This window comes from Oncorhynchus tshawytscha, linkage group LG10 (genome assembly GCF_018296145.1).
Source record: "Oncorhynchus tshawytscha isolate Ot180627B linkage group LG10, Otsh_v2.0, whole genome shotgun sequence".
Classification (NCBI taxonomy): domain Eukaryota; kingdom Metazoa; phylum Chordata; class Actinopteri; order Salmoniformes; family Salmonidae; genus Oncorhynchus; species Oncorhynchus tshawytscha.
The window spans coordinates 36,282,480-36,395,089 of record NC_056438.1 but is presented as its reverse complement, the minus strand read 5'-3'; the positions used below and the strand labels follow the sequence as shown (position 1 = coordinate 36,395,089).

At 41.8% G+C, this 112,610-nt stretch overlaps 3 protein-coding genes across 6 annotated transcripts; all 3 read left to right on the top strand.

The window, feature by feature from the left end:
* The first annotated feature begins 12,658 nt into the window (after positions 1-12,658).
* On the top strand, positions 12,659-49,005 carry phb2a (prohibitin 2a). 2 transcript variants are annotated; one of them, XM_024435032.2, is made up of 11 exons: positions 12,659-12,774; positions 14,760-14,889; positions 26,668-26,752; positions 27,053-27,132; positions 27,967-28,151; positions 28,490-28,619; positions 42,347-42,450; positions 43,741-43,818; positions 46,514-46,599; positions 47,397-47,728; positions 47,933-49,005. In XM_024435032.2, the coding sequence occupies exons 1-10, from the start codon at positions 12,754-12,756 to the stop codon at positions 47,719-47,721; spliced, it is 1,224 nt and encodes a 407-aa protein (XP_024290800.1). In that variant the 5' UTR covers positions 12,659-12,753; the 3' UTR covers positions 47,722-47,728; positions 47,933-49,005. The 2 variants fall into 2 exon arrangements, with proteins under 2 accessions (XP_024290800.1, XP_024290801.1); XM_024435033.2 differs by lacking the exon at positions 47,397-47,728.
* A 15,632-nt stretch (positions 49,006-64,637) lies between these two features.
* LOC112260148 (tetratricopeptide repeat protein 19, mitochondrial) lies at positions 64,638-81,442 on the top strand. 3 transcript variants are annotated; one of them, XM_024435035.2, is made up of 11 exons: positions 64,699-65,202; positions 65,465-65,556; positions 66,656-66,713; positions 68,630-68,740; positions 68,909-68,947; positions 72,271-72,327; positions 72,622-72,683; positions 75,591-75,685; positions 79,857-80,011; positions 80,272-80,434; positions 80,986-81,442. In XM_024435035.2, the coding sequence occupies exons 3-11, from the start codon at positions 66,690-66,692 to the stop codon at positions 81,150-81,152; spliced, it is 873 nt and encodes a 290-aa protein (XP_024290803.1). In that variant the 5' UTR covers positions 64,699-65,202; positions 65,465-65,556; positions 66,656-66,689; the 3' UTR covers positions 81,153-81,442. The 3 variants fall into 3 exon arrangements, with proteins under 3 accessions (XP_042184460.1, XP_024290803.1, XP_024290802.1); XM_024435034.2 differs by lacking the exon at positions 66,656-66,713 and having other exon boundaries at positions 64,700-65,202; XM_042328526.1 differs by lacking the exons at positions 66,656-66,713; positions 79,857-80,011; positions 80,272-80,434; positions 80,986-81,442 and adding an exon at positions 75,805-76,238 and having other exon boundaries at positions 64,638-65,202.
* Positions 81,443-101,461: 20,019 nt separating this feature from the next.
* LOC112261066 (mannose-specific lectin-like) lies at positions 101,462-102,704 on the top strand. The gene is made up of 3 exons (XM_024436417.1): positions 101,462-101,572; positions 101,921-102,014; positions 102,199-102,704. Exons 2-3 carry the CDS (start codon positions 101,925-101,927, stop codon positions 102,463-102,465), a joined length of 357 nt encoding a protein of 118 aa, XP_024292185.1. The 5' UTR covers positions 101,462-101,572; positions 101,921-101,924; the 3' UTR covers positions 102,466-102,704.
* The last annotated feature ends 9,906 nt before the right edge of the window (positions 102,705-112,610 follow it).

The window sequence follows — 112,610 nt, the reverse complement described above, 5'->3', positions numbered from 1 at the left end:
TGTTATATGTGAATGTATGAAACTTGAGCCGGTGGAAAAATATTTTGATGCGGGGCGTCGTCCTCAAACAATCGCATGGCATGTTTTCGCTGTAATAGCTAATGTAAATCGGACAGTGCATTTAGATTAACAATAATTTAAGCTTTCATCCGATATAAGACACTTATATGTACATAAATGTTTCAAATCCATAATATGTATGATTATTTATTTGAATTCCGCGCCCTCCAGTTTCACCGGAATTTGTCCCGATAGTGAAACACTGATCCTTAAGGTTGTTCAGATTCAGTTAGATCTGTGGACCATACTTTTTAATGGCTCAGAATATGAGCTTTCCAAAAGTTGCTTATAATGTATATTAAAGAGATCAGTCCTTTCGGGAGCCAAGATAATATATTTATAAATCCCATCATTAGATGGTCCGGTATTTGGGTTTCCCAAGGGATTCCATAGACCAGCATAGCTGACCTAAGTGGGAAAATGCAGAAAAAACAGAGTTGAACGGTAATGTGTATGTGTCTTTCAAATTTTGGAATGTGCTCAAACAATTACTGTCCATGTTTTCGGCAAGGGTACAGATTACACATTTGGACAATTGGGGGAATGCAAAAAAGGCTGTCGTTCAGATCGCAAGGAATTATTGAAGTATTAGCATGCCATTTTGATACCCAGTTACATTGTTTTTCAATTTTGCATGAAACCAATTGTGTGAGCAATAATAGGGCCAAAGCGTAGTTGACATTGTTTATGGAATGTATCATGTCTAAACCTTTAGGATGGGATGAAATGCTAGTACCGGGAAATACAACTTAAACGTTTGGTACGGATAGTCCTCCTGTAGTTGGATGGAAATGATCCAACCATTATGTAGAAATGATGTTGAATATAATCATAAACTACATTTATTCATCTGACTCCATTATTATGTGAATCAATGCAACAGGCTCTGTGAGTCTCTAGAGGATCTTGTGAAGGTAGCGAGCCTTGCGTCACCACTTAGTATGACTATAATGAACATGTGTCTAACCATTATGCAATTATTAAGAGACTAGAATCAAATAACTAATCCTGGTGACCAATTATCTAGTATTAATTTGAGACAAGCAGATCTGCACTCTTTTACTACTCTGTAAACTGGTCATCTCTGTATACCCGTCACAAGACCCACTGGTTGATGCTTATTTATAAAAAACCCTCAGGCCTCACTCCCCCTTATCTCAGATACCTACTGCAGTCCCCATCCTCCACATACAACACCCGTTCTGCCAGTCACAATCTGTTAAAGGTTCCCAAAGCACACACATCCCTGGGTTGCCTGCAAAAAACAGTCCAACTGGACCATTTTATCTCTTCATTCAAAGACTCAATTATGGACGCTCTTACTGACAGTTGTGGCTGCTTCGCGTGATGTATTGTTGTCTCTACCTTCTTGCCCTTTGTGCTGTTGTCTGTGCCCAAAAATGTTCGTACCATGTTTTGTACTGCTACCATGCTGTGCTGCTGCCATGTTATGTTTCTACCATGTTGTTGTCATGTGTTGCTACCATGCTGTGTTTTCTTTTGAAGCCAGAAGGAGGCTAGTATCAGCTACATTCATGCCTATACTAGACTAGGTGGATATTTTACATATGAATGCTTCCGGTCAGTGTTTGAGATCAATTGACACCATTTACCATGGAGCATTGAGATTTATTTTAAACGACAAAACATTTACGCACCACTGCACTTTATTATATACCAGAGTTGGCTGGCCTTCTCTAATCATTCGTAGGCTCAGTCACTGGTATACTTTTATTTACAAAGCCATTTTGGGTTTACTACTATTTTATTTGGGCATTTTTATTGTTCAGAAATGTGGTGGGTACTCTCTTCGTTCGCAAGACTTTATCCTGCAAACTGTTCCAAATGTCGGAACTGAATTTGGTAAAAGGGCATTTATGTACTTTTAAACTGGATGATCTTGTCCCGATTGGTGTTTTTAAAGCATTGATGAAGAATTTTGAGGCTGATTCCCTGATTCCCTGATTTGCTGTTTTATGGTTTTATTATACTCTTGTGAATGTTATGTTTTTTTACTAGATTACCTGTAGTTTTTCATGTTGTCTGTCTGTAATTGTGTAATGACTTTGTGCTGCCTATCTCGCTCTTGAAAATTTGATTTCAAATCTCAATAAGTAATCTCAATAATCTTCCTGGTCAGCTAAGGATAAAATAAAATAAATACAAATAAATCATGTGTTGCTGCCATGCTATGTTGTTGTCTTAGGTCTCTCTTTATGTAGTGTTGTGGTGTCTTTCTTGTCGTGATGTGTGTTTTGTCCTATATTTTTATTTAATTTTTTGCCTTTTGGTAGGCTGTCCTTTTAAATAAGAATTTGTTCTTAACTGACTTGCCTAGTTAAATAAAGGCTTGATAACAAAAATTAACGAATAACAATCCAAAAAAAGATCAGGCATGTCAAGGTGGTACACAAGCATATGCTATGTGTATAGTGTATATAACAACTGCCAATAGACCTACTAAATTATAAGCGTATAGTCAATCAAGGAATTACTCTGTAAAACGAGGAATGCATTTACTCAATTTAAGTAATATAATTTATTAGTCACAAATAATTAACTCTCAAACAATTACAGTCTACATGAAATACATGATACATTACAGACTGCTCGGAGTAAAAGACTATCACCAATAGGCTAAGACTTAATGTGGTTACTGATACACACAGGAGATTGCTAACAACTTCTCATAGTATGAAGAAATTCATTGTCCTTTTAACCAAATTCAAGCAGGAACTCAGCTCCAACCTGAATTAACAATTATTTGCATTGTGCTAGTAAAAACAATAGACAGGAACAACACACCCAGATTCTAATCTAATCGACTCAATTTAAATGATAGGAGCGCACCCACTGTGTCGCTCCACTTTGAACTATCCGACATCCACTGAACAAAATAACAGTTTCCCTGTAACAATAAATCCATAGCACTTACAGTACAGTAAAACATAACAAAATGTGTCGCTCTTTATGAACTCTGGAAACAACCCAAACATGACAATTTAACTCACATAGTAACATTCATTTTGACGATTTCAACTCCAATGGTGTCCCAGGGTTTTGTGGGAACATCCCTCCCACGAGAAAGCCACAGATAAGGTGTGTTTGACCAGTGTGATAGCCCACAGATGGTCTGCCATCCAAACAATGTCATTAATTGTGATTGAGTCATTACGCTGGGCCTAGGCGCTTGCAAGCTGCCAGTCGCAAGTATCATATTCTATCATTTTTCCACTACACTCCTGTGTCTTTCCCTCTTTGTAAGTTTGTTAATTTTATCCGGGCTTGCTTACCTTGGCCATATCAATTTAGAGATTGGCAGACTTTGTATACCATCAGAAGATTTTTATATGCACAAAAATAAGGTGATTTTGGTTTTGTACATAGTCATACAATGTGGTATAGAAAAGTACAATCTTGAGAGAGTACATGGGGAGCTACAGTATATCTCTGTATATCCTGTAAAAATCACTGATACAGGTGCCCTTCCACCCTCTGGTGGTATGAATCACGTGTTATTATGTCTCCAGAGAAATCTAGATTAAAATAAAGGCAGAGTGGGCTCATAATGCTAATATAACCATTCTCCTACTTGTTTAATTAAAATGCCGTTTGTACTGCTAATTCTAATTAAATGAACACCCTCACCTCTGTGTCATGGTTTAAATAAGTGTTTTTCCATGTGGCTGCACTTGTAATCCTGGGACAGTCCTGTATCTCAGCCCCTTTTCAGGTGTCCCAACTTTTCTCTCCAAAAAAGGTAATTTTGTCAGCAAGATGCATCAATTAATTCAGGCTACAAGAGTGTAGACCCATAGACAATCACCAAATGTCATTTCACTTTTTTATGTTTTGTAATGGATGTGTCTTTCCATTCATCAAATGGCGCGAGTGCACACTGCACTGTTTGGATGCTGGAATTACTTTGGAGTGGACAAACATCCGCAAGAAGCCTACTTTTTGAAGTGATTTGTTGGACAATAAGATGAAAACATCATGACTGATTATGTTCATGCCAAATTTAAAGGTAATAATATTGAAAAATACCATTCAATTACATGTTTTTACTACTATGCCCAGAAAAACGTTATAAGGAGGTCCTATTAACATTTTAACAATTCGCACTCTGAATAAAGGTCATTTTTTATAAATATGCGGAATTAGGTATGCAGAATCATACCTAATCATACCTAGTTGATTGACAGTCATGAAACATTTGAAGTATTGAATTACTTCTTTACGTTCTTCGTCGGGCGAAAGAGAGGACCAATATGCAGCGATCACACAGCGACCAGTGTTCATATTTTAAGTATTTTAATGAACACTGAAAACAAAACAATAAACAACCAACGAACAGTCCTGTAAGGTGCAACACAACACTAACCAGAAAATAAACACCCACAACTCAAAAGTGAAACCAGGCTACCTAAGTATGATTCTCAATCAGGGACAACGATTGACAGCTGCCTCTGATTGAGAACCATACTAGGCCGAACACAGAAATCCCAAATTATAGAAAAACGAACATAGACAACCCACCCAACTCACGCCCTGACCATGCTAAAACAAAGATATAATAACAGAACTAAGGTCAGAACATGACATTACCCACCCCCCCAAAAGGTGCGGACTCCGACCGCAAAACCTGCACCTATAGGGGAGGGTTCTGGGTGGGTGTCTGTCCGCGGTGGCGGCTCTGGTGCGGGACGTAAACCCCACTTCACCATAGTCCTTGTCCGCCTCTTAGCCCGCCTCCGTGGCCTCTTTAGAGCGGCGACCCTCGCCGCCGACCTCAGACTGGGGACCCTAGCCATGGGTCCCGAATGGACGGAGATTCAAACAAACAAAAGATATCTCAGTTTCAAGGTCTCAGCTTAGAGAAGAGAAGACTCATGAGGTATTGGTCTGTCACATGTTGTGAAACAGTATTGGTCTGTCACATGAATGAAACAAAACGGTAATGATTAATGAATTATAAAATCATGCAAATATAACTTGTCTGTGTATAGCCGTATATAAGACAACTGCTGGGTCTACCAAGGAAGAGCTCCTGATTGACATGTGTACTATGGTGCATTGAGTTGGTTGGAACCTCTCCAGCGCACTGACAATAAACAATGATTCATATAAGATTGACTTTGGGTGTCCCTGTGTAAGAATTTCCACGACAACAGTTACAGCTGATTTCAGGATTGTATATTGATTCTCTCTCCTTAAATCATCTCTGAATTGTTTAACCAAAGTTTTTTGCCACCAGCTCATGATATGAGGGCATAAAATCCACAATCTGTGTCTGGAACTACCTTGTGCGCATGTGCGTGCAGCTATACTATGTCCCGAGCTTGTTTTCACCGGGGTTTTCCTGATTAAACTAGCTGGCTAGCTGAAGCTAGTTTTTGTCTTCTTTGCCAGAATTGATAAATACTGCACCCTCAACTCCTTTTCTAGTTATACAATCATGTAACTAGGAAATTTGCTTGAAAGAAACTTGAAAATTATTTCTTGTTTTGTTGAATAGTCATGACTGGTTCAAGCTATCTGTCGTGTCGTAAGACAACAGTGGCGAAGGATATCATTGCTACTTAACGCGGTCCAAGTTCAGTTTTGAGATCCATCAGCGTCATTGGCGTAGGGTTAGCTGGACATTTCTGACTAATCTTGGAACTGTGACAACGGGCAACCTCTCCCTGCTTGGCTCGATGGGCTATCTAGTGATTTTGCCAAGACAGCCAGATATGTACACAGTCTTGTACCCTTAACCTTTTTTAAACTGACTATTGTATTTGTTGATTACATCTGACTTTATTAGTATAATGTATAATCCAGGCACTGTACTGGACACTCCTACAGCCCCCGCAAGACGGGAGGGACCCACAAGCTCTGGGGGCCTATGCGCCTGTCATCGATGTCAATTTCTACAAAATATAATCAATCATTTTGACAGTAACTCTCCAAAAAGTCCGTCATAAACCTTTTTAATTTCCATACGTACTAGGAAGCTGAGTGCTTTTTTTTGGGCTTCAGGAAGGTGACTGAAAAAGTGCCTCAGGCATAGAAAAATAACTCATTTAACTGATTGAAAGTTAGCGGATATCGGAAAACAAATGCTGTGGTCAAGGCTACCATGGCGCCAATGCAATATAGTGGGGTTTACGCAGGTATTCATATTACATATTATATTATTATTATTATAGCACCAAATTCATTGACCTGGCCAAGGCTTTCGACTCTGTCAATCACCACATCCTTATCGGCAGACTCAACAGCCTTGGTTTCTCAAATGATTGCCTCGCCTGGTTTACCAACTACTTCTCTGACAGAGTTCAGTGTGTCAAATCTGAAGGCCTGTTGTCCGGGCCTCTGGCAGTCTCTATGCGGGTGCCACAGGGTTCAATTCTTGGGCCGACTCTATATCAATGATGTCGCTCTTACTGCTGGTGAGTCTCTGATCCACCTCTACGCAGACGACACCATTCTGTATAATGCTGGCCCTTCTTTGGACACTGTGTTAACAACCCTCCAGACGAGCTTCAATGGCATACAACTCTCCTTCTGTGGCCTCCAACTGCTCTTAAATACAACTAAATGCATGCTCTTCAACCGATCACTGCCTGCACCTGCCCGCCCGTCCAGCATCACTACTCTGGACGGTTCTGATTAAGAATATGTGGACAACAACAAATACCTAGGTGTCTGGTTAGACTGTAAACTCTCTTTCCAGACTCACATAGAACATCTCCAATCCAAAGTAAAATCTAGAATTGGCTTCCTATTTCGCAACAAAGCATCCTTCACTCAAGCTGCCAAACATACCCTCGTAAAACTGACCATCTTACCGATCCTCGACTTTGGCGATGTCATTTACAAAATAGCCTCCAACACCCTACTCAACAAATTGGATGCAGTCTATCACAGTGCCATCCGTTTTGTCACCAAAGCCCCATTTACTACCCACCACTGCGACCTGTACGCTCTCGTTGGCTGGCCCTCGCTTCATACTCGTCGCCAAACCCACTGGCTCCAGGTCATCTACAAGACCCTGCTAGGTAAAGTCCCGCCTTATCTCTGCTCGCTGGTCACCATAGCTGCCCCCACCCGTAGCACACGTTCCAGCAGGTATATCTCACTTGTCACCCCCAAAGCCAATTCCTCCTTTGGCCGCCTCTCCTTCCAGTTCTCTGCTGCCAATGACTGGAACAAACTACAAAAATCTCTGAAACTGGAAACACTTATCTCCCTCACTAGCTTTAAGCACCAGCTGTCAGAGCAATTCACAGATCACTGCACCTGTACATAGCCCATCTATAAATAGCCCAAACAACTACCTCTTCCCCTACTGTATTTGTTTATTTATTTTGCTCCTTTGCACCTCAGTATTTCTACTTTGCACACTCATCTACTGTCAAATCTACCATTCTAGTGTTTTAATTGCTATATTGTATTTACTTCACCACCATGTTATATTTATTGCCTTTACCTCCCTTATCTCACCTCATTTGCTCACATTGTATATATACTTATTTTTCTACTGTATTATTGACTATATGTTTGTTTTACTCCATGTGTAACTCTGTGTTGTTATATGTGTCGAACTGCTTTGCTTTATCTTGGCTAGGTCGCAGTTGTAAATGAGAACTTGTTCTCAACTTGCCTACCTGGTTAAATAAAGGTGAAATAAATCAATTAAATTAAAAAGGTGTTCAGAAGCGCATATCAGACCGAGAGCTTCTTAGGTAGTTCTTTATGAGTTTTAGTTTAGAAAACGATCTCTCTGCAGAAGCGACAGTTACGGTAAAAACAGGTTGATTGCCGTAACAACATCAGGGAAACTGGGCAGAAGGGAGTAGTGCTTCAAATATAGCAGTTCTACAATATCTTTCATTTAGCCTCTCATTCTCCTTAATTTCTCCTCATAAACAGCACCTGAATAGCAGCTAAAAACGATAGGCTATATAGCTATAGATAGTAGGCTCCACTGCATAATGAAACAATCCCTAGTAAGCTAGTGTTTTGAGGGTGGACTGACTGTATTATTTGGAATTAATAGACTGGTTTTACGCACAACAACTCTATGCCTGCCATGGAAGTCTCCCAGTTGCTTTGAATGTTCAAAATCATAGTGTAAGAACACTTTGAAAGCCTCAAAAGATAAGATGATCCAACTTTCAAAACCTTTTTGGCTAACAACAGCAAGCAACTAGCTAGCTGTTTAGCTTGCTAGCACATTCACTGATTTGTTTGCATACAATTAACAAGCGACCACGTGTTCTTGTCAAACTATCAACAGAGTAGCTAGCAAGTAACAAGATATGTCAAATAAGTCTACAAACCACTTGAGGGCAAATAAATCAGATCTGACCATTCATACACAAGTCGCATGGCAGGAATCAGATTTGTATCTGATTTCAAACCACCATGGCTAAAATGGCAGCGACAGAGAGGGCTGCCTTGCTTCTAGCTCTTAGGGCGGGACCTCAGTGGAGAAGGTGTACAAATCACTGACAAACTAAAATGGTCCATCCAAACAGATAGTGGCTGAAGGCTGAAGAAATTTGGCTTGGCACCTAAAACCCTCACAAGCTTTTACAGATGCACAATTGAGAGCATCCTGTCGGGCTGTATCACCGCTAGGTGTGGCAACACTACCGCACGCAATCACAGGGCTCTCCAGAGGGTGGTTCGGTCTGCATAACGCATCACAGGGGGCAAACTACCTACCCTCCAGGACACCTACAGCACCAAAGGTCACAGGAAGGCCAAAAAGATCAAGGGCAACAACCACCTGAGCCACTGCCTGTTCACCCCACTATCATCCAGAAGGCGAGGTCAGTACAGGTGCATCAAAGCTGGGACCGAGAGACTGAAAAACAGCCAAGGCCACCAGACTGTTAAATAGCCATCACTAGCACATAGAGGCTGCTGCTTATATACACTACCGGTCAAAAGTTTTAGAACACCTACTCATTCAAGGGTTTTTCTTTATTTTTACTATTTTCTACATTGTAGAATAAAAGTGAAGACATCAAAACTATTGAAATAACACATATGGAATCATGTAGTAACTGTCACGTTCTGACCTTAGTTCTTTTATTATGTCTTTGTTTTAGTATGGTCAGGGCGTGAGTCGGGTGGGTTGTCTAGTTAGAAATAGCAAATCATAGAAAAACTGTGTTTGGCCTGGTATGGTTCTCAATCAGAGGCAGCTGTCTATCGTTGTCCCTGATTGAGAACCATATTTTAGGTAGCCGGGTTTTCTATTGTGTTTCGTGGGTGATTATTTTCTGTTGTCTGTTGTGTGTCTGCACCAGCCAGAACGGTTTTTGGTCGTTTCTCTTTGTTGTTTTGGTTATTTCCGCGTTCATTCTAATAAATATGGACACATACCACGCTGCACCTTGGTCCTCACCTTCTTCCACCAACAACGGCCGTTACAGTAACCAAAAAAGTGAACCAAATCAAAATATATTTTATATTTGAGATTCTTCAAATAGCCAACCTTTGCCTTGATGACAGCTTTGCACACTCTTAGCATTCTCTCAACCAGCTTCACCCGGAATGCTTTTCCAACAGTCTTTAACTTCTTGCGTCGAGCCATCCCGGATCCGGGATCGTGAATACAGCCTCAAGCTCATTACCATAACGCAACGCTAACTATTCATGAAATTCGCAAATAAAATGAAATTAATATGCTAGCTCTCAAGCTTAGCCTTTTGTTAACAACACTGTCATCTCAGATTTTCAAAATATGCTTCTCAACCATAGCAAAACAAGCATTTGTGTAACAGCTAGCGCAGCTAGCATAGCATTTAGCGTTAGCATTAGCAGGCAACATTTTCACAAAAACCAGAAAATCATTCAAATAAAATCATTACCTTTGAAGAACTTCAGATGTTTTCAATGAGGAGACTCTCAGTTAGATAGCAAATGCTCAGTTTTTCCTGAAAGATTATTTGTTTAGGAGAAATTGCTCCGTTTGGTGCGTCACGTTTGGCTACCAAAAAAAATGAAAATTCAGTCTTCAAAACGCCGAACTTTTTTCCAAATTAACTCCATAATATCGACTGAAACATGGTAAACGTTGTTTAGAATCAATCCTCAAGGTGTTTTCACATATCTCTTCATGATATATCGTTCGTTGAAAGCCTCCTCTCTCCTCTCAATCACTGGATGACTGCGTGCAGCTTGTAGATTACGCACCAATTTAGACAAAGGACACCGGACGGACCCCTGGTAAATGTAGTCTCTTATGGCCAATCTTCCAATGATATGCCTACAAATACGTCACAATGCTGCAGACACCTTGGAGAAACGATAGAAAGGGCAGGCTCATTCCCGGCGCATTCACAGCCATATAAGGAGACAATGGAAAACAGAGCTTCAAAAATTCTGCCCATTTCCTGGTTGAAGTTTCATCTTGGTTTCGCCTGTAGCATGAGTTCTGTGGCACTCACAGATAATCTCTTTGCAGTTTTGGAAACCTTAGAGTGTTTTCTTTCCAAAGCTGCCAATTATATGCATAGTCGAGCATCTTTTCGTGACAAAATATTGCGCTTAAAACGGGCACGTTTTTTTATCCATAAATTAAAAGAGCGCCCCCTATATCCAAGAAGTTAATGAATTCCCACATATGCTGAGCACTTATATGCTGCTTTTCCTTCACTCTGCGTTCCAACTCACCCCACACCATCTCAATTTGGTTGAGGTCAGGGGATTGTGGAGGTCAGGTCAATTGTTATAGCACTCCATCACTCTCCTTATTGTTAAAATTTTAATTTCGCTATACCCGCAATAACATCTGCTAAACATGTGTATGTGACCAATAAAATTGTATTTATTTGACCTACGATGGTGGTTTGAAACACCAGCACACCTTCTCCTCCATGCTTCACGGTGGGAACCACACATGCAGAGATAATCCGTTCACCTACTCTGCATCTCACAAAGGGATGGCGGTTGGAACCAAAAATCTCAAGTTTGGACTCATCAGACCAAAGGACAGATTTCTACCAGTCTAATGTCCAATGCTCGTGTTCTTGGCCCAAGGAAGTATCTTCTTCTTATTGGTGTCCTTTAGTAGGGGTTTCTTTGCAGCAATTCGACCATGAAGGTTTGATTCATACAGTCTCCTCTGAACAGTTGATGTCAAATCAAAATCCAATTTTATTGGTCACCTACACACGGTTAGCAGATATTAATGCGAGTGTAACGAAATGCTTGTGATGTGTCTGTTACTTGAACCCTGAAGCATTTATTTTTAGGCTGCAATTTCTGAGGCTGGTAACTAATGCACTTATCCTCTGCAGCAAAATTAACTCTGGGTCTTCCTTCCTGTGGCGGTCCTCATGAGAGGCAGTTTTATCATAGTGCTTGATGGTTTTTGCGACTGCACTTTCAAAGTTCTTGACATTTTCCAGATAGACTGACCTTCATGTCTTAAAGTAACGATCGACTCTTGTTTCTCTTTGCTTATTTGAGCTGTTCTTGCCATAATATGTAGTTGGTCTTTTACCAAATAGGGCCATCTTCTGTATACCACTGTTTGAGTCCATGACAACTGATTGGCTCAAAAGCAATAAGAAGGAAAGAAATTCCACAGGCACACCTGTTAATTGAAATGCATTCCAGGTGACGACCTCATGAAGCTGTTTGAGAGAATTCCAAGAGTGTGCAAAGCTGTCAAAGGCATAGGGTGGCTACTTTAAAGAATCGGTTTAACACTTTTTTTGAATACTACATGATTCCATATGTGCTATTTCATAGTTTTGATGTCATCACTATTATTCTACAATGTAGAAAATAGTAAAAATAAAGAACAAACCTTGAATGAGTAGGTGTTCTAAAACCTTTGACCGGTAGTGTACATAGACTTGAAATCACTGGCCACTTTAATAAATGGAACACTAGTCACTGTAATAATGTTTTCATATCTTGCATTACTAATCTCATATGTATATACTGTATTCTATACTATTCTACTGTATCTTAGTCTATGCCGCTCTGACATTGCTCGTCCATATGTTTATATATTCTTAATTCTATTCCTTTACTTAGATTTGTGTGTATTGGGTATATGTTGTGAAATTGCTAGATATTAATTGTTAGATATTACTGCACTGTCAGAGCAAGAAACACAATTTCGCTACACCCGTAATAACATCTGCTAAACACGTGTTTGTGAGGAATAAAATTTGATTTGACCTATGAAGGTGGATTGAAATGTGTTTAGAAATATCTGATTGTATGTGCTTTTTGGCTGTTCAGACTGCAGGAAAAAGATCAGATTCAATTCGGCTATATACGGAACACTTGAGTTACTTCAAACTGCCAGTGTGAACAAGGCTTTAGAGACTCATAGGGTCCAATAGACCATGTAGGGACTGGATACATTTGAGTCACATTTATGTGCAATGTGTAAAATGTAATTGTCTACAGTGAATTCAACTTCTGTACATTTCAGAATGAGACCATTGCTTTACCTCCGTTTTGTAATAATTGTACAATTTCAGCATACTGAATTGCATCATACTGGAATCTGTGCATTTTGAGCTTCTGTTTGCAGCAGCAGGTGTGTTTAGCTCGCTGAAATAAATAAAGCTTACATTTTTCAATGATGCTCCACCCACAGGAAGTGCTACTTTCAACACACGTGACCTTCGATTCACTTCAAGTTAAGCTTTCCAACAAGAACAAAGCATGGCGAATAAAGAGCCCGGTGTAAGTTGAAACCGTCATTTTTAAGCAGCTAGCGAATACAGTAGCTACATTATTTGTGTAATTTAACTTGGTCTTGTGCAATAATTAATATAAACGGAACGCCGTAGAAGCAACCATGTTCGCCAGCTATGCAACCTAGCATTAGCTTTTGAATGAGAATGATAGCTGACTTAACTAGCAAGATAGACAGCGGTTTGCGAGGTAGACCATTCATATGGATAGGAACTATATTATCCTGCCTGAGACCGATGGTGCTAGTATACTGCACGCTCGAGCTTATCAGTTTGAGAATCATTGCTAGTTAACGTTACCAACGTTAGTCCACACCCACTTGTTTTGTAATTGTCCATTATGAAAGGATGAAGTTGAAGGTTGCCACGAAGATATCTTGACACTAGTCTGATTAATCAGGCTGTAAAAAATCGTTACAGCCTGAGACGTGTGCAAAATCGTAAATGTTCCTTACAAGCCAGAGTGTTGCATAAAAGTATAGTATACTCTACTGGTTTGTCCTGCTGCTCGAAATTTGAGACAAAATATCCACAGTAAATTTGGTTACAATAGTTTTTTTTGGCACCATTCATTTTTCCCATATGTGATTTTAGAAACACTTCAAATTAGGTCTCGGTTTCGTGTAGGCTTACTTTAGCATGACCTTTTGATAACCGTGTAAATCTCTCTCGGTCAAGGTGATGTATTTACTCCCCCAAAATGAAACGCTAATGTGGCTATCATTAAGAATTACAAATGACATGATATGGCTGAAACGAGCCAAATGTAAGAATCTCTATCTAATCTTAGTTCAATGTAGTAATGTATCAATTGGTTATATTTCTTTAAATGGACTATTCTGTGCACTGTCTTGTGCAAGTTTTAAATTGACACAATTTAGCAAAGGTGTCAGCTAGAGATGACCTGCAGGGATTTGTAGTCTTGCATGAATTCTATGTTGATGCCAATTTAGCAGTTTTTTTTATCTGAAGTAAATGGAGTCAAATATAAGGATGAAAGTCAGCTTGTCCGAGAGAGATTTACATGGTTATCAAAATGTCACGCCAGGGTAAGGCTACACGAATCACAGCCCTTATATTAAGTGTTTCTAAAATCCCTTATGGTGGAAAAAACGATTGGAACCATTTCCCTGTTTGACCTCTAGGTTTTATGGGTATTATGACACATCCAATGTGGGGCTCTATTGTGTCAGTTCAAGTCATGCACAAGACCGTTTACAGAATTGTCCATTTAGACATTTGGCCAATATATTCACAACCACATTTAGCTGACATTAGATAGTTAATACAGAGATTCTTCCCTTTGCCTCGATTCAGCAGTCTCATCCAGATCATGGCATATGTAGATCTTTGTTAGCCATATTAGCAGTCAATTAGCATTTCATTTTTAGGGGGGTAAATACAGGCAAATATATTACACGGTTGTCAAAACGTCACCCCAGGGTATGCTTACATGAAACACAGCCATTTCTAAAATTCCCGTATGGTGAATTTGAACCATTTTCCTGTTTGCCATCAAGGTTTTATGGGTATTATGACTCAAACTGTGGTATTCTATATGGTTTTACCAAGGTAAAATTAGTTTTATATTCTGCCCTGATTCCGGATATACCACTTTCATTGTCATTAATTGAATATCAAAGATAAAAACTTTACGTCTCTGCCTAACTCGGGTAAAGAATAACCTCTTGTGGATATGTTGTCAAATTTCGAGTAGCAAAAGGAATGTCATTCAACATTGTGGCTTGTAAGGAAAAGTTTGCACACAAATGATTAATCAGACCATCATAACAATATCTACAGATTTTGCTAGTAGTAGATGTTACACAATTTATTTTGAAGTCTGCTCCATTATGTGATAACCACATGCTCTTAAAGTTCAGCTAGCTACCACTGTGACTGATGTAATCTCTGTCTGACTGTCCTGTAACTGCCATTGTTTGAGCTTTCTCTTTTCTCTCCCTCATTTTACAGGGTTTGCTAGGGCAGTTGAGGCAGATGGCTAGCAGAATGGGCTCTGGTCCAAGGGGTGCAGGTCTTGGATTCAAGCTGCTTATAGGGGCAGGAGCACTTGCCTATGGAGTCAAGGAAGCCACATACACAGGTAAAGGACAAGACATACTATTAGAGCCTGACCAATTTATCCACCGATCGTGCCGATAGAATGAACAAATACGCCTGCAACTTAAATGCGTTAATGTTCTAAAATGTTCAATGGTTGCCTGAAGAGGGTGCGCTACGTGAGCTGCTCATTGAATATCATTCAGTCCTGTGTTATAATGGGAGAAAGTATGGTGGTTCGATGTTGAGTGGCCTGCACTGCCAGAACATTTGAAATAATCAAAAGTACATTTCACCGAGCAAGCAGGCCTGTCCTTATCACATCCTCACTTAGCTAGTTAACATTAACTGGCTAGTTAACCCTTGTAAATCTAGCCAGCTAGCTAGCAATCCTTTGCTGATGTGCTAACAGCTGTTAATTTATGCGCCAGCCCAGCACTAGCTAACTCGTCTTTTGACTTAATACAAAAATAACACTTACTGTCTGGGCTTGTCGGTTTAGTTAGCTTTCCGAAATATGCAATCTACAAAATGCAAGACAGTTGGTGCAGTTCCTTTAGTCCATGTGCTTGCCTTCATGATAAGGTTGTTGTAACTAGCCAGCTACTGTTGACGAACCCCATTCCGTACGGCTTCAATGAAAACAAATGGGACTGATGCCAACAGTTGCTACAATCTGGGGTGTGAACTACGTTTCTATTCTAGCGTTGATTGACATGGTAATAGCCCGATGAGTATTGGGGGAAAGTAGACAATACTGATCACTCTGACGCTGTACGTTAAATTGTGACGTGTCATGACGTAACGTACAGCATGCATAATGCCACTTATTCTGTCGTACAGCCTTTCTCCACCAGGTGTAGCGCTTCTCTTGCAGATTAAAAACAAGAAGGGGATAGTGATCGGGTAACGGGGGATACCTAGTCAATTGTACAACTGAATGCATTCGTTTTTTGCATCGAGACATTACTCTCAAAAGCCGCACCAGACGCTGTTTACTTCTGAAGATCACTTTAGCGCCACCCTAAAAACCTTATTCAAATTTGGCACAAACCTTTAAATGGGTATGTAATGACACATATAAACTCTTTAGTGTTTTATTTACATTTTAGAGGTGATAAGATCAGGTATAAAAAGCAGTTTGCCCACACAGCTTATCACCCCCTAACACGCTGTAGGTTTCGCTTACCCACCCGCCATTTTTAAAAAGACCAGATGGAGCTCATTTTCTTCAATCATGCAAAGACGGGCAGCATGAAGGTCTCGTCATTGATTTTGCTGGAAAGGGTAGAGATTGTGGTACTCAACTGTACTACAGTTGACCTGGAAGTATTATGTTTTTTGGGCGCTAATATAAGGTCAATTGTACGTTACAACGCAATGTACAAAAGGGCGTCAGCTTTTCTTTAGCTTGCTAAATTAATATGCGTGTTATTAAAACCAGTGCAAGTGTTTGCCTGCATACATTTTTTTATTTATTAATCAGTGCATGAAATTTGCAGTTGAGAGAGATCTATAGCCAATACTTTTTGTATTGAGTAACAGTGTAATATTCATAGGGTTTGGATAAGTAATGAACCACTAACTTATGAGAGCTCTTGTGGCTGTGCCATCAAGTGGAAACAAAGTCAAAATTGTCTATTGTAAAGTTGGCTTCACTTAAGTTTAGGCATAAGGTTAGCACTGTGGTTAGGGTTATGTTTAAAATGAAATTTTAAGAAGAGACGTATTTTTAAGTGGGCCGGGATTATGACTTTGTTTGTAACTAGTGGTGACAGTGATTGTTTGCATGACCTTTGACTGTAGTAAATGTTCTCAATACAAATAGTGACGCTTAGTGCTAACATTATGAACTGCATGTTACTGCAATACATATAGGTATATGGGGAATTTCTGAACAGCATGTGTCAGCACACCCCCGCTGCTTTTTTATTTGTGCTTTTGTTGCTTCAGGATGCTCACGTCTGCGTAGCCCTTACTTATTCACTGTCCTAGACAAAGCGTGAACTCATAGCTAAGAAGGTAAACTAAATAAGTGTTATTTTTTGTATTGTTCAATTAAAGAAAGAAATGCATAAACTACCATCAAAATGTAAAATAAAAACAAATGATAACCCTTAACAAAAACATAGTGATACGAACAAGACTTGACAGACACCGGTTGGCTTGTGTATTTTGAAGGAATCAGTTTATACAGTGCATTCTGAAAGTATTCAGACCCCTTCCACATTTTGTTACATTACAGCCTTATTCTAAAATTGATTACGTTTAGTTTTTTTTTCCATCAGTATGCACACTACCATAATGGCAAAGCAAAAACTGTAAAAAAATAAAATAAAAAAAGTGTTTTCAAATGTATTAAAGGTAAAAACGGATACCTTTTACATAAATATTCAGACCCTTTGCTATGAGACTGGAAATTGAGATTAGGTGCATTCTGTTTCCATTGATCATCCTTGAGATATTTTTACATGATTGGAGTCCACCTGTGTTAAATTCAATTGATTGGACCTGATTTCAAAATGCACACAACGGTCTATGTAAGGTCCCACAGTTGACAGTGCATGTCAGAGCAAGAACCAAGCCATGAGGTCGCAGGAATTGTTCGTAGAGCTCCGAGACAGGAATGTTGTCGAGGCACAGATCTGTGGAAGGACACAAATGTCTGCAGCTTTGAAGGTCCCCAAGAACACAGTGGCTTCCATCATTCTTAAATGGAAGAAGTTTGGAACCACCAAGACCTTTCCTAGAGCTGGCCGCCCGGCCAAACTGAGCAATCGGGGGAGAAGGTCCTTGGTCAGGGAGGTGACCAAGAACCCAATGGTCACTCTGAAAGAGCTCCAGAGTTCCTCTTTAGAGATGGTTGTCCTTCTGGAAGGTTCCCCCATCTCTGCAGCATTTCACCAATCAGGCCTTTATGGTAGTGGCCAGGTGGAAGTCACTCCTCAGTAAAAGGAAAGATGAACAGAGCAAAGTACAGCAAGATCCTTCATTTAAAATTTTAAAAAGACCTGCTCCAAAGCGCTCAGGACCTCAGACTGGGGCGAAGGTTCACCTTCTAGCAGGACTACGATCCAAAGCACACAGCCAAGACAACGCAGGAGTGACTTCAGGACAAGTCTCTGAATGTCCTTGAGCGGCACAGCCAGAGCACGGGCTTGTACCTGATCGAACATCCAAACCGACAGAGCATGAGAGAATCTGCAGAGAAGAATGGGAGAAACTCCTCATATACAGGTGTGTGAAGCTTATATCGTCATACCCAAGAAGATTTGAGGCTGTAATCACTGCCAAATGTGCTTCAACAAGGTACTGAGCAAAGGGTCTGAATACTTAGGTAAATGTGACATTAGACAATTTTATGTTCTTCCCAGACAGCTACCCGAGGTCCTTCGTCTGCTGAGCAATATCTTTCTAGCATTGTATTTTTTTGTGTGTGTATAGAGTACCATTCAAAAGTTGATGAACCTACTCATTCAAGAGGTTTTCTGTATTTTTACCATTTTCTACATGGTAGATTAATGGTGAAGACATCACAGCTATGAAATAACACATGTAATCATGTAGTAACCAAAAAAGTGTTAAACAAATCAAAATATATTTTAGATTTGTCCATGTAGCCACCCTTTGACAGCTTTGCACAGTCTTGGGATCCTCTCAACCAGCTTCACCTGGAATACTTTTCCAACAGTCTTGAAGGAGTTCCCACATGCTGGGCACTTGTTGGCTGCTTTTCCTTCACTCTGCTATCCAACTCATCCCAAACCATCTCAATTTGGTTGGCGTCGGGGGATTGTGGAGACCAGGTCATCTGATGTAGTACTTCATCACTTTCCTTCTTGATCAAATAGCCCTTACACTGCCTGGGGGTGTGTTGGGTCATTGTCCTGTTGAAAAACAAATTTATAGTCCCACTAAGCGCAAACCAAATGCAGCCTTCAGAATGCTGTGGTAGGCATGCTGGTTAAGTGTGCCTTGAATTTTAAATAAATCACAGACTGTGTCACCAGCGACGCACCATCACAGCTCCTCCATGCTTCATGGTGGGAACCACACAGTCGGAGGTCACCCATTCACCTACTCTGCATCTCTCAAAGACATGGCAGTTGGAACCAAAAATCTCAAATTTGGACTCATCTGACCCAAGACATTTCCATAAGTCTCTTCTTATTATTGGTGTCCTTTAGTGGTTTCTTTGCAGCAATTCGGCCATGACTGTTTCACGCAGTCTCCTCTGAACAGTTGGCATTAAGATGTCTGTTATTTGAACTCTGTAGCAATTTTTGACAGTAATCTGAGGCTGGTAACTCTGAACTTATCCTCTGCAGCAAAGGTAACTCTGGGTCTTCCTTTACTGTGGGGGTCCTCGTGAGGTCCAGTTTCATCATAGCGCTTGGTTTTTGCAAATGCACTTGACGAAACGTTATGTCTTGACATGTTCCGGATTGACTGACCTTTCTTAAAGTAATGGACTGTCATTTATCTTTGCTTTTTTTGAGCTGTTCTTGCCATAATATGGACTTTGCCCTATTTGGTAAAAGACCATCTTCTATATACCACCTTGTCACAACACAACCGATTGGCTCAAACGCATTAATTTGTGGAATTTATTTCCTTATCTTTTAAAAAGGCACACCTGTTAATTGAAATACATTCCAGGAGACTACCTCATGAAGCTGGTTGAGAGAAAGCGTAAAGCTGTCAAGGCAAAGGGTGGCTACTTTTGAAGAATCTCTCACACAAAATATTTAGATTTGTTCAACTTTTTTGTTGTTGGTTACTACAGCATTCCATATGTGTTAATGGTTTTGATGTCTTCAATTCTACAATGTAGGAAATAGTGAAAATAAACAAACCCTTGAATGAGTAGGTGTCCTAACTTTTTTTTGTGTATTGCGAGACAAGTTCTTTACATCCAAGATGTTTTATGTAGTCATTTATATCCTGTTTTATTCTGACAAAAAGGAACAAATTCTAACGGACGCTATTGACTGACAGTAAACATTTGTCTTGGGTGTTACTTTACTGGTAGTGTGATGCCTAATTTTAAATTCCAATCGACCCTGACACAGCCATGGCACGATAGCCACGAATACATGCAGTACTGATCATCCAGAGCGAGGTAAAACCAAACCCTCTCCACCCATATTTTGTTTTTATTCCATGGTCGTTACTTTATCACCTCTGCTATTTTTTTTGTTTTAATTAGGGCCGATTTTCAAGTTTTCATAACCATCGGTAATCAGCCTTTATGGACGCCGATTACATTAGGAGGAGACCTGCTTGGCAGGCTGACCACCTGTTGTGGGTGCAGCATCAAAAGGACCTTCTGGCTGCAAGGAGCCAAAGTAAGTTTAATGGTAACTTATCTTAAACAATCTTCACATAACTAGTGGTTAACTACACGTGGTTGATATTACTAGGTTAACTAGCTTGTCCTGCATTGCATATAATCAATGCGGTGCCTGTTAATTTATCATCGAATCACAGCCTACATCAACTTGATGATTTAACAAAAGCGCATTCTTAAAAAAAGCACCATCGTTGCAATGTACCTAACCATAAACATCAATGTGTTACTTAAAATCAATACACAATTAATTTTTTTTTAAACCAGCATAAAAATGTCACTACACCAGCAATAATAGGTGCCGCACACTTGAGTAAATATGGATCCAGATTGTCAGCGCCTAATGATTTCTTATCTATTGCAGATAAGACATCTTCTGACTTTGTGAAAATGTAAAAAACGGCTTACTGCTTTCCACATCAGCTAAAGGCTGAGGGGCTAAAACAATATACCAGTCAGGATCATGTTGGTAATTTTTTCTTTCAAAAAGTTAACCAGCAGAAATAAAAATGCTTTTTAAAAACATCACAAATTTCAGCTCTGTCACTGAGCCCAGATTCCGATGTATTTTACTTCGGTGGGGAAGTCAGTTTCCTCGTTTTAAGTGAGTTGACAGTTTTCCAGAATTTTTCGGGTTCACCAGCAGACTCTGTCATAGCATCAAGGAAATACCTAGATTTTGCCTTTTTTATTCCCCCGGTCCATTTATTTCTCAATTGCCAAAAAAGCAGCCAATCACCAGTTTTCCTCGCAAAGGCCCATGCTTGATTATTTAGCAGAAAAATGATTTTCAAATCACAGCTAAAACTGGGTCCATTATGCAGTTTACGGATAAAAGCTCTTGAGTAATAAAGGTCATGGATAAAGGTTTGCTCTGAGAAGTGTTTATAGTTTCTCTTAAGAATTATATGTGGGTCAGGTTTTTTTAGCCTAGTATCTCTGATATATGCAATATGGCAGTGGTCACTGATGTCATTAGCCAAATAACCCACTAGCTATATATTTGTGAGGTGTATTTGTTAAGATAAGGTCTATTAATGTACATTTTTGGGGGTCTTTTGGATTAGGACTGGTAGGTATAGTTGAGTAAGATTTATTTAGTTACAAATGTCTTAATTTAAATGATGCTGGCATGAGCCAATCCAGATTGAGATCTCTTATCAATAATTCAGAGTTTACATAAGACATTAACTCAAACAATTTGCTTAGTGCAGAAACCAGAGCTGAGGGTGGGCGATAAGCTCCCACTAGCGTTAATAGTGCATTATGACCAAGGACCACATTTAGAACTAAGCATTCATACTGTTTCAGAACAGAAGTTGAAATGGACTCGGGGACATCTAGATTGCATTTAACATATATGGAAATACCTCCTCTACCCACTCTGTCTGCTCTGTAGATATTGTAACCAGCTAACAGAACATCTGAGTCTGGAACAGAGACACAGAGCCAGGATTCAGATCTAATCATGCCAGCATGTGATTGAGACCAGTATTTCAATCAAATCTAGCTTTTGGATCAAGCTTCTAGCATTCAAATGAAAAAATTCCTAGGCCACTATTTCAAGAGCTCATATCAGATGGAGCATTCAAGGTAATATTAGATGAGTGACACTTCCTTGTGTAACTACTGACATGCCTGAGTTGGATGGAAATAAGATTACTTCTAACAATACCCCTCTGCCTGTGTTAACCTGCACGCCACACACTAGTAGAGACAACAACCCTGTTGACAATACCTATTCCTTACTCATTTTTAATATTGGGATTTAGTTTAATGTAAAAGGATGACCAATTATTTTAGGATCTTATAGGCCTACTCCAATAGAGAATCTAGGCACATTTTATTTAGCTCTATAATTCTTTATCCTAGCCCTAAAATAGATCTCTACCTATTAAGTTTTCTTAAAGCTAATCGTCTCATTCACATCCGTGAACAAGTGCCGCACTACATAACAGCTTTCAAGTCATTAATATACCTGATCTCTACATTTAGCCATTTGTCAAACAAAAAACTACCTTGGTATTGCGAATGTACTACCTGTGCAATCCTCTTCAAATTTAATAAACAGCCAAAGAATGAAGGTCAGCCGGCTGACGACACCGCTCGCATGTCCGAGCATTGCAAAATAAATGTCAATCTGTTATTCAATTCATGCTCTCGCACGCAAACGAGCGTGTTGCCAAGGGCTAAAATAGAAGTCAGTTCTATTTCTGACGCAGATCTCGCTCCTAAAATAACTCCATGTTTATCCCAGGACAAATTTGCTAGCAACAGCAAGCTAGCTAAATGGGACAAATAAGCTACCAAGTGCAAGTTAAATTGCCATCCATGCTTAATGCTTTTCAACCTGTCCCCAAATTAATATAACTGGTTCAGATTATGTTTTGATATTTTAACCTGCATGTCGTGATCGCATTTGGTGTGGGGGGAACAAAATACATTTATGCACTCGCGCAGCCAGTTTGGGTTCCGTGTTACGGTCGCACATTTTGGGGATATTCAGAGGTGGAAACTTTCCATGGGAATTAACGGGAGTATTTGCAAATTAATATTAATACCATTTTAATGCTTGGATGTGCACTTTGCCAGACTGCCAAGAACCTTGCCGTGAGACACGGTAGTGATGACACCATATGCCTTGTTGATCTCTGCACCAGACAGGATGCGCTTTCCAGCGTACTTGGGGTCCAACATATATGCTGAGGCATGTATGGGCTTCAGGCAGAAGTCTTCATGCTTTTGATGCATTTCAGAACTGCAGTTTCCTCTGCTTGGGGCAACAGTGAAGTGGGCAGGGCAGTATGGATTTATTCTCTTACATCTGCAAGCAGAGTCTGAACATCAGATAGGATGGCATTGGCTCCCTCAATCTCTGCAATGGCTACTGCTGTAGGTTTCAGGCTGCTTACCACACTCTCCTTAAATACATCATCCAGGAAGATCCACTTGATGGGGCTGTCCATATCGGCAGACTGTGATATGGCCATTTCTTGGAGAGACTCCTTCCACTCCAGGAGACTGTCAAACATGACAACACCACCCCAACAGGTGTTGCTGGGCAGCTTCAATGTAGTGCTCTTATTCTTCTCACTTTGCTTGGTGAGGTAGATTGCTGCTATAACTTGATGACCCTTCACATACCTAACCATTTCCTTGGCTCTCTTGTAGTGTGTATCCATTGTTTTGCTCATGCAATAGCACCACAGCCAATGGGTGTGATGTGAGGGTTGTCCTCCAATTTAGACCAATCAGCCTTCATGTTCTCAGCATTTTCTGTCACCAGTGCAAATACCTTCTATGGTCAAGGTCATTGATGGCGGCATTCAGCTCATCTGCAAAGTAGAAACCGGTGTGTCTTCTTCCTTGTGTCTGTGCTCTTGTAGAATACTGGTTGAGGGGTGGAGAGGTAGTGTAATTATTCCGTGCCCACAAACAAACATTTGACCACCCATCAAAGATGATTACAATTCAGTCTGACCTTCAAGTGAAGGTCAAGCAACTCGGCATCCAGCGAATTAGTAGATAAAGCATATCTGGTTTCAGGTGTGTATGCTGGGCGAAGAACATTGAGTAATCTCTTCCAATACACATTGCCTGTGAGCATCAGGCGAACCAGTTGCATACACAGCTCGAGCAAGACATTCATCAGCATTTCTCTGACTACGTTCCTCCATTGTGTCAAACGTCTGATTTCAGGAGGACCATGAGCTGTTGCTATCGATAAGGTGTCTTCATAACTTTCACCTCAAGTAGAAGTAGAGGGACTTTTGTCAGAGGCTGCTTGTTGTGAGCGTGAAGACAGTCAATCAACAAAACAGCGGGCAAATCATTGGTACACAATGTCATGACTTGTTGTCTTCAAATCGGTTTCTTACAGTCAATACGTCCTGCGAAATGGCCCATCAGGTTTGATTGTGTTACAAACTGGAATGACTGGAAAAGTCACGTTCTGTGTGGGTTATTTACCTGGAATGTGTTGTCAAATGGAATGTGATGGAATTCACGACACAAGCGGTTCACAAAATGTTGTGTGTTGGGCTATAAAAACGGATTTGATCAAACAAAAGATCATTCATTGTGTAACAATGAGCATTGGAATTGCAAACAGACAAAGATCGTCAAAGGTAACCAATTTATTTTAATGCAGTTTGATTATGTTACGCCTATGCTGGTTAAATTTTTTTATGGGGCCCTATGCTCAGATAATCGCATCGTATTCTTTCGCATTAAATCCTTTTTTAAATCTGACAACGCAGTTGGATTAGCAAGATTCTATGCTTTCGATACATGTGAGACACTTGCATGAAAATACATGTTTAATATGACTATTTATGTAGCGATCACCGTATGTTGTGGAATTTCAGCCCGCTAGAGGTGCGCAGAGAGGTTAAGGGAACTTTATGCAATTGGCCAGATTCTGCATCTTTTTTGCATTCTTCACATATGATTTAGCACAATATTTTTGCAAATGTACATAGCTTTTCCTTCTACATGCCACAGTACTCGTGGCATTTTCCTATAAAAAAAAAAAAAGTACAATTCCATGTACAGATAAATATGTAAAATCTCTGACTGAGGCCGCTACGTAAGCTTATTAAGGCTGCAGGGGCAGTATTGTGTAGCTTGGATGAAAAGGTGCCCAGAGTGAACTGCCTGCTCAGTCCCAGTTGCTAATATATGCATATTAGTATTGGATAGAAAACACTGAAGTTTCTAAAACTATTTGAATTATGTCTGAGTGTAACTTAACTCATGGCAGGCAAAAACCTGAGAAGAAATACAAACAGGAAGTGGGAAATCTGAGGATGGTTGATTTTCAACTCAACCAATATCCCACTGTGTATTCAATAGGGGCTATGTTACACTTCCTAAGGCTTCCACTAGATGTCAACTGTCTTAAGAAACTTGTTTGAGGATTCTACTGTGAAGGGGGAGAGAATGAGAGAAGATTGAGTCACAGGTCTGCCAGCAGTCACGCGCATTTCACATGAGAGCTAGCTGCGTTCCTTTGCTTTTCTGAAGACAAAGAAATTCTCCGGTTGGAATATTATTGAAGTTGTTATAAACATCCTAAAGATTGATTCCATACATCGTTTTATCATACCGTAGTGTCTTTTAAGGGAGTCCACGGTAGTTTTCAAGCTTATTTTCCGCTCGTATTTCTTCCATTTTATTACTGTAATCCATTCCTGTTTAAGGCCTCAACCTCCCTCAGTAGCCAGGCAATAGATCCAGTTTTTAACTGCTCACTTATGCTTGTAAGCAATGCTTTATCTTCTGGGGACGCAGTTATAAAGGCAGCGGCTTCCTTTCAGTTTCACTCGCAGAGCTCGAGGAAAGGTCTTGTTCTCTTCGATGTATCTGATTCTTTTCGAGCATATCAAAATGCTGATCAATAAATAAAGGTTCTCTATATTATCCAGAATGTTTTTCAGTTATCATCAAATCCTCAATTTTTATGATTAATTCATGGGACAATCTGTGCCTACCACGCTGCCACGTCATCAACCCTCAATCGTCTTGAGACTTCTCCTTAGCAGCAGATTAATTTAAATTGTTGTAAAACGAGTTCTCTAAACTCAAATATTTGGTCACATGATTCATTTTGTGTATGGTTTCCTAGAAAAAAGGGTTGGCTCAACTTACCATACTCTCCCCAAATCAAAGTTATGTGCCTATAGTTAAAACGTGATAGCTGCAAGACCAAGTTTAGCCTCACTTCAATGCTTGAAGTTGTTGCGTAAATCAACCGTATATTGCGATTTTATTTAACTAGGCATGTCAGTTAAACAAATTCTTATTTCCAATCACTGCCTACACCGGCCAAACCTGGACGAAGCTGGGCCAATTGTGTGCTACCCTATGGGACTCGCGATCACAGCCGGTTGTGATACAGCCTGGAATCGAACCAAGGTGTCTGTAGTGATGCCTCAAGCACTGCGTTGCAGTGCCTTAAACCGCTGCGCCACTCGGGAGCCCGTGCTGACTCATTTAAAAAAAATGGTTAATGGACTACCTTTTAGCTGGGATAGCTTTGTAAATTAAAGGAGAATTGGGGGAGGTTGACCTTACTGCTTGACAGACTAGAGACAACACTGCGCTACAAGGACCCAAGGGCTCTTTCTCAATTCGTCTCAACTCTATTCCTATCTCCTTTACTCACCCACCTCATACATTGGGGGAAAGGTTCAAAAGTAGTTATTGGATGTTCTCACGTGCGACTTAGAAGAGATCGGACGAGAGTAGAAGAAAGCGCAGTGTTGTCTGTTTGTCAAACAGTACGGCCCCCTCCCCCTAATCAACCTTAATTCACACGGCTATCCCGGGGAGTTGTCAGACATTTTCTATTAACGCTATTGTATCGGTGGTCCTCATTACCATGGGATGCAAATGACCCGCTTCATGTTTTGAAGCGTCATTGCTAAACTGTACTGCAACTGGTTTTAAATGAGTTCCTTTTCTCCTCAGTGGAAGGTGGTCAGAGGGCCATCATCTTCAACAGGATTGGTGGGATGCAGATGGACACGGTACTCGCTGAGGGGCTCCACATTAGGTAGATGTCCTTCGTTATCACTCACCTTTTTGACCTTGACTGGCAGGGCAGTGCGTTGTCGTGTTCATTAGGCTCATAATGGAGGAAAACTGCAATGGGGAGGGACTACCTGCACATGTCCAATAAGAAACTCATGTTCGTTTTCCTTTTGCGAAATGTTTTGTTTTCGGTTGTGTGCCCTAATGAACACGAACGACCCTGAACTGTTTTCACAGCGGGGGATGAGGGTGATCCATGTCTTTGGTGGACTGTTTAAACAAGGCTATATTCATTGTCCTCACTCTACATTCTTGTTGACAGGATACCATGGTTCCAGTACCCTGTCATCTATGACATAAGGGCGAGACCAAGAAAGATATCGTCCCTAACCGGAAGCAAAGGTGATTGATTGGACACGTGTTTCTGAACATTTAATCCTGATCAAAATTATCCTTTGTCTTGGGATAAAATAAAACCCCTTGTTGCATATGAGATGCTTTTTAGTTTATGGAACACATCTAGGAACAAACTGTACCTTTTTTTTACAAAAATAATTTTTGTGATTTGATTGACTCCACAACAGCACTTCAGTCAGTGGCCTGGGCCATTCTAAACTGTTGTATATTTGTAAAGAAAGACATTCACCAAAACTAGATCCACATTTACTGAATTGTAACAAGGTCCATTATTCCTGCTGTTGCTATTGCAACACATTGATTCCATGGCAGGATGGATTTAATGGATTGATTTTTATTATTTTTTTATTATTGCTGTTCGTACAGAATGTATTCATAACATTATCTTGCCTCCTGGCTGCAGTGAGACGAGTGGAAAATATTGGATAAAGAACATTCATTATTTTCATAGAGAAGGAAAGAAAGACTGGCAAACAGTGAATGGAGGCTATGTTAAAGGACCACTCTGATATTTACAGCCATTTTAGCCTAGTGGTTAAGAGCGTTTAACCAATTACCAAAAGGTTGATGGTTTGAATCGCTGAGCCGGCACGATGGACAATCTGCTGTTCTGCCTTAGAGCAATGCAGTTAACCCCAAAAACAACTGCACCCCGGGTGCGAATGACATGGACGTTGATTAAGGCCATGCCTCTCTGATTCAGAGGGGTTGAGTTAAATGCAGACGACACATTTCGGTTTAATCCTTTCTCCTATTGAGTCTTGAATATCACCTAAAATGGCTCCGACTCTCTTCCTTATTGTCTCTGTCCCGGTACAGACCTGCAGATGGTGAACATCGCCCTGCGTGTGCTGTCCCGTCCTGTGGCCTCCAACCTGCCTGCCATGTACCAGCAGCTCGGCAAGGATTACGATGAGAAGGTGCTGCCATCCATCGTCAATGAGGTGCTGAAGAGTGTGGTGGCCAAGTTCAACGCCTCGCAGCTCATCACACAGAGAGCTCAGGTATACAGGAAGGGGTGCTTTTGGGAATGCTGTTTCTCTTAAAGTGCTATGGTAAAGTTGTAGTTGCTAACATTAGACTTTTGCGTTATTGGTATGCACTTTATCACCTTTTAATTTTAAATTTTTTTTGTTAGATTTGAGTCTGAAGAACTTTTCTGCGTTATACAAACATTTACACTACATTTGTCCTGGCTCCATGCACCTGCAGCTTACTGAATGTACTTTAATGAATTGAGCTCAGTAATGGCCTTCTCAATTGGAACAGGTTATAGTTTTCCAATCGAAATGCATTTTAGAATGATGGACCAATGGCAATAAAATGGTTCTTCTGTCGTTAGGTGTCCCTGATGATTCGGCGGGAGCTCTTTGAACGGGCCAAGGACTTCAACATCATCCTGGACGATGTGGCCATCACCGAGCTGAGCTTCAGCAGGGAGTACACTGCCGCGGTGGAAGCAAAGCAAGTCGGTGAGGAGGCTCACGCTCATACCCTTGCTATTGCATATATAGTACACTACCTTTTTACCAGAACTCTATGGGATTTTTCAAATACTAAAAACTACATTCTGGTATTTGAAAAACTGAATTTGGCTCTCACTGTTTTTGTATACAGCCTATGGATGGGACTGGGGAAATGTAACCACTCAAATTCATAGACTGCACTCTAGAGTGGTGAAAAAACATACACGGAACAAAGTAAAAAATATTAACTTGCGGTTTCAAAGCTTATCTAATGCAATTCTGCCATGGAGTTGAAAGAAAATGTTGCAGTTTCAAGCCAGTTTCCTGCAATTCTATACATTTTTGCCATGTAGCTTGAATGTATTTTTCAGGAAAGCTAATTTCCTACAATTGTAGGAAATGACCAAGAAGTTTCTGGTTGGTACGAATTTTCCGCTGCGCTCTATCAGCACCATGGACAGCGCCCAACATACAAAAGCAAGATTTTGACCAACCAGCTAGATTGTTACCTTTTTCAGAAGAGCAACATTTACGTGTCCTTTAAAAATAGCCTAGAACTAATTACTGACACTTCCTTGTTTGGATCTGTAGCGTATGCAAAACTTCAGCCTATTTTATTGGTTTTTACTTTCCTAAAACAATTCATTACAGGAATCATAAGGATAATGTACTTTACTGTTTAAATAGTAAAGAGTATTGTTTGGTAACTACAATTCCTAGGTAGGTAAATTTTTCTGAAAACTTAAATGGGAGATGTTCTAGCCAGGAGGTATTTTGTGACCGTATGGGCATTAATTCACTCTTGTTCCAATTTATTCTGTATCCTGAGAAGGTACCAAACAAATTGATCACATCAAGAATCTTTAGTATTATAGCTGTGTATTGCTGCATGAGATCTAATCGTCTGAGCGAGCGGTTCGATAATTAGAGCGAAGAGCATAGGCGACAGCGCACAACCCTGCCTTGTCCCCCTGTTGAGGTTAAATCGGGGCGACAATGATTGGTTAGTGAGTATTCTGGCACAGGGGTTCCTATATAAAAGCTGGATCCAATTTATGAACTTTTCTCCAATATTAAATTTCTGTAGGACCTTGAATAGATAGGGCCACTCAACTTGGTCAAAGGCCTTTTCGGCGTCAAGAGATATGACGGCAAGGTCCACGTTGGGTAACCTCTGAGAATACATAATATTGAAGAGGCGCCTGAGATTGAAGAATGAGTTTCTGTTAGGGATAAAGCCGGTCTGATCCGAATGGACCAATTTGCCAATTAAAGTGCTAAGCCTGTTAGCCAGAGTTTTTGCTAAAATCTTTTGGTCTGTATTAAGGAGAGATATTGGTCTGTATGACCCTACCTCTTCTGGATCTTTACCCTTCTTATGTATAACTGTAATGAACGCTTCGTCCAAAGTAGAAGGGAGAGCTCCATCCTCATTGGCCTGAATCAACATTTTGTGCAGATAGGGGGAGAGCATGTTGCTGAATGTTTTATAGAATTCACCAGGGTATCCATCTGGGCCCAGGGTCTTGCCACTCTTTAGAGATTTAATTGTTACTCGAATTTCATCGAGATATTTCCTTATTCAGGAAGTTAGAATCTTCCTGGTTCAGGGCAGGAAGATTACAGTCCTCCAAAAATGTTTGCATAATTAAGGGGTTAGGATCCGCTTTAGATGTATATAGAGTCTCATAAAACTGCTGGAATCTGTCATTGATGTCTTTGGGGGAAGAGAGTAATTCCCCAGATGCAGATTTAACCCTGTGAATCATTCGGTCACTCACATTTTTTCGAAGTTGTCTGGCGAGTAATTTGTGTGGTTTGTCACCAAACTCAAAATATTTTTGCTTGGCATAGAGAAAAGATTTAGCCATTTTAGCTGAGAGAATCTGATTATATTCCAATTTTAAAGAGGTAATATTTTTATGTTTCTCCATAGATGGGTGGCTAGCATTCTCCCTATCCAGTAAGTGAATTTGTCCCTCCAGTTCTTCCAGTTTTGCCTACTCCTGGCAGCCTGAAAGGAGATAATACAGCCTCTCAGATAAGCCTTCAGTGTTTCCCACAATAATGCTGGGGAGGTCTCTGGGTTGTCGTTGGTATCAAAGAAAAATGTAATTTGGTCTTTAAGATATTCACAGAATGTTGGTTCTGTGAGGAGCTGAGGATTCAACCTCCAGACCCTCTCGTTTGGTACAATGTCACCCAATCTCAGGGAGAAGGTGAGTGGACTGTGGTCCGAGATTATAATATCATGATACCTCACATTACAGGTATAGGGGGGTAGTCTAGCATCCAACAAAAAGTAGTCAATTCGAGTGTAAACCTTGTGAACATGAGAGTAAAAGGAGTATTCCCTACCCGTAGGGTTAGCGATCCTCCATATATCAAATAAGTTAGAATTTTTTATGTAGGTATTCAAGAATTCGCTTGAATAGGAGGTAGGGGTTTGCCGGGTAGAGGATCTATCCAAATATTGGTCTAGCACACAGTTAAGGTCCCCTCCAATGACCAGGTTAGTATGGGAGATATCTGGAATCAGGGCAAGGACTCTTTTGAAGAAAGAGGGGTTGTCAATGTTTGGCCCATAGATATTTAGTAGAGTTACTGAGGTAGAGTGGATTTCCCCTATTACGATCACATACCGACCCTCTTTACCCGCAATAGTGGTTTTATGTAGAAAGGGAATTCCTTTCCGTACCAGAATCGCTGTGCCTCTCGTTTTGGCAGAGAAGTTAGAGTGATACACTTGCCCCACCCACCTACACTTAAGTCTGCTATGAGAGTTATTCTTCAGATGGGTTTCTTGCAAAAATATAATATCAGACGAGAGTGCTTTCAAGTGGGCTAGGACCTTGCCCCTCTTAATTGGTTTGTTTAAACCCTTGACATTCCAGGAAGTGAATGTAAGCCCCGCCCTCCTCTCGTTTGTAGTTCCTATGGTGGCCTGCATACCATGTAACTTGATAAAAAGGTAAGAAAGCGCACCAAACCATCACGATCAGCATATGTAGCCCCTACACCCGAGCAGTATCCAACCCACCCCTCCCCCCCTGCAAGCACCTTTACTTCCCACCCTGTACCCCTAATTTCCCCAACACTTACCCCCCCATCAACCCACATTTAACAGGCATGTACAAACAGGAGAGAAAAAAAAAAAGGAAAAATAAAAATAATAAACACATTGTCTGGCTGATGCCAAAAAAGCACGGCGCGACCTCGAACAAGAGGTAAAGCAAAATAAAATCCCAGCTATACATTCACCTCTCACTATCCTAGAACTTCTACGAACATGAACTGAGGAGGCTCCCGCGAGTTAAGTGTTCAGTTAGCATCTAATAAACCTAAACCGAATAAGTTGCAACTTAAACATATTGCGCATTTAAGCGTCATCCTGGGTCAATCCCAGAGATAAGCAAGATATAGCCTCAAGATTATATTGCTAAGCACTGCCGGTCAAAAAATAAACCATCCGCAACCGACATAGTCAGCCGTACCTTTACATACTGTGGGTCAGGAGATCGGAACAAGGATTTGTTAAATTAAACGTTCCCCCCATAAAAAAAAACATGTTTAAAAAGAAAGAAAGAAAGAAAAAAAAATATATATATATATATAAAAAAAAATATATATATATATATATATATATACATACATACACACATTCATACCCCAGAATAACAATCTACACTGATTTAAAATATACACATACATAATACTAAAATGCTAAGAGAAAATAGTAATAAAGTACAAATAGTAATTATATGTACGCACACCTACACAGACATAAGCACTGCAGAGGGCTGGTGGGACTCTAGTCGGGAGAGAGGCCCACGGCCAGACAAAGGCAGAATGGCACAAAACATCAACTTGCTAACCAGGTGTCTGCCCCCTCCCAACCATCACCCCCAGTCCCCCGCAAGCAATAAATAAATGGTATGGTAGTAAGAGTGATGTAAGGATTGTAAAATAAATAACGAAACAAAACAAAAGTGGGGGAATATAAGTATATCCGTCCGAAGGTGTCAGTGATCAAACCTGGAAGTAAAAAATATGCATCGCTCTGAGCACAGCCGGGATGAAAGTGAATTTAACGTTAAATGAGAGCTCTGACCGCCATTCATTGGTCTGCTCAGCGTCTTACATGTTCGGTAGCCCTCGTTGAGCCCGTTTAATACATTTTCACCCAATATGGTATAGTATGGATTCGAGTCCTTGAGCAGACCCTAACACGCAATAACAAGGCACTCTAACCTGTATTGGGGATTGGTGTATATCCCCGGATAAACTTCTCTGCGTCCAAAACCGAGGAGAGACAAATCTTCTCACCAGAAGGCGGGGTAATTCTTGGTCTTGCAGGGAAGAGTACGGCTGGGTGAAGATGGAGTTTGTAGAGTTTGGTCATGACATCTCTGTAGTCGGCGCGATGCTTTGCCACATCGGGCGCATAATCCTCATAGACACGGAATGGATGCCCTTTATGTGACAGGTTGCCCCTCATTCGAGCTTCACGCAGGATAAGATCCTTGGTCTTGAAACTGTGACAACAGATGATTACTGGGCGAGGACGTTGGCCCGGTCCAGGCACTGGGACAAGGGAGCGATGTGCGCGGTCCAGCTGGGGATCCGAATCCAAAACATCCGATCCCATTGCATCCTTCAATAGCTTGGCGAAGAAGTCGGTGGGGCGAGAGCCCGCCTCTACCCCCTCTGCCAGACCAACAACGCGAAGGTTATTACGTCTGGATCGGCCCTCCAGGTCCACCACTTTCACAGAAAGTCTCTGCGCAGTATCCTGCAATGACGTGCATAGCTTCTCTAACTCGTCGATCCTACCAGCGTTGAATTCAGAAGCTTTCTCAAGGTCCACAATACTCTGGCCATGCGAAGTGACCGTTCGAATGATGCTCTCGATTTTGGTGTCCAGTTCAGCAATATTGGCCTTAAGATCCTCAGCTATAGCAACACGTAGCTCCCCCAAAGCCCGGGTAAGTTCTGTAAGTGTCACGTTGTTGCATGTGCCTCCCGCCATGTCTGTCTCGTTGTTTAGTGGGGAGTAGGCCTCCGCTGTGGTTTTATTGTCCTTTGGTCGCTTATTACTCGGCATTTTCATATAAAAAGTTACAATCTTGTATTAGAAAGAAACGTTTGTTGTAAAAAGTGCCATTAAAGTAGGTTAAATTAGATTATTTCGCAAAAAAGTTGCAGGAGCCTCTCACGCACAGCCGTTCACTCTAACATGCTAGCTCCGTCCCCCGTTTGACATGTTTCTACGAACTTTAATAGAAGTTTTTTGACATTTCGTCTGAACAAGTGATCGCGCATTATGCATTTGGATTACTGGGCTAAACGTGCAAACAAGGAGGTATTTTGACATAAATGATGGACTTTATCAAACAAAACAAACATTTATTGTCGAACTGTGATTCCTGGGAGTGCATTCTGATCAAGATCATCAAAGGTAAGTGAATATTTATTATGCTATTTCTGACACCTTCTTTGGAAAATGGCTGGATGTTTTTCTGTGACTAGCGCTGACCTAACATAATCGCAAGGTGTGCTTTCGCTGTAAAGCGTTTTTGAAATCTGACAGAGGTTGCATAAAGGAGAAGTTTATATTTCCATGCATAATACTTTTATCAATGTTTATTATGAGTATTTCTGTAATTTGATGTGGCTCTCTGCACTTTCACCGGATGTTTGTTTGAGACGATGCATTTCTGATCATAACACACCAATTTCAAATCAGGTTTTTGGACATAAAGATTAACTTTATCGAACAAAACACACATTTATTGTGTAACATGAAGTCCTGTGAATGCCATCCGATGAAGATCATCAAAGGTTGGTGATTTCATTTTATCGCTATTTCTGATTTTTGTGAGCCCTCTCCTTGGCTGAAAAATGGCTGTATGGTTTTTTTTGTGACTAGGTGCTGAATTAACATAATTGTTTGGTGTGCTTTCGCTGTAAAGCCTATTTGACATTGGACACTGGCTGGATTTACAAGAAGTTTATCTTAAACAAGTATTTTACACCATTTATGTTTGAGGAATTTTAATTATGGGATTTCTGTTTTGAATTTGGCGCCATGCAATTTCACTGGCTGTTGGTGGCGCTACCGTCCCACATATCCCAGAGGTTAAGTGTTTTTATATACTTTTTATTTTGAATCCTGCGACTGTTGGGCTAAATTACTGGGAGCGCTGCTATCTGTCACGGGATCCTGCCAGATTCCATTTAGGGGGAGAGACTGGAAAGCCCAGCTAACCTAGCTGGCTCGGCGGTCTCAAATGGAGGTCGCTATTGAACGTTTCCAGTGTTGCAGGAGCTGCGTTTACTTTGCTTTGTTCTGGGACAATATGGACCGCGCTGACTTTCAATGTAGCAACTGCTTGCTTGCGGAGCGAAGTAGCTATTCTTAGCCAGCAAGTAGCAAACTTACATAAGCTACTGGGGTCCCCACTCCCATCTTCCACCCCAGTAGCCGGACGCCACTCTGGAAGTTACGCCGCCGTGTCGGGCTCTCCACAGCCGACTGGCCAGTGCTAGGCAGGGTTCTATCTCAGGGAGCTGATCTCGACCCAACCAGCCATGGAGGTATGTCACTCGCTGTGGAAGTCGAAGAAGGCGTCCTCTGTCAAGGGTCTCCATGAACTGACACAGACCAGAAACTGCTTTGTCGCACTGGGTCCAGAGGTTCCGGTGCCGCCTTCCTTGGTGGCTTCCCAATCAAGATCGGATCCGGAGCTACCTGCGTCTTGGTCCTCGGTTCTTTCTCTCAGGTGGCTTCTACCTCTGGTTCAGATCCTTGGAGCTCCCAGCCTCACCAGACCATGAGGCTGCCTGCAAGACCGGCCCATTCAACATCACCAGCTGTCATCATAGGCAGCTCTATGGTGAGAAACATCTTGGTCCCCAAGGCAAAAACCCTGTGCTACCAAGGAGCACGAGTACAGGACATAAGGCTGCTTCCGACTGTTCTACCACAGATGCTGGGAACTGACACTGTCGAAGTCCATGTGGGGTCAAACGACATCAGGAGGGCTAGCTCGGAACATTTGAAAATGTATTTTAAAGAACTGATTTTAGCATTAAGACGCCAATAAACAGCCAAACATTTCAGGTCCAGTACCATCGTTGGGCCGCGGGTGTGAAAGATTCAGCAAACTACTGGCATTACACATCTGGCTGAAAGACTACTGTAGCTCTGTTAGGGTCACTTTTATTGATCACTTTGACACCTGGAAACGGAAGATACTCTACAGGGATGACGGAGTCCATCCAAATCATCTTGTCTCCTGGACTCTGTCAACACATTTCAAGGCTGCATTGAAACAATGACTGGTAAATGATCCAAGACCAGCTCAGTTAATCACTACCATTGTGACAATGAGTCGTAAATGCTGCATCAAATGTACATGATCTTAGGGGCATTGGCAAACGCAATGTAATATAATTTATGTATCCCCAAATTGCACCGACTACATCTGTATATCCTACAGCTATTGTAATCATGAGCCTATAAACCAAAGTTACACTGTTAGCACTGAGGCAGTGTGCAATAGTAGGAAGACTACTTTATCCAGCTCACCCTACCTCCTGAACTTTCCAAAAAGCATTAAAAACAGTCAAGCAACCCAGAAAAGTTCTAAAAATAGCCCATATTAACATATGTACAGTTGATGTTGGAACCTTAGCCAAAAGCATTTAAATTCGGTTTGTCACAATTCCTGACATTTAATCCTAGTCAAAATCCCTGTCTTAGGTCAGTTAGGTTCAACACCTTATTTTAAGAATGTGAAATGTCAGAATAATATTTTTTATTTCTTTCATCACAGTCCCAGTGGGTCAGACGTTTACATACTCTCAATTTGGTAGCATTTCTTTTAAATTGTTTGACTTGGGTCAAACGTTTCGGGTAGCCTTCCACAAGCTTACCACAAGTTGGGTGAATTCTGGCCCATTCCTCCTGACAGAGCTGGTGTAACAGTCAGGTTTGTAGGCTTCCTTGCTCACACACCTTTTCAGTTCTGCCCACAAATTCTCTATAGGAATGAGGTCAGGGCTTTGTGATGGCCACTCCAATACCTTGACTTTTGTCTTTAAACCCTTTTGCCACAACTTTGGAAGTATGCTTGGGGCCATTGTCCATTTTGGAATACCCATTTGCGACCAAGCTTTCACTTCCTGACTGTCTTGATGTTGCTTCAATATATCCACATAATTTCCCTCCCTCATGATGCCATCTATTTTGTGAACCGCACCACTCCCTCCAGCAAAGCACCCCCACAACATGACGCTGCCACCCCCGTGCTTCTCGGTTGGGATGGTGTTCTTCAGCTTGCAAGCCACCCCCTTTTTCCTCCAAACATGACGATGGTCATTATGGCCAAACCGTTCTATTTTTGTTTCATCAGACCAGAGGACATTTCTACAAGAAGTACGAACTTTGTCCCGATGTGTAGTTGCAAACCCGTCGTCTGGCTTTTTTTATGGCAGTTTTGGAGCAGTGGCTTCTTCCTTGGTGAGCGGCCTTTCAGGTTATGTCAATATAGGACTCGTTTTACTGTGGATATAGATACTTTTGTACCCGTTTCCTCCAGCATTTTCACAAGGTTCTTTGCTGTTCTGGGATTGATATGCACTTGTTGGTCCCATGGTGATTATACTTGCGTACTATCGTTTGTACAGATGAACGTGTTACCTTCAGGCATTTGGAAATTGCTCCCAAGGATGAACCAGACTTGTGGAGTTCTTTGTGCTGATTTATTTTCATTTTCCCATGATGTCAAGCAAAGAAGCACTGAGTTTGAAGGTAGGCCTTGAAATACACTGCTCAAAAAAATAAAGGGAACACTTAAACAACACAATGTAACTCCAAGTCAATCACACTTCTGTGAAATCAAACTGTACACTTAGGAAGCAACACTGATTAACAATAAATTTCACATGCTGTTGTGCAAATGGAATAGACGACAGGTGAAAATTATAGGCAATTAGCAAGACACCCCCAATAAAGGAGTGCTTCTGCAGGTGGGGACCACAGACCACTTCTCAGTTCCTATGCTTCCTGGCTGATGTTTTGTTCACTTTTGAATGCTGGCGGTGCTTTCACTCTAGTGGTAGCATGAGACTGAGTCTACAACCCACACAAGTGGCTCAGGTAGTGCAGCTCATCCAGAATGGCACATCAATGCGAGCTGTGGCAAGAAGGTTTGCTGTGTCTGTCAGCGTAGTGTCCAGAGCATGGAGGCGCTACCAGGAGACAGGCCAGTACATCAGGAGTCGTGGAGGAGGCCGTAGGAGGGCAACAACCCAGCAGCAGGACAGCTACCTCCGCCTTTGTGCACGGAGGAGCACTGCCAGAGCCCTGCAAAATGACCTCCAGCAGGCCACAAATGTGCATGTCTGCTCAAACGGTCAGAAACAGACTCCATGAGGGTAGTATGAGGGCCCGATGTCCACAGGTGGGGGTTGTGCTTACAGCCCAACATCGTGCAGGACGTTTGGCATTTGCCAGAGAACACAAAGATTGACAAATTCGCCACTGGCGCCCTGTGCTCTTCACAGATGAAAGCAGGTTCACACTGAGCACATGTGACAGACGTGACAGTCTGGAGACGCCGTGGAGAACGTTCTGCTGCCTGCAACATCCTCCAGCATGACCGGTTTGGCGGTGGGTCAGTCATGGTGTGGGGTGGCATTTCTTTGGGGGGCCGCCAGCCCTCCATGTGCTCGCCAGAGGTAGCCTGACTGCCGTTAGGTACCGAGATGAGATCCTCAGACCCCTTGTGAGACCATATGCTGGTGCGGTTGGCCCTGGGTTCCTCCTAATGCAAGACTGTGCTAGACCTCGTGTGGCTGGAGTGTCAGCAGTTCCTGCAAGAGGAAGGCATTGAAGCTATGGACTGGTCCGCCCGTTCCCCAGACCTGAATCCAATTGAGCACATCTGGGACATAATGTCTTGCTCCATCCACCAACGCCACGTTGCACCACAGACTGTCCAGGAGTTGGTGGATGCTTTAGTCCAGGTCTGGGAGGAGATCCCTCAGCAGACCATCCGCCACCTCATCAGGAGCATGCCCAGGCGTTGTAGGGAGGTCATACAGGCACGTGGAGGCCACACACACTCCTGAGCCTCATTTTGACTTGTTTTAAGGACATTACATTAAAGTTAGATCAGCCTGTAGTGTGGTTTTCCACTTTAACTTTGAGTGTGACTTCAAATCCAGACCTCCATGGGTTGATAAATTTGATATCCATTGATCAGTTTTGTGTGATTTTGTTGTCAGCACATTCAACTATGTAAAGTATTTTAAGAATATTTCATTCAGATCTAGGATGTGTTATTTTAGTGTTCCCTTTATTTTTTGGAGCAGTGTACATCCACAGGTACACCTACAATTGACTCAAATGATGTCATGGCTTCAGAAGCTTCCGATGGGATAATTGACATCGTTTTCTGGAAGTTTCCAAGCTGTTTAAAGGCACAGTCAACTTAGTGTAGGTAAACTTCTGACCCACTGGAATTGTGATTTAAGTTAAATAATCTGTCTGTAAACAAGTGTTGGAAAAATGTGATGTCCTAACCGACTTGCCGAAACTAATTTGTAGTGTTTGGAAAATGAGTTTTAATGTTTCCAACCTAAGTGTATGTAAACATCTGACTTCAACTGTAGCCTTAGGAACAAGGTCCATGAAGTAAATAACTTGCTTGTAACAGATGCCATTCATATTCTCTCTGACACTCACTTAGATAATACCTTTTGATACAGTGGGAGCAGTACATTGTTATAACATCTACCGAAAGGACAAATGCCAACGGAGACAGTGTTGCGGTCTATATTCAGAAACACATTCCTGTAAAGCTTGGAGACTATCTAATGTAAAATACTGTTGATGTAATATGGCTACAGGTTCATCTGCCTCACCTAAAGCCCATTATTGTGGGAAGCTGCTGTAGACCACCAAGTGCTAACAGTCAGTATCTGGATAATGTGTGAAATGCTTGATAATGTATGTCAACAAGCTATCATCAAGCTGCCCACTCAGAAAAAAACTTCAAACTGTAACCAGTCCCTGCAACCTGGATCAGGTTGTCAGTCAACCTACCAGGGTAGTTACAAACATCACAGGAATTAAATCTTCAACATGTATTGATCACATCTTTACTTATGCTGCAGATATTTGCTTTCAATCGGTATCCAAATCCATAGGATGTAGTAGTCATATCTAGGAAAATTCCAAGCGCTGGGCCTAATAAAGTGTATAGGAGGTCATACAATAGTTTTTGGAGTGATTCATATGTTGATGATGTAAAGAATATTTGCTGGTGTGTAATGAGGAGCAACCAGACACTGCACTCGACACATTTATGAAACCACTACTTATTCCAGTTACTAATAAGCACGCACCCATTAAGAAAATGACTGTAAAAAAGGTTAAATCTCCTTGGATTGAGGAATTGAGAAGGATGAGGCAAAAGGTATGGCAATTAACTCTGGCAGCCCAACTGATTGGCAAACATACTGCAAATTTAAGAAATCATGTGACTAGACTAGAAATCAGACTAGAAATCATGTGACTAATAAAAAGAAACTACACAACTACACAAAATAAAGAATGATAGTAAAAAGCTTTTGGGGCACCTTAAATGATATTTTTGGGGGAAAAAGCGAACTCTGCTCCATTCATTGAATCAGATGGCTCATTCGTCACAAAGCCCACTGATATTGCAAACTACTTTAATGACTATTTCATTGGCAAAATAAGCAAACATAGGAATGACATGCTAGCAACAAACACTGATGCTACACATCCAAGTATATCAGACCAATTTATGAAAGACAAGAATTGTACTTTTGAATTCCGTAAAGTTAGTGTAGAAGAGGTGAGAATTGTCGATCAACAATGACAAGCCACATGGGTCTGACAATCTGGATGGAAAATTAGAGGATAATAGCACAAGATATTGCCTCTTCAATTTACGCCTACTAGAGAGCGTGTGCCCTCAGACCTAGATGGAAGCTGAAGTCATTCCTCTACCCAAGAACAGTAAAGCCCCCTTTACCGGCTCAAATTGCTGACCAATCTGCCCGTTACCAATCCTTAGTAAAGTTTTTTTTTTTTTTTCTCTCCTCCCCTCATATACAAAGCTATTTCACAGGAAACAAATTGACAACAGAATTTCAGCATGCTTATAGGGAAGGACACTCAACAAGCACAGCACTTACACAAATGACTGACTGGCTGAGAGAAATTGATTAATGATTGTGGGGGCTGTCTTGTTAGACTTCAGTGCAGCTTTTGACATTTTATTGATCGTAGTCTGCTGCTGGAAGAACATATGTGTGTTATGGCTTTACACCCCCTGCTATAATGTGGATAAAGAGTTACTTGTCTAACAGAACAGAGGGTGTTCTTTAATGGAGGCCTCAAATATAATCCAGTTAGAATCAGGAATTCCCCAGGGTAGCTGTTTAGGCCCCTTGCTTTAAAAGAAAAAAAAAAAAACGTTTTATTAGCTACATGCCACTGAGTAAAGCCAGTGTATATATATATGCGGATGACTCAACACTATACACGTCAGCTACTACAGCAACTGAAATGACAGCAACACTCCGAGCTGCAGTTAGTTTCAGAGTGGGTGGCAAGGAACAAGTTAGCCCTAAATATTTCTCAAACTAAAAGCATTGTATTTGGAACAAAACACTCACTAAACCTCAACGAAATCTTGTAATAAATAATGTGGAAATTGAGCAAGTTGAGATGCCTAAACTGCTTGGAGTAACACTAGATTGAAAACTGTCATTGTCAAAACCATATTGATGCAGTAGTAGCTAAGATGGGGAGAAGTCTGTCTATAATAAAGCAATGCTCTGCCTTAACGCTATCAACAAGGCAGGCCTTAGTTTTGTCGCACCTGGACTACTGTTCAGTCATGTGGGCAGGTGCCACAAAGGGCTTAGGAAAATTGCAAATGGCACAGAACAGGGCAGCACTGCTGGCCCTTGGATGTACACAGAGAGCTAATATTAATAATATGCATGTCAATCTCTCCTGGCTGAAAGTGGAGGAGAGATTGACTTCATCACTATTTTGATTTATGAGAGAGCTCGGTGCAGTAAACATGTCTGTCTAAACTACTGGCACACAGCTCGGACATCCATGCATACCTCACAAGACATGCCACGAGGTTTCTTCACAGCCCCCAAGTCCAGAACAGACTGGGAGGCGCACAGCACTACATAGAGCCATGACTATATGGAACTCTGTTCCACATCAAGTAACTGACAGGAGCAATAAACTTAGATTTAAAGAACACCTTATGGAACAGCATGGACTGTGAAGCAACACCCATATTGGCGCATATACACACACATACGCACTATACATGAATTTAGTACTGTAGATATGAGGTGGAGTAGGGGCCTGAGGCACAGAGTGTGTTGTGAAATCTGTGAATGTATTGTAATGTTTTTTAAAATTGTATAAACTGCCTTAATTTTGCTGGACCCCAGCTTCGGCAGCAGCTAATCGGGATCCATAATAAATATGCTAAATTAGGGTTGGACTGAAATTACAGGACAGTAGAGCTCCAAGAGGGTTGTGCAGCCCTGCTTTATGCTATGCTTCATTGAGCTTATCTGATAGTGCTGAAAGTTGATTGCTGAAAGTTCTGCAATCAATTCTCTTGTCATGGTAATGTGACCACCTTGCTCTGTATTTTCAGCCCAACAGGAGGCACAGAGGGCCTTCTTCTATGTGGAGAAAGCCTTGCAGGACCAGAGGCAGAAGATCATCCAGGCTGAAGGAGAGGCAGAGGCTGCTAAAATGGTGAACTCTGAAGAGGAGACTCCTCTGAACACGCACAGCTAAAACCGGTCCCAAATCTCTTCCTAACCCTTCAATGTTATATATAAAGGGTCTGGTTAGGTTTAGTGGAAGAACCTCTACAATATTGCTTCCACCTTTTACAGATCTGCAAATATTGAAGGATTTAGGCCAAATGGAGGTTTTAGGGAGTGATTTGGACCAGCTGTTACACATTCCCTTCCCTTGCACTCATGTTGGTCGACCATACAGCTGAGTACACACACTGCTGTATCCATAGACATGGATGTATTATTTTATCTATTTCTATGGCAGCACATCATACTCTTGTGATTTTTAGGTTAAACACGTGTGCTTTTGCTCTTAATTTTAATCTCACAGATGTGTCCAGTCTCCAGTGGTGTATAGATAAGATTTGTGTTACGAAATTCTGGTCGTTTTCCAGAAATCCCATTTGGAAGATTCCCGGAATCAGAATGGAAAAAGCAGAATTTCTGGAAAACCAGGGAATTCTGGGAAAGTTGCCAGAATTTTGCAACCCTAGATAAGATGGTAATGCTGGATAAAAAGGCATTGCAGGTATGAGACTGTTCATTGATTTGTCTTTTTAAAAATCCAATACAGGCAGGGAGTAATGCATCTCCATATTTTGTAAAAGCAATGCTTCATTTGACTTCTCCATATGGATGTTCAGTTGTAGTTCCATCTCAAACAAGATGCCAGAGACCTTTTAGTCTCATAAAAGTGATGAGCTCCTGTCTACCTTGAACTCTACATTATTGTCGCTTTAAGCTCTCTGACCGCTCTGACGTGTTTGACGAGATCAAATGGATACGACATTTTGCTCACTGACGCTTATTTATGTTTTTAGACGTTTTCAAATACAGCTGATGTCTGTCAGGCTATATTTTTTTCTCAAATGTTAGGCTAAAATAGAATACACTAAAGGTACCTTCCGTTCACCTTTAAAAATATATATTTTTTTAAACATGAACCATATTGGGTCTATACATCATTGACTAAAGAGAACAAGTGAACTGGGTTTATCCTAATTTCATTCACCCTTTGAAATACCTTTCTGGTGCTTTTAGGACATGTGCATGCCACATTTAACTGACCCAACTTAATGAGTTGACTAGTGTGATTTGGGATCATGGCTGGATCATAGGCAAAGCCAGAGTCAGACCAGTAAAACCTGCTGGATGTGGACTAGGCTATGCCCTCCGGGGAATATTGAGGTGCCAAGATGGCATACATTAACCCATTTGCATTTTCTTATTTGTGTAACTATAGTTGGGTGAGGCGGTGACAAAGAACCCTGGCTACCTGAAACTCCGGAAGATCCGAGCAGCTCAGAACATTGCCAAGACGGTACGGAAATCCAGCTTTTTGTTAATCGTTCGTAGGCCCTGTTTTTAAATACTTTAAGTTTGCATTCTTCGTTCCTCCCTTACCTAATCTGACATGGTGGGATTGGTGAAAGCTATGTGATGAAACCAGTGTTACATCTATCAATTTGTGTGAGATCAGTGAACAAGGTAGGAAGGAAGGGTGGTCAAAAGGGCCATAGTGATTTTTCCTTAGCCCACTAGATGGTGCAAAATGACCACTTTCTAAAGCAGGCTGCATCTGGATTTTTATAGTCCTGTAGGCTACATTTGAGTGTAATGAGAAACCATTAGGCCTATTTTAATTATTTTTTTTATTATTTTTTTACAATGTCTTAGGGCTATCTAAAGCAAGCAAGGACCTTAACTTGCTCGTGAAAGTTGATGGCTGTTTGTAGTCTGTCCATCCTTTGCCCTGAATCTTTTTGCATATTCTGCAAGTGACTTTGGTCAGGTCTGCTGGCTCACCTTTTTCATTCGGCCTGAAACCTAAAGAACTGCAGAACTTGAGGAGGATGTGCTTTTCTTTCCCACCAAGTCAGCTGTCGTTTTTTCTGATTTAGCGTAAGGCAGGCTGTACTATAGTTACTAAGTGAAATCCCGTCACTTCCTCTTTTGTTTTAGTTTTTTACTGTCGGAAAGCAACCTAAATGAAGAAAAAATATTGCAAATGCGCTTACCCAGATGAGCAAGATGAAATAACAATAGCCTACACTTGATACGTCTATAATATTTGTTTTCAAAAGGTAGGCTAATATCTGAGTATTTTTATGGACAAGAGAAACAGCCCTTCCGATTTGAAAATCATTCTGCAGCCTGGACTAGATTAAAACACAACTTCACCTAACACTGTTTTGAACAATTATTTAATTAGATTGTCTATTGTAACCATTTGAATAAGAATGACATTACAGTGGGGCAAAAAAGTATTTAGTCAGCCACCAATTGTGCAAGTTCTTCCACTTAAAAAGATGAGAGGCCTGTAATTTTCATCATCGGTACACTTCAACTTTGACAGACAAAATGAGAAAAAAAATCAGAATCACATTGTAGGATTTTTAATGAATTGATTTGCAAATTATGGTGGAAAATAAGTATTTGGTCACCTACAAACAAGCAAGATTTCTGGCTCTCACAGACCTGTAACTTCTTCTTTAAGAGGCTCCTCTGTCCTCCACTCATTACCTGTATTAATGGCTCATGTTTGAACTTGTTATCAGTATAAAATACACCTGTCCACAACCTCAGTCACACTCCAAACTCCACTATGGCCAAGACCAAAGAGCTGTCAAAGGACACCAGAAACAAAATTGTAGACCTGCACCAGGCTGGGAAGACTGAATCTGCAATAGGTAAGCAGTTTGGTTTGAAGAAATCAACTGTGGGAGCAATTATTAGGAAATGGAAGACATACAAGACCACTGATAATCTCCCTCGATCTGGGGCTCCACGCAATATCTCACCCCGTGGGGTCAAAATGATCACAAGAACGGTGAGCAAAAATCCCAGAACCACACGGGGGGACCTAGTGAATGACCTGCAGAGAGCTGGGACCAAAGTAACAAAGCCTACCATCAGTAACACGACGCCACCAGGGACTCAAATCCTGCAGTGCCAGACGTGTCCCCCTGCTTAAGCCAGTACATGTCCAGGCCATTCTGAAGTTTGCTAGAGAGCATTTTGATGATCCAGAAGAAGATTGGGAGAATGTAATATGGTCAGATGCAACCAAATTATAACTTTTTGGTAAAAACTCAACTCGTTGTGTTTGGAGGACAAAGAGTGCTGAGTTGCATCCAAAGAACACCATACCTACTGTGAAGCATGGGGGTGGAAACATCATGCTTTGGGTCTGTTTTTCTGCAAAGGGATCAGGACGACTGATCCGTGTAAAGGAAAGAATGATTGGGGTCATGTATCGTGAGATTGAGTGAACCTCCTTCCATCAGCAAGGGCATTGAAGATGAAACGTCGCTGGGTCTCTCAGCATGACAATGATCCCAAACACACCGCCCGGCCAAAGGAGTGGCTTCGTAAGAAGCATTTCAAGGTCCTGGAGTGGCCTAGCCAGTCTCCAGATCTCAACCCCATAGAAAATCTTTGGAGGGAGTTGAAAGTCCGTGTTGCCCAGCAACAGCCCCAAAACATCACTGCTCTAGAGGAGATCTGCATGGAGGAATGGGCCAAAATACCAGCAACAGTGTGTGTGAACCTTGTGAAGACTTCCAGAAAACGTTTGACTTCTGTCATTGCCAACTAAGGGTATATAACAAAGTATTGAGAAACTTTTATTGACCAAATACTTATTTTCCACCATAATTTGCAAATAAATTCATTAAAAATCCTACAATGTGATTCTGATTTTTTTTCTCATTTTGTCTGTCATAGTTGAAGTGTACCTATGATGAAAATTACAGGCCTCATCTTTTTAAGCGGGAGAACTTGCACAATTGGTGGCTGACTAAATACTTTTTTGCCCCACTTTATGCACCAAATAACAGTTCTGATATAACCAATGAGTCCTTTTTAAATTGTGTTCTTCCCGCAAATTATCCCTTCTGTGTGCAACAAATTGTTTTTTTTACGATACAATCGTAGATCCACGCTGTTTGGACAGGACGTTGGGACAATGTCATTCCAGACATTGCCCAATCCTACTGACTGTGTCTGATCTCCAGGTGGCGACATCGCAGAACAAGGTGTACCTGAGTGCAGATAACCTAGTGTTGAACCTCCAGGACAACACAAGCAACAGCTTCAGCAAGTAGGTTCCCTTCTGTTCCCCTAATACTGTTCCTATTTACCTGGGTCGTGTTCATTAGGCACCAAATAGAAGACAACAGGGTGGAATTACTTAGACTTGTCCAATAAGAAACGCTCCTTGTTTTTCGTGTTGTAAAACATTTTCCATTGTGTGCCCTAATTTATTTATTTTATTTGTATAATAGCACTTTGGTTTTGTTTTAATCTCAAAGTGCATTAAATTATAAATCATATTAAAAATATAACAAAACAAGAAATATGACAATATAAGACTGATGTACACAGTTGACAAAAGGGGAAAGGTGGGCCAGGGGTAAGCCTTAAAGGCTCAGTGTAGTCAAAAATGTGATTTCCCTGTGTTTTAAATATATTTACACACTGAGGTTGGAATAATTCTGTGATATTGTGAAAGTTATGATGATGCCCTTTTAGTATAAGAGCTTTTTGAAAAGACACTGAAATTTCAGCCTGTTTTGGTGGGATAGTGTTTTGACCTGCCTGGTGACATAACCAGGTGGTAAAGTAGTTAATAAACCAATAAGAAAGTCCGTTAAGTCTCTCTGCTAATAACAGCTATTTTTCGGTTTTCCCTTTCCCTACTCAGACCACTCCCAGACAGTCCTAGCAAAATTCTTGCTTGAGAAATTTCTCTTTGCTTAAGAAGCTATTTCTATTTTTTAAATTTAAATAATTTAAATTGAAAGCAATCATTGGCAAGGTACTTAATTGTTACCCATAAATGATTAGATTTTTGAGATGAAAACGGCTGCATTGGACCTACTTTAAATGCCCCAACAGTTTGAGCAGGTTGGGAGAAATAGGCTGGACGAGCCCTGAGATTATCAGCAAGGCTGTTCAAGAGACGCTTCCAGAGATTGAGGGAGAATTGAAGACCCCTGAGACAGCCAGTGTTCCTGTGATGCTTCCAGGGATTGAGGAACAACACTCCTCGAAGAGCCCTGATATTGTCAGCATGGCTGTTCCAAAGATTGAGGAGGAACATGAATTGAAGTTCCATGAGATGGTCGTTGTTCCAGAGACATTGAGTGAGGCGGGAGAATACCTGGTCCCCCATATTGCGGCGGCGGGTCCTGGGGACGTGGCGCAAAATGGCGAGGCTTGAATGTAGGGTGCGTGGATGGGGAGGGGTTAAGACAATTTCTTACCCAATGGTGAAGAGAGAGTACTGGTAAAATGCATGGGAAAGAAAAAATATTTGATCAACTAAAATATATACAAAGAATATCATCAAACTGTCTGATTGCTTGTGAACGGCCTTGTCTTAATGTAGGTTTCCTCTTTTAATTGATATGCTTTTTTTCATTTTTTTTCAGTTTATCGTTGCCGAGGTAAAGGGAAGTGTCCCTGAAGAGTATGCATTCCATATCTTCAATTTGAGCCATCTCTACACATTACACATTATACCTCTTCGCCACACAGTGGTTTTCAACACTGGTCCTGGAAGACCCCTATGCGTACAGGTTTTTCTGTCTAGTCATTCACTTGAATTATGTTATGTTCAATTTCTCTTTGAAATGGCTTTCCACATATGGTATCATGTTACAGTTGCCTGGCTTTACCTCTTTACCTATTTAAATGTAATGATGTACAGATGAATAGAAACCGGATTGTGCCGGGGTACTCACAGACCAGCACAAAGGAGCACTTATTTGTTTCTACAAAGTGTATCTCCTTGTCACAGTGCCTAGCTCTTGGCCTGTATTCACAGAGCCTTAGAGTTGGTGTGCTGATACACAGTAGCATTAGTTTTAGATTATATAGAAAGAGAGCGCTGATCTAAGATCAGGTCCTCTTCTCCAATATGCTTTTTGGATGTGGGCCCTGGTTTGAGTTAACAACTCCATAGTGGCACGAAATCAACTAACTACACAGCAGGTGCAACCCAGTGGTTTCTTACACTCCAAGTGTCATCACCACCCTGCCTTTATATTATTTAGTTCAATTTAGATGTGACAACATCATGCATCGGAGAACCATCCATAGAGTCCTACTGTGACATTGCTAGGAGACGGGCTCCTCCGTACTTTTACTATATTTGTGTTCTGTAACACTCAACATAAGCAGTTTTTGTCCTGGATATACCTGTTGAAAGTGTCATGCCGGATCTTCACGAAGTGTCATGAATGAATACCAATGAATCTTAATGTCCTGTGTCACGAAAAACAACGTTACACCAGTGTAATACATCTAATTGTAATGCAAATATTTGTTTTCTTTGGTTCATGTTCCACCCCCCTTCTCATTTACATTTTTTTTTCTTCACTGCATTTCAAACTTTGTTCATCTTTGCTCGAGGAAAAAGGTCTTCATTACTGTGTTCGTAATCCTAACTAGAGGCCGAAGCACTCACATTGGGTTTGAATAAATACATGTTTTTGGATCACAACAGCGTCTACATGATCTCTAACGTCAGACTTGATACAAAACTGTTTAATCCCATATGCACAATAATATCAGACTGTCCTGTGCTGTCATGTTACCATGCAACATTTGCAGCAGTGTGTTCCATTACCCTTATACTGGCTACTTTAACACATTTGGGTGTAGCAGATGCAAGGTTTGGGTGATATATCAGGTATTTTGAAATACTGATGGTATAAATTTCAATATCGTTTAAGCTGTTAGAGGAGTTGATCCTGGTTCGATAACACTGTCTTCCTTGAGCTTGTTAATAGTAGAATGTTAATATCTGAAGATAGCAGAAAGGCTTGTTTCTTTTTGGCAATGACAGAGTGGAATGTTAGTTAAAAAGACTGGTACCCAGACAAGACATTCAATCCACTCCTGGATCAAGATCCCCGTTGCCTAAAATTGTGTGCACTTCCAGTAATACCGTTTACCCCAGTATTGTACAGAAATGTTACGACTGTATTAAATTCTGGATACTGCCCAACCCTATCAGATGCCATAATGTGATTCTTTTATTTTTTATTAATTTTTTATTTTTATATATTTTTTTGTAGAGCAAAACATTTGAGTGGGCATGCCCCCTTGTAGAAGTTGGGGATCTGTGAAACTCACTCCTTAGCCTGAAGTGTCGCCCATTGCGCCGTTGAAAAGACCGTTTTTAATAGCGCGGTGGGTTGGAACACTTCAGGAGGGTGGTCTAGTGTTTGGGAGACAGAGGTCCTGAGTTGGTATCTCGGTATGAGCAGAATCAAGGGGAAGCTGCAGCGTGAAGTCCTTTACACAGGCTGCTTTTATTACACTGGCTACTATTTAATCGATTTCAGATCTGTCACTATTGACCCTGTGATATTTTAGTAGTACTTTTCACACCCTTAAAGGGTGACACTTCCTGATTTGGCTTTGTTTTTAGATTGGGTTCATTAAGAAATACTAGCAGCCATGACAAAATACAAAAGTGAGTTGTTTTCGGGGTGTGGTTTGATGTGTTCGGCAGGTGGGAAGAGTTAGCCAAATTATTTCGTCAATTCGCTTCATCTGGCTGGTGTGCGACCATGGCAAAGTTGGTTTCACTTAGGCTATCCAAAGTGAAATCAATCTCCATGGCTAGTTAAGAACCGTCAATAAATTACACAATGTAAATTAGACTTATGTTGCACACCTTTTTAGTTCTCATTAAGTTCTTTCAATATTTGTATATATTATATTTCTACAATTTAGTTGGTTTGATTTTTAAATCATTGGAATTTTTTAATATTGTTCCATGTACATTGTGTAATTTACCTTAACTTAGCACGTTGGTGATATCCAAATGTACCACAGGCATTACGATTGGGTCACGTGCAGCTACGAGTTGATGATTACTTGTGGGCAGGTTTGACGTAAACCCAACCTTCATTTACAGTCATGACCACAAGTCTCTCAACTCAGTTTAGCATGAGACTGACTTCATGATCAAAATGTTCCTATTTACATTTTGTAGCAAAATTTGACAGTTGAATAAATGTTCCTTGTGCATATTGATGCCACAGTCTTTTCTACATGAGAAGTTGGTTTTTATGGGCAGTTGCTCTATAAAGGCATAGTTCATTGATTGTCTGTTTAGAAAATGCTTACATTAGCTGTTTGGGGCTAGTTCAACAAAAACCAGAGCGTGGGTTGCAGTCTCTCCTTGTCCTTAGACTGCTTTCAATATAAGGAAATAAATGTAGACATTTGGTCATTTGGCTGAACTATCCCTAAAGCCATTGTTTCCTAAACTCGGTCCAGGGGGTTCATGCTTTTGTCCTAGCACTACACAGCTGATTCTCAAATAATCAATGCTTGATGATTAGTTGGTTATTTGATACAGCTGTGTAGTGCTAGGGCCAAAATGTGCACCCCTTGCGGTCCCGAGGACCGAGTTTGGGAAACACTGCCTTAAGGCATACTATACTGAACAAAAAATTTGAGGGGGAAAAACAATGTAATGTATTTTAGAATAAGGCTGTAACGTAACAAAATATGGATAAAGTCAAGGGGTCTGAATACTTTCTGAATGCACTGTAGGTGGTGGGCTGTAGCAAGCGATCTGCTATAGTTTTTCAGATTGATCTCGGTCAAGGGAGAAGCTTGTTTTTACATAGTGTATTTATTTCTTCTGAACACTTCTGTTTGTTGGCAATGTCGATTCTTGCAAATCTTTTCAAAATACTTACTTTTATGGCAAACGCCGCCGAGTAATCAACTGTAAACCAATAATCTTGTGTACTATCCATGGTACTCTCTGCTGATCACGTCTGATAATCACGTTATCCGTATCTAAGGTAGTAGACAGCTGGTGACATCTCGAGAGGGATCTCCGTCCAACAAAATACTATCAAGGTAAGAGATTTATCACTAGCTACTATATCATTCCGGGAAAAGAAGCATGTTAGCTTTGTTTATTCCAAGAAATAATTTAAGACTACAAAAATGTATAGGACAAGTAGTGTAAATCTGATAGTCAATCAAGGCAGGACCCAAACATTTCAGTTCCTACTGACAAATGAGAAATGTCACATTATCCCTGTCAATAGTTGGAGTGGATGATTGTTGAGCAACCTGCCTCTAGCTCGCAAACCACATTCCTTTTGCTGTGATTTATTTTATTCACTTTTGTATCTCACTTTTGCCTCACATCATCTATTCAGCTCTCCTGTGTCCTGCTCCCAGAGATCAACTAAGTGCTATTCACCAATAATGGGCTGATTCACTCACCTGTGAGGAGAACCATCCTACTGCAGTGTGAACTAGCCCATCTTGTCTCTTTTTAGACATTGGGACCACATTTGCATTAGCCTGTTTTTCTTTTTAGAGTTGAAGAGCACCCACTAGAGATACACATGCTTGATTGAGCATCTTTATTCATTATTGTCTCTCACTTTTGTCTCCCATGACCTATTCACCAAGTCCTGCAGTTTGAACTAGCCCTGACCTCCCTATTTAGACATTGAGACCACATACAGTACCTTCAGAAAGTATTCACACCCCTTGACTTTTTCCAAATCCACTTTGGATGGTGTGTAAATATATCCAGTCACTACAAAGATACAGGCGTCCTTCCTAACTCAGTTGCCAGAGAGGAAGAAAACTGCTCAAGTATTTCACCATGAGGCCAATGGGGACTTTAAAACAGTTAGTGTTTAATGGCTATGATAGGAGAAAACTGAGGATGGATCAACAACATTGTAGTTACTACACAATACTAGAGTAAAGACAGAGTGAAAAGAAGGAAGCATGTACATAAAAAATATTCCAAAACATGCATCCTGTTTGCAATAAGACATTATAGTAAAACTACATGAAATGTGACAAAGAAATTAACTTAATGTCCTGAATACAAAGTGTTATGTTTGGGGCAAATCCAACACAACACTGAGTACCACTCTTCATACGGTATTTTCAAGCTTGGTGGCATCAAATCAAATTTTATTGGTCACATACACATGCTTAAATCAAATCAAATCAAATCAAATTTTATTTGTCACATACACATGGTTAGCAGATGTTAATGCGAGTGTAGCGAAATGCTTGTGCTTCTAGTTCCGACAATGCAGTAATAACGAGCAAGTAATCTAACTAACAATTCCAAAAAAAACTACTGTCTTATACACAGTGTAAGGGGATAAAGAATATGTACATAAGGATATATGAATGAGTGATGGTACAGAGCAGCATAGGCAAGATACAGTAGATGATATCGAGTACAGTATATACATATGAGATAAGTATGTAAACCAAGTGGCATAGTTAAAGTGGCTAGTGATACATGTATTACATAAGGATGCAGTCGATGATATAGAGTACAGTATCAACGTATGCATATGAGATGAACAATGTAGGGTAAGTAACATTATATAAGGTAGCATTGTTTAAAGTGGCTAGTGGTATATTTACATCATTTCCCATCAATTCCCATGATTAAAGTGGCTGGAGTAGAGTCAGTGTCATTGACAGTGTGTTGGCAGTAGCCACTCAATGTTAGTGGTGGCTGTTTAACAGTCTGATGGCCTTGAGATAGAAGCTGTTTTTCAGTCTCTCGGTCCCAGCTTTGATGCACCTGTACTGACCTCGCCTTCTGGATGACAGCGGGGTGAACAGGCAGTGGCTCGGGTGGTTGATGTCCTTGATGATCTTTATGGCCTTCCTGTAGCATCGGGTGGTGTAGGTGTCCTGGAGGGCAGGTAGTTTGCCCCGGTGATGCGTTGCGCAGACCTCACTACCCTCTGGAGAGCCTTACGGTTGAGGGCGGTGCAGTTGCCATACCAGGCGGTGATACAGCCCGCCAGGATGCTCTCGATTGTGCATCTGTAGAAGTTTGTGAGTGCTTTTGGTGACAAGCCGAATTTCTTCAGCCTCCTGAGGTTGAAGAGGCGCTGCTGCGCCTTCCTCACGATGCTGTCTGTGTGAGTGGACCAATTCAGTTTGTCTGTGATGTGTATGCCGAGGAACTTAAAACTTGCTACCCTCTCCACTACTGTTCCATCGATGTGGATGGGGGTGTTCCCTCTGCTGTTTCCTGAAGTCCACAATCATCTCCTTAGTTTTGTTGACGTTGAGTGTGAGGTTATTTTCCTGACACCACACTCCGAGGGCCCTCACCTCCTCCCTGTAGGCCGTCTCGTCGTTGTTGGTAATCAAGCCTACCACTGTTGTGTCGTCCGCAAACTTGATGATTGAGTTGGAGGCGTGCATGGCCACGCAGTCGTGGGTGAACAGGGAGTACAGGAGAGGGCTCAGAACGCACCCTTGTGGGGCCCCAGTGTTGAGGATCAGCGGGGAGGAGATGTTGTTGCCTACCCTCACCACCTGGGGGCGGCCCGTCAGGAAGTCCAGTACCCAGTTGCACAGGGCGGGGTCGAGACCCAGGGTCTCGAGCTTGATGACGAGCTTGGAGGGTACTATGGTGTTGAATGCCGAGCTGTAGTCGATGAACAGCATTCTCACATAGGTATTCCTCTTGTCCAGATGGGTTAGGGCAGTGTGCAGTGTGGTTGAGATTGCATCGTCTGTGGACCTATTTGGGCGGTAAGCAAATTGGAGTGGGTCAAGGGTGTCAGGTAGGGTGGAGGTGATTATGGTCCTTGACTAGTCTCTCAAAGCACTTCATGATGACGGATGTGAGTGCTACGGGCGGTAGTCGTTTAGCTCAGTTACCTTAGCTTTCTTGGGAACAGGAACAATGGTGGCCCTCTTGAAGCATGTGGGAACAGCAGACTGGTATAGGGATTGATTGAATATGTCCGTAAACACACCGGCCAGCTGGTCTGCGCATGCTCTGAGGGCGCGGCTGGGGATGCCGTCTGGGCCTGCAGCCTTGCGAGGGTTAACACGTTTAAATGTCTTACTCACTTCGGCTGCAGTGAAGGAGAGACCGCATGTTTCCGTTGCAGGCCGTGTCAGTGGCACTGTATTGTCCTCAAAGCGGGCAAAAAAGTTATTTAGTCTGCCTGGGAGCAAGACATCCTGGTCCGTGACTGGGCTGGGTTTCTTCCTGTAGTCCGTGATTGACTGTAGACCCTGCCACATACCTCTTGTGTCTGAGCTGTTGAATTGAGATTCTACTTTGTCTCTGTACTGGCGCTTAGCTTGTTTGATAGCCTTGCGGAGGGAATAGCTGCACTGTTTGTATTCAGTCATGTTACCAGACACCTTGCCCTGATTAAAAGCAGTGGTTCGTGCCTTCAGTTTCATACGAATGCTGCCATCAATCCACGGTTTCTGGTTAGGGAATGTTTTAATCGTTGCTATGGGAACGACATCTTCAACGCACGTTCTAATGAACTCGCACACCGTATCAGCGTATTCGTCAATGTTGTTATCTGACGCAATACGAAACATCTCCCAGTCCACGTGATGGAAGCAGTCTTGGAGTGTGGAGTCAGCTTGGTCGGACCAGCGTTGGACAGACCTCAGCGTGGGAGCTTCTTGTTTTAGTTTCTGTCTGTAGGCAGGGATCAACAAAATGGAGTCGTGGTCAGCTTTTCCAAAAGGGGGCGGGGCAGGGCCTTATATGCGTCGTGGAAGTTAGAGTAACAATGATCCAGGGTCTTTCCACCCCTGGTTGCGCAATCGATATGCTGATAAAATTCAGGGAGTCTTGTTTTCAGATTAGCCTTGTTAAAATCCCCAGCTACAATGAATGCAGCCTCCGGATAAATCGTTTCCAGTTTGCAGAGAGTTAAATAAAGTTCGTTCAGAGCCATCGATGTGTCTGCTTGGGGGGATATATACGGCTGTGATTATAATCGAAGAGAATTCTCTTGGTAGATAATGCGGTCTACATTTGATTGTGAGGAATTCTAAATCAGGTGAACAGAAGGATTTGAGTTCCTGTATGTTTCTTTCATCACACCATGTCACGTTGGCCATAAGACATACGCCCCCGCCCGTCTTCTTACCAGAAAGATGTTTGTTTCTGTCAGCGCGATGCGTGGAGAAACCCGTTGGCTGCACCGCTTCGGATTGTGTCTCTCCAGTTAGCCATGTTTCCGTGAAGCAAAGAACGTTACAGTCTCTGATGTCCCTCTGGAATGCTACCCTTGCTCGGATTTCATCAACCTTGTTGTCAAGAGACTGGACATTGGCAAGAAGAATGCTAGGGAGTGGTGCACGATGTGCCCGTCTCCGGAGTCTGACCAGAAGACCGCTTCGTTTCCCTCTTTTTCTGAGTTTTTTTTTTTTTTGGTCGCTGCATGTGATCCACTCGGTTACACTGGTTGTAAGGCAGAACACAGGATCCGCATCGCGAAAAACATATTCTTGGTCAAACTGATGGTGAGTTGACGCTGATCTTATATTCAGTAGTTCTTCTCGGCTGTATGTAAAGAAACCTAAGATGACCTGGGGTACTAGTGTAAGAAATAACACGTAAAAAAACAAAAAACTGCATAGTTTCCTAGGAACGCGAAGCGAGGCGGCCATCTCTGTCGGCGCCGGAAGTACTGGCAGATGTTATTGCGGGTGTAAAGAAATGCTTGTGTTTCTAGCTCCAACAGTGCAGTAGTATGTAACAAGTAATATCTTAACAATTTCACAACAATACACACTGATCTAAGTAAAGGAATGGAATTAAGAATATATATAAATATATATATATATATATAAAGATATGGATGAGCATCATGTTAAGGGAATGCTGTCATTGGCAAAAACTAGGGAGTTTTTAAAATTAAAATAAATGGAATAGAGCTAAGCATAGGCAAAATCCTAGAGTAAAACCTGGTTCAGTCTGCTTTCCGTCTGCTTTCCAACAGACACTGGGAGACAAATGCACCTTTCAGCAGGACAATAACCTAAAACACCAAAAGGCCAAATCTATACTGGAGTTGCTTACCAAGATGATGGTGAATGTTCCTGAGTGGCCAAGTTACAGTTTAGACTTAAATCTGCCTCTGCAGAAGTCAGAGCGTTCATACTTCTTACAGGACCTCCTGCCCGCCCCCACCTACCATCAACCAATCATGTCAATGCGGAGCTATACGGAGCCCTCCGCATTGTTACAACAATTGCGTGACACTCCATACTGAGTCTCCGGGCCACATTGCTGGATCAAGCATAAATTGGCTTTTAGTCTGTCTTTAATTCCGTTTGTCTGCAAATTAATAATCGATACTGTATATGTTGGATTCACTTCTCCATCTCAACCAAAAATAAAGGTTTGATTTAGTCATTTAAAAAAAATCCTTTACACTTGTACATGTATAAGGGTTTATAATGGTAGATTTGGGCACTAATAAGTACCTAAATTGGAACGTAGTGGCTGTACAGTAACATTACGGCAGAGCTCTGGCTCTGCGCTTCACAGCACTGTATGGGTTTTGACTGACAGCCGTTCTGAACTTGAGCACCGTGTGCAACAAGGTGCCCCCCCCCATCCTCCCGGTAAATGGGCAACTTTTGCACATTTTTGTTTGTCAGACTGAGGAAAATGCTGTAACTGAAGGTGACTCCATGCATTCTGAAAGATGAGACATTTGAGGATTATAATAAATGCAAGGCTCTGTTCCGAACACAACTACAAGTGTACTTAAGGCACAGCTAGGAGAGCTATAGTTGGAAGACTTCATACGCTGATTAAAACAGCTGTTTTTCTGAGCATTCTTTCAAATGATTAGGACATGTAAACAGCTTAATCGACATTTCAGGGGTGTATTTGATCTGTGCATTTGCTAGCACCGGTTGTGCAAGCCTCCATCTCTTTGTTGTGAGTTCTGAAAGTATGCATCTTAAGTTTTCACATACAAACTTTATATGTTCGATCTCAGAATCAAATAGGCTTTGCAAAAATAACATGGTCACTCACTGTGGTAGAACATTTATTTTGATTGGTGATTTTCTGTATTTATCAAAAGTCCCATCAGGTAGCCTGATTTCAGATGTATCCATGTAAACAGGATTATTAGGGAAATTGTCAAATAGCAGGGCTGGTCTTGGTTAAAACACTGGATGGGAGGCTGAAGGGTATCTGTAGATAGATCAATTCTTTCAGTAAGAGGTGCTGCCCAGCCTATAGTTTTTTTTTCTGATAGTGGATATAACGTTGAAGATCTGATGTTTGTAAGGTACAAATTCAACATATTTATACAAGGTTTGTCTATGTTGATATAATTCTGTAGTTGAAATTTCACCCTCAAAATTTCACCCCCAAACAACAGTTGATTACTTTTTTCAAATATGAAACAGGAAGTACCTGCAATTCACTCCATTGAGAAATGGTCACCAGAATCAGTGGGTATGCTATAGGACTGCTTGGCTGGCGCTGATTAGAATATGTTAAGAGACTCCGCCAAAAACATTGATTAGCTAACCACCTCCGTCACCGGCTTCATTAGAAAATTCATCGGCGGCGTTGTACCCACAGTGAGGGTTTGCTGCTTCCCCAATCAAAAGCCCTGGATTAACACACAGGTTGGTGATAAACTAAAGAACAGGGCAACCGCACACGGAGCTATTATAGACAACCCTGACGCTATGGCCGAGGACAGGAATAAGTACAAGAAGTCCTGCTATGGGACAATACCAGAATAAGTACAAGAAGTCCTGCTATGGGACAATATAGGAATAAGGAGGAATCATGCCAGCCGCATGTGGCAGGGGCTACAGTCCGTTACGGATTACAAAGGAAGACCAAACCGTGATCTGCCCAATGATGCCTCTCTACCAGACAAACTCAATGCATTTTATGCATGCTATGCCAACAACATCGAGCCTGCATTTCAAATAACAGCTGTGCCTTTTAAAAGTTTATTTGTTGAATTTCTTTCCTTAATGCGTTTGAGCCAATCAGTTTGGTATATAGGTATGGTTGGTATATAAAAAAATAGCCCTATTTCGTAAAAGACCAAGTCCATATTATGGCAAGAACAGCTCAAATAAGCAGAGAGAAACGACAGTCCATCATTACTTTAACATATGAAGGTAAGTCAATCCGGAAAATCTCAAGAACATTGAAAGTTTATTCAAGTGCAGTCGCAAAATCCATCAAGTGCTATCATCAAACTGGCTCTCATGAGGACCACGAATGGAAGACCAAGAGTCTTGCTGCAGAGGATAAGTTCATTAAAATTACCAGCCTCAGAAATCGGCAATTAACTGCACCTCCGATTGCAGACCAAATAAATGCATCACATTGTTCAAGTAATAGACACATCTCAACTTTAACTGTGAATGTTGTGAACTGTGAATGTTGACCTGTCTAAAGTTCTTACTCACGCTCTCCGCAGCCAATGTAAGTCCTATAGACAGATCAACATTCACAATGCCGCATGGCCATACGCATTACCAGGACGTGTACTGTGAGCATGCGTTGACCAACTGGCAAGTGTCTTCACTGACATTTTCAACCTCTCCCTGTCAGAGTCTGCAATACCAACATGTTTTAAGCAGACCACCATATTCCCTGTGCCCAAGAACACTAAGGTAACCTGCCTAAATGACTACCGACCCGTAGCACTCACGTCTATAGCCATGAAATGCTTTGAAAGTCTGGTCAAGGCTCACATCAACACCATCATCCCAGAAACCCTAGACCAACTCCAATCTCTATTGCACTCCACACTGCCCTTTCCCACCTGGACAAAAGGAAAACCTATGTGAGAATGCTATTCATTGACTACAGCTCTGTGTTCAACACCATAGTGCCCTCAAAGCTCATCAATAAGCTAAGGACCCTGGGACTAAACACCTCCCTCTGCAACTGGATCCTGGACTTCCTGACGGGCCGCCCCCAGGTGGTAAGGGTAGGTAACAACACATCCGCCATGCTGCTCCTAAACACATGGGCCCCACAGGGGTGCGTGCTCAGCCCTCTTCTGTACTCCCTATTCACTCATAACTGCATGGCCAGGCACAACTCAAACACCATTATTATATTGGCCGATGACACAACAGGGGTAGGCCTGATCACTGACAACAACTAGACAGCCAGTAGCGAGGAGGTCAGAGACCTGGCTGTGTGGTGCCAGGACAACAACCTCTACCTCAACGTGATCAAGACAAAGGAGATGATTGTGGACTACAGAAAAAAGAGGACCGAGCATGCCCCCATTCTCATCGACGGGGCTGCAGTGGGAGCAGGTTGAGAGCTTCACCAACAAACTACATGGTCCAAGCACACCAAGACAGTTGTCAAATCAAAGTTTATTTGTCACATGCGCTGAATACAACAGGTGTAGACTTTACAGTGAAATGCTTACTTACAGGCTCTAACCAATAGTGCAAAAATATTATTATGTGAACAATAGGTAGGTAAAGAAATAAAACAACAGTAAAAAGACAGGCTATATACAGTAGCGAGGCTATAGAAATAGCAAGGCTACATACAGACACCGGTTAGTCAGGCTGATTGAGGTAGTATGTACATGTAGATATGGTTAAAGTGACTGCAAATATGATGAACAGAGAGTAGCAGTAGCGTAAAAGAGGGGGTGGCGGGTGGTGGGTGAGACACAATGCAGATAGCCCGGTTAGCCAATGTGCGGGAGCACTGGTTGGTTGGCCCAATTGAGGTAGTATGTACATGAATGTATAGTTAAAGTGACTATGCATATATGATAAACAGAGAGTAGCAGCAGCGTAAAAACAGGAGTTGGGGGGGGGCACGCAATGCAAATAGTCCAGGTAGCCGTTTGATTACCTGTTCAGGAGTCTTATGGCTTGGGGGTAAAAACTGTTGAGAAGCCTTTTTGTCCTAGACTTGGCACTCCGGTACTGCTTGCCATGCGGTAGTAGAGAGAACAGTCTATGACTGGGGTGGTTGGGGTCTTTGACAATTTTTAGGGCCTTCCTCTGACACTGCCTGGTGTAGAGGTCCTGGATGGCAGGCAGCTTAGCCCCAGTGATGTACTGGGCCAGGTGCACTACCCTCTGTCGAGCAATTGCTGTACCAGACAGTGATGCAACCAGTCAGGATGCTCTCGATGTTGCAGCTGTAGAACCTTTTGAGGATCTCTGGACCCATGCCAAATATGTTTAGTTTTGCTGAGGGGGAATAGGCTTTGTCGTGCCCTCTTCACGACTGTCTTGGTGTGTTTGGACCATTCTAGTTTGTTGTTGATTTGGACACCAAGGAACTTGAAGCTCTCAACCTGCTCCACTACAGCCCCGTCGATGAGAATGGGGGCGTGCTCGGTCCTCCTTTTCCTGTAGTCCACAATCATCTCTTTAGTCTTGGTTACATTGAGGGATAGGTTGTTATTCTGGCACCACCGGGCTATGTTTCTGACTTCCTCCCTATAGGCTGTCTCGTCGTTGTCGGTGATCAGGCCTACCACTGTTGTGTCATCTGCAAACTTAATGATGGTGTTGGAGTCATGCCTGGCCATGCAGTCGTGGGTGAACAGGGAGTACATGAGAGGACTGAGCAAGCACCCCTGGGGAGCTCCAGTGTTGAGGATCAGAGTGTTGCTACCTACCCTCACCACCAGCTGTAGTCAATGAATAGCATTCTCACATAAGTGTTCCTTTTGTCCAGGTGGGAATGGGCAGTGTGGAGTGCAATAGAGATGGCATCATCTGTGGATCTGTTTGGGCGGTATGCAAATTGGATTGGGTCTAGGGTTTCTGGGATAATGGTGTTGATGTGAGCCATTACCAACCTTTCAAAGCACTTCATGGCTACAGGCGTGAGTGCTACGGGTCTGTAGTCATTTAGTTAGGTTGCCATTGTGTTCTTGGGCACAGGGACTATGATGGTCTGCTTGAAACATGTTGGTATTACAGACTCAATCAGGGACATGTTGAAAATGTCAGTGAATACACCTGCCAGTTGGTCAGCGCATGCCCGGAGCACACGTCCTGGTAATCCGTCTGGCCCCGCAGCCTTGTGTATGTTGCCCTGTTTAAAGGTCTTACTCAGGTCGGCTACGGAGAGCGTGATCACACAGTCATCCGGAACAGCTGATGCTCTCATGCATGCGTCAGTGTTGCTTGCTTCGAAGCGAGCATAGAAGTGATTTAGCTCATCTGGTAGGCTCGTGTCACTGGGCAGCTCGCGGCTGTGCTTCCCTTTGTCTAATAGTTTGCAAGCCCTGCCACATAAGACGAGTGTCGGAGCCGGTGTAGCATGATTCAATCTTAGCCCTGTATTGACGCTTTGCCTGTTTGATGGTTCGTCGCAGGGCATAGCAGGATTTCTTGTAAGCTTCCAGGTTAGAGTCCCGCACTTGGAGAGCGGCAGCTCTACCCTTTTGCTCAGTGCAAATGTTGCCTGAATGGCTTCTGGTTGGGGTATGTACGTACAGTCACTGTGGGGACAACGTCCTCAAACACTTCTTGATGAAGCCAGTGACTGATGTGGTGTACTCTTCAATGCCATGAGGAGTACACCACATGGAATATGTTCCAGTCTGTGATCGCAAAACAATCCTGTAGTTTAGCATCTGCATCTTCTGACCACTTTTTTATTGACCTAGTCACTGGTGCTTCCTGCTTTAATTTTTGCTTTTAAGCAGGAATCAGGATGATAGAGTTGTGGTCGGATTTACCAACTGGAGGGCTAGTGAGTGCTTTGTACGTATCTCTGTGTGTGGAGTACAGGTGATCTAGAAAAAACAATCCCTTTGGTTGCACATTTAACATGTTGATGGAAATTTGGAAGAACTGATTTAAGCGGGCACGAAAAAACATATTCCCCGTCAGGAGACTGAAAAGATTTGGCATGGGTCTTCAGATCCTCAAAAGGTTCTACAGCTGCACCATCGAGAGCATCAAGACTGGTTGCATCGCTGCCTGCTATGGCAACTGCTCGGTCTTCAATCGCAAGGCACTACAGAGTGTAGGGCGAACGGCCCAATACACTGGGGCCAAGCTTCCTGCCATCCAGGACCTCTATACCAGGCGGTGTCAGAGGAAGGCCCTAAATATTGTCAAAGACTCCAGCCACCCTAGTCATAAACTGTTCTCTCTGCTACCGCACAGCAAGTGGTACCAGAGCGCCATGTCTAGTTCCAAGAGGCTTCAAAACAGCTTCTACCCCCAAGCCATAAGACTCCTGAACATCTAGTCAAATGGCTACCCAGACTATTTGCATTACCCCCTCTCCACACCACTGCCACTCTGTTATCATCAATGCATAGTCAATTTAATAACTCTACCTGCATGTACATACTACCTCAACTAACCGGTGCCCCCGCACATTGACTCTGTACCGGCACCTCTATATATATATATATATATATATATATATATTTTACTGTTTTACTGTTTTACTTTAATTACGTGTTACTTTTATCTCTTATTCTTTTTTTCTTTTTAAAAAATTTGACCCCTTTTTCGTGGTATCCAATTGTTAGTAGCTACTATCTTGTCTCATCGCTACAACTCCCGTACGGGCTCGGGAGAGACGAAGGTTGAAAGTCATGCGTCCTCCGATACACAACCCAACCAAGCCGCACTGCTTCTTAACACAGCGCGCATCCAATCCGGAGGCCAGCCGCACCAATGTGTTCGAGGAAATACTGTGCACCTGGCAACCTTGGTTAGCATGCACTGCGCCCGGCCCGCCACAGGAGTCGCTGGTGCGCGATGAGACAAGGATATCCCAACCGGCCAAACCCTCCCTAACCTGGACGACGCTAGGCCAATTGTGCGTCGCCCCACGGACCTCTCTTATTCTTATCCGTATTTTTTTTTTTAAGCTGCACTGTTGTTTAGGGGCTCGTAGATTAGCATTTCACTGTAAAGTTCTACAGCTGTTGTATTTGTCGCATGTGACTCAAAGTTTGATTTAATTTGAACTGTTCAGAGGAGATTGAGTGAATCAGGCCTTCATGGTCGAATTTCTGCAAAGAAACCATGACAAGCAATTGACATTTGATGGAAATTAAATGAGATTTTTGGTTCCAACCACTGTGTCTTTGTGAGACGCAGAGTATTTATTTATTTTTTAATTTGGACTTTATTTAACTAGGCAAGTCAACTAAGAACAAGTTCTTATTTACAATGATGGCCTATACCGGCCAAAACCAGGATGATGCTGGACCAATTGTGCACCGCCCTATGGGACTCCCAATCACAGCCGTTTGTGATAGTCTGGATTGAAACCAGGGTGTCTGTAGTGACGCCTCTAACACTGAGATGCAGTGCCTTAGACCGATGTGCCACTTGGGAGTAGGTGAATGGATGATCTCTGCATTTGTGTTTCTCATCATGAAGCATGGAGGAGGTGATGGTGTTGGGGCTCTTTACTAGTGACACCGTCTGTAGTTTATTTAGAATGCAAGGCACACTTAACCAGCATGGCTACCACAGCATTCTGCAGCGATACCCCATCCCATTTGGTTTGGGCTTAGTGGGACAATCATTTGTATTTTAACAGGACAATGACCCAACACACACCTACAGGCTGTGTAAGGGCTATTTGACCAAGAAGGAGAGTGATGGGGAGCTGCATCAGATGACCTGGCCTCCACAATCACCTGACCTCAACACAATTGAGATGGTTTGGGATGAGTTGGACTGCAGAGTAAAGGAAAAGCATCCAACAAGTGCTCGCATTATGTGGGAACTCCTTCAAGACTGTTGGAAAATAATTCCAGGTGACTACCTCTAGAAGTAGGTTGAGAGAATGCCAAGAATGTGCAAAGCTTTCATCAATGCAAATGGTGGCTACTTTGAAGAATCTAAAATGTAAAATGACACTTTTTTGGATACTACATGATTCCATATGTGTTATTTTATAGTTTTGATGTCTTCACTATAATTTTACAATGTAGAAAATAGTAAAAATAAATAAAAACCCTTGAATGAGTATTAAGTGTCCAAACGTTTAACTGTTTTGTACAGATAATTATCAGACTCAGGTTACAAACGCTGGTAAACACTCAAATACATTTCGTTAAAAACAATCGACAAAAGTAGTGCATTGGGCCTTTACTAGTCTTGTAGTAGAGGACCAATTTACATGTCTTCAAGGCGAGCAATCGTTATTTTATTGTTGCAATGTTTAGAATCCTGTTGACCTTGAACGTGGAGATTCATTTCCGGGTTATGTTTTTTCATGGCCTTCAAAATAAATGCCCTCTATAATTGAAAACTTGTATTTGTTCAATAAATAGGCTAAAATATTTGTATGATGAATAAAGTTATTGTAACTATAAGGTACAAATGCACTTTGTGTGGTTGATCGCTTTTTAATTTGATTTCCGGAAGTAACTTTTTTTTCTGCCTCAAACTTCCGACGAATTGTTTACGACTAGAACGTTTACCGCTTTTGTCAAATTAACGTCAGAGTTGATTTTTCGTCGCAAATAAAAGGCAAACTTACGAAGCAGTTTCTGAAAATTAACATAGCAGGTTAGCGTATTGACATTGTTGTGCTTTTTACTTACATTTTCCAATAACTGGATCCCTTCTAACCATTACCAACTGATGTTTTTTATATATGATATGGCGCTACCGGCTGTCAATCGTGCGCTCTTTGCTAATAGGAGTCAAATACAACTATTTATTTCAGAGGTCTTACGCAACCTGTCATTAAGTAGCCGATTCAATTTTAAGACACAATCATTGCAATGTCTGAAAACGGTGACTTCTCAATCTAATGCTGTTACGGTGCACAGAAGGTCACAGCTATACCGGCGGATATGCGAAAGCAATGGGGATGAAAATAGTCGTGCTACGAGTAACTGGACTTATGCAATGTGGAGTGCAATTGGTAAGTAAGTTATTGTCATGTTAGATATGTTACAGTACTCTTCCTTAGTGGGTGTCATTGTCAGTATTTTAAATTGCAGTCAAAAGGCTATCATCAATTATCTTTTCCATTGCTGTGCATATGATTTGCGAAGCTATGAGTGCTTCATGAAATGCAATTACAAGGACATGTATTTCTACATGTGAATACTCATAACCGGCCATTTACGTCATTAAGTGACATGAATGTTTTATAATGCATCCCTCCCTCTCCTTCGTGATAGCGTTTTCTCTCTTCAGCAAAGCTGAGGAGGACACCAGAACTGAGGCTCAGAAGAAAGAAGATGAGATCATTTTACTTTTGAAGAGAGCCAAGGTAGTTAATTGTCATCGCTGTAGGCAACTCCTCAATTTAGTTTTTTTTGCAGTCATCTAAACAAGAGGGCTACAATAGCACGTAGCCCTTGATCATGACTGTTAAATTACATTGCACATAAGTCATTGGACGACGGTGTCTTATGTATGAGGGAGTTATGTTAAGATCCCAGATGCTCAATCTGAACATTAACACACGCCGCTTGCGGTACGGTTTTGGGAGCATAAGGACCTTAAAAAAAATACCTAAAGGTTAAATTGATACACTCCTTGGTAGTGTTCTCCATGTTACTTGTTCATGAAAACAGACATAAGACAAGGTAACCACCTGTACTAATTAGCTATCTAGCTTGCTCCAAACATTTGTCTGTAAGCCAACTCGGGAAGTGTAGCGGAAATGTACACTGAACAAAAATATAAACCCATGTTTCATGAGCTGAAATAAAAGATCCCCGAAATGTTCCATGCGCACAAAAAGCTTATTTCTCTAAAATGTTGTGCACAAACTTGTTTGTATCCATGTTAGTATTTCTCCTTTGTCAAGATAACCCATTCACCTGACAGGTGTGCAATAGATGTCTCAAGTTTTTAGGGAGCGTGCAATTGGCATGGTGGCTGCAGGAATGTCCACCAGAGCTGTTGCCAGAGAATTACATTTGTTTCTCTACCATAAGCCGCCTCCATCGTTGTTTTAGAGAATTTGGAAGTATGTCCAACCTGCCTCACAACTGTAGACCACGTGTATGGCGCCGTGTGGGCGAGTGGTTTGCTAATGTCAACCTTGTGAATAGAGTGCCCCATGTTGGCGGTGGGTTTATGGTATGGGCAGGCATAAGCTACGGACAACGAACACAATTGCATGTTATCAATGGCAATTTTAAAGCATTAAAAATACAGCGATGAGATCCTGAGGCCCATTTCTAGTTTTATTTAAACACGGTATTTTTGAGTATCAGATGCATATCTGTAATCCCAGCATTATGAAATCCATAGATTAGGGCCTAATGAAATCATTTCAATTGAGTAATTTCCTCATATAAACTGTAACTCAGTAAAATCAATTAAATTGTTGTGTGTTGCGTTTTTATATTTTTGTTCAGTGTAGTTTCCTCGGATGGAGGCAACCATAGCTATATGGACCTGTGCAAATCTGCAATAGTAAGTTTATTTTTTATTTTAATTGAAGGATTCTTTCTCACTGATGAAAGATAAGGACCATATGTTTCGAAAGCTCTATCGCAAGCGATTTATCATTGATGTTTCTAAATGTTAAAACACAGATTCAGAATTGTAGTTCACATGAGCCAGTTGTGGGCGACGCTAATGGCTGAAAACTGTAGGGAGAAGGCAGAATGCCACCTAGAGTTTGAGAGCTGCACTACCGGTCAAAAGTTTTAGAACACCTACTCATTCAATAGTTTTTCTTTAGTTTTACTATTCTCTATATTGTAAAATAATAGTGAAGACATCACAACTATGAAATAACACATATGGAATCATGTAATAACCAAAAAAGTGTTAAACAAATCAAGATATTTGAGATTCTTCAAATAGCCACCCTTTGTCTTGATGACAGCTTTGCACACTCTTGGCATTCTCTCAACCAGCTTTGAGGTAGTCACCTGGAATACATTTCAATTAACATGTGTGCCTTGTTAAAAGTTAATTAATGCGTTTGAGCCAGTAAGTTGTGCTGTGACAAGGTAGGGGGAGTATACAGAAGATAGCCCTATTTGGTTAAAGACCAAGTCTATATTATGGCAAGAACAGCTCAAATAAGCAAAGAGAAATTACATATCATCATTACTTTAAGACATGAAGGTCAGTCAATTTCAAGAACTTTGAAAGTTTCTTCAAGTGCAGTCGCAAAAACCATCAAGCGCTATGATGAAACTGGCTCTCATGAGGACCGCCACAGGAATGGAAGACCCAGAGTTACCTCCGCTGCAGAGGATAAGTTCATTAGCGTTACCAGCCTCAGAAATTGCAGCCCAAATAAATGCTTCAGAGTTCAAATAACAGACACATGTCAACATCTGTTCAGAGGAGACTGTGGATCAGGCCATCATGGTTTAATTTCTGCAAAGAAACCACTACTCAAGGACACCAATAATAAGAAGAGACTTGCTTGGTTCAAGAAACACGAGCAATGGACATTAGACTGGTGGAAATTTGTCAAAATTTTAGAATGTTGGTTCCAACCGCCCGTGTCTTTGTGACGCAGTGTGAGTGAATGGATGACCTCCGCATGTGTATTTCCCACCGTAAAGCATGGAAGAAGAGGTGTTATCGTGTGCTTTGCTGGTGACACTGTCTGTGACTTATTTAGAATTCAAGGCACACTTAACCAGCATGGCTACCACAGCATTCTGCAGCAATACGCCATCCCATCTGGTTTGGGCTTAGTGGGACTATCATTTGTTTTTCAACAGGACAATGACCCAACACACTTCCAGGCTGTGTAAGGGCTATTTGACCAAGAAGGAGAGTGATGGAGTGCTGCATCAGATGACCTGGCCTCCACAATCAACCAACCCCGACCAAATTGAGATGGTTTGGGATGAGTCGGACCACAGAGTGAAGGAAATGCAGCCATAAATGGCTCAGCGTATGGGGGAACTCCTTCAAAACTGTTGGAAAAGCATTCCAGGTGAAGCTGGTTGAGAGAATGCCAAGAATGTTCAAAGCTGTCAAGGCAAAGGGTGGCTTTTTGAAGAATCTCAAATATAACCTATAGTTTGATTTTTGTATAGCACTTTTGGTTACTACATGATTCCATATGTGTTATTTCATAGTTTTGATGTCTTCACTATTCTACAATGTAGAAAATAGTAAAACTAAAGAAAACCCCTTGAATGAGTAGGTGTTCTAAAACTTTTGACCGGTAGTGTATGAAGCATGCTACTCTTTGCCAAAATATGCAAAATATGCAATCTCATGAACCAAAAGTGTCAAGTCAATGACATAATTTGTATTGCATCAATTCAGAGTGAACTGTTTATTTGTCAATGGCATTTGTATAATGTCTTTCTTTACATTATGTCCGAGTAACATTAATGTGTCTTCTGTCCCAGCTCAGTATAATGCGTGGGCAGCTGCATGGAGCCAATGGATTCCTTCACCAGGCAATTGCGCTGGCCCACCAGTCTCACAATACACAAGCAATCATCTACACCTACAGCCTGGTAAAAGCCTTGATGATAAAAACGGATGTTTTTAAAGCCTCTTCTGTGCTCATGTTGTCAAGATGGAATAAGGTGTATTTTGCTTTTAAGCGTTTTTAATTTGTCATAGCAAAAAGGTTTGCATGAAAACTCTGCAGTAGATCATTTTATTTTCCCCTGTCTCTACAGATGGCAAACCTTGCCTATGTCCAAGGTGAGCTGGATAATGTAAGTAATAGCAGAGGTTGCCATCTTTCTCGTTTCAGTTAACTATTTGCTCTCCCACTTTTGGTATTTACTTTTAAAGGCAATATGACAATGTCAGTCACTGCGTGGTAACTTCCTGCTGATCGAAATCAACAACAAACTTTAAATCTGGCAAGAAGACTGCCACTATTTGCGCTTCCCTGTGTATGTATGCTTCAAAGGAGGGCAGAAATTAAGAGCCAATAGAGGAAGTCTTGGCATTTTTTATTTGTGTTGTCGATGTCTGTTAGCTAGAGGTCAAGGTGATGTCATATTGCGGAGTCTACCGTAAAAATAAATAATACATTTATTTTATATACAGTTGAGGCCGGAAGTTTACGTACACTTAGTTTGGAGTCATTAAAACTAGTTTTTCAACCACGCCAAAACAATAGTTTGTAAACAAGAAATTTGTGGAAAGTCGGTTAGGAAAATCTACTTTGTGCACAAGTCATTTTTCCAACAATTGTTTACAGACAGATTATTATTATTATTTTTTTTAAATTTGTAATTCACTGTATCACAATTCCAGTGGGTCAGAAGTTCACATGCACTAAGTTGACTGTGCCTTTAAACAGCTTGGAAAATTCCAGAAAATGTCATGGCTTTAATAGGCTAATTGACATCATTTTAGTCAATTGGAGGTGTACCTGTGGATGTATTTCTCTGCCTACCTTCAAACTCAGTTCCTCTTTGCTTGACATGAGAAAATCAAAAGTAATCAGCCAAGACCTCAGAAAAATAGTTGTAGACCTCCACAAGTCTGGTTCATCCTTGGGAGCAATTTCCAAATACCTGAAGGTACCATGTTTATCTATACAAACAATAGTACGCAGGTATAAACACCATGGGACCACGCAGCCGTCATACCGCTCAGGAAGGAGCGGTGTTCTGTGAACTGAACGTACTTTGGTGCGAAAAGTGCAAATCAATCCCAGAACAACAGCAAAGGACCATGTGAAGATGCTGGAGGACACTGGTATATCCAGAGAAACAAGTCCAATATCAACATAACCTGAAAAGCCGCTCAGCAAGGAAGAAGCCACTGTTCCAAAACTGTACATGGGGACAAAGATTGTACTTTTTGGAGAAATCAGCTCTGAAACCAGATTGCATAGCGGAGAAGGTATGGTCGGTAATCTGTTTGTTGACTTGGCTTTCGAAGACCTTAGAAAGGCAGGGTAGGATAGATATAGGTCTGTAGCAGTTTGGGGCAAGAGTGTGTCCCCCTTTGAAGAGGGGGATGACCGCAGCTGCTTTCCAATCGTTCGGAATCTCAGACGACACGAAAGTGGTTGAACAGGTTAGTAATAGGGGTTGCAACAATTTCTGCAGATAATTTTAGAAAGAAAGGGTCCAGATTGTCTAGCCTGGCTGATTTGTAGGGGTCCAGATTTTGCAGCTCTTTCAGAACATCAGCTGACTGGATTTGGGAGAAGGAGAAATGGTGAAGGCTTGGGCGAGTTGCTGTGGGGGGTTCAGTGCTGTTGACCGGGGTAGGTCTAGCCAGGTGGAAAGCATGGCCAGCCGTAGAAAAATGCTTATTGAAATTCTCAATTATAGTGGTGACAGTGTTTCCTATCCTCAGTGCAGTGGGCAGCTGGGAGGAGGTGTTCTTATTTTCCATGGACTTCAGTGTCCCATAACTTTTTTGAGTTTGTGATGCAGGAAGCAAATTTCTGCTTGAAAAAGCTAGCCATGGCTTTTCTAACTGCCTGTGTATATTGGTTTCTAGCTTCCCTGAAAAGTTGCATATCACGGGGGCTATTCGTTGCTAATGCAGAACACCATAGGATGTTTTTTGTGTTGGTTAAGGGCAGTCAGGTCTAGAGAGAACCAAGGGCTATACCTGTTCCTGGTTCTAAATTTCTTGAATGGGGCATGCTTATTTAAGATGGTGAGGAAGGTTTTTGTTTTTTTAAGCCAGGCATCCTCTACTGACTGGATGAGATCAGGATACCCCGGCCAGGTCGATTAGAAAGGCCTGCTCGCTGAAGTGTTTCAGGGAGCGTTTGACAGTGATGAGTGGAGGTCGTTTGACCGCTGACTCATTACGGATGCAGGCAATGAGGCAGTGAACGCTGAGATCTTGGTTGAAAACAGCAGAGGTGTATTTAGAGGACAAGTTGGTTAGGATGATATCTATGAGGGTGCCCGTGTTTACGACTTTGGGGTGGTACCTGGTAGGTTCATTGATAATTTGTGCGAGATTGAGGGCATTAAGCTTAGATTGTAGGATGGCCGGGGTGTTAAACATGTTCTAGTTTAGGTCGCCTATCAACACAAGCTCTGAAGATAGATGGGGGCAATCAGTTCACATATGGTGTCCAGAGCACAGCTGGGGGCAGAGGGTGGTCTGTAGCAAGACAGAGGTGGATTTTTAAAAGTATAAGTTCAAATTGTTTGGGTACAGACCTGGATAGTAGGACAGAACTGTGAACTCAGATTTTAAAGGCAATGCTACCAAATACTAATTGAATGTATGTAAACTTCTGACCCACTGGGAATGTGAAATAAAAGCTGAAATCACTCTACTATTATTCTGACATTTCACACTCTTAAAATGAAGTGGTGATCCTAACTGACCTAAAACAGGGATTTTTTTTTAGGATTAAATGTCAAGAATTGTGAAATAGTTTTTAAATGTATTTGGCTAAGGTGTATGTAAACCTCCGACTTCAACTAGCTCTTTTCATTACAAACAATAATCTCAAAGTCGCTTTAAAAACAAACATGTAGGGGTTTGGCAGTTCATAGTTGGTCTTCCACAGCTTCAGATGTCTAGGCAGTTTGGAAAGGCATTAAGTCAGTTGGTGGCTTGAGTGGAGGGAGCATCGATGATACAGACGGGTAGGGAGACTACGTCAGTCAGATAATGGTAGACAGGCCCGGAGCTCTTCATCAGGCACCTTGTCTCCTTTTCCAGAAGTAGGCTCGGTCATCCACTATCAAAGCGTAGCACCCACCTGGGTAATGTTTTGGCGACTGTAAAAGCGGCAGAAAAGGCGACCACACTTCGACAATAGTCTGGAACAGGCGAGCATCTGCCATTGTCTCACGTCACAGTCCCCACATCCTTCCAGGAACCGGAACAGGTGGAACAAAAAGCCAGTGATGTGAAGCCATTCAGTTTTACTAAGCTCATAATGCATTAAGTATATTCTTAAAGAATCAATAGTATATAATTAATTGAAATGACCATTGAGCAGAGGTAAATATGCTAGATTGTACCATTTTACTTTTTTTTTTTTTTAAATGGTGTTTTGCCTACTTCCAGTGGTCACCCCTGTGCTCTTCTCCCCCAGGCAGAGAAACTGTTCAAAGCGGCCATGAGTTTCATGTTGTCCGGAGGAACACCAGAGGTGAGGGTTGGTCATGTGTTTAAGTAATAGGTTAATAGAAGAGGAATGTTGTGACAACTGGACAGTAGAGTCACTGGGTACTGTGGCATCTTTCTGATTTTGAAATGAAGAGGACAATCTGTCATTTTACATCTTTTGTCAATCCGAACAAAGGAAGACTGTCTGGAATAAATAGGCTTTGGCTCATTCTGTTTCAAAACCATTGGTGTTGAATTGTTGTGTATGTTGCATTGTTGTCTAGACACTCAATGCTATTGCTACTTCAGTTTTTTTTCCTTTTCCTTCTTTTCAAAGGACGACAATGGGGTCATTGAGATGTCCTTGAAGCTTGCTACCATATATGCCGGCCAGAATAAGTAAGTGGACTTCAAAAGTGGAGCAATTGAATCAATTTCGTTCTTTTACAACCAAACGTTCAAAAGTTTGGGGTCACTTAGAAATGTCCCTGTTCCATGAAAACATACATTAAATGAGTTGCAAAATTAATATGAAATATAGTCATGATGTTGACAAGTTTATAAATAATTTTTTTATTGAAATAATAATTGCTTCCTTCAAACTTTGCTTTTGTCAAAGAATCCTCCATTTGCAGCAGTTACAGCCTTGCAGATCTTTGGCATTCTAGTTGTCCATTTGTTGATCTAATCTGAAGAGATTTCACCCCATGCTTCCTGAAGCACCTTCCACATAAGGTCAAGCTGCTCCCACAACCGCTCAATAGGGTTGAGATGCGGTGACTGTGCTGGCCACACCATTATACACACTAGCTGACTGCTTCTTCCCTAAATACTTCTTGCATAGTTTGGAGCTGTGCTTTGGGTCATTGTCCTGTTGTAGGAGGAAATTGGCTCCAATTAAGCGCCGTCCATAGGGTACGGCATGGCGTGGCAAAATGGAGTGATAGCCTTCCTTCTTCAAGATCCCTTTTACCCTGTGCAAATCTCCTACTTTAGCACCCCCAGACCATCACATTGCCCCTACCATGCTTGTCAGATGGCGTCAAGCACTTCTCCAGTATCTTTAAATTTTTTCTGCGTCTCATGAATGTTCTTCTTTGTGACCTGAACACCTCAAACTTAGATTTGTCTGTCCAAATCTTCCTCTGTCCAGTGTCTGTTCTTTTTTCCATCTTAATCTTTTATTTTTATTGGCCAGGCTGAGATATGACTTTCTTTGCAACTCTGCCTAGAAGGCCAGCATCCCGGAGTCGCCTCTTCACTGTTGACGTTGAGACTGGTGTTTTGCGGGTACTATTTAATGAAGCTGCCAGTTGAGGACTTGTGATGCGCCTGTTTCTCAAACTAGACACTCTAATGTACTTGTCCTCTTGCTCAGTTGTGCACCGGGGCCTCCCACTCCTCTTTCTACTCTGGTTAGAGCCAGTTTGCGCTGTTCTGTGAAGGGAGTAGTACACAGCGTTGTACGAGATCTTCAGTTTCTTGGCAATTTCTTGCATGGAATAGTCTTCATTTCTCAGAACAAGAATGGACTGATGAGTTTCAGAAGAAATTCTTTGTTTCTGAGCCTGTAATCGAACCCACAAATGCTGATGCTCCACATACTCAACTAGTCTAAAGAAGGCCAGTTTTATTGCTTCTTTTAATCAGAACAACCGTTTTCAGCTGTGCTAACAATTTCAAAAGGGTTTTCTAATGATCAATTAGCCTTTTAAAATGATAAACTTGGATTAGCTAACACAACGCACCATTGAAACACAGGAGTGATGGTTGTTGATAATGGGCCCCTGTACGCTAAATATAGATATTCCATAAAAAAATCTGTTTCCAGCTGCAATAGTCATTTACAACATTAACAATGTCTACACTGTATTTCTGATACATTTGATGTTATTTTAATGGACAAAATGTGCTTTTCTTTCAAGAACAAGGACATTTCTCAGTGACCCCAAACTTTTGAACGGTAGTGTATATATTTTTTTATGTAAATGGAAGTTTTTAGAGGTGTCCAGACACTTTTGTTGTTGATTTCACTTGTTTTTGACCAACTTATGCCAACCAGCGATTCACTTCCTCATCCTCGTTGTGCAGTACGGGGGCTCTGAAAAAACCTGAACAAATGCTCCAAAAACACCCAAATACATCCTTTTAGAAAAGCAACTTTTCTTCATACATTGATACAGGTATTTAGATATTGTACATATGCAATTGTGTAATTCTAAACTTTATCCGCAATGTTATATTTCATTTTGTGGCAAATCGAGTTATACCTTTCCGTCTATTCTAGCAGCAGACTACACGGAGAATGAAATAGCTGGATAGGGAAAACCCCTTGAGTCATGCCCAAATTGAACATTAGGAGGTACATTTGCTTCAAATTCCATTTAATAGATGTAAATACGTTTTGGATAATAGCTAGCCAGCTTAGTTGAAGAGTGCCGAATACACCATTAAATAGGCTTTCAAGCCAAAGCCAAGCTTTTAAGTTGAGAAATCATTTTCTGTGGTTGGCTATAGTCAGATGGGCTGTATTTCTATTACATGTATTTGAAATAATTATTTGAATTACTTCTGAGTATTTTGTATGTTGTATTACACTGGAATTAACTATACTCAAATGTATTTTGTAACAGGATACTTTCGAAAGCTGTCATTTGTTTTTTCAAAATAGTTTTCTCTTTTTTTTAAATAATGGTTCTCAATTTTTGTGGCCCCCTTTCACCCTACATTGGTATCGAAAGTCTGATGGCATGATGGTGTGGTAAGAGAATCTGCTAAAAGTCCTTAAAATTTAGTTCAATCCATTGCACACTACAAATGGTCAAATGGTCAAAAAGGTCATTTCCATTTGAGCCGACATAGGCAGCGTTTACCGTGTTCTTTGCAGTTGATTTATTTTCTGGGTCATTTAGCAGACACTCTTATCCAGAGTGACAGTGTATTCAACTAAGGTAGATAAACAACAACATATCGCAGTCGTAGCAAGAAAGACGTTTATGTAACCGTTACTGAGAATGTTGCTGCTGTTCGGTCGGCAACTTGCAAATGTATTTTAAAATACTAAATACATGTATTTTAAATACAATACTTTTGAAAAAGTATTGTATTTATTAAAAATATTTTATTTTGATAAATTGGTCATTTGGGTATTTTGTCATTTTATGCCCATCTCTGGTTATAGTCCTGTAGTAGTATATTATTATAATATGACTACATTTCACGATCCACCCCCAAATTCTACATATCACAGTTCACCATATATGATGTGTAACCTTATATTAAATGTATGTTTTTCTTTCTTCTCAGGAATGACCTGGCAGAGACTGGTTTCCAGTTTTGCACTGAATCCCTTGAAGCCAAGTTAGAGAAATTCAAGGAACTTCCCACTGAGGAACAGTCAGGTATCTAATGACCTTACCATCAAATTGTTATTTTTTGCTGTAATAGCATAAGATTCTATGTTTTGGGTGTGTGTGTGGGGCACAACTTCCTAATGGTCCGCCACACTGATCCTCAACAGGGGGGCCCCACAGGGTAGCGTGCTCAGCCACCTCCTGTACTCCCTGTTCACCCACATCTCCAACTCAATCATCAAGTTTGCTGACAACACAACAGTGATAGGCCTGATTACCAACAACGACGAGACAGCCTAGGTGGTGAGAGCCCTGGCGGAGTGGTGCCAGGAAAATAACCTGCACCTTCAAGACTGCTGTCTTATCTACATAATCATTGAACACTGGTCACTTTAATAATGTTTACATGCTGTTTTACCCACTTTGTATATATGCTGTATTCTAGTCATGGCTCATCCTATATATACACACTACTGCTATACACACCTTTTACTATTCACGTACTGTCCATACTGTATACTCACATTTACATAAGTACTCAGACCCTTTACTCAGTACTTTGTTGTACCACCTTTGGCAGTGATTACAGCCTCAAGTATTCTTGGTAGGACGCTATAAGCTTGGCACATCTGTATTTAGGAAGTTTCTCCCATTCTTCTCTGCAGATCCTCTCAAGCTCTGTCAGGTTGGATGGGGAGCGTTGTTGCACAGCTATTTTCAGGTCTCCAGAGATGTTCGATCGGGTTCAAGTCCGGGCTCTGGCTGGGCCACTCAGAGACTTGTCCTGAAGCCACTTCTGCCTTGTCTTGGCTAAGTGCTTAGAGTCGTTGTCCTGTTGGAAGGTGAACCTTAGCCCTAATCTGAGGTCCTTAGTGCTTTGGAACAGGTTTTCATCAAGGATCTCTCTGTAGTCTGCTCCGTTCATCTTTCCCTTGACCCTGACTAGTCTCACAGTCCCTGCCATTGAAAAACATCCCCACAGCATGGATGCTGCCACCACCATGCTTCATTATAGGGAGGGTGCCATGCTTCCTCCAGACGTGACACTTGGCATTCAGGCCAAAGAGTTCAATCTTGTTTTTCATGGTCTGAATATCCTTTTGGCAAACTCCACGCGGGCTGTCATGTGCCTATTTTACTGAGGAGTGATTTCTGTCTGGCCACTCTATCATAAAGGCCTGATTGGTGGCGAGCTGTGGAGATTGTTGTCCTTCTGGAAGGTTCTCCCATCTCCACAGAGGAACTCTGGAGCTCTGTCAGTGACCAGGTTCTTGGTCACCTCCCTGACCAATGCCCTTCTCCCCCAATTGCTTAGTTTGGCTGGGCGGCCAGCTCTAGTGTTAGGAATCCCTTTGGCCCGGCAGTCTAGAGGGGATGGTAACGAGACCCGTAACATAACTCATGCAAAGTGTAATAGTGACAGTAACGGTACGAACAAAAAAAACAGACAACTTCATTACCGTCAAACACTCAGGGTTTATTTGAAAACACACGGTAAGGGAGGGGAGGAGGGGGGGCAGGAAAAGGGGCTGAGCTGGACCCAAGGAAAGGAACAAAAATCCAAAAACACCCCTAAGCTAGACTAGCCTACTACTATACAGCTAACTAACCAAAAATACAGTGGGTGGTCCACCCAGCTCTACCTAGTGTTCTTAGACAAAGTAGTCCTACGGGTAGTGTATGCCCATGGGCAACTTGTCTTTTTTCCCCCTTTTCCCACCATCAAACAAACACCACAACAAAATAACAATACTCACAGGTGGGGACAAAGTGATATGCAGGTGCTAAAACAAAAGAGAGATCTACAGAGATTGCATGACAGAGAGGTTGAGCTTTTGAAAAAACAACTGACAGGGTTTTTAAACCAAGGGAAAGGGGATGTGATTGGGTAATGGAAACAGGAGGAGGTGTGTCTTCTGATTAGCGACTGATTGGGGAATGATGATTGCCACCTGTGAGAAGGAGAGAAAAGAAATACACACACAGGATACACACAGAATACTTGTATCCGTAACATATAGGAAGAGTCTTGGTGGTACCAAACATCTTCCATTTAAGATTGAAGGCCACTGTGTTCTTGGGGACCTTCAATGCTGCAGAAATGTTTTGGGACCCATCCCCAGATCTGTGCTTTGACACAATCCTATCTCGGGGCTCTACAGCCAATTCCTTCGACCTCATGGCTTGGTTTTTGCTCTGACATGCACTGTCAACTGTGGGACCTTGTATAGACAGGTGTGTGTGTGTCTTTCCAAATCATGTCCAATCAATTGAATTTACCACAGGTGGACTCCAAGTTGTAGACATAGCTCAAGGATAATTAATGAAACAGGATGCACCTGAGCTCAATTTCGAGGCTCATCGCAAAGGGTCTGAATACACAAATGTCTAAACCTGTTTTTGCTATGTTATTCCGGACATTGTGTGGAGATTGAGGACATTATTTATTTAATACATTTTACAATAAGGCTGTAACAAAATGTGGAAAAAGTTAAGGGGTCTGAATAACTATACATACAGTTGAAGTTTACATACACTTAGGTTGGAGTCATTAAAACTCGTTTTTCAACCACTCCACAAATTTCTTGTTACCAAACTATAGTTTTGGCAAGTCTGTTAGGACATCTACTTTCTGCATGACACAAGTAATTTTTCACAGACAGATTGTGCCTTTTTTTAAACAGCTTGGAAAATTCCAGAAAATTATTTCATGGCTTTAGAAGCTTTTGATAGGCTAATTGACATAATTTGAGTCAATTGGATGTGTACCTGTGGATGTATTTCAAGGCCTACCTTCAAACTCCGTGCCTCTTTGCTTAACATCATGGGAAAATCAAAAGAAATCAGCCAAGGAAAAACATTTTTAAACCTCCACAAGTCTGGTTCATCCTTGGGAGCAATTTCCAAATGCCTAAAGGTACCACGTTCATCTGTACAAACAATAGTAATCAGGTATAAACACCATGGGACCACGCAGCCGTCATCCGCTCAGGAAGGAGCGGCGTTCTGTCTCCAAGAGCTGAATATACTTTGGTGCGAAAAGTGCAACTCAATCCCAGAACAAAAGGACCTGGTGAAGATGCTGGAGGACACTGGTACAAATCATACTTTTTGGAGAAATGTTCTCTGGTCTGATGAAACAAAAATAGAACTGTTTTGCCATAATGACCATTGTTATATTTAGAGGAAAAAAGGGGAGGCTTGCAAGCCCAAGAACACCATCCCAACCGTGAAGCATGGGGGTGGCAGCATCATGAGGGTGCTTTGCTAACAGGAGGGACTGGTGCACTTCACAAAATAAAGGGCATCATGAGGAAGGACAATTAAGTGGATACATTGAAGCAACATCTCACGCCAAAACTCACACCACTTATTGTGGGACGCTTGTGGAAGGCTACCTGAAACGTTTGACCCAAGTTAAACAATTTAAAGGCAATGATACTAATTAGGTGTATGTGAACTTCTGACCCACTGGGAATGTGATGAAAGAAATAAAAGCTGAAATAAATAATTCTTTCTACTATTATTCTGGCATTTCACATTCTTAAAAATAAAATGGTGCTACCTACGACAGGGAATTTACCTAGCTTACCTACGACAGGGAATTTTTACTAGGATTAAATGTCAGATTGTGAAACTGAGTTTACATGTATTTGGCTAAGGTGTATGTAAACTTCCGACTTCAACTGTGTACATACATACATATATACAATACCATTCAAAAGTTTGGACACATCTACTCTTTCCAGGATTTCTTTATTTTTACTTTTTTCTACATGGTAGAATAATAGTGAAGACATCTAAACTATGAAATCACACACATGGAATCACATAATAACCAAAAAAGTGTTAAACAAATCAAAATATATTTGAGATTCTACAAATAGCCACCTGCCTCAGGCAGGTGTAGGTTGTAGGGCCAGTATCGCGATATTCGTTAGTATCGTTGCAAGGAAACAAAACACGATGCCCATTTAACATCTTTAGGAAAACATCCCTAATGTTGTCATCCACAGTCACGTGTTTATTTTCCAAGCTATAGCACACAATACTTTACATTCAGCAGATTTTTAAAGGACCAAAGAATTTGGTCTGCTTCATGTGACATGATCTTCTGAAAAGTTGTGAAACCTTGCTTTTGTATGTGCATTCAACTTTCGTGACCATATTGAGCTTGCTTGCTGACTGCATCCCTCCTCGTGTTTCTCCCTCTTTTCAGAGGAGTTGCGGATGGAGACCCGGCTGCTGCTGGGCCTGACCTTGGACTCCCACGCTCGCTACATGGCCGCCACACACCGCCTGAGCCGGGCGGCACTGGACTACAAACGAGCCCTACTGATCTGCCAGGAAGAGCAGGGAGAGACTCACCCACAGGTACCAGTTGTTAAATGTTTAGGCATTTTAGATAGAACGCCTGTTTTTGTTCTCTCCACAAAGTTTAAATGGATTATTTTAAAGTATATATCTGAGTTCAAATGTTTTCTTTGTTTATTACAACGTCACTGAAATGAAGAAACAATGTTTATACAACCTATTGGAACGTAGTGGGTTGGGACCTAAAGACTTACCGTCACCTCTACTGTGGTGTTAAAGACAATTGACAAGAAAGTAATATTGTTCTTGGTCTTCTACAGTCGCTGGTGCTGCTGAGTGACCTGGCCACCATCCTGGACCTGCAGGGCCGCCACGATGAGGCCCTGCCCCTGGTAAAGCAGGCCGTGGAGCTGAGCAGAGAAGCCGGGCACCCTGACCAGCACGTGTTGTTGGGAAACATGGCAGGCGTCCTACTGCACAATGGTAAGGAGGGCTAAAAATGAGGACTGAAATTCTAGGACCTCTTCCCTCAACAAAGTCAGTTTTCAATGTCAAAACATTCACTTTTTATTGAGAATGACTAAATTAATGTAGCTCAGTTGGTAGAGCATGGCTTTTGCAACGTCAAGATAGTGGGTTCGATTCCCAGGACCACCCGTACGTAAAAAATGTGGCATGTATGACTAAGTCACTTTGGATAAAAGTGTCTAAATGGTATATTATATTTCTCTATGCATGTTATCCTTCTGGCACAGGTCAGTTTTATAATTTGGTGCAGCTGCATAAGTAACTGTACAGGCATTAACATTAATGGATAACATTTTGTTCAAGGAGGTACTGCGAAGTCTTATTACTGTTAATATCAGAGAATATCTCTGTCGTGTTCATTACGGCATGCAACAGAAAACGTTTAACTATTTGTAACAGAAAATAAAACTGAGTTTCTTATTGGAGAAACCCAATTCCTAATTCAGTCCGTTTTCGTTCATTTCATGTCAAATGAACACAATCTTTGTGTGTTCCTCCTGGTCCAGGTCTGTTTGAGGAGTCAGTGAACCTGTACAAGGAGGCCCTGGCTCTGGCCCAGTCTGCAGGAGATGAAGAAGCAGTAGAGCAGATCCGGGAGGGGCTGAAAGAGGTGGGCAACAGGAGGAAAGCCAAGAAGGCGGAAACAGAAGTCCCCAAGACTGAGACCGACTGACCAGTTGGATCAACCAAACAAATATTAACACAACCCCAAGCCATCTCTGAACATTTCTGTTTGCAAATCTGAAGGGACTGAAATTAGATGGGTCATGTATGCACAAGATACGGAGCACATGGCTTATACAGTAGCTCAGGAGAAGGAGAAATGCAATAACACAATCACACTGTTTTCAAGACAACAGTTTCTTTCTATGGGCATGCAACAATCTCATCTGTGAAACCCTGTAATGTTTTGTCTGTATTGTGTGAAATCTCACTCCAATGAGGTGTTCTTTTGTTGTCAGATTGGCTCAAGATGTAAGGGGAAAGACTCTGAGCTAAATTAAGTAAGACAAAGCCGGAATTCAGTCAAAGGTATGTTGTTCGACAAGCGTATTGCACATTTACTTTTAAATTGCTGCTCCTTTATATTTACGCTTGAGACAACATCCGCAGAGTTTATCATGAATGCAATCTCTTTACGAACGTCGGGGGAAATGCAATTTGTTGACAATCCGCTTTTGATTGAATCCCAGCCTGAATAATGGCATCGTAGGAGAATTGCAAGTCATGTGAATGACTATAAATAAAACTGTGTATGACATGTACAATTTGTGTATACAACACAATTTCATACAGACTTGAAAGTGACATGGGACTTACCTGTCAGCTTCAAGAGTGAAATGCCAAATCAGTAATTGTATTGTTTTCCCTTTGTGTGAACAACCAAGATATAACATGAGGCTGTCCGACTTTTCTGGACCCCGCTTTCCAGCGGCTGGGGTCCCGGGGCTTGTGCGCATGTGGGGGATTCTGTACTTTGCCCACAATCTCTGCTCAACTCGTTGATAACCTCCCTTCACATTTCGCACTGTCAATTGTGAATGATAATTCTTAAAATTTTACAGGTGAAACGTCCATGCTGCATCTGCATACCGACGATTTGGTGTAAATCAGTTTCATGGGGATACAGTGCATTCGGAAAGTATTCAGACCCCTTGACTTTTTCCACATTTTCTAAAATAGATTTAAAAATAATAATAATCCTCAGCAATCTACCATCAATTCTCCATAAGGACAAAGCAAAAAGATTATAGATTATTTTTGCAAATGTAAAAAATATACAACTGAAATATCACATTTGCATAAGTATTCAGAGCCTTTACTCAGTACTGCGTTGAAGTACCTTTGGCAGCGATTACAGCCTCAAGTCTTGGATATGATGCTACAAGCTTGGCACACCTGTATTTGGGGAGTTTCTCCCATTCTTCTCTCCATATCCCCTCAAGCTCTGTCAGGTTTGATGGGGAGCGTCGCTGCACAGCTATTTTCAGGTCTCTCCAATAGAGGTCGACCGATTTTATGATTTTTCAACGCCGAAACTAATTATTGGAGGACCAAAAAAAGCCGATACCAATTAATCGGCCATTTAAAAAAATATATAATATATTGCAATTACACTGAATTTAACTTAATATAATACATAAATAATGAAACATGATGTCATAAACAGCGCTGTGATTCAAGCATTGCTAACAGCTGCTGGCAAACGCAGTAAAGTTTGAATGAATGCTTACAAGACTGCTGCTGCCTACCACTGCTCAGACTGCTCTATCAAATCAGACTTAATTATGATATAATAAACTCAGAAATACATGCCTTAGTTTCTGGATTTGACCATATTAATGACCTATCATTTTCAAAAACAAAATGTTTATTCTTTCAGTGAAATACAGAACTGTTCTGTATTTTATCGAACGGGTGGCAACCCTAAGTCTAAATATTGCTATTACATTGCACAACCTTCAATGTTATGCCATAGTTATGTACAATTCTGGCAAATTAGTTCATTATGGGGTATTGTGTATAAATGCAGCAAAACAAGAAATGTCCCTTTTTCAGGACCCTGTCTATCAAATATAATTCATAAGAATCCAAAAAAACTTCAGATCTTCATTGTAAAGGGTTTATACACTGTTTCCCATGCTTGTTCAATAAACAATTAATGAACATGCACCTGTGGAATGGTCGTTAAGATACTAACAGCTTACAGACAGTAGGCAACCTCCACTGGTGCATTATCATGTTGAAACATGAGGTGATGGCGGCAGATGAATGGCACGATAATGGGCCTCAGGATCTCGTCAAGGTATCCCTGTGTATTCAAATAGCTATTGATAAAATGCAATTGTGTTCATTGTCTGCCAATACCATAACCCCACCACCAACATGGGGCACTGTTCACAATGTTGACATCAGCAAACCGCTCATCCACACAGCATGCCCGATCTGCCAGGTACAGTTGAAACCGGGATTAATCTGTGAAGAGCACACTTAGCATGCCAGTGACCTTCGAAGGTGAGCATTTGCCCACTGAAGTCGATTACGACATCGAATTGCAGTCAGGTCAAAACCCTGGTGAGGACGACAAGCACGCAGATGAGCTTCCCTGAAACAGTTGTGCAGAAATTCTTCAGTTGTGCAAACCCACATTTTCATCAGCTATCCGGGTGGCTGGTCTCAGATGATCCCGCAGGTGAAGAAGCCGGATGTGGAGGTCCTGGGCTGGCTTGCTTACACGTGGTCTGCGGTTGTGAGGCCGGTTGGACATACTGTAAAATTCTCTCAAATGACATTGGAGGCGGCTTATGGTACAGAAATTAACATTCAATTCTGTGGAAACAGCTGTCGTGATGTGACTCTCAATAGATGTGATGACTATTATTTATAGAATAATTACCTACTGTGTTTGTAACTGGATTAAATTAATCATGCAACAAGTAACTCATTAGGAGAGTTGTTTTTCCCGGGCACCACAAAAAGTTGTTTACCGGTAGTCTCCCGAATGAACTCAAGTCACATATTAATCATTTCCTCATATCAGTCTCATTCTGAATGTCACAGACATTTTGAATCTGCACAAACCTGAGTCTTACTGATTATTCCGTGCCACACATTGATTTGATTATTTATTTACTAACTAACTAAGTGAAAACACAGGATACACACACGGTATAGGTTATTGATTAGAAACTTAATACAATGACAACAGGTCCATAGCGGACTAACACAATATGACACTTGTTACACAAGATGGAGAGTTAAAGAAAAGCAACACTTGGATAAATTTGGGCACTACGCTCACAGTAATCCTAATACCTTGCCCCGAACTGCCGCTCTTATGGGTAAGAAGTAATGCATGTATTTACGTGTTGAAGGTCTTCATGGGTATCTCTGTTGGACCCAGGCCTTCGTGGAAAGGGTTCCGCTTGGTGAGAAGGGCTCGATTGGGCCGCCGCCTTTGAATGGCCTTCTCCTTCATTCTCAGGTGTAAGGCTCTGATTGTCCACGAGGTTACAATGTCCTTCTTAGTTGTCTGTTTACTTGCACTCGTTCTAGAAGAGTGGACTTTGAGCATGGTTAATCAGTGTCGATGATCCCCAGAATGGTGATGAGAACAGTGTAGGTGATGATTATTTAAAGGGAATAACAGGATGGTCCTACTTAATAACCTCTTGATGCTACCCATCCCGGATCCGGGATCGTGACTACGGCTCAAGCTCATTAGCATAACGCAAAATGTGAAAAAATATTCTTAGACATATTTAACCTCCACACCTACACAAGTCCAATAGCTCAAATGAAAGATAAACACCTTGTTCATCTACCCAGCAAGTCAGATTTCTAAAATGTTTTACGGCGAAAACATAGCACACATTTATATTAGACCACCACCGAAACAAAATGCAAGCGGCGGCCATTTTGTCCCAGAAAATATAAAATTTAAAAGTAGGATTAAAAAATAAATAATTCACTAACCTTTTGAAAATCTTCATCAGATGACAGTAATATTACATGTTACACAGTACATTTTTTTTTTTCAATAATATGCCATTAATATCCATAAATCTCTGTTTACAATGACGACATTTCAAAAATGCTACTCAAAATGTCCGGAGAAATTATGATAGCTCGGACAGATAACGTCAGATAACAAGCAATAAACATGACTAAATATACATGTTCTACATATAGTTACAAAGATACACTTCTTCTTAATACAACCGCTGTGTTACATTTATTTTTAACGTTACAGAATTCGTTCACTAGTCTATGCTATGAGTCGGCGCTCAGATATTAGCAGTGTCTCCTCTACGTTTGGAGTCCACAGAAACCCAAAATAACCACATAAATATTCCCTTACCTTTGATGTTCTTCGATTAGAAGGAGTCATACTTACCCAATACATCGTTTGGTTTCAAGTTGTGCGTCTTTGTATTAGCATATGCTAACAGCTTCAGCTGAAATGCACCCAAAATAACTTCTGCTCCTTCTGGTCCCGCACTCTTGCGCAATCAAACTTCAAAATTACATATTATATGTTGACTAAACTGGTCAAACTAAGTGCAGAATCGAGCAAAATGATGTTTTTATCATGTAAAACAATGATCATCGCGAACAAACGAACCGGCTTCAACTGGTGTCTATTGGAAAAGAACGTTCCCCAAATCGGCCGCGCGCAATAGAGTGCATGTATGTGAGAGTGAACGCCAAAGGATGAGGGAGCGCGAAATTCAAACAATGAACGTGCCAATTGAAAGCAGACATCGCGCTGAACAAATACATACTGTTCCCAGATCGGTAGCTGCCTGGGAAGGGTGGGGGCGATGACGTCAAAGTTGACCCAACTTTTCTCTTGACAAGAGAGAGTTTGGGAGAAAGGCTGCCCTGAGAGTTCTGCTTTACATACAGACATAATTTAAACGGTTTTAAACTTTAGAGTGTTTTCTATTCAATTATTATTATTATATGCATATATTAGCAATTTTGGAAAAAATATTTTCAGTTTACTATGGGTACGCACTTCCTCCAACGGGGCAGTATTGAGCCATAAGCTCAAGAGGTTAAAGTCACTTTCTTAGATACAGTACTTAGAACAGATACTCAACCGGAACATTGAACGTTAGAGGCTACTTCATCTTCTTCAACCTTGTGTTGATTTCCAGGGTTGTGACTAATCGTTTATACCCTCGGGTAGAAAGGGAGTGTTTTCGTCATGCTGACACGCTTTCTGGGCTCCCTGGCGCGTGGCTCGTTACGAGGCAAAGTATCATAATTACTATGAACTCATTAGAGAACTAAAATCACAATCCTATCATCACAAAAACATTCTCTTCATCCTTTCTACACTACGTAAAGGATATACACAGTTTAAAAGTTCAAGTTACAATGTTTTCATTATAACGTCTTTATACAATTTTTAATGACATCACAAAATACATATTCCATCTCATCATTCTCAACATTTGGATGTTGAAATATATTGTCCCAATGTTCATTATTGGATGTTGAATTTTTGGGCGGCAAAATCGTCTGTAACAAAGAGTCATTCCATTCACCCACACTAGAAACCAAAGGAATCCTCTGCTGCCTACAATTTACGATCGACGTGAGGTGTCGTAAACCCCCATATCAACCTGATCTCTGGATCCTCACAGGAGAGTCATGACACAGCTCTGGTGGACATTCCTGCAGTCAGCATGCCAATTGTACGCTCCCTCAACTTGAGACATCTGTGGCATTGTGTTGTATGACAAAACAGCACATTTTAGTGGACTTTTATTGTCCCCAGCACAAGGTGCAGATGTTTAATGCTAATGCTTTTTAATCAGCCACACCTGTCAGGTGGATGGAATTTTCTTGGCAAAGGAAAAATGCAAGCTAAGAGGGATGTAAACAGATTTGCGCACAGAATGAGAGAACAGATGATAAAAACCAGTGTAAAGTCCCCAAGAAAGTAGACCTCTCTGTTTACATCACATACACTATCAAGCATTTAACACACATTATCGAGATACTGACTGTTAGCACTTTGTGGCCTATAGCATCACCCTAAAAGAATAGGCTTTAGATGAGACAGGTGAACCTGCAACCACAACACTTCAATAACACTTGACATTAGTTATTCTATAAGCATTGCATGGATATGGCTCTAAATATACAGTGCATTCGGAAATTATTCAGACTCCTTGACTTTTTCCACATTTTGTTACATTAAAGCCTGATTCTAACATGGATACAATAATATTTTTTCCTTGATGTTTCTTCAACTTCACTGGAGTCTACCTGTGGTAAATTCAATTGATTGGACATGATTTGGAAAGGCACACACCTGTCTATATAAGGTCCCACAGTTGACATGCATGTCAGAGCAAAAACCAAGCTGCGAGGTCGAAGGAATTGTCCGTAGAGCTCAGAGACAGGATTGTGTAGATCTGTGGGAAGGGTACCAAAACATTTCTGCAGCATGGAAAGTCCCCAAGAACAGTGGCCTCCATCATTCCTAAATTGAAAAAGTTTGGAACCACCAAGACTCTTCCCAGAGTTTACCAGCTGACCAACCTGAGCACTCGGGGGAGAAGGGCCTTGGTCAGGGAGGTGACCAAGAACCCGATGATCACTCTGACAGAGATCCTCTGTGGAGACAGGAGAATCTTCCAGAAGGACAACCATCTTTGCAGCACTCCACCAATCAGGCCTTTATGGTAGAGTGGCCAGACGGAAGTAACTCCTCAGTAAAAGGTACATGACAGCCCGCTTGGAGTTTGACAAAAGGCACCTAATGACTCTTAGACCACGAGAAACAAGATTCTCTGATCTGAAGAAACCAAGATTGAACTCTTTGGACTGAATTCCAAGCGTCACGTATGGTGGTGGCAGCATCATGCTGTGGGGATGTTTTTCACTAGTAGGGACTGGGAGACTAGTCAGGGTCGAGGGAAAGATGAAGGGAGCAAGGTACGGAGAGAAAAACCTGCTCCAGAGTGTTCAGGACCTCAGACTGGGACCAAGGTTCACCTTCCAACAGGACAATAAATCAAATAAAATGTTAATGGTCAAATACATGAGTTTAGCAGATGTTATTGCAGGTGTAGCGAAATGCTTGTGCTTCTAGTTCCGACAATGCAGCAATATCTAACAAGTAATATCTAACTATTTCACAACAAATACCTAATACACACAAATCTAAGTAAAGGAGTGGAATTAAGAATATTTAAATATATGGATGAGCAATGTCAGAGCGGCATAGACTAAGATACAGTAGATAGTATAGAATGCAGTATATACATATGAGATGAGTAATGCAAGATCTGTAAACATTATTAAAGTGACATTATTAAAGTGAATAGTATTCCATTTATTAAAGTGGCCAATGATTTCAAGTATGTGTATGTATGCAGGTAGCCTCTCTGTGCTAGTGATGGCTGTTTTAACAGTCTGATGGTCAGACCAGCGTTGAATCGTCCTTAGCATGGGTACTTCCTGTTTGAGATTCTGCCTATAGGAAGGGAGGAGCAAAATGGAGTCGTGGTCAGATTTGATGAAAGGAGGGCGGGGGACTGCCTTGTATGCATCCCAGAAGTTGGAATAACAATAGTCAAGTGTTTTTCCAGTGCGAGTAATACAGTCGATATGCTGATAGAATTTAGGTAGCCTTTTACTCAAATTTGCTTTGTTAAAATCCCCGGCTACAATAAATGCAGCTTCAGGATATATGGTTTCCAGTTTGCATAATGTCCAGTGAAGTTCCTTGAGGGCCGTCGTGGTATCGGCTTGAAGGGTATATACACGACTGTGACAATAACCGAAGAGAATTCTCTTGGGAGATAATACGGTCAGCATTTGATTGTGAGATATTCTTGGTCGGGTGAACAAAAGGACTTGAGTTCCTGTATGTTATTACAATTACACCATGAGTCGTTAATCATGAAACATACACCCCCTTCTTCTTCTTCCCAGGGAGATGTTTATTCTTGTCGGCACGATGAACTGAGAATCCATATGGATGGACCGACTCCGACAGTATATCCCGAGAGAGCCATGTTTCCGTGAAACAGAGTGTGTTACAATCCCTGATGTCTCTCTGGAAAGAAACTCTTGCCCTGATCTCGTCAACTTTGTTATCTAGGGACTGAACATTAGCGAGTAATATACTCGGAGGCGGCGGGTGGTGTGCGCGCCTTTACGTCTGACTAGAAGACCGCTCCGAGTTCCTCTTCTTCACCGGCGTTGTTTTGGGTCGGCCTCTGGAATCAGTTCAATTGCTCTGGGTGGTGCGAACAAAGGATCCACTTTGGGAAATTCATATTCCTGATCGTAATGCTGGTAGTGCTGGTGAGTTACCACCGCTCTGATATCCAATAGTTCTTCCCGGCTGTATGTAATAACACATACATTGTTAGCCCAGAAAATGTTAAGAAATAATACATAAAAAAACAAAATACTCGCAAAGAAGCGAGCCAATAACCCTAAGTACACAGCCAAGACAACACAGGAGTGGGTTCGTCTCTGAATGTCTTTGAGGGGCCAAGCCAGACCCTGGACATGAACCTGATCGAACATCTCTGAAGATATCTTTCTAATAGCTGTGCAGCTGCGCACCCCATCCAACCTGACAGAGCTTGGGAGGAACTGGAGAGAAGAATGAGAGGAACTCCCCAAATACAGGTGTGCCAAGCTTGTAGCGTCATACCCCAGAAGACTCGAGGCTGTAATTGCTGCCAGAGGTGCTTCAACACAGTACTGAGTAAAAGGTCTGAATACTTATGTAAATGTAATATTTTAGTTTTTTTTAACTGTTTTTGATTTGTAATTATGGTGTATTGTGTGTAGATTGATGAGGGGGAAACAAACAACTTAAATCATTTTAGAATAAGGCTGTAACGTAACAAAATGTGGAAAAAGTCAAGGGGTTTGAATACTTTCCGAATGCACTGTACCTCTTTCCCTTTGTCTTTTAAACACTCTCATACCTCTCCCCACCAACTCTTTCTTCCTCTGTTTTTATAATGCACACTGGATGTGCATTGAAGTACAGATTGAACTTGTATTTGTAATATAATATTACAATTATAATATTCATAATGCATGTATGATGTATTTATAACAGTTAGATAATGAACTTATTTCAATAAAGCGTTTTACATTCTCTACTGGTTGAAATTAAGTCTCTCATTTGATGAAATGTCAAATCAAATCAAATGTATTTGTCACATACACATGGTTAGCAGATGTTAATGCGAGTGTAGCGAAATGCTTGTGCTTCTAGTTCCGACAATGCAGTAATAACCAACAAGTAATCTAGCTAACAATTCCAAAACTACTACCTTATAGACACAAGTGTAAGGGGATAAAGAATATGTACATAAAGATATATGAATGAGTGATGGTACAGAGTGGCATAGGCAAGATACAGTAGATGGTATCGAGTACAGTATATACATATGAGATGAGTAGTTAAAGTGGCTAATAAATAATGAAGATGCAGTAGATGATATAGAGTACAGTATATACGTATACATATGAGATGAATGATGTAGGGTATGTAAAAATTATATTAGGTAGCATTGTTTAAAGTGGCTAGTGATATATTTTACCCATCAATTCCCATCATATTTTTCCCAGCAATTCCCATTATTAAAGTGGCTGGAGTTGAGTCAGTGTGTTGGCAGCAGCCACTCAATGTTAGTGGTGGCTGTTTAACAGTCTGATGGCCTTGAGATAGAAGCTGTTTTTCAGTCTCTCGGTCCCAGCTTTGATGCACCTGTACTGACCTCGCCTTCTGGATGATAGCGGGGTGAACAGGCAGTGGCTCGGGTAGTTGTTGTCCTTGATGATCTTTATGGCCTTCCTGTGACATCGGGTGGTGTAGGTGTCCTGGAGGGCAGGTAGTTTGCCCCCGGTGATGTGTTGTGCAGACCTCACTACCCTCTGGAGAGCCTTACGGTTGTGGGCGGAGCAGTTGCCGTACCAGGCGGTGATACAGCCCGCCAGGATGCTCTCAATTGTGCATCTGTAGAAGTTTGTGAGTGCTTTTGGTGACAAGCCGAATTTCTTCAGCCTCCTGAGGTTGAAGAGGCGCTGCTGCGCCTTCTTCACGATGCTGTCTGTGTGGGTGGACCAATTCAGTTTGTCTGTGATGTGTACGCCGAGGAACTTAAAACTTACTACCCTCTCCACTACTGTTCAATCGATGTGGATAGGGGGGTGTTCCCTCTGCTGTTTCCTGAAGTCCACAATCATCTCCTTAGTTTTGTTGACGTTGAGTGTGAGGTTATTTTCCTGACACCACACTCAGAGGGCCCTCACCTCCTCCCTGTAGGCCATCTCGTCGTTGTTGGTAATCAAGCCTACCACTGTTGTGTCGTCCGCAAACTTGATGATTGAGTTGGAGGCGTGCGTGGCCACGCAGTCGTGGGTGAACAGGGAGTACAGGAGAGGGCTCAGAACGCACCCTTGTGGGGCCCCAGTGTTGAGGATCAGCGGGGTGGAGATGTTGTTGCCTACCCTCACCACCTGGGGGCGGCCCGTCAGGAAGTCCAGTACCCAGTTGCACAGGGCGGGGTCGAGACCCAGGGTCTCGAGCTTGATGACGAGCTTGGAGGGTACTATGGTGTTAAATGCCGAGCTGTAGTCGATGAACAGCATTCTCACATAGGTATTCCTCTTGTCCAGATGGGTTAGGGCAGTGTACAGTGTGGTTGAGATTGCATCGTCTGTGGACCTATTTGGGCGGTAAGCAAATTGGAGTGAGTCTAGGGTGTCAGGTAGGGTGGAGGTGATATGGTCCTTGACTAGTCTCTCAAAGCACTTCATGATGACGGAAGTGAGTGCTACGGGGCGGTAGTCGTTTAGCTCAGTTACCTTAGCTTTCTTGGGAACAGGAACAATGGTGGCCCTCTTGAAGCATGTGGGAACAGCAGACTGGGATTGGGATTGATTGAATATGTCCGTAAACACACCAGCCAGCTGGTCTGCGCATGCTCTGAGGGCTCGGCTGGGGATGCCGTCTGGGCCTGCAGCCTTGCGAGGGTTAACACGTTTAAATGTTTTCCTCACGTCGGCTGCAGTGAAGGAGAGTCCGCATGTTTTGGTTGCGGGCCGTGTCAGTGGCACTGTATTGTCCTCAAAGTGGGCAAAAACGTTATTTAGTCTGCTTGGGAGCAAGACATCCTGATCTGTGATGGGGCTGGTTTTCTTTTTGTAATCCGTGATTGACTGTAGACCCTGCCACATACCTCTTGTGTCTGAGCCATTGAATTGAGATTCTACTTTGTCTCTATACTGACGCTTAGCTTGTTTGATTGCCTTGCGGAGGGAATAGCTACACTGTTTGTATTCGGTCATGTTTCCGGTCACCTTGCCCTGATTAAAAGCAGTGGTTTGCGCTTTCAGTTTCACTCGAATGCTGCCATCAACCCACGGTTTCTGGTTTGGGAATGTTTTAATCGTTGCTATGGGAACGACATCTTCAACGCACGTTCTAATGAACTCGCACACCGAATCAGCGTATTCGTCAATGTTGTTATTTGACGCAATACGAAACATATCCCAGTCCACGTGATGGAAGCAGTCTTGGAGTGTGGAATCAGATTGGTCGGACCAGCGTTGAACAGACCTCAGCGCGGGAGCTTCTTGTTTTAGTTTCTGTCTGTATGCAGGGAGCAACAGAATGGAGTCCTGGTCAGCTTTTCCGAAAGGAGAGCGGGGCGGGGCCTTATATGCGTCGCGGAAGTTAGAATAGCAATGATCCAAGGTTTTTCCAGCCCTGGTTGCGCAATCGATATGCTGATACAATTTAGGGAGTCTTGTTTTCAGATTAGCCTTGTTAAAATCCCCCAGCTACAATGAATGCAGCCTCAGGATATATGGATTCCAGTTTGCAAAGAGTCAAATAAAGTTCGTTCAGAGCCATCGATGTGTCTGCTTGGGGGGGAATATATACGGCTGTGATTATAATCGAAGAGAATTCCCTTGGTAGATAATGCTGTCGACATTTGATTGTGAGGAATTCTAAATCAGGTGAACAGAAGGACTTGAGTTCCTGTAAGTTGCTATGATCACACCACGTCTCGTTAACCATGAAGCATACGCCCCCGCCCCTCTTCTTACCAGAAACCAGAAAGATGTTTGTTTCTGTCGGTGCGATGCGTGGAGAAACCAGCTGGCCGCACCGACTCCGATAGCGTCTCTCCAGTGAGCCATGTTTCCGTGAAGCAAAGAACGTTACAGTCTCTGATGTCCCTCTGGAATGCAACCCTTGCTCGGATTTCATCAACCTTGTTGTCAAGAGACTGGACATTGGCGAGTAGAATGCTAGGCAGTGGCGCGCGAAGTGCCCGTCTCCGGAGCCTGACCAGAAGACTGCTTCGTTTCCCCCTTTTACGAAGTCGTTTTTTTGGGTCGCCGGCTGGGATCCATTCCGTTGTCCTGGGTGAAAGGCAGAACACAGGATCCGCTTCGCGAAAGACATATTCTTGGTCGTACTGATGGTGAGTTGACGCTGCTCTTATATCCAGTAGTTCTTCTCGACTGTATGTAATGAAACCTAAGATGACCTGGGGTACCAATGTAAGAAATAACACAAAAAACTGCATAGTTTCCTAGGAACGCGAAGCGAGGCGGCCATCTCTGTGTGCGCCGGAAGTGTATATACAGTGCCTTGCGAAAGTATTCGGCCCCCTTGAACTTTTGCCACATTTCAGGCTTCAAACATAAAGATATAAAACTGTATTTTTTTTGTGAAGAATCAACAACAAGTGGGACACAATCTTGAAGTGGAACGACATTTATTGGATATTTCAAACTTTTTTAACAAATCAAAAACTGAAAAATTGGGCGTGCAAAATTATTCAGCCCCCTTAAGTTAATACTTTGTAGCGCCACCTTTTGCTGCGATTACAGCTGTAAGTCGCTTGGGGTATGTCTCTATCAGTTTTGCACATCGAGAGACTGAAATTTTTCCCCATTCCTCCTTGCAAAACAGCTCGAGCTCAGTGAGGTTGGATGGAGAGCATTTGTGAACAGCAGTTTTCAGTTCTTTCCACAGATTCTCGATTGGATTCAGGTCTGGACTTTGACTTGGCCATTCTAACACCTGGATATGTTTATTTTTGAACCATTCCATTGTAGATTTTGCTTTATGTTTTGGATCATTGTCTTGTTGGAAGACAAATCTCCGTCCCAGTCTCAGGTCTTTTGCAGACTCCATCAGGTTTTCTTCCAGAATGGTCCTGTATTTGGCTCCATCCATCTTCCCATCAATTTTAACCATCTTCCCTGTCCCTGCTGAAGAAAAGCAGGCCCAAACCATGATGCTGCCACCACCATGTTTGACAGTGGGGATGGTGTGTTCAGGGTGATGCGCTGTGTTGCTTTTACGCCAAACATAACGTTTTGCATTGTTGCCAAAAAGTTCAATTTTGGTTTCATCTGACCAGAGCACCTTCTTCCACATGTTTGGTGTGTCTCCCAGGTGGCTTGTGGCAAACTTTAAACGACACTTTTTATGGATATCTTTAAGAAATGGCTTTCTTCTTGCCACTCTTCCATAAAGGCCAGATTTGTGCAATATACGACTGATTGTTGTCCTATGGACAGAGTCTCCCACCTCAGCTGTAGATCTCTGCAGGTCATCCAGAGTGATCATGGGCCTCTTGGCTGCATCTCTGATCAGTCTTCTCCTTGTATGAGCTGAAATGTTTAGAGGGACGGCCAGGTCTTGGTAGATTTGCAGTGGTCTGATACTCCTTCCATTTCAATATTATCGCTTGCACAGTGCTCCTTGGGATGTTTAAAGCTTGGGAAATCTTTTTGTATCCAAATCCGGCTTTAAACTTCTTCACAACAGTATCTCGGACCTGCCTGGTGTGTTCCTTGTTCTTCATGATGCTCTCTGCGCTTTTAACGGACCTCTGACACTATCACAGTGCAGGTGCATTTATACGGAGACTTGATTACACACAGGTGGATTGTATTTATCATCATTAGTCATTTAGGTCAACATTGGATCATTCAGAGATCCTCACTGAACTTCTGGAGAGAGTTTGCTGCACTGAAAGTAAAGGGGCTGAATAATTTTGCACGCCCAATTTTTCAGTTTTTGATTTGTTAAAAAAGTTTGAAATATCCAATAAATGTCGTTCCACTTCATGATTGTGTCCCACTTGTTGTTGATTCTTCACAAAAAATACAGTTTTATATCTTTATGTTTGAAGCCTGAAATGTGGCAAAAGGTCGCAAAGTTCAAGGGGGCCGAATACTTTCGCAAGGCACTGTATGCAAGCTAGCACATATCCTGTGTCCTCAGGTCAGTGCAGATGAAGGAAGTTAGATATTGAGATGAACCTTTACATGATGCATAGGATGGGTAGTGTTCTGTTTTTAAAATTATGTTTTTGTATATGAATTACAAATCAGCCTTTAACTAGTTAAATCATGTTTCTAGTCTGTTGCATAGTTACAATGTGTAACCTTTGATGTCCCAGGATCAGGATTGGCAAGCATAATTGTAAAAGACACAGCATCATTCAAAGACTGGAGTTTGATACTCATTCATTCATACCTGAACCGGACCTTTATTTGCCAGGTAGAGTACATGCTCAGCAAATATATACAATGTACAGGCTACAATGTGGGGATCATGCTTGGTAATAACTATATATATACACAACTTGCATCCTTTGCACAATAAAGTTATATTATATTCTACTCATCCATAGGCTTCATTAATGCCATTCAGACTGTTTTGAAGTCGATACAACAAGCTATGATAGCTGAGGTTCATAGCTAGGTTCTGAACTAATATGTATACCAAACGTTTTAGCTTCCACACACAGATCGGCTAAGTAGCTAGCCACATATCCATAGGCATACAGGTATTTTTATCCTCTACTACACAATAAGCAAGAAAATAGTTAGCTAGCTACGTTAGTTCAGCTGCATTACATGGCAAATATCAACAAGGCAAGCTTGTACATTTTTACATTCAATTTGCAATAAAAGCTTTAGGTAGCTAGATTCATTACATCCACTCACATCCATTCACAAGACGACAGCATGGTTTTCTCAGGAGACCCTAAAACATTAAACAATACGAATTACAATTTCCTACTCACGTCACAATGCCCATAAAGCTAGCTAGCTAGCTGGCTAATGTTAGCTAGTCACCACTAAATACCGATTTTCATAAATGAACTTTATGACAAAAGAATATGCATAATCGTTTGTCTTTACATTAGCATATTCCTTTCAACTGTACATTTTTACATGATTCATTATGACGTTATAATTACTTACATTTGCTTCCATCCTAGTATTTTTGTCAGCCATCTTTGCTAAAGAAAGTTTCCAGCGTTTTGTAGTATAGCGTCAAATTCCTAATGGCAACCACACGATATGATTGGTCATAGCCCAGCGGTGTTTCACTGCGCGGCATCGCGTGCTAATGTAACAGTTGTTAAAGTACTATGTGAATTTCACCAGGTTCATATATCAATATGTGATTTGTTATGCATGCCTGCATCCTGGGAGAAGGGGAGTGTGTACTTACGTTTTGCCCAGCGTGCTCGTGCTCAAATATTTTGATGCACTGAGAGAGGTAGGCACGCTTTTTCTGTCTTCAGAAAAGTTTGATTCTTTTAAGTACAAAGTCATACACACAGTGTTTTGTTCATGAATAATGATGTATATTTAGAGGTTACTCATAAGTGGATGGTATTGTTAAGATGTAATTGTACTTTTAGGATGATATCAACATTCTGAATTCAACATGTGGTTAATAGCTAGCTACGGTATTAGCAGGCTATTGTATGTGTGAACGATGGCTAGCTCCTGGAATGATCCCAGTCCCTCCTATTGTGCATCTGTTGTAGAAAGAGGCGACGATTCTCAGAACAGATGTGCTCTACAAATGTTTTATTTCCTTTTGGATGCAGGTATGTGGTTTTATCAATGTAAAATATGTTATGTATAATAAGGAGAGAGTGTATTAATTTTTGTATTCCAAAATCTTTTTGATGCACTGAGAGTGAAAGAGGAGATGATTCTCAGAACAGCTGTGCTCTACAAATGTTTTATTTCCTTTTGGATGCAGATGCAAGATGCAGAGAGTCAGTTCTGCTTGATTAAAACTACCTGATCTCCAAAGTCCACGTTTATAGTCTCTATCAACCACACACAACGCAGAGTTACAGCGGTGCAGTATAGCACCGGCAACACTAGTGAACACAAAGGGTTATTCCCTTCTCCCGGCTGCTAATCGCCCTGCTCCGAAGCACCTCTCACTCAAATGGCTTTCTGTTATCTCAATTATTAGCCAATGTCCAGTCACGTTATTGGGTCCTTCTCACAGACACATCAGGGATGTAATGGGGCAATGGGGCGAATTCTGAGGCGCATATTGAAGATGTTAGAAGAACTGTCCACATTTACTTTCCGTCAGCCAACAAGATGAGTAACGAACAACAAAAGCACTAGCATATGTCAATCTACTATCCCCCATAGTACAAAAATTGACTTATTCTATTGGTCAGCTTGTCGTTCTGTGCTAGAAATGAATATTCCAAACAGACTCTGGGACGATAGATTCCAAATGAATACAACCACTGTACATCATGTGAGAACTTTTATCTTAAAGTTGGATCATTATTATGTTATTTCTTCACATTATAAGTGCAGCAATGCGCACATGGCAGTAGGCCGAAGGCTATAAGTGTGAATGTTCTAAAATACAATTTGCTGGAAAACACTGTTCTCCCAAAGTCCCCCTGCAAATGCAAGCGGTTTCATATGACAGATGAAAATATCCTTTAGAAATTTAGAATGAGGGAAGATGCAACAACTAGCATGAGTTTTTAATATGACTAGGATTGTGTCTGCTGGATAACGAAAGAAAGTTGAGAACATTATATATATATTTTTATAAAAGAATCCCCTTAACGTTCCTGTGGTTGGAACACGGTAAGACATGCCTCATAAAATGACCCAAAAAACATCCAGGTTTTAAACAATTAAATTTATGGCTAAAGAGTTTCAAAATGTTGACTGTCTCCGCTCAGATTGCAAGATGGGTGATGTTGCTGTGTGCAACAGGTACTGACATTTCTCTCCAATCTGAACGAACAGTGCCTCGAGTATGAAAGAATCAAGCTTTTAGACGCTAATATTAATTATCCTACATTATATTTGTTAAACATGACTGACATTTAACCTATATATATGTTATATAAAATGTCATTAAAGTTTGGCTACATTTTCTGGCGCCTCCCTCCTGTCAGCATCGATCTGGACATGACAGACTGTACTCAATACCCATAGGCTATCACCTACACCTTGGCATTTAGGCTAATTATTTATGTGCATTTACATACACATGTTTTTCTTAAAAGAATAGCATGTGTTTTTCAGTTTAATTTGCTATTTTGGTTCATGTCCTTGTTGCCCTAGCATGGCTAATCCCAAACTGGGGTACACGCAATGCCAACGGGGGTATGCCAAATACAAATCTGATTCACATTTTCAATCAGTCCTTTTAGATTTTCCAACGGGGCTATACATTTGGGTAATGTTTATTTTGTTTCACAGCCTAAAATAAAATTAAACCATCTAGAGTTCAGCGAAATAACAACACAATGTCAAATACAGGTAGCCGAGTCAAATAATTAACATCCAATCACATTAACCGTAACTCTCTCGTGGTAAACCTTCACTGTGTGTGTCTTATATTGTGAGCGAGCAGCTAGGACAGGCAAGCCCCATACTATTGTGGAGGACTTCATTCTTCCGCATGTGGCTGCGCAACGACAGCTACCTGGTCATCGAGAAGGATGGTGAGGAGGTGTGGAACTCTGCCTCCTCCAAGGGTCAGAAGTGAAGTGGTTGACTGCAGCTCCTCCAGAGATTCAGCGAAACAAACCTTCAATTTACATTTTAGAGGAGTGGTCTCAACACTCTGTCAACAGAGCTCATTCAGTAAAGAGAATGTTAAAAAGTATATTTTCTGTGTGCTTGTGTTTGTTTCCTGGGGTCTTTATCTTTTGCTTGATAATGAAGTCATTTGTAAAACATGCAGGTAATAAAGCATATAATGTTGCACCGAAAATATTGAGTATATAAATAGACTAATAAAACATCTGCTATAGTCAAGTTTTCCTAGCCACCTTCTACATCTGCATTGCTCACTGTTTGGGGTTTTAGGCTGTATTTCTGTGTAGCACTTTGTGACATCTGCTGATGTGAAAACAGCTTTATACTTTTGATTGAAATTTGATTGATTAGACTGCCCTGGTGCCAGCCTTCAAGGTTAAGAACATCCCTTGAAGGAAAAAACAATAACACTGTCTCCAAAATATGAAGGACAGAGTGTTATGGATTGTCATTATTACACCATCATAAGCAAATAAAATGATAAATTATGTGCCCAAGTATTTCTTCAACACATTGTACTTTGCTGTTATATTATTCTATTATCGTCTTCACATCATTGTTCGATCACTTCACACCTGAATGTGAAAATTAACAACAATGTACACGGTATAGTAGAGTATTAGTTTATATCATCTCTATAAATACAATTTCAACTGAAGTCCATCTTCAGATTTGCAGATAGGTTAAACGACTACAGCCTGCCAGAGTCATAATCCCATGTTCCTCCCTCACCCCATTCTAACTGAATTTGCACAGATAGTGATGCTCTCATAATGTCCCTTTTGATTACACTTCAGTAAATTAACAGATAGCTAGATCTGGATCTCAATGCAGAGAACAGGTACAGTTTTCTTTCCATTTTCACAGATAAAAACCTTGTGCATGTTGGATCTAATCATATTCACAAACAAGTCAGATTCCTCTCGCAAATCTAATCAGATTATTTTAAATTACACCCTGAGAGAAGCTTGTCTATTAGTCTGGAAGGAATGCTGACTTCAGCAGAAGAGCAACAGCATTTCTCAAATAAAGGGAGAGCTACAGTTTTCATTTGATTTCATGTTAATCGTGGGCAAATATTATTATTGATGTTGACAGTTAAATGCTGGCCTTTACTCAGAGGGAAAGAATGAACGACTTAGCTATTTTGTAGTAACACAACATTTCATTTTACAGTAGCCTATGCTTTCATACCTAACCCTAACCAGAGTTTATTGGAAATTGAAAATGTGCGCTCTTACTTGCTTGGTGATCGTTCGACACATTACATTAAAGTATCTCTTTCAAAGAAGAAACAGATGTGAAAGGCCTTCATACAAAATGATGTTATCAGTGAAAACTGATACTTTTATTTGGTCTTCACCCACATCGTCAATCACAAATAAATACTTGTGATTATTTGTTTTTATCTTCTCCAACAGATTGTTTTACTGTAGGGGAAAGTGCACCTTCATCAAAAAGGTCAGGTTCTGATGGAAGCTGTTTTCAAACATCAAAAGATTAAAAAATAAGAAAATACAATTGATTGATTGAAGGGAAACTTTCCAACATTTCCAACAACTCCTTGGAAGTGGGAAATACAAGGTTCCAACTGGAAAATAACCACTTGAACAACTGTCCCAAGTTGGAATTCCAAGGGGGAAAGTAAGAGATAACGTTGATACCCCGAGTTTACAAGTTGTGACATTTCATCACTGACCCGAGTTTACAAGTTGTGACATTTCATCACTGACCTTTCACCTTTTCAACCAAAAGATGATCAAGCAAATCCATTGACAGTGTCAAACTTGTCAATGTGGATAATGTAGCTAGTGTGACCATACTTTCAATGTTAGCTAACTTTATCATGAGCAATGTTAGATAGCTCATCTACCGAGCTAAAATCTCTTTGGTTGAATCATTTTTAAAAACTTGAACACAATCACGTCAAATTTATGACTCATAACTGGGAGATTTCCCAGTTCCGATGAGCATTTGAAGACAGCATTAATGTGCTTGCTGAAGGCCACACCGTTAGTGATATTCCTTATCCAATCTGAAGCACGACCAGTACTGGTACCTCGAAAAACTAAATAGGACACATCAAAGTAACAATATACTGTAATGATCGGCTAAAGGTAGATGGTGTTAAAACAACATTCAATACTTATCTAGAATGCAAAGCATGCCTACCAGCTAACACTTTTTCAGTAGCTAAATAATTCCCCAAAAATGTAGGGGCTAGTTAGTCACTACTATGAACGAAATTCAGAGGAACACTTGGCCACCAAAAATCAAATGTAACTTTAAAACCGATTTGATCTTTTAAAAGATTATCACAAGACCAGTTCAAAACAAGTATTTAGCACCCTCAATGTGTCCAGCCAGATCCACCAGCTGAAGATGATTAAAGTCTAATCTAGGCAATCTAATCGAAACTATGAAAGCATCTTATTTTTCAAGATTCCAGTCCAATTAATTACCACACGTTTTACTGGGTTCATGGGTGTCTTATGCATCTCAGTGTCCATTCAGCCATGAAAGAAACCTGTATTCTGCTTCAATCTCCTCCACCACACTCTCCATCTTGCCCTCTTCTCTGTGGGTATAAAAAGGACAGTTCTTTACCAGCTTCACTTCATCTGGAACCTCCAGCCTTATCAATCCAAACTACTGAACCACACACGGCCTGTGAGTATCATAACGGGGGTTTACCAACTTAAGTATCTGGGTATAGCATGTATCCTGCTAAATGTTGTATTACGGGAGATAACTCCAAGCAGTGATTTCAATCATCTAAAAATGGAAATGTCTTTGAAGGCCACTTAAATTCTTGCCAACTGTCAAAATGCTCATGTGAAGGGTGCTATTCACCTTTTGAAAGGTGGTCCACTGAATGGCCCATTATTGTACTATTTCAAAAGCTGTTCATTTATACATTTTTGCCATGGAAATATTTGCTAAGGGAATTTAGAAAATGCAAAGGTATGTATTACATTTTTTGCTAAGAAGGGTTTATTTACTTATTCTTTATTTCAGAATCATGAGCAGGAATTACATGTCCAAGTATGATGAGATGCGTAAGGGAGACATCATATGGTCCAATAACAAGGAATACAAGGGAGTTTTCCAGGTAGGTTTACAGTGTTTTAAAAGCTGCTATATGAATACATTTACAGATAGACAGACAATGTAATGTGTCATCTGCAGTCAGCTGAACTAGGGTATTGTCTCCCAAACGGTTTGTGTGTTTGCACCTACCTAAAACCTTTCAAATTGCTGTGCATACCACAATCGTTTATCTCTCGTCTACACAGGAGGACGGTAACTTTGTCATCTATGGCTGGAGGCAGATGTGGTCCTCTGACACCGCCGGCCAGTGTGACGCCTACCGCCTGTGCATGCAGGACGACTGCAACTTTGTCATGTACAAGAGGGATAACAAGATGATGTGGCAAACCAAGAGCCAGGGTCAAGGGTTCAAGATGTGCCGCATGTACCTGCGCAACGACGGCAACCTGGTCGTTGAGAAGGACGGAGAAGAAATGTGGAACTCTTCTTCCTCCAAGGGCCACAAGCAGTGAATGTCCTGACCTCAACTGGCTCTGTCCTAAAGGGTCATCAAGGAAGATGACTACTCACACTCTGTACCATAAATCAAATCCCTGTGTTCCAATATCCACATTAACATACCACTTAGAATGAAGTGATGTGCTGTGTATGAGTTGTAAGTGGTATGCTAGTGTGTATATCAGAACATAGCCTGAAGGTATCTGACTCACAGTAAAAAGATTATGCAATAAACATTTTAAATGCCCCAAAACTTTCTTGTGAATCATATGTTTTTCAGTTCCTGATGCTTGTCCACATGATTTTTGAGCCCGATGAGAAATGAATCCTTCTTTCCATTAAGTAATCACTGGTCTGAAAAAGTTGGCAAGAGGAAAGCCTTAGGTTGCTAAGTTTGTCACACTTTATTTTGATAGTTCCCTATAGATTATTTAATTTGTTCACTTGTAGCTTGCTGTTTGGACAGTCAGTATTCCAAATACAGATTTGAAAAACAAAACTGATTTGAGCATTAAGGCCTGCAGTGTGAACACAGCTTTGGACTCCCCGTGTCCAATCACTGTGGTTCAAACCAATTAAATACATCAAGGAAAAGAAACAAGCTCTCTCTCGACTGTCCCACCTTCATGAAGTGAATTTCCAGCAAAGATCCAAATATGACAAGGAAGGAGCTTCCAAAAGAACAGAGTTAAGGTTCTTGAAAGCTGTAAAACAAGACAGGCTCTCTTAACCTGACTGGCCTTCAAACCTGTCAATCACTTATCAAAATCCCAACCAATCAGGGTGCTTTGACACACACCAGGGCTCCACCCCACACACCTCAAGAAGATGCAAATTGTGTAGTGATGGACTCTCACATGGTGGTTTTCTATCTTGAAGTGTTGTGCATCCATCAAACATAACCACAATCATATGAAACATCTTAAAATGGAAACAGATGTGTGTGTGTGTGTGTGTGTGGGTGGGTGGGTGGTTGGGTGGGTGTGTGTGGTGGTGACTATCAAAAGTACAGTGATGGGCCTCAACATCATGTTCTAACCGGACAACACTATAGTGGGCAGAACCAAACCAATCAGCATTAATTATATAGTGGGTGAGGGAATATCCAGCCAACTGCTCAGACGAGTTCCAGCTAGCCGTTGTTTTTCATGGTCCTAGGTCTTGCCGGGTTTAGCGACCAACGGTTTTTTCATGGTCCTTTGTATCGTCGGATTCTGACCTGCTATAATTGATATGTTGAGGTGCCCCAAAGAAGAGTCAAGAAACAACTGTAACCACCCGCCTCAGCCCACACCGCCACACAAACCCATCATGCACCTGAGGAAGGCCCTAGACACCTCTCTCCTCTAATAGACTACCAGGCCTTCTCTAGTTGGAAGCTGCAGAAGGAATACGAGGACCTGCGTCATAAGCAGGAAGAGCTCACGAGGGCGTACTCTAGGCCCTCGCGGCCTGAGTAACCACCATGGGAGCACCATTTCCACCGCTACTCTCCTGACTGTCACCTCTCTAGGCCCCCTTGGCTAGAGCCATCGTCATCGTCGCGGAAGTGCCACCACAGCCGATACTCCCTTAGTTGGCCCGGTTACTCCCCTGAGAGACACTACTCCAGGCATCCCCGGACAGAGTATTTGCCACATCCACAGGACCGTTGGGACTTCCACTACATCCTGAGCTTGCCCAGCTATAAACCAAATCGTCGTGGCCCAGCTGCCCCCCCCCCACCAGTCTAAGACACTTGAGCACCTGGTCAGCTTCTGCTCTCCAGAGATGTCCGGCTTCCCATCAAATCAACACAACTCCAGAGTGGACAGTCCACCACACCAAGGTCTGTGACAATCAGCTGCTGCCATTGGTCCTGTACTGGTTGCCGTTGCAGAGTCGTCCTCTCCTCCCAGTTGGGACCCCCTGCTGCTCGAGCCAGATGCTTGGGTGCCCAAGGTTCAACTGTCTGCTACCCTGGAAACTTCAGCCACAAAGACTCCACCTGCTCTCCCTCACGAGCCTCTCCCTGTTCCTGGCCCAGAGCCCAAGCCTGTGATGGATTCTTCGCCCTCTCCTAACATGGAGTCACAGCCTACAGCTACTGCAGAGGTAAAGTACAGCCCAGACGTTGGGGCTCCTCCAGTCACAGCCTGGTTGGATCAACCCCTTCCAGTCTTTCAAGTTCAGCCTGCGCCACAAGGACTCAGCCTACTCCTGCTGGCCTGGCCCTGCCAAGCCCTGCCTGGTGGGACATACCGGTCCCAGGCCTGTGGTCCCTGCAGTCCCCGCCTGCTAGTGTAGCGTGGTTCGTTCTGCGTTGTGTAGTTTTAATTAGGACGCTGCCACAACTGGAGGTCTGCTAGTTTAATTATTTTTATTTGCCCTGCACACGAAGAGACAACACACATTATGTTAACTCTTGGCGCGGTCCTAGCTCTCAGGTACCTTGATAGCTGGACTTCATATGGTTGTTCCACCTCACTTCCATCAGCTGGGACTTCACCATCCTCTTGGAGTATCCTCCCAGAAAACTCAGGAAGGCCTGCTACCCAGTGGACAGTCCTGGCGTCACTCCCATCCATTTGGCTGGACTCTGCCGACATCTCAAATCAAATCAAATTTATTTATATAGCCCTTCGTACATCAGCTGATATCTCAAAGTGCTGTACAGAAACCCAGCCTAAAACCCCAAACAGCAAGCAATGCAGGTGTAGAAGCACGGTGGCTAGGAAAAACTCCCTAGAAAGGCCAAAACCTAGGAAGAAACCTAGAGAGGAACCAGGCTATGTGGGGTGGCCAGTCCTCTTCTGGCTGTGCCAGGTGGAGATTATAACAGAACATGGCCATGATGTTCAAATGTTCATAAATGACCAGCATGGTCGTATAATAATAAGGCAGAACAGTTGAAACTGGAGCAGCAGCACGGTCAGATGGACTGGGGACAGCAAGGAGTCATCATGTCAGGTAGTCCTGGGGCATGATCCTAGGGCTCAGGTCCTCCGAGAGAGAGAAAGAAAGAGAGAATTAGAGAGAGCATATGCGGGGTGGCCAGTCCTCTTCTGGCTGTGCCGGGTGGAGATTTTAACAGAACATGTGTTCATAAATGACACTGACACTGTGGCCCCATCCAGGTACTCCTGGGGCATGGTCCAGGGCTCAGGTCCTCCGGACAGGGCCAAACAGGAAGGATATAACAAATATAACCCATAAACTACCCACTTTGCCAAAGCAAACAGATATAACCCCACCCACCCCACACCACTAGAGGGATATCTTCAACCACCAACTTACCATCCTGAGACAAGGCTGAGTATAACCCACAAAGACCTCTGCCATGGCACAACCCAAGGGGGGGCGCCAACCCAGACAGGATGACCACATCAGTGAATCAACCCACTCAGGTGACGCGCCCCTTCCAGGATCTCAGAGGTCACGTCACCACTCGATAGAGATCTGTGACCCTCAGGTTCCTCCCACGAAGGCAAAGGCAGAAAGTTGACTGGCATAATCAGGTTCCTATGCACAGTTTTGATGCCTCCAGTGGTAGGGTGTTAGATACGATATGTGTTCAGTGAGCTGTTCTTCATAACCACTATGTACACCACACTCTCCCAGCGATCAGACAGTTTCTTCTTGCCCCTCTCCCCCTTGTTAGCAAGTAGAACTCTGTCTCCCTTCTGCACAGAGTGACCCTTAGACCGTTTGTTGTAGACCTCGGCTTGTCTCTTTTGTTGCTTACTGGCATGCTGCTGGGCCAGTGTCATGGCCTCTCTCAGATCCTCACCCAGAGACTGGACATACTTATCCACATCTACTGTGTCCCCATCCAACAGCACACTTTCAAACATAACATCTACCGGCAACCTAGGGGTGCGTTTTCTTCATAATAACTGGGTGTTTTGAGACACGATACAGAATCCCTAACCGCGTGGTGAGTTTTCCCCACTGTCTTAGAGTATAAACTGTTTCTTTAGCTTCAAGGACTCGCTCTCTCCTAGATGGGCGCTGGCCTCTATCTACAAAGAACATGACTCTGCTGATGATAGGATCCAGTGACTGGTTATCATACAGCTCCTTGTGTGTAAGAACAGGTAAAGGGCTCTGACCCATGGACATCAACTTCTCAAGGTGCTGCACATGTGAAACGGCCCTCACTGTGGCACCATCATCCCATCAGCGGTGAGCATGGAGGACAGCAGACACCTCTTCAGGAAACCAACCCACTGACATCATCTCCAGCTCGACTCAACTCACTCCCAGGAGCCATATACATTCTACAGCCAGCCTTGGGCTTTTCACAGGAGAGACGGAACATGTCTTGTACATCATCCACTCGAAGACCTCTGGCTTCCTCCAGCAGGAAATCATATGGAATTCTTGTCAGTCGGTGCAGAACTTTGGAGCGGACAAATGGCTCTCTGCTCAAAGCATCAGCAACAACATTCTTGGGCCCTGGTATGTACTGGATATCAAAATCAAAAGGTGCCAGCTTCGCAACCCATCTCTGCTCGCATGCATCAAGTCTCGGCTTTGTAAGAATATATTTGACTGGATTGTTGTCGGTCCACAGTAAACTTATGCCCTCGCAGCCAATGGCTGAATTTATCATGAATGGCCCATTTCATGGCTAGAAATTCCAGCAGGTGAGCAGTATACTTGGATTGTGCATGATTAAGAGACTTACTAGCAAAAGCTATTGGCCTGGCTACGGCCTTCCTATCTTGCACTTGGGATAGTACAGCTCCCAAACCACTAGTAGATGCATCAACAGAAAGTAAAAATGGCTGAGAGGAATTTGGATGAGCCAGCAGTGCCTGGTCAACTAGTGCTGTTTTCAAAGCTTCAAAAGCGAGTTGACATTCGGCAGTCCAGTCTGCAGCAGTGAGCCTGCGAGAGGGACCAGGCCTCTTTCTGCCCTTGGCAGTCCAGTCTGAAGCAGTGATCCTGCGAGAGGGACCAGGCATCTTTCTGCCCTTGGCAGTCCAGTCTGCAGCAGTGAGCCTGCAAGAGGGATCAGGCCTCTTTCTGCCCTTGCCTCTCCTAGGCTTCTTCTGACCTGTAGTCAACTGAAACAATGGCCTAGCAACCATGGAACAATTCTCAATGTAGTGTTGATAGTATACTACCATACCAAGGAAAGAACGGATGTTGCTAGGAGACGGAGTGACACCATCAGCTTCCATCATCTCACTCTGTCACATTTACAATGGTTTGAACCTTAGCAGGGTCAGTGGCTATGCCCTCCTGAGAAATTATGTGGCCCAAAAATTTAAACGAATCAAAATATATTTTTAATTTTTATCTGTTATTTTACCAGGTAAATTGGGAATTTAGCCAGGACACCAGGGTTAACACCCCTACACTTACGTGATAAGTGCCATGGGATCTTTAATGACCTCAGAGAGTCAGGACACCCATTTAACATCCCATCCAAAAGACAGCACCCTACACAGGGCAGTGTCCCCAATCACTGCCCTGGGGCATTGGGATATTTTTTTAGACCAGAGGAAAGAGTGCCTCCTATTGGCCCTCCAACACTACTTCCAGCAGCATCTGGTCTCCCATCCAGGAACTGACCAGGACCAACCCTGCTTCACTTCAGAAGCAAGCCACCCTTTGCCTTGATGACAGCTTTGCACACTCTTGGCATTCTCTCAATCAGCTTCATGAGGTAGTCACCTCGAATGCATTAACAGGTGTGCCTTCTTAAAAGTGAATTTCTTTCCTTCTTAACAGACCTCCTCAAAAACTTGCACTTAGATGGAGACAGTTTAAGATTGCTACAACTATAACGCCAAACTTTTTTCAAAATTAGCTACATAATATCGACAGAAACACGGCAAACGTTGTTTAGGATCCATCCTCAAGGTGTTTTTAACAAATATATTCGATAATATATCCGTCGAGGCAGTTGGTTTCTCATTCACAGCCAAAAATGCGGCACTTCCTGGTTGGATTTTTATCTGGGTTTCGCCTGTAACATCAGTTCTGTGGCACTCACAGACAATATCTTTGCAGTTTTGGAAACGTCAGAGTGTCTTCTTTCCAAAGCTGTCAATTATATGCATAGTCAAGCATCTTTTCGTGACAACATATCTTGTTTAAAACGGGAACGTTTTTCATCCAAAAATTAAAATAGCGCCCCCTAAATCCAACTGGTTAACAGTTCATCCAAACGATCCTGTACCTCACTGGCTGTCCAGTCACGAAGGGGTTTGCATTTGAACACTTGGGCCAACTCTTTATCAGGACAGTTGCGTACAAACATGACTGCCAACTCTGAACACTGATTGGGCAAGGTTCTACCCTCACTTACAAGGTACTGTTCAGCTGCCTCTGCAGCTTTGTTAAGCCTAATCCAGAAATCTAGTGGGCCCTCATTAGCATATGGTTTGATTGAGTAGAAATCAGCTAATGGCATACCTGAACAGACAGTATCCCCAAAGTGTTGCTTGAATACACTGAACACTGCCTTAACTTCTGTGACAACAGGGTTGTTACGCATCCAGACTTTGGTCACATCCCGTGCCCTCCCCATGAGCCTAGACATCACCCCCCCAACATTCTCAGACCCAGTGTAACCCCTCTTCTCTAGGTAGACTCCCATCAGCTCCTCCCACTCCAGGACAGAGTACTTATCTGAGCCATCACCCCTAAAGAAAGGTGGAGCACTAACATCTGACTGATGCATCAATAAAAGTTGACCCACATTGCTCAGACAGGGGAAACTGCTGGGGTTGTTGAGGGGAATGGGCAGGAGAAAGACTTGAAGACCCAGGCTGCAGTAAATTCGCTCTGATAGATTCTCCTATCTCTGAGCCAATCTGCTTAATGAGGTCACTAAACTGACTCGGAGGTGTCCCATTATTACTGAGGACTGGGGGTGATGGTACATCAAAAGACAGCGGTGGGATACCCTGGTCAGGTGGAGTAAACTCAGGACTAGTAAACACTCTACTCCCAGGAGCTGACTGTACAATTGGTGTAAATGCAAGGACACCCCTCACTCTACCCACACTAAAATCCCCAGCATAACTCATCTTATGGACTTGAGTCTTCCATGGCTCAATAGAGCACTAAAATACAATGTAATTTACTGCATACAAATACATTTTTTGTTGTTGTTGCAATAAACAAATTCCTTCAAAACAAGCAAATAAACACAAATACCCTTATCTAGTGAATATGCTACATTCACCTTCACTATTTACAGTATAAATTAACTTATAGCAAACCATGAACAAATGCGCATTTGCAGATCGCGCATCTCATCCACATGCACAGCTCCGGTGGTCGGCTTGAGCTGACAGTCGGCAGGTCGCGGCACCAGTTTGTAGCGTGGTTCGTTCTGCGTTGTGTACTTTTAATTAGGACTCTGCCACCATTGGAGGTCTGCTAGTTGAATTATTTTTATTTGCCGTGCACACGAAGAGACAACACACATTATGTTAACCCTTGGCGCGGTCTTATCTCTCAGGCACCTTGCTAGCTGAAGGTCAGGCAAAAGAGAACAATAAGGGGGTATGGAAATGGACCAAACCAAAATAAACAAAAATTTTACAATCACATGTATGTACAATATTGATATGAAAAAGTGTTTGTACACCAAAGAAAAACATTAGCTATGCAGCTGTAATTAAATAAAAAAATACACTGAATTATTATTATTATTATCAAACTATTAACATCCCCTCTTGACCTGGCCTATTTGAATTGGTCCTTGTGTGCAACTTGGTGCATAATCTAGGGGAACAACATCACACTGCTACACTAGCACCCTGCTAACTCCAGCCTGAGAACTCAAAGACTTCCAGACCTCGCCTCATGGGACCCTTCAGTCCTCTCCATGGGGGACCCGATGGACAGTCTCCAACTGGTCGTCAGTTGGAGACTGGGTCTGCTGTCTCCAGCAGTAGTCGGCCCTCAGTCCCTAGCATTAGGTCCTCAGTCTCCAGCTATACTGAGTCTGCTGTCTCCAGCACTAGTCTGCCCTCAGTCCCTAGCCCAGTTTGGTCATCAGGCTCCTGCCCGGCTAGGCTCAGAGTTACCAGTTCCTCTAGTAGGCCCAGAGCTCGACTGCTCTCCAGCTCTCAGCCAGTTTCCCTGTCAGGTACAGAGTTAGTTTCTCTGGTATGTCCAGAGCCAGTTTCCCTGTCAGGTTCAGAGTCAAATCAAATCAAATCAAATTTTATTTGTCACATACACATGGTTAGCAGATGTTAATGCGAGTGTAGCGAAATGCTTGTGCTTCTAGTTCCGACAATGCAGTAATAACCAACGAGTAATCTAACCTAATAATTCCACAACAATGACCTTATACACACAAGTGTAAAGGGATAAAGAATATGTACATAAAGATATATGAATGAGTGATGGTACAGAACGGCGTAGGCAAGATGCAGTAGATGGTATCGAGTGCAGTATATAGACATGAGATGAGTAATGTAGGGTATGTAAACATAAAAGTGGCATTGTTTAGTGGCTAGTGATACATGTATTACATAAAGATGGCAAGATGCAGTAGATGGAATAGAGTACAGTATATACATATGAGATGAGTAATGTAGGGTATATAAACATTATATTAAGTGGCATTGTTTAAAGTGGCTAGTGATACATTTTTTACATCAATTTTCCATTATTAAAGTGGCTGGAGTTGAGTCAGTATGTTGGCAGCAGACACTCAATATGGCTGTTTAACTTGTTATGGCTGCAATCTGATAATTGTCATCAACAACCGCTGAATTGCATAGCGCTACATTCAATGAATATTACTACAAATATTTATATTCATGAAATCACAAGTGCAATATAGGAAAACACATCTTAGCCTTTTGTTAATCCACCTGTCGTGTCAGATTTTGAAAATATGCTTTACAGCGAAAGCAGTCCAAGCGTTTGTGTAAGTTTATCGATCGCTCAACAACATATTATGTACACTTAGCATCAAGTTGCTTGGTCACGAAAATCAGAAAAGCAATCAAATTAATCTTTTACCTTCGATGATCTTTGGATGTTTTTTCGCTCACGAGACTCCCAGATACACAATAAATGTTCCTTTTGTTACATAAAGATTATTTTTATATCCAAAATACCTCCATTTGTTTGGCGCATTATGTTCAGAAATCCACAGGAAAGAGAGGTCACCACAACGCAGACAAATTAAAAATAGCTTCCGTAATGTCCACAGAAACATGTCAAACGTTTTTTATATTCAATCCTCAGGTTGTTTTTAAAATATATAATCGATAATATATCAACCGCAAATGTCTTTATCAGTAGGAGAGGGAAAAGTAATGGCTGTCCAAAATCTGTTGCGCGAGCAAAACTCATGTGACCACTTGACGCAATGTTATCTTTCAGGCTCACTTTTTCAAAATAAAAGCCTGAAACTATCTCTGAAGACTGTTGACACCTTGAGGAAGCGATAGGAAAAGGAATCTGGTTGATATCCCTTTAAATGGAGCAAAGGGAGGCTATGGAACATGGAGTTTTCAAAATAGAAGCCACTTCCTGGTTTGATTTTCCTCAGATTTTCCTCAACTGTAATATCAGTTCTGTTATACTCACAGACAATATTTTGGCAGTTTTGGAACGTTTAGAGTGTTTTCTATCCAATACTAATAATAATGTGCATATATTAGCAACTGAGACTGAGGAGCTGGCCGTTGACAATGGGCACCTTTTCATCCAAGCTACTCAATACTGCCCCTGCAGCCATTAGAAGTTAACAGTCTGATGGCCTTGAGATAGAAGCTGTTTTTCAGTCTCTCGGTCCCTGCTTTGATGCACCTGTACTGACCTCACCTTCTGGATGATAGCGGGGTGATCAGGCAGTGGCTCGGGTGGTTGTTGTCCTTGATGATCTGTTAGATGAATTTAATTCCTATATGTTCAAACCTGTTAAAGATAGGGCTGACTACTGCCCCCTTTGGAGGAATTGCGTGCCCATAGTAAACAGAAAAAGAATCTGTCAAAAATTGCTAATATATGCATATAATAATAATTATTGAATAGAAAACACTCTAAAGCTTCTAAAACCGTTCAAATTATGTCTGTATGTAAAGCAGAACTCTCAGGGCAGCCATTCTCCCAAACTCTCTCTTGTCATCATGAAAGTTGGCCCAACTTTGACGTCATCGCCCCCACCCTTCCCAACCAGCTACGGATCTGG

Bases quoted from the DNA above. Each gene is read 5' to 3' on its own strand.
- phb2a (XM_024435032.2), top strand. From the start codon at position 12,754: ATGGCGAATAAAGAGCCCGGT. The intron at 28,152-28,489 runs GTATACAGGAAG...TTCTGTCGTTAG, and splicing joins TCATCACACAGAGAGCTCAG to GTGTCCCTGATGATTCGGCG. The intron at 28,620-42,346 runs GTGAGGAGGCTC...CTGTATTTTCAG, and splicing joins GGTGGAAGCAAAGCAAGTCG to CCCAACAGGAGGCACAGAGG.
- LOC112260148 (XM_024435034.2), top strand. From the start codon at position 64,917: ATGTTTTTTATATATGATATGGCGCTACCGGCTGTCAATCGTGCGCTC. The intron at 72,684-75,590 runs GTAAGTGGACTT...CTTTCTTCTCAG, and splicing joins ATATATGCCGGCCAGAATAA to GAATGACCTGGCAGAGACTG. The intron at 80,012-80,271 runs GTACCAGTTGTT...GGTCTTCTACAG, and splicing joins AGGGAGAGACTCACCCACAG to TCGCTGGTGCTGCTGAGTGA.
- LOC112261066 (XM_024436417.1), top strand. From the start codon at position 101,925: ATGAGCAGGAATTACATGTCCAAGTATGATGAGATGCGTAAGGGAGAC. The intron at 102,015-102,198 runs GTAGGTTTACAG...TCGTCTACACAG, and splicing joins AATACAAGGGAGTTTTCCAG to GAGGACGGTAACTTTGTCAT.